We start from the raw sequence: 133,072 nt of genomic DNA, 5'->3' as shown, positions 1-133,072 counted from the left end.
ACCTTAAGAAAGAAAGAAAGAAAGAAAGAAAGAAAGAAAGAAAGAAAGAAAGAAAGAAAGAAAGAAAGAAAGAAAGAAAGAAAGAAAGAAAGAAAGAAAGAAAGAAAGAAAGAAAGAAAGAAAGAAAGAAAGAAAGAAAGAAAGAAAGAAAGAAAGAAAGAAAGAAAGAAAGAAAGAAAGAAAGAAAGAAAGAAAGAAAGAAAGAAAGAAAGAAAGAAAGAAAGAGAGGAAGGAAGAGAGGAAGGAAGAGAGGAAGGAAGAAAGAGGAAGGAAGAAAGGAAGGAAGGAAGAAAAAGAAGAAAAGAAAAGAAAAGAAAAGAAAAGAAAAGAAAAGAAAAGAAAAGAAAAGAAAAGAAAAGAAAAGAAAAGAAAAGAAAAGAAAAGAAAAGAAAAGAAAAGAAAAGAAAAGAAGAAAGACCGGAGTGATAGCACAGCAGTAGGGCATTTTTCTTGCATACAGCTAACCCTGGACGGACCTTGGTTCTATCTCTGGCGTCCCATATGGTCCCTTAAGTCAGGAGCGATTTCTTTCTTTTTTTTTTTTTTTGGTTTTTGGGCCACACCCGGTAACGCTCAGGGGTTACTCCTGGCTATGTGCTCAGAAGTTGCTCCTGGCTTGGGGGATCATATGGGACACCGGGGGATCGAACCACGGTCCGTCCAAGGTTAGCGCAGGCAAGGCAGGCACCTTACCTTTAGCGCCACCTCCCGGCCCCAGGAGCGATTTCTTCCTCTCTCTCTCTCTCTCTCTCTCTCTCTCTCTCTCTCTCTCTCTCTCTCTCTCTCTCTCTCTCTCTCTCTCTCTCTCTCTCTCTCTCTCTCTCTCTCTCTCTCTCTCTCTCTCTCTCTCTCTCTCTCTCTCTCTCTCTCTCTCTCTCTCTCTCTCTCTCTCTCCTCTCTCTCTCTCTCTCTCTCTCTCTCTCTCTCTCCTCTCTCTCTCTCTCCTTCCTTTCTCTTCTCTCTCTCTCACTCTCTTTCTCCTTTCTTTCTATTTTCTTTCTTTCTTCTTTCTTTCTTTTTCTTTCTTTCTTTTCTTTTTCTTTTCTTCCTTCTTTCTCTCTCTTCTTTCTTTCTTTCTTTGTTTCTTTCTTTCTTTTTCTTTTTTTCTTTTCTTTCTTTTTTTCTTTCTTTTCTTTCTTTTCCTTCTTTCTTTCTTTTCTTTCTTTTTTCTTCTTTCTTTTATTTCTTTCTTTCTTTCTTCTTTCTTCTTTCTCTCTCTTCTTTCTTCCTTCTTTCTTTCTCTCTTCTTTCTTCTTTCTTCTTTCTTTTTTCTTTCTTTCTTTCTTTTCTTTCTTCCTTTGCTTCTTTTCTTTCTTTCTTTCTTTGTTTCTTTCTTTCTTTTTCTTTTTTTTGGTTTTTGGGCCTCACCGATGACACTCAGGGGTTACTCCTGGCGATTCGGTCAGAAATCGTTCCCGGCTTGGGGGACCATATGGGACGCCAAGGGATAGAACTGTTCTCCGTCCTAGGTTAGCGAGGGCAAGGCAGACGTCTTAGGGCTTGGGCCACTGCTCCAGCCCCATCCAGGAGCGATTTCTGAGCCCAGAGCCAGAAGAAACCCCTGAGCATCACCGGGTGTGGCCGAATCCCCCCACACACACCCAATTTGTAAGAAAAGAAAATAAAAATGAATAAAGAAAAGAATCATAGTATGAAGTGAGTTTCAGAGAGAAACATCTCAAAAACACAATTATATAATAGAGAGAAAGAAATCAGAGTGGATGGCTATTATTATTTTACTTTGAGAAAACAATGGGAGAAGGTACAGAATTGTTACTGGCTTAGTTTAACCACAGTGACGATAGAGAATAACAAAGTGGACTTGATTCCTTTTCACATTAAGAGATAAATGTGACTTGGTTTGCAGCATTACGACATTTATGAGTTGGAAGTGAAAAAACAACAAATAAATGAATAACAAGAACAGCAACAAACAAAACCCACAAATAAAACTAGGCCAAAAATCATAGGCACACTCTCTAATAATACAAGAACAAATAATCCAAGTAGGAAAAAGAGATATCAATGGGACCACTAGAAGCTCTCTGTCTTACCCAGATGTTTTATCCAGAAACAGTCATGAACCAATAATATAGCAAGGACTATCTCCATATGAACATGGATAAACGTGAAAAGAAATCATAAAGAGAACTAAAGCACATAATAAAAAATAAAAAAAAGAAAGATTTCTCTCTTTACATTGCACCAAGAACATTCTCCTAGGTAGATCACATGCTGGAATAACAATAAAACTAGTATTAATAAAATCATGAAATTAATATAGTATCAAGTCTCTTTTCAGACCACAATACTATGAAGAAATTTAAACATAATAAGAAAGCCAGGAAAACTCAAATATTTGTAAGCTAAAATATTGTTGAAGAGCTCTTCATATCTGTTTTCATGTTTCCTATCATGGATTCATTACATTCAATCAATATAGACAACCTTCTCACCCCTAATTTAATTAACTTGTCTTATCTCAAGTTAGATAACTTTTATGACACTATTTTGAACCATAGGGTCAAAACTAGGATAGCCATCTATCCTCAAGTATTTAATCTTGTTTTCTTTTTCTTGAAAGTATTGCTAGCACCTTCCTTCTCTTTTTTTCCTACCCCTACTTTTCTGAATTAGGACTCACATTTTTTAATTCCCAAATACAATCACAAGGACCTAACAACCATCCGATACATCCATTATATGGCTTTTATGTCTACCTCTACCCCTAACTGTGCCACTCAAAAAATAATAGCTCCCATTATGATGAACTGTTATCACAATATGCATTTCATGCTTTGATCCCATTGTCCTGCTAAGTGCAGCTGCAGATTATTACCCTAATCATCAAGTGACAGCATTCTACTTACACATACATGTTATGCTAATACATAGCTTTTAGTAAGAAAAGGATACTTTTGAAAATTATAGACTGATTAAGTCCTGAAAGTTGTTAAAGAGATGGGTTATAAAAACTAAGAAAATGCAAAGATTTACAATGATTAGCTCACACTAACAACCATCCTATCGCATTTTCCTCTATAATAAAATGTTTGAACCAGAGACACTATGAATACAGTGATACATATAGTAATACCATGAATATAGTATTTACATTCTAGTGAGATATTTGGAAAATTTTGTGATGACTTTTTTTGTTAAATAAAAATGGATATATGTGGGATAAACCAACAATTAGCAACTGGGGCATATATCCCTCTGTGGGATCTCACTATTTTTCAAGGGGATTACATTTTAAAAATTACATAAATAAGAGAACCACAGTATGAGACTAGGGTCCCATCTAGTAGGGAAAAGGAACCATGTCAAGAAAATTAAATCAGAAGAGGGTATGTTTGAGGAATACTTAGCTAAATTATTAACATTTTGGCGCTTTGTTTTTAGTTAGGTGAACAAGAGTACCCCAAAATTGTGAATCAATAGACCAACTATATCTAGAAGAATCAAGCTAGAACAGTAATTGAGAATTATCTTCTCTGTACCAGGCTGCTGAATATTTTTAATAAGTGTTTGATGGAAGAAATGAAATGTGCATCTCATGTATAAACCTCATAAATTTGGAAGCAATACAAACATGTTATTTCAAAGCAAGAATTCTAATTTCTAGAAAGGTATAATGGTGAGATAAAGCCAGCACATTAGAATTTACTATGATCAAATGGTTTCATTCCAGGAATGCAATGATGGTTTAAAATCTGTAAATCTATCAACATAATACACAACATCAACAACAAGAAAAATAAAAACCACATGTTTATATCAATAGATACAGAGAAAGCATTTGATAAGGTCCAACACCCATTCTTGATAATAAAAAAAAAACTCTCAGAAAGATGGGAATGAAAGAAACCTTTCTCAAAATAGTTAAGACTATCTACCACAAGCCAATGACAAATATTATCCTCAATAAAGAAAAACTAAAAGCCTTTCCTCTAAATTCTGGTACAAGATAAATCTGTCCTCTCACCACTCCTATTCAACATAGTACTGAAAGTACTTGCTATGGGGATTAGGCAAAAAAAAAAAAAAAAGGTATCAAGGGAATCCAAATAGGAAAGGAAGAAGTCAAGCTCTCACTGTTTGCAGATGACATTATACTATATTTAGAAAACCCTAAAGGCTCTAACAAAAGTTTCTAGGACAATGAATTTATTAGCAAATGGCTGGTTACAAAATTATCACACATAAATCAATTATCTTCTTATACACAAATAATGATGAAGAAGAAATGGACATTAAAAAACAATTCCATTCTCATTAGTGTCACACAAACTAAAATACCTTGGAGTCAACTTAATCAAAGAGGTAAAGGATCTATACAAAGAAAAATACAAAATCCTGCTTTAATAAATAAAAGAGGACACAAGGAATTGGAGACACATACCCTGCTCATGGATTGGGAGGATTAATATAATTAAAATGGCAATACTCCCCAAAGCATTGTACAGATTTAATTCAATCACTCTAAAGAACACATGGTATTCTTCAAAGAAGTGGATCAAACACTCTTAAAATTTATTTGGAACAATAAACCCCCACAAATAGCTAAAGCATCTATTGGTAAAAGGAATATGGGAGAAATCACTTTCCTCAGCTTTAAATTGTATTACAAAGCTATAGTCATTAAAACAGCATGGTATTGGAATAAAGACAAACCCTCAAGATCAGTGGAATCGACTTGGGTATTCAGAGAATGTCTCCCAGACATACAATCAATTAATCTTTGATAAAGGGTTAAGAAATGCAAAATGGAGCAAGGAAAGCCTCTTCAACAAGTGGTGTTGGGACAACTGGTCAGCTGCTTTCAAAAAGGCCAACTCAAACCTCCACCTAACACCATGCACAAAGGTCAAATCCAAATGGATTAAAAATCTTGATATCATACCCAAAACCTTAAGGTATATATAACAACATGTAGGTAAAACAGTCCATGACATTGTGATTAAAGGCTTCTTCAAGGAGGAAACAGCACTGACCAATCAAGTGGAAGCAGAGATAAACAGGTGGGACTATATTAAGCTGAGAACCTTCTGAACCCCAAAGGAAATAGTGCCTAGTATAAAAAACCCATCTACAGAATGGTAGAAACTATTTATTCAATACCCATCAAATAAGGGGCTAATATCAGGGACATGTAAGTTTCTGATGGAACTTAATAAGAAAAATAACATCTAACTCCATCAAAAATGGGTAAAAGAAATGAACAATTTTTCAAAGAAGAAATACAAATGGTCAAAAGTCACATGAAAAAATGCTCCACATCACTATTCATCAGAAAGATGCAAATCAAAACAACAATGAGATACCATCTCATTCCACAGAGGCTGGCACACATCACAAAGAACAAGAACAATCTGTGCTGGTGGGATATAGAGAGAAAGGAACTCTCATTCACTGCTGCTGGGAATGCCATCGGTCTAGCTCTTTATGGAAAACAATATGGAGATTCCTCAAAAAACTGGACATTGAATTCCCATATGATCCAGCTATACCACTCCTAGAGATATACCCTAGAAACACAACAATACAATTCAAAAATCCCTTCCTCACATCTATATTCATTGCAGTGCTATTTACAATAGCCAGACACTGGAAATAAGCAAGATTCCCTTCAACAGATGAATGACTAAAGAAACTGTGGTACATATACACAATGAAATATTATGCAGCTGTCAGAAGAGATGAATTCATGAAATTTTCATATACATGGATGTACATGGAATCTATTATGCTGAGTGAAATAAGTCAGATGGAAAGAAATAGTAACAGAATAGTCTCACTCATTTATCAGTTTTAAGAAAAATGAAAGACATTATTGAAATAATGTCCAAAGAAGATAGAGATGAGGACTGGAAAGACCAGCTTACGATATGAAGCTCACCACAAATAGTGGTGAGTGCAGTTAGAGAAATAACTACACTGACAACTTTTATAACAATGTCAATGAGTGAGGGAAGTTGAAAGCCTGTCTCAAATATGGGGGGAAGGAAAGGAGGGATATGGAGGACATTGATGTTGGGAATGTTGTACTGGTGAATGGGGGTGATCTTTATATGACTGAAACCCAACTACAATCATGCCTGTAATCAAGATGCTTAAAGATATTTAAAAGAAAAAAGAAAGCTGTGGAGCAAGCACATATAATTGAAAGGAATAATAAAATTGATTTTAGAATAAGAAAAAAATTAAAGTGTTCCTTAAATTAAATATATTGAAGTCAATATATTTAAAGTTTCACTTAAAAATACAAATGTGGGGGCCGGGAAGGTGGCACTAGAGGTAAGGTGTCTGCCTTGCAAGCGCTAGCATAGGACGGACCGCGGTTCGATCCCCCAGTGTCCCATATGGTCCCCCCAAGCCAGGGACAATTTCTGAGCGCATAGCCAGGAGTAACCCCTGAGCATCAAAACGGGTGTGGCCCAAAAAAACAAAACAAAACAAAAAATACAAATGTGGGGCCCAGAGTGATGGTGGAGCAGTAGGGCATTTGTCTTGCAAGCGCCTGACCCAGGATGGACCACAGTTCGATCCCCCAGCATCCTGTATGGTCCTCCAAGTCAGGAGCTATTTCTGGGGGCATAGCTAAGAATAACCCTTGAGCATCACTAGGTGTGGCCCAAAATTAAAAAATATACATATAAATGTGAGTAGCCAAAGTTATAGCACAGTGGTTAGGGCTGACCCAGGTTTTATCCCCATATGGTCTATCGAGCCACCAAGAGAGATTTCTGAAATTAGAGCCAGGAATAATCCCTTAGCACCATTGAATGTGACCCCCAAAAAAACAAAATATACAAATGTGAGCACATCCTGAGGCCCCTCCCTCCTTATATCACCATTTCTAAAATGGGTATAATAGCTTCTGTGTATCTGCATCTCCAACTCTCAAGGCAATCAAGTAATAAACATCTCAGACCACATCTATTGCATACAGGACTGTCTATTTATTGTCAGAGGTATAATAAAGTTATCAGGTAAACCCTACTTACCTATTAACAGTGGCAATTAAAAGATACATTTTATAGTAACAATATTTTAAAATTTTTCATATTAACTTTTATATTAAAAGTATTGGGCTTTGAAAAAATTACTGAAAATGAAAGCTATTTAAATTCTATTTCCAGATTCTGACAATAACAAACCAACTGAAATAAGGTTGTGTCAAATGAGATTGTATTTGCATGACTCATAGCTCTAATATATCAGCTACTACTTGGAAAAATAGATCTGATGAAAATGAGAAATATTTTTGTTATGGAAGCTTATCCACACAGTTTATAACTCATTATTTATAATGAAGTGACTTTCCCTTGCCTTATTCCCTTTCTCTTGGAGCCCTAGTTTGCTTCACCAACTCAGCAGCTTAGGATGGCTGTCACCCAGAGCTACATTTAAAGAGCTAAGCCTTAACTTATTTGCTAGACACACCTCTTTGGAAAGAATTCTAGTCTTCCATTTATTTCAGAAACCCTTCCAAATTTTCTTTTTGGGCAGTCCCTCCATCAGAGTACCCATTGCCTTACAAGAATAAAATAGAAAACACAGAGAGCTTTGTATGATCCTGGCTCCACATCTGGTCTCATAGCTCCTGAGTATTGCCAAGGATTACTTCTGAGCACAGTTAGGAATAGCCCCTGACTAGCAGTGGTTTGAACCAAAAACCCCAAAAGAGAAAGTTAAATACTGGAAGAGAGAAATAAGACCTTTAGCATTACTGATTTTCATGAATTTTACATCTTACTCATGGGTCACAGGTGAACTTTAGAAAAAATTATCAATGACCAAAAGGATTGTTGTAATAATTATAATTATTATTCATGGATTTTGTCCAAGAACACTTTAGAGATGGCAACCTTCACTTGTAAAAAATTTTAGAATAAAGGCTTTTAGTTTATCTCCATTGAGAATAATATTTGCCATTGGCTTGTGGTAGATAGCCTTGACTCTATTGAGAAAAGTTCCTTGTATTCTCATTTTGATGATAATTTTTATCAAGAATGGGTGTTGGACCTTATCAAATGCTTTCCCTGCATCTATTGATATAGTTTTTATTTTATTTTGTTAATATGGTATGTCTGTATACCATAAGGTATATAGAAAAATACATAGGTAAAACACTCCGTGACATAGAAACTAAAAGCATCTTTAAGAAGGAAACAGCACTCTTTAAACAAATGGAAGCAGAGATAAACAGATAGGAATATATTAAACTGAGAAACTTTGCAACCTCAAAGGAAATAGTGCCTAGGATACATAACCCACCCACAGAATGGGAGAAACTATTTACCCAATGCCCATCAGACAAGGAGTTAATATCTAAGATATACAAGGTACTGACAGAACTTAACAACAACAACAACAAAACATTTAACTGCATCAAAAATTGGAAGAAGAAATAGACAATTCATCAAAGAAGAAATACAAATGGCCAAAAGACACATGAAAAAATGTTTCACATCACAAATCATCAGGGAGATGCAAGTCAAAACAACTATAAGGTATCATCTCATGCCACAGAGATTGGCACACATCACAAAGAATGAGAACAAGCAGTGCCAGCGGGGATGTGGAGAGAAAGGAATTCTTATTCACTGCTGATTGGAATGCCATCTAGTCCAACCTTTATGGAAAACTATATGAAGATTCCTCAAAAACTAGAAATTGAGCTCCCAATGATGCATGCAGCTATACCACTCCTAGGAATATACCCTAGGAACACAAAAAATACAATATAAGAATGCCTTCCTCACACGTATATTCATTGCAGCACTATTTACAATAGCCAGATTCTGGAAACAACCAAGATGCCCTTCAACAGAAGAACAGCTAAAAAAAAACTGTGGTACATATACACAATGGAATACTATGCAGCCATCAGGAGAGATGAAGTCATGAAATTTTCCTATACATGGATGTACATGGACTCTATTATGCTGAGTGAAATAAGTCAGTGGGAGAGAGATAGACACAGAATAGTCTAATTCATCTATGGGTTTTAAGAAAAATAAAAGATATTTTTACAATAATTCTCAGAGACAAAAGAGATGAGGGCTGAAAGGTCCAGTTCATGATATGAAGCTCACCATAAAGAGTAGTGAATGCAGTTAGAGAAATAACTACACTGGCAACTATCATAACAATGTGAATGAATGAGGGAAGAAGAAAGCCTGTCTCAAATACAGGTGGGGGACAGAGAGGAGGGAGATTTGGGACATTGGTCATGGGAATGTTGCACTGGTGAAGGTGGGTATTCTTTATATGACTGAAACCCAACTACAATTATATTTGTGTTTAAAGATATTCAAAAAAATTCAGGCACCAAGCCCTTCTTTTTGAAAGCTCTAGATTTCATACACATAAATTTTAATATTGCTATTTCTATATTTTTATTTCTATAAAAAACAAACAGATGTTTATATAAAATATATATGTATATATTATATGCATATAGGGTACATGTTTTATATAACCATTCTTACCTTATACCAGGTCACCTCTGATCTTTTTGCATTACTTTGGTTGCTAAGACAGGGGCAAAAAACAGAGAAACTTTTGCTAATAACAAGTTCTTGCTTATGTGATACAGTGCTCACACAGGATTCTTTTGTCTTATTTTTCACTTCCAAAACTGTATTTACACAGAAAGTCATATCTTGGGGGCTCCTAAAAGAGTTAAACAAGGTTTATTGAATAGCTATACCCAGATAATGTGGAATTCAGAAATATTTACAGAGAGAAATGAATTTAGTACCTACCTCATAACAGGTCTACATATGTATGAACCAGAATCATTAACCCCTATGGTTAAAAAATGTAAGATGGTATCTTTCTTGATAATGTGTGGGTAGTTTTTTGTAACTTCTCTTAATGGCTCTCCATTTTGTGGTTGTAAATACCACTGGACAGACAGGTTATTAGCACTGTCATTTTGTAAATCACAAAATAAGACAAACTCTTCCTCCCTCCTTGAAGAATATGTCCAAATAGTGTTTTGGATAGAACAATCTGAAACCCACAATAAACAAACACCAAAAATACATTAGTAGAGGAAACTATCATTTATATTTACAAAAACTTGAGTAAGTGTTTTTCTGTCTTTCTTTCTCATTGTTCTCATTTTGTAGAGAAAAATAATGTTAATTTTATAATTCCCTAAACCCTTCCTTCTGAACTACCCTTCATTGCTCTTCAGCTGCAAGTACTCATTACCCAATTTATCACCAGTAATTTCTCCTCCTATCCTATTTAAACAGTAGTCAGAAATATACTGTATTATTATGTTTTGTTACTAATAAATCAGATAGTCTGCAGCTTTGAAAGTCTGTTACATCAGAAAATGTAATCATAGACTCACAGAGTTAACATGAAAAGTCAAAACCCCTACCTGGAAGATTAAATCCTTTAATTCTTTCTCTTCCAACAAGCCATAGAAATATCCACCCCAGAGAAAAAATGGTTTTCCCTGGTCTTGTCATCATGTCTACAAAATGGTTCTTCAAAACACACTTCATAGCCAGAATGGGGTCTATTGTGTTTCATGTCTCTGTCCCACGAGGGCTGATCTCTTGTTTCTGTAAATTAAAAATGGAATTGAAAAAATAGGAACCAGAACACACAAATATAATTCATATGGGATGCATCAAAAGGGAAGCCCTACCCAAATGCAGTATTTCACGTCAGAGTTGTATGGTATTTTCAGTGGTGTCCAGCAGTTCCTGTTTATAGTTTCCTCGCAACTCAATGACAAAGTATTTCAGACTCACTGTACCACTTAGATATCTGCATCAGATTATATAATCTTCTGATACCATTTCTTGAAGAAATCCAGTTTATTTAAAGCTCTTACCTATTAGAAACATTTTCATAAGTATTTTGGAAATAATTTATTCTTGAATAAAATTCTATTCCTTAAATAGAATTTTTAAATAATGAAAGTTTAGTGTTAGAATGCAGATCTACAAGAGTTAAGACTTTCTAGTATGGGCTACAGTTACTGTTATAATTGTGCTTCAAATAAGATAAAAAGGAGAGAATGACCGCCCTCTTCTCAAGGAAAACAGTTCACTTTAACTTAAAGAAACCAAGCCTAAGCTTTGTCTGGGTGACTTAGTTCCCTTTTCTGACAGAATGGTTGTTGGAAAGTTGAACTTCTTTACTAGAAATGAGAGCTAAGGATGCCACATGGACTTAGAAGTCCATTGGGACTTCTATAACAGAAAGCCAAAGGTAGGCTGATTTATTTGTAAGTTGGAGTTCATTTCTCAATGTTTTAAGAACTGAAAAGCTCAAGATAATTCAGTCTGTAAAGACTGTTGTACAGTCATGTAGACCCTCTTCCTGGCACCATAACTATGTCCTCAGATGGTAGGAGGTGGAGATTATTTTATAAAAATAATTTTACCTGTTAGTAAGGGTTCACTATTATTGCCTAAGCATCTTTCAAAGACTATTTACCTCCTCATAATATTAGGATAGAATCTTTGGAAGACTAGATTTTATGAGTTTAAAATGGAACACAGATGTTCATAATATAGCTCAGATTAATATTAGTTATTATTTAATTTTGTTTTGAGCATAAATTAAAATTAATTTTACTATAAAATTTTTGAATATATTTTGTAGAGACCTAAACTATTAAATTAGTATTACTACTATAATAATAAGAATAAGACTTAAGACTGAGAAAATAGGAAAATTTAGCCCCTCAACTATAAAGTTTTTTTTTTAAACCCTCACACATTACACTAGTCTCTTTATGACATGATTGAAGTAGAGGAGAGGGAAAAATAAATAATATAGTCATTAAAAGTGATAAATTGGGCACATATTAAAGCAGTGAGCAAGACTTTATCCAAGACAATGGGTAATAGGTAGATAAACAAGATGAAATCTGAGTACAAGAGCAGGGGAGAATAGATTAAAAAAAGGGGGGGGTAAAACAGTTAAAAAACATAGAAAACTTCTGGGGCCGGCGAGGTGGCGCTAGAGGTAAGGTGTCTGCCTTGCAAACGCTAGCCAAGGAAGGACCACGGTTTGATCCCCCGGCGTCCCATGTGGTCCCCCCAAGCCAGAGGCAATTTCTGAGCGCGTAGCCAGGAGTAACCCCTGAGCATCAAACGGGTGTGGCCCGAAAAACCAAAAAAAAAAAAAAAAAAAAAAAAAACATAGAAAACTTCTAATATGAAACTACAGTTACAGATGATGAATTTCTTACTAAGAAGACATTGTAAGATTATTGTAAAAGATAGGTCAAGGACTTAGAAATCAAGATATGTAATTTGAGATATGCAAATGATAATCAGAGACCAAAAATTGGAGAATGACGTGATTTTTACTGACATTGCCCTGTTTTGTCAAAGATAGAACAGACATAAGATTGAGTCCTAGTTCAGAAACTCTGAGAAGCTTGACTATCTTCTGATCAGAGAGAGTATGTTGGTAAACACACATTTGAAAAAAAAACAACACAAAGATTTATAGGAAAATATTCATTACTTGATGGAACTGGGAAACCAGTCAATAGGGTAGCAAGCTGAGTGAGTGTGAGGGAAGGCCGCATTGAGTATTTTCTTCCAGAAGAAAGTAAAGAGTTAGAATCTTAATCACGGGAGATGAATCTTGAATGGAAGACATCCATTGTGGGAAGGAAAGAAGGTCACTTCAGATCAGTTTGTCGTTGTAGAGGCCCATCTCCATGGTTTTCTTTCTGGATGTTAACCTCTGAAAGGAAAGTATGGTGAATAGGGACTTGTTGACTTGAAGGAAGGTCCAAAAGAGATTCAAGGGTGTGACTTGTCATTACTTTATGTATATTCTGTTGTCTACTAAAATCTCTTAGACAAACTGCAATTGAGAGATAAAACAGCACACATAATAATTAACAATTAATAATTAACAAATAATTGTCAATATGTGATCTCCCTTCACTCTCCTTTTCCCAAAGTGCCCTTGAAAGTACAATATCCTTATCTGAAGCTCCTAAGGATATCTTAAAAAACAAACTTGATCAGACTTAAACACCAAATTAAAGCCAACTACATCAGAATCGATATCAAATCTACAAGTTAGACACAGAATGGACCACTTATACTAGCAGCCAGGGAAACAAAGGAGGGGCGATATGGGAGGCATGCTGGGAACAGGGGTGGAGGGAGGACAACGTTGTTGGTGGGAATGCCCCTGATTCAATGCACTATGTACCTAAAATAATACTGTGAAAGATTTGTAATTCACTTTGGTCAAAATAAAAATAATTATAAAAACAAAAACGTAAAAAACAAACTTGCACTTTATAGCAAGTTTCATGAAATGTTCTTTTTTGGGAGGGCACACCCGTTTGACACTCAGTGATTATTCCTATGTGCTCAGAAATCGCTCCTGGCTTGGAGGGGACCATTGAGACACTGGGGGATCAAACCACGGTCCTTCCTAGGCTAGCACTTGCAAGGCAGACACCTTACCTCTAGCTCCTCCGCTCCGGACCATCATGAAACATTCTTTACCAGAATTCTCCATGACCATGAGATGATTGATTTCAAAGAATCTTGTACAAAAGTCCAGTATAAATTGGCACTCCAAATCTTATCTCAAGTTCCTATCCAGACAGACCCTACCTAGCCACTCACATTTGGCCAATTTCCACCTTTTTCCACTGCACTAGTCAACAATGTTTGTTTTTATTTACTGTATGTTATTTTGTCTTAGTGCCAATTATTGTCTGAAATACCTTTTCTAAAAAATTTCTTAAAAAAAAATTTCTTCATATTTTAAGTACCTTAAAAATGTCTTTTTTAGTCTGTATAGTCTTCAAAAATAATGCCTAATACAACAGAACCTCAAGAACTCCTTATTCACGGTTAATCCCAAAGAGGACTCTGATTATTACTTCATCTGCCACTCTCCCACTTGCCCGGAAGCTCCTTTAAGATAGAAATTATAGTTCATAAATCTTCTCTAATACCAAGGAGAAAATATCTCAACTTTTAAGGACTTATTTTGTTGTTGAAAGAGCTTCAAAACATTTCAAAATCAGAATAAACATGTAACAATCAAATTTTGATTATTACTTTACTGGGAGTTGGTTGATAGAGTGGTTAATTTCTTTTTGAACTTAAGTTATTTTCTTTGCAAACTAAATTAGTTGGACTATATGAGGAGTAGATCCATCTTAGAGATAGTGTGTATCATTTCTAGACTTTACATTTGAAAATTAAATGTTGTTAAAGTTCCCTAGATTGAAACTTATGCCCAACATGATTGCAATGATCATTTCTGAGTTAACATTGCATGATTCTATGGTCAAATGACTGGTTCTATAGAACAATGGTTATAGTACTCCCAGAAGATTCTGGTTTGGGAGAACGTTGTAACAATGTTAGATGTATGTTGAAGAGACAGATAGTCTCTACAGGATGCTTTCACCTTCTGGTTTAGTGTCACAATGCTTCTGGTTACAGCTTTGTCTTTGGGATAGTTCTTCCCAAAGTACCAGGCCCACCTGGAATATTTTATAACTGTATGTTTCAGGGTTCTTTAAAATAAAAATGAGTTAGATACTCCAGAATAATTTACTGGTCTTGTCTCTGTTGAGCCAGAAAACATTCTCAGAAAATCCTGCTCGGGCCAGGAGAGATAGCACAGTGTCGTTTGCCTTGCAAGCAGCCGATCCAGGATGAAAGGTGATTGGTTCGAATCCCGGTGTCCCACATGATCCCCCATGCCTGCTAGGAGCTATTTCTGAGCAGACAGCCAGGAGTAACCCCTGAGCACCGCCGGGTGTGACCCAAAAACCAAAAAAAAAAAAAAAAAAAAAAAAAAAAAGAAAAGAAAATCCTGCTCAAGAACCAGAACAGAGCTTGAGTTATTGGATCCATGCTGTGTAATTGCAGCAATTGCTAGGACTGTTGTCAACTTAGCAACACAAGGGAAAACAAGTTTTAGAAAGCCCATATGCTACATGGTTTATAAGTTCACATTTACCCTTTTAAGATAATTTGACAGTAGCTGAAAACTAGTTCCCTAGCACCAAAATTCTTCTCTGAATCATGAGCAATCACCTAAATACAAAATGCATATTTTAAAAGCACTGGACAATGTGACTCAAACTAGGTTGCAGAATCTGTCTGTTTATAGTAATAAAATGAAAAAACAAATGAAGAAGAGAATATAAGGGTTAACTTCTCATTAATTTACTTTCTGGTTGTAATCCTTATTTTTTAATTGGTGGACAACCAAGGTGAACAGGGCTTAAAGCACTGTGCCTCCTTATTAATGATCATCATCTATTTGGTGACTAACAGAACAAAGTATTCACATAAAGATATCTCAAAGTCTTTTTTTTATCCCCTCATAAATACTGTAACCCTTATAGAAGAAGACAAGAGCCAATCAAAAAGGGTGACTTTTCATTATTGGCAAGGTCTCTTCAAATGTTTTCCATACCTCTTTCTAAAAAACCTCTCCTTTGGTCAAAGGTTGAAGATTCTCCTAGTCCTCATTTAGGCAAGTCTAGAACTTCAACTTCCTTCAGTTGATAATGAACTGTCAACAGAGTGTCAGAGGCTCAGGTAAGGCATTTCTTAATGAAATTGAACCCCATTATATTTTTTCATTGCATATTCACAAGAGAACATGTATAAATTTGGTTTGATGAAATAATCAGATGTCATTTAATATAGTGATTATTTTGTAAGGTCCATGTAGCTGTACATACCAGAGACTGGGAATGATAGAAAATCAATCTGTAATGTCTGTTCTCTAAGGTCAAATTGAAGTAAGCATTTGAATTGGGCAGACATTTTCAGTCTCTTACCTTGATCTTTCCAAAACATGCTCAAAACACCATTGATTAGTATGTTTTTATAAATATCAGCTGTTCTCCTTATATGACAATTCCAGATATAAGTAATTCCAAGTATCATTAGATAAGACTACATGTGTAATCACAAAATACTTTATAAAAAGTTTTATTTACAGTTCATTATGAAAGATCTTTAGTTAAATTATATTTTCTGGTTAGAAAACCAATGAAATAATCTATCACTATCTTACCTTTATTTCCTCTTTGTCAGACATAAGAAAAAAAAGAAACTTCAAGTTTTTATTTTAGCAACTTGACTATTGAAACTAAAAAATACATGTAAGAGTATTCATTCTCAGAAAGATCTACTAAATCTCTTTCTAGACAAAAATATACCAAGAGACCAAAGAATACTCAACAGCCATATAATTCAGACAAGTGTAAAAATTATGACTATAGCATAAAATTAATTTACTCCTTAATATATGTGTTTTAATATTACCAAACCTATGGTCATACAAAATAAAATCTAATTTTATTACCTGGATTGGTAGTAGAAAGTGTCCTGAAGATGGAGCCTCTGAAATTTTTATAACTAGTCTCGCAGTTACAAAAGTTTTGTGGTAAAGTTCAGTGAATGAGTAAGTCTGTTTCCTTTACAGGAATTTCCTGTAAAGAATATTAGCAATTAACCAGTTTTTCAACTTGAGGGATGTGTGTGTGTCGTAAAAGTAACCACAAAAGTGTAACCTTTAGAAACAAATTTTTTATGACTAATCTTTCAAATATGAAAATGAAGAAAACAACTATCTAGCTATAATGTATATATACACATAAAATATATATACATATATACTTGAAATCTAAACTCACTGAGGAGCACTTCAGATAAATTTTCAAATTCAGATAAAGTTTCAAAATAAAGTTATAATGTTAACGTTGTTGGAACAATGATAGTAGAAAATAGGGAGTTTGCTTTTGACCTCCCAGGGTTTAGTCCTTGGCATACCATATGGTCCCCTGACCATAGCTAGGAATGATCCCAAGCAAAGATCCAGGAATAAGCCCGAGCTACAATGGGTGTGGCCCCAAACCAAATAAACAAAAGAATGTTACATTTGCCTGATAGAACAAATAAATTCACAAAATAAGACCTGCAGAAAAGTTGAATAAATAGTACACAAGGTATGATGCTGTTGGCAGCCGAAAACATGCTCACAAATGCAGTAAGCATGTTTACATACAGCAAGTCCATAGACACACTCTGTTCTTGAAAGAGATATAACTCAAGTTGTGAAAAATCATGGAACATGGACCAAGCAGCTGAAAGCCAGCAACCTCAGAAGGAGAAAGTGGGTAAAGTTCCAGCCTGCTGAAGACTTGCTTGCTGCACCCATCACCTACAATCACCACTTTATCAAAAAGGCACTGCTTCACCATTCCTGTACAACTCTCTGCAGAGACATAAATCTGATCAAAACTCTAGGTATGGCTGTATGTGGGCTGCCATCACGAGGATTTTTATTGAAGGGAGTATGGGAGCCCTTCCCCCACCTTACATATTTCTGGAGACCTGCCAGCCAAAACCACACCCTGCTGCAGTATTAACAATAGTGCTTGGAATTCCCAGAGCTTGTGACACATATGTATGTATACATATGTATGTATATATACATATATGTGTACATACATACCGTATTTTCTGGCATATAAGACGACTTTAGAAACAAAAAAAAGTCAACCAAAAATCAAGGGTCGTTTTTATACGCCGAGTATATCCTTAAAAATGTTTCAATATGCCGCTAAAGGAAAATTGTCTGAATATTGCCACAAAACGAATTTTCCAAATCGATCCTGCACCAATCCCTGCAAGGCTGCTCAGACTGCCTCTCTAACTCAGCCAATCCAAGCAGGCTTTTTATGCAAATTAGACAATGTTCTGTACCCGAATCTACACTGTAAAAAGCCTGCTCAGATTGGCCAGAGTCAGAGAGGAAGTCTATTACAGGATAACCTTTGAACCTTTGCTTGTTGTGATTGGCTCACTGTGGTACATGAGCACAGGCACACATGCAGCACATGCAGTAGAGGAACGTTCTGTCTGATACAGCGAATATGCCTAAACCTATGTTTTAACTGCAAAATTAGGGGGTCGTCTTATACGCTGGCAAATACGGTATATATGTATGTATACATATACATATAGTAAGATTTTTTTTTTTTTTGGTTTTTCGGCCAAACCCAGTGACTCCCAGGGGTTACTCCTGGCTATGTGCTCAGAAACCACTCCTGGCATGGGGACCATATGGAATGCCAGGGTATCAAACTGCAGTCCATTCTAGGCTAGCACATACAAGGCAGATGCCTTACCTCTTGCACCACCACTCCAGACCCTTGTGACTATATTTGGGGCTGTGCAACAGCTCCAGTATTTTAGATACTGTCATCCCCATAAAGACAAACCAATTTAGATGCCCATATGTACCTAAAGACACCTATTATTTTAAAACAAAAGAAGTAACAGAATAATTAATTTGCAATAAGAGATTACTAAATTTGACAATGACTTAGTGATCTCATTGTGAGATACAATAATTTTACAAATTTTCTTGATGATATACTCTCTTTTACTTATTTTTCTTTTTAAATATTTTGCTGCCACTTGCCTGGAAATAAATGTATTATGACCAATTGTGTCAAAATGTGAAACACTGCCTTTAAATAAAATAATTTCTACTAAAAAATGTATTTATGTCACCAATATTGAACTTTGCCTATTCTAGAGCTTTATATAACTGAAATTATATATATATATACATATATATATATATAAATTATATCCTGCTTTATTCTCCTCAAAAAGACCTTCCCTAGTCCCAGTATTCTTTTTCAGCAATACCTTTATAAATATAAAAGGCCCACCTACACTGGATTAGCTCGAGATTGCTACTTTGTCTGTCACTGGACCTTCTTCTTCCCAGTATGGTCTGAGCTGGTCAAATAAAAGAGAGGTAGGTTTGGTGGGATTCAGACCATATGTTTGAAAGCCTTCTGAGTCTGCTTTTTAACATTATACTTGGTGATAATTTTTCTTCAGACTCCATTTCTTTGGGGTTGAATTACAGAAGAGTAGAGCCTTACATCAATTATATAATTTGTAATATTTATCTTGCCTTTTTTTCACCTAGTATAGTTTTGTTGTAATGTTAATAGTCTATTTCTTTTATTTCTGAAAAAACATGGCAGTTTATGTATATATAAAAAATGAGTTGCAATGTTTGCCATGCATGCAGTCTACCTTACTCAAACCCAGTACCACATATGGTCCCCTTAACCACCAGGGATCATTTCTGATCAAACAGTCATAAATAGTTTCTGATCCCAAAACACAAAAATAATAAATAAATAATGGACTTATTACATTCTGAAGTGAAAGGAGAATAAAGTATAAAGTTCTTTGACTATTTTACTATACCGATATATCACCCTCTCTCAAGAAACTCTTCAAATTGACCTGTAAGCACCAAAACTATGGGGCTATTGCCATGTAATACTAGAGGCAAAGGTGTTTTGGAATGAAGGTATCTGTTCTTAAGGGAGGAGGAGATAAGTATGAATTAGTATCCCAAATATAGCAGCAGTGTGGATTGCTTAATTCTTTAAGTTTGACATCTAGCACTGAGCCCTGCTAGGTTTCACCCTGGAGGGACCCCCACTCCAAGTACCAAGGGTGTGGCACTGATGGATCTCTGTAGACCCTCAGGTTATGATCAATGCTATATTGTCAAGATCTAGTAGTAAACCATCTGTAGCTGGTATTGACCCCCTGGTTCCCCTGGTCATTTTTGGAAAGAAAGAAGAAAGGAAAGAAAGAGAAAGAAAGAAAGAAAGAAAGAAAGAAAAAAAGAAAGAAAGAAAGAAAGAAAGAAAGAAAGAAAGAAAGAAAGAAAGAAAGAAAGAAAGAAAGAAAGAAAGAAAGAAAGAAAGAAAGAAAGAAAGAAAGAAAGAAAGAAAGAAAGAAAGAAAGAAAGAAAGAAAGAAAGAAAGAAAGAAAGAAAGAAAGAAAGAAAGAAAGAAAGAAAGAAAGAAAGAAAGAAAGAAAGAAAGAAAGAAAGAAAGAGGGAAGGAAGGAAGGAATTGTTGTGTATGTAAACATTTCAATGGGATTATTATGTTACTGACCCTACCCTGATCGGTGATTGTGCCCTACCCTAGGGTGTGACCTGGCATTCTGTTCCCATCTTAGGGTGGCACCTGATTCTGCTCCCACCATTGGGTAGTACCTGATCCCACCATTGGGTGGTACCTGATTCTGGGGTATAAAACAAGGGTCTGTGAAAGGCGAAGGGCTTTTTTCCTGGGGCCTATTCTGGGGCCTTTTGGCATCAGCCTCTTCAAGGGATAAAGAACTGTTTTCTTCGGAAGCCTGACTGCCTGTTGGATTTCTTCCTGCTGCATGGTCCGAGCTGGAGGAGAAAGGCCTCATCCTCCATCCCTCCATTAGTCAACCCCATCAAGGGCTGACTTGCAACAGAAAGGAAGGAAAAGAGGGAAGGAGGGAGGGAGGGAGAGAGGGAGGGGGAAGGGAGGGAAGGAAGGAAGGGAGGGAAGAAGGAAGGAAGGAAGGAAGGAAGGAAGGAAGGAAGGAAGGAAGGAAGGAAGGAAGGAAGGAAGGAAGGAGAACAAAAGAAAAGTGAAAAAGAAAAGCCTACTCAGGATTCCAAATGGTTTTCTGTGTGTGTGTTTGTCATGATCTGTAACTCCACCCTGGATTTAGGTGTACCTACCTGAGACCCTCCCATTCCGGGGAGTGGTCTTGAAAGGTTATATAAGGCCTTTGACCCAGGGGATTAGCCCTATTGCTCTTTTGGTCTTTGACCAGCATGGAGGTCAAAGGGAAGATGGCTGAAAGGAGTTAAGATGCAGGGCTAGCTAAGAATAGCAAATGCTTAAAAGGTTATGATATAGGCGACACATGTGGTGAATAGGGCATGAATAAATTTGATGCTTCCTGATGCCTGTCTCTGGATGAGTCTGATTCCGCCGTTCACCTAAACCTGGGACCCGCCAGCTGGATGGGGATTGCGGAGCCACATGGCCTGGGATTGCAGAGAAAATTCCCTCCATCCTTCACCATCCACGACCATCGTTAATTATTTAATGCAACAATGACCCTCTGAGTGAATCCCTTTCACTCAGGTCTTGACTTAAAAATTGAGTTTGGGAAATACAGCAGGCCTGCAAAAGCAAACATTTCTCTCCAGGAAACAAAAATACTATTTTTGACAACATCTGTAATGTCCTCTGTGCAATCCAAAATTTCTAAATTTACAAAGAAACTGAAGGATACCAACCATATCGGAAGCATTTAATTACTAGAAAAATGACCAGGAAATAGGCCAGATAATAGGTTTAAAATTCAAAAATGTGTTAGCAATTATTACAAAGACAATTAAAAATTTGATAGAAGATCTGGAGTTAATGTTTGAAGACATGAGGGAATCTCTTTTGAAAGAAATGGATGAAATTTTAGGAATAAGTGCAATGTCTGAAGTGAAAAATTCCAAGAAAGCCAGTAGAAGAAAAGAACGACAACAAAGAAAACATTTTGTCCATGGAATCCAGATTTCAGCTGAGTAAGAAATTTGAAAAAGCTGAGAAGTATAGTATTTGCCAAGTCAAGAAATTGTTCCAGAATACACTAGAAGATGACAAGGCCATTGAAAGAGTAAAAGAAGCTATAAGAGAGAAAGTTTGCAACATGCTCAATTGAAGTTACAAAAGAAAGCAGAGAAATTAGAGAGGAAGTACTTGTCAAAGAAATGAGAGAGGGGAAAAATCTTCATAACTTAATGAATAAAAAAATTTTCCAAAAGCCTTCAACAAAGAAAATGAATTGACCAATGAAGGGGCAGTATTTCGGTTGGCAACTGACTTTTCATCAGAACGCTTGATGCTAGCAAGCAATGGAGGCATGTCTTCAACCTTCTAAGGGAAAATGGTTTTGAGGCAGAGTTTCTCTGCCAAGTTAAGTTAGCTTTTAAATGTGATGGTGAAATGAGAACCTTCTCTGAACTGCAAAGCCTCACCAAATTTGCAAGCCAAAGCCTTTTATGAAAGAATTGCTGAAAGGATTCCTAGATAGGAAGAAAACAAAGCAGGGAAGAATATACAGGCTTCGTAAAATATGAATCAAATTATAATAGACTCCAATTATCAAGCTGAGGAACCCACTCATGATGGCTTGAGTTTTCTATTTATTAAAGAAGTGAAAGTTGCTAAGTCAGGAGAAGACAGAGACTTTAGGACCCAGGAGCAGTCTTCTATCTGGAAGGAAAAAGATGATTCAGAGAAGATAGAGTCCTTAGAGCTAGAGGATTCAGAATTGGATCAGAAGAGTCCTCAGAATTTGAAGAGGAAGAAAATGAGACTTCAGTTCTGGGAATGGAAGAAGAAACTACAGGGCTAGAAAAGGAAGAGAAGGTGAAAGTGGGGGATGAAGAGGTCTCTGGGTTGGAGAAGGAGGGAGAAGTGTAGGTATTTGAAAAACAGAACTCAAGTTGACACAATCGCACAATGGTGAATCAGAGTCTGGAGTTGAGATAGGCTTGATGAGCTTGGAGGAGATGGCTGGGTGCAGCAGTCAGAGAAGTGAGGCTCTCTGAATTCCTGTTTTTACCTCTGGTTTTTCATTAGTAGAAATTAGTTCTGATGAGCAGAAGCAGCACTCACGGACCTATGAGTGTATTGCATCTGGAACCATGAACCACTTAAAAACACTGTGGAAGAAGAGACAAACCATTGCAAAGAAAAGAGCTCCTGTCCAAAAATGCTGACACAATGCAAGAAACAAAAGACCTTGGAAGTGTTATTAATATTTTCCAAGAACTACAGAAGATATCTTGAATATTAAACATTACCCAACAGTCTTGCAAATAAAGAACTCAATCCGTGCTCTGAATAGCTGAATAGACTTTTTTTTAATTGAGTATGAAGTCAGATTGAAGATGGGTCCAGTAGTTCCATGGATCTAATCCAATACAAATCCAATACAATCTAATCCAATACAAGCACATCATCAACAAAGAAGGCTAGGAGACATCGAAGATACATCCAGAAGTGCCAATATTCTTTTGAGTGGAATCCCAGTAAATTGTAATAAAGAAAATGGAGGATATAATCAAAGAAAAATTGAAGAAAACCTTTTGGAACTCAAGAGAAATTCTAGTCTTGAGATTGTTAATGCCTATTGAGTTCCCAGTAAATTGATGAAAATAGACTCACCCCAAGACATATCTTAGTGAAGCTTTGGAATTCCATGACAAAGAGAAATCAAAGAGAAAATCTTATGGTTTTCCAGAGAGAGAGAGAGAGAGAGAGAGAGACAGAGACAGAGACAGAGACAGAGACAGAGACAGAGACAGAGAAGAAATAACTTATAGAGGGATGAGAAATGAGAATCGGGCTGAGAGCCAACTTATCATTGGGCACTCTGGATGCTAGTGCTAGAAACAAATGGGCCAACATCATCCAAGTTCTACAGGAAGAAGACTTCAAGTCTAGAATCCTCTACCCCCCTAAACTGCCATTCAATTTTTAAGGCAAAACAGGTATTTTTTTTATATTGAAGAGTTCAAAGGCTTAATTTTTTTGCATCCCCTCCATGAAAGGGTTACTGGAGAATATACTTTAGCAATCCAGAGTGACCCTAAACACAACACATACTAAGTTTGTTTCCCTTCCATTCCTACATTAAACAAGGAAAACTAGAAACATTTCATACCTCTTTAGGGCAATGGGCAAGTTAAAAGCATATGTTTTTAAGGACAAGGGGAAGGGTCATAGATGAAGCAGATGTTGGTCAAGGTTAAGTGTATATTAAAACATTGGTGGTAGTCATGTAGCTTGTATAGACATAGTTTTCTAAACCACTATGGGATCTGTTCATGTAACCATAGACTAGAAAATGTTGGGGGTTGGGGAATTGAAGGAAACACTTGGATAAGAGCAATGAAAAAAAAAGGCAAAGGTGAACTCAACAAAAATCTTGGTTGTTTGTCACTTCAATTCTCAAACTTTTTCTTTAAATTGAAAAAAAAACTCTACTTAGGATTTACTTCCAAATTTTTCTCCCATAGACATAATACTTGAAGAGGTCATACAAAGCAAATCAAAGGACATTTCACAGTCCAGAGATGCAGCTCAATGGTTGAGTTCTTACTTTGCATGTATAAGGACTTAAGTTGAATCTCTGGCCACACACACACACACACACACACACACGAATATTCTGCACATGTAAAAACTCAGTGCTACAAGAAAGACACATGGTGAAAAGAAAGAAGGCATAAGACTTAGGGAAGTTGAGAACTATCAATAGAATATTTAAAAAAGGGGGCCGGGCGGTGGCGCTAAAAGTAAGGTGCCTGCCTTGCCTGCGCTAGCCTTGGACGGACCGCGGTTCGATCCCCCCGTGTCCCATATGGTCCCCCAAGCCAGGAGCAACTTCTGAGCACATAGCCAAGAGTAACCCCTGAGCGTTACCGGGTGTGGCCCAAAAACCAAAAAAAAAAAAAGAATATTTAAAAAAGAAAAAGCATTGATACTGTTTGTGACAAATATTCACAAACAATGTTGACTTGAAGCCATTGAATAATTGAACTGAATTGGGGCCTTGTCTTTCTAAAGTTTCAAAAATTAAGTTGATCATTTTAATAATATCTGAATAGGGTTTTAGGAAATGTAATAGTCAGTTATGTAATAGTCATTTCCTATAATAGGAAAATGATGCTATGACTCTATTCTATCAATGCCAAGAATAGAACTTAATAAATTAAAAATTTAAATAGATTGACACTTTAACTTATAATAAACCTATGCAAGATTCATTAAGAAGAATGCCTCTATAACTGGAGAATGTGTAAATTCTAAAGTGAAATTAAGAAGAAAAATGGCAAACTACAAAAAAGATGCAATTTATACCAAATGCCATAATAGCATTAGTGTGTAAAGACTGTGAATATAAATTAAACAGGTAACTGTCTCTGTTAAAAATATAATCAAAAGCTAAGGAATAAGTAATTCTCTATATTGCTGACAAATTCAAAATGATAATATTAAATAAACATGTGTTACTCTCCAACCTAGAAAACCTGTATAGCCCCCAAAAATATTTCTACCGAAATGTGAAAGATATTTACATAGGACTACTCTCTTGAACATAATTTTGATAACAAATAGCTAAGCAAATTGTTTGATTGAATAGAATGAATTGTGACATAGTCACACCATTGTGAAAGGAATAAGATATATTATAAATGCAATTAAGGCATGATATCTGGAATATACGATTAACTTGGAAATTCAAGATGGAAAAATCGTAAGAAATGCTGCCTGGCTCCATACTGTAGGCTTTTTGGACAAGCTTAGAGGAAGATGCGACCTCTGGCTGCCCTCCACAGCCTTCTCTTTTCTTCCTTCCGGACTCCAGGGTTCCAGCAAGGTGGGTTCTGGTGAACAGTTTAAAGGAGACCCCAGGCCTCCCCTATCCTGCTCCAAGGGTGTGGGGAGGGGACTGGTGAACTTCCGGCTTCCAGCACAATTAAGGATCCAAACTCCTCTCTGGGAGCCAGAAGCTTCAACAGGCAACACGGGAACGCATGCCTTCATGCTGTAGGCATTTGGGCCAAGCTTACGGGAAGATGCAACCTTTGGCTGCCCACCCGGCCCCCAAGCCTTCTCTCAATCCCTATTATCAAATCGAGTGGGGCATAAATTTTACCGTATTTTTTGGCATATAAGACGATTTTTAAAATGAAAAAAAAAAAGGCAACCAAAAATCGGGGGTCGTCTTATATGCTGAGTATATCCCAAAAAAAGGTTTCAATATGCCGCTAAACAAAAATCGTCCGGATATTGCCACCAAACAAATTTTCCAACTTGATCCTGCACCAATCACTGCAAGGCTGCTCAGACCGCCTCTCTAACTCAGCCAGTCCAAGCAGGCTTTTTATGCATGCAAATTAGACAATGTTCTGTACCAGAATCTACACTGTAGATTGTTCAGATTGGCCAGAGTCAGAGGAAGTCTAAAATTAGGGGGTCATTTTATATGCTCGGTCATCTTATATGCCAGAAAATACGGTATTTAGATTTATAGGATAGCGTATAGTTTAATCCACTTTGCATTATACAGTACAGATAGTTAAATAGGATATCATAGGTGTTTATCTATGTTTAAAATATACAGAATGTCTATGTTGTATTATTATTCCCTTCCCCTATTGGCCCACCACCTTACAGGCTCATTTCTAGTTCTTTACTCTCACCCCTGCTCTCTATTACCCCACATGTAACCATTTTTACCCTCAGCTCTTTGCTTCTAATGAAGCAGGCTATTATCCTCTCTCAAGCTAACTGCCAGCCAGCTCCCAAAATGAAAATATAGACTCTCCACTTGAGAAGAAATCAAAACTCTGTTCCTATCAATCTATTATCAATGTACTCCTATTTTCCAACTCCCTTCACTGGTACTTGTGTTTGCTACCATAATCAAGTTTCCGAGACACCCTCAGTCAAAGTCATTTCCTGATACTGGATGCTGGGAGCTGTTTACAGACTCTAGATTGCCAAATCACAGACCAAAGTGGTGTCCCAGAAACAACATCCCCCTCCCGAATATTTCTAAAACATAAAAAAGAACACATGTATCTCCTGGTTTTCTTGTTTGTTTGCTTTTTCACCTTTGAAATCTGTTCAATAAGCAATGCTGGTAGAAGAGTATTTCTGTATAGAATTCATGTTAGAACCAAGTTATGGGGAATGTTGAACTTGCTCCCTCGGTCCCCAGATGTACCAATAATACCTTGTGGCATTGTTTCTCTTTTACATAGGCCCAATAAAATGGGAAAATAATACATATGCAAACAAGTTCTTATCTAATATAGCTGGGAACACAAATTTTGTAATGTAGTTAGGCCTTATACCCTGAATATTGGCATGTTGATTTGGCTTAGGAATCAGAAGAATGGGCATTGTCCATACACCCCTGAACAATCTATGGAATCTATGGAAACAACCACAGTTGTCTATAACATTACCAGGATGCAAACGTCTACCAGGGAAGACCTTAACACTGCTCTGGCATTGACTTACTCCAAAGAGTGCTCTCAATACCTAGACAACTTAGCAACAGCCTGCTTGCAGGGCAGGTCTCTCCATATCTAATGGTGAGGTGAAACTAAAGGATGCTCCACATTAGCCTGACTTCGATGAAGGAAATGCACAGATTCCGGAATCTTTAAATATGGGACCAACAACAGCTAAAGTGCGAAAAAGTTTCACTGAGACCATGGAGAATGACTCAGGGGTTGGACAGACTGGTATGCCTGGAGCCCAGAGTCAGTCTTATGCTAATAAACTTCTGGGGTGAAGCCTTCTTGTAAACAGGCCAAGCATTTCTTTTTCCGTTTTCCCCATATTTTGCTGGGCCTATACAAACAACGGTGATTGCCACTATCATACCTTTACTAATTTATATTTTTTTAACACTTATCCTTTAAAAAAGAAAAAAAAAGACAGCTTACTGAACTTTAAAAAAAATGACTGTGGTAGAATGCCTGTCTTGAATACAGTCATGGAATGAAAAGGAGGGAGGAGGGACATTGGGGGTGGGAATGTTGCACTGGTGAAGGGGGGGTGTTCTGTTTGTGACTGTAACCCAACTATAATCATGTTTGTAATCATAGTGCTTAAATAAAAAATGTAAACTAAAAAAAAAAAGAAATGCTGCCATTTTGGTTTTTTAAATTGTTTTATTAATTCACTGTGAACTATGGTTATTTATGATCAAATTTCAGGAATAGAAAATTTCAATGCCAATATCTTCACCAGTGTCCATTTCTGTCCACCAAAGTCTCCCATTTTCCTTTCATCTACCCATCTGCCTCTATGAGAAGCACTTCATTATAACTTTTGAAAGTATGCTTTATAGTACTCTTGTCAATATGGTTTCATGCATAACTTTAGCTCTCATGTCCCTCTCATATGCCCACTTAAACACTTCCCTTCTTCACTCTTACCATTTATTATAATAATAATTATTTATATATTTACATATATTATTTTTAATATAATTTTTATTTTAATAATAGTGGCCTACATATCATTGACAATAATATTTTAGGTACATATTATCAAAAAATCAGGGGAATTCTCATCACTGAATTGTCCTCCCTCCACCTCCGTTCCTGTCCTACCTCCCATATCCTCCTCCCTCACCCCTGGGGCTGCCAGAATAAGTGGTCCTCTCTGTGCCTAGCTAACTACTTAGTGGTCCTACACCTGTTTGGTCTTGGTACCTCCCTTATTTCCTGCTCTAGTTGGGAGGCAGGACTAGATAGTTCAAGTTATGTGGTTTTGTTTGAAGAAGAGAAAGTAATAAACTGGGGGAAAAAAATCAAATATGCCGAAAATGGGCAGAGTTCTTTTGAAAGCTCTCATCCTATTTTTGAGAGATGAAGGGGATAAAGGAGGTGGAACACCACAACAGTACAAAAAGAAATGCCAAATAAAACATCCAGTGAACACTCCAACAATAAAGATAAGCACCACATAAAGGCCATGGTCTTGAAATAAAAAAACATGGCAGAGCACATAAAGGAAGAAAAGAAGAAAAAAAATGTGAATGGAGACAACTTTAATAACCACACCAAAACAAATAAATCAGCAAAAACTAGATAAATAAATAAAAAAAAATTGTGCTTTTTGCCTTTTTTTTTCATCCCTCCTGCACAGGCACAGTAAATATTGGGGTCATTTGAAAAGAAATTCCCTTGGCCTAAGAGAAAGAGGGTTTCTCCACTCTTGAAGTATATTGTCATGGGATTAACTATAGACTCCTTTCAGATTCATTTACTCTCACCTTGGTGCTTTTGTGGTGTATGGAAGACTTCTGCTTCGTCCTGGGTGAAAAAAATCAGACCTCTGAATCTAGAGATCTCGGTATCTGCACAGGTCAGGGAGTGGAACTTATGATGAAGTCTTTCTTTGTAGTTCTAGAAGTTCTGTTCCCTCAGTGTCATTTTAATCTGTCTTCTATGGTTGGTGGTCTTGGTCTTTGCGCTGATATTATTATCTCTATTTATATTAAAAATGTAAGGATTGGGGCTGGAGAGATAGTACAAGGGGTAATAATATACTTGCTTTGCACATAGCCAACCTTGGTTAAATCTCCAACATAGTATATGGACCTCTTAACATCACCAGGAGTGATAACTGAGTACATAGCCAGGGATTGGGTGTGATTCTAAATCCAAAAGTAAACAAAATTTAAAATTAAAATTAAAGGATATGTTAAGAAAAAAAAGAAACTGAACTTTTTTTGCGTATTATTTATTTTGTAGATTCACTCTACCTCTTGAGCTGCATCCTGATCCTTGACTTTCTCAATAAATTAAACACTACCCCCCAAAATCTAAAACTGTTTTTAGTAAACAAAATATTTATGGCTAAATCTGTTACAGATGATTAGAAGAATTTTTTATTTCAAACCTGGCTGGTGGAATATGAAAGGGTTCAACTGTTAAAGAAAACAATTTAACAAAGAAATGAGAGATGGCATGGAGGTAAGGCGTTTGCCTTGCATGCAAAAGAATGGTGGTTCGAATCCCTGCATCCCATCCGGTCCTCCAAGCCTGCCAGGAGAGATTTCTGAGCATAGAGCCAGGAGTGACTCCTGAGCGCTGCCGGTGTGACCCAAAACCCAAAAAACAAAAACAACAAAAAATTTAACAGTTTCACAAATAAATAAACATATAATTACCATATTCTCAGCAATCTTACTCCTATGTATATACCAAAAGAAATGGAAACAATTTTTCAAACAAAAATTTATACATAGCTGTTCATAGTTGTCCTATTATCATTAGCCCCAAATCAGAAACCTACTCGAATGGTTATGATCTTTCAACATGCATTCATACAATGGAATACTAATATTCATAAAAATGAATAAATTATTTATCCATGATACAATATAGGAACTTGATGGCATTTTTTCAAGTTAAAGAAGACATATGTCATATAATTCTATATCTGTAAAATAACTGGGTCAGGATGAAGACAGGAAGCACATAAATGCTTGCCAGATGACAGGGGAAGAGAGTGACAGCAACAGAAATACAGGATTTCTTTGTAGGGAGATGAAAATAATCTGGATACAAATAGATGATGCCCATTTAACAGTTGAAGTGGATTTAATGGCACTGAACTGTTGTAAAAGTAACCCCTCAGGCAACTTCCTATTTCTCTGATCTCTTCTTTTGATATGTTAATCCCATCTGGATAAACAGACCCACCCATACCTAGATTGGGTGGGCTGTTTTAAATAAAAAGTAAAAGAGTCTGGCTGGAGGGGAGGCAGAGGAGAGAGGCATGGGAGAACTTGAGAGAGAGATGGGATGAGCAGCATGGGGAGAGCTCAGCCAAGGTGAGCACATGGCACAGAGACTCAATACAGGAAAAAAAATCTAAGAAATAAAGTGAGTTGATTCTGATAAAACTTTGACTGCTTGTGGACTATTTATCTGCCCTTGTCCTGCATCTTCAAACCTGCTGGCCAAGAGGGTTGGAAGCACGATGCCTGGGGCAGCCTCACCCAACAAGTGGATGTCTTTATACTTCATATTTTAAATCTACAAACTGTATACTTGAAAATGGGTCATTTGCTTCGTGTGAATAAAATATGAATATTGGTCAATATATTAGTAGTGGACTGATTCTGTATACTACAAGGTACTGCAAATCAGCAATAGTGTTGATTCCAAGGCTCCAGGTGAGATGCACAGATGCAATGAAAGTCAGTGCTCAACAAATTCAAATGTCCAGGCCTCTATGGATGTTTGTTAGTTTACACAACTGGAGCTGGCAGCTGTGCCACAGACGTTCCAAGTTCATGGATTTTTTCATGTTTGCAGTATAATCAGCAGCACCTTTGACATCTCACCTTTTCTATATGACTTGGGAGGATTAACTTAGATCTATTTTGTCCTATCAAAACGATTTTTAATCTCACCAATTTAAATAGCAAGAGAGGATTATGTTCATTCTAGCTCAACCATTATCTCCTCAGAGATAATTTTATTCAATAAAACTGTTATATAGAGTACAGTGTCTGCACATCTAATCTTACACCTTCTCTCCCCTGTTTAGGATAAGCAAAGGTGTTTTTTTTTTTTGTTTTTTTTTTTTAGGAATCTTAGGACTTAAAAACACAGCACAAAAGGTTGTTTTGCATTTTGCTGCTTGCTCATTAAACCTAGGCATCAAGTTTTAAGGACTGCTGAAACTGAGTAGCATGCCTTCTAAATGTTTATATATGACTATAAGATACACAATAGATAAAAGCTAGTTTTCATCATCCCAAAACAGAAATAGTAGGTGTTGATCTTCTAGACAGTGGTGATTGTTATCATAGGTGTGGCATTCAGATGGTTTAGTGCCTGCCCACAACTCACACACCTACTACTTCCTGCAAAATGTGTAGTTCAGCCACACTCAGAACCTTCATTGCTGGCTAAGAGTTTAATCAAGAAACAATGCCTGAAAGATAAACATTTGTTGTTTTTCAAACATCTCATATGTTGTTTATTTAGTGAGTCACTGAGATAAACACCAAGTTTAAGAATATCTGAAGTCATAGGAGATTGTGATGCTATTTGAGGGAGAAATAAAGTACTCATTCTAGTTAAAAATATTTGCATTTAAATTTTGAAATATGCTATGAGTAGAATGGTGTGTGAGGGTCTACCACCTGTGCTATATGTGGATGAGTGGCCCTGTGAGACACCAAAGGGGATTATTTTGTTCCCAGATAGAAGTAAAATTTTAAAAAGTACCTATAAAGTAGTGAATTTAACAAAGCATAATATAGGAATTCACTTTAAATGCCCATATCTTATAATAGTGGACATATATGTAGATAATAGGAATTGAAATCTTAACATAAGAGGAAGTTATCAAGAGACATTTATAAAAAGAGGTACAAGACTAATAGTTTATTAATGTATTTTAATGCATTTTAAGTGCTCTAAGTCATACAATCCAATATGTGAAATTAATATATTTTAACAAAATATATTCAACATATACAACGGCCTACATAATAAAACAAAAATAATTCTTTTATTAAAAACAATAGCAAAACTGACTTGACCATATATTTTCACCAATGCTTATTTATATACAAGATAAATTAAATTTTTCTCCATCACACAAAACTTTGAGCCCTGCAAAAATTAATTCTGTTTCTTACACTAATAATGTAATAAAAATCATATTCTTCTTTGTTTTTTAGCATTACCTATTACAACTACAACAGGAGTCTAAGCATTTAGGAACATTCGTGCTGCAGCTGGACTAGCTTTCCAAACATACCATTTTCTTTCTATGTGGTTGTCATTTATCATTTACTGAGTGACTTTCACAGGAAATAAACTGCTGCTAATCTCCTGTGGGAGGCTCATTTTGAGAGTTAAACAATTCTGAAGTCAAAAGGTAGGCATAAATTCAATGAAAAAATATCTTGTCCTACTGATGAGCTTCTTACCACAAACAAATGCTGTTTATTTAAAACTGCTTTCCTTTCTAATATTCCCTTCCTTGTTTCTCTTTGCAGTTTGCCGCCCCCAAAATGGCCAAACTAATGATTATCATAAACTGTCATGATAATATTTATACAATGCTAAGTCTGTTTCAAGAATTATTATTGGGTTTTTTTTTATTCTTTCTTCTTTTATTTATCGATTCAGTCCCCTGTGAAGTAAGTACAACTATTGTAAGTTCTAATTTTAAAACTGAGGAAATTGCCTCAGTGTTAGTGAAATACTTGTGGTCACAGTAGAGGCAAACTCAGGGCTGGAGCTAAAGCATATTGACTATCTCATACGGAAGATGAACTCCAAACACCATGTTCTCATTTAAAACAGGCAACTTTGGAATTTTCATTTGTTTTATATTAGTTGTAGGTGCCACACTTGACAATATTCCAGAGGTCATGTGGTGCCTAGGATAGAATTTTGGAAATCACAAAGGCAAATTACATGCTCTATAACCTGAATTCTATCTTGGTCCTCAATTGTTATTATTAATTTTTTAAATAAACAAGTAACTATTATTTATTTAGCTATAACTGGCTCTGGTTTTGCATACAATAATTATTGTGTAGTTATATTGTTTAGTCAATACATTTAGGTCATTAATAAAGAGCCAAGGATTATTTGAATTAATGTTGCATCTCTCCTAAAAGTTAAAAGCCCTTTTTAGAAAATTCAATGAATAATCTGAATGAAGCAATGTCACTGACAGTGCCTATAACTGCTTTGAATGCATGAAAGGCATAGCTTGGGAGGAAAGCCTTTTACAGAAGTCTCACACATAGCTTTCCTACCACATTTAAAGCCCCACCAGAAGTATCTAGAAGACATTCCAAGTAAGATGGTTATGATGGGAAAATAAAGGCACACTCCCATTGCTGTTTCAGAAAACATGCCCCATTGCATCCTTAAGTTCAATAGTTAGCATCAAAACTTCAGAGTTGTGCCCCATTTGTAACATTATTCCGGAGGCTGTCAGTCTTAAAGTTGCTGAATCTGGTAATGAGCATGTGCCCTTGCATCTTGTTTTTGAAGAAGGAAAAAGTTCATATGATGTTGTTTAGTATTCTTGTTGTGTAGAGGCTGGGTGGTGCTCAGGATTTACTCTGCACTTGGAGATCACCCTAGCAGGGATTAGGAAATCACATGCAATGCTGGAGATTAAATGCAGGTCAGTTGCATGCAAGCAAATGCCTTAACAATTGTACTACTTCTCTGGCATTTTTTCTTTTGCTTGTTTTTGTTTCTTGGGTTTGTTGTTGTATGCAGGCTTACTCCTCACTCTACACCAGGGATTACTCCTGACATGATTCAAGGGATCATATGAGAAACCTGAGATTAAATCCTTTGACCATATAAAAGGCAAGTGTTCAATCTCCCGTCTTTAGCCATTTGTTTGTTTTGGGGATCAACATTTAGTCTCACTCTGACAACTAAATGACAGATATCATCTTTCAACTGAGTAGGATATTTATAGGTTTAAAATTTTGGAATACTGGCTTAATTATTAGAGAGGAACACTTTCATTTACTAGTATATGGTAGTTTTTTCATTTGTTTAGGTTTCTAAGTTCAGAATCTTGAAAAAAAGGAAACGATTCTACTGATTCATCTCTGCATGGCTTGACTACCTTGGCAGGCATCAGGTAAAGAAGATTTTTCCAAAATCTAGAGTTGTAACTCAGAGATTTATCAGCCTTCCACTTCAGAACTCTATGAGATTTCAAAAGCTCTAGTGATTGTGGCAAGAATGAGAAGTCGCTGACAGATGCAAATTTAATTAAGATTATTTTAATTTTCCTTTCTACCAGTGCTTCATGAAGTCCACTTTCAAGTTCATATCTGACTTCATTAGACATGTAACTTTTATTTAGAACAATGATTAGTCTTCTACTTTTTTCTATTAGTGAATGGATTTCATCAACAACAGCTGAAAAAAAAAACAAGATGTAGCATGTTAATCAAAGAGAACTGAAAGTGTATGTATGAGATAAAAAAAAAAAAAACACAGCTAGCAAATACACAATATGAGTGTGAACCTTATTGGCCCAGTTCTACATAATCCTAACTCTGAAATTATTATGCCACTCTACATATGTGGAAGAGGCAAAAATCAGAATTCTAAGAAAAGAAATATTGCCACTATTTTAGACCAGATATTTACCATCTTGTTATTTCTTCAAGGACAAGACAATAAATGCATTAGGCTTTGTGAGTTATTGTGACAATTGTCATAACCTCAATTTAATTGATGTAACTTCAAAAAGCAGCTACCAACAACAGATGAACAGATATTTTTGGTCATTTCAGTAATAGTGACAGGTTGGAATTGGCCCATGACAAATAGACAAATTCTGTTCTAGACATCTAACCCTTATCAGATAGAAGTTTTTACCAAAAGGAAAAGTACATTTTCAAAATAACTTAAAAATATAAAAATAGAACAAAATATAAAGCTAAACAGATGGTTTTATAAGTGACAGCATGACTTCATAGAAAGAAATGGCACATGATATCAGTATTTTAAACATGCCACTGACATGTCATCTTTTAAATAAGTTATTTATTATTAGTATATTTCTTTTCTAATATTCAATGTTTGATGCTCTAGTTCATATTTTAGGTTGCAAATATAACTATTTTTTACAACTGCTATCTTCACTGCCAAACTCAAAAGGTGGTACAAGGATGACACTCAGTAATACCTGAATAATAAATGATAGCAATAATAAAAAATATTTACATTGAATAAACAAATTTCAATAGTTTTCTCTAGAAGACTTCATAGAAAAATGCTGTTACTAAAATTATTTTATCATTAACTATAATTTGCTTCAATATGTTTGATAGACATAAATACATAAGATTTTATTATTGCATTAAATATACATATAAATACATTAAATATATAAATATATTACATTTCACAATTATAATCTGATACTCACAAAAGAGTTTCTTTTAACATTATTCTCCAATTTTCTCCTTTAATTTTTCTTACCAGTGACAACTCAGTAAAAAAGCATTTTCTATTGAGGATTAATCATTTTATAGATTAAAAGACTATCAAATTAAGAGCTGGTTCTGCTATACAAAATCAAATAAGTTATTCTTAATTGTATTCTTATTCATCATGAGGAATTTCACATCTATGTCTTATTTGATGTCAATTTTCGAGCTGGTTCTATGGATGAAGTGCCTACTCCATTTCCATAAAGCATCAGAAAACGGAAATGCTGAATAAAGAGACTTGTTTGTAAAGAAGGCAATGTAAGAAATAACTGAATGAATTTTTCATCATCCTTTACTAGAACAATATTGTTGGGGACTGACTTGTTTGAGGACATTTTGCTGTTCTCTCTGCCATAGCCCAGCTTTTCACCTAAAAGCAATATGCAATCTTGCTGTAAATTTCTGAGCTAAGAGAAAAGAATGTAGCTGCAGGACTTAATTTAGCTATAAGCCCGGAGGAGAGAAAAAACTGCCTGGTCCAGTTATCAGAAACTAGGCCCCATTCCTTAAGACCACATTCCGGAGTAATTTAGGCTGTTATCAATAAGTATATGCTATATTGTCTGTTCAAGATCACTTAGGCAAGCACATATTGCACCATTTCCTGATAGTCAAGCAATTAGGAATGCAGCTAGTAGGACACTAGAAGTTTCCATTGAAACAGCACGTTCAGTATAGCTTAAAGGTCATCCAGCCCTAGCCCACTGCCCACTTCCTTATGAGCCTTCGCGCCAAAAGTATGATTGACATCACCTTTGTACTGCCCCTTTTTCTCCTTCACTATTTAAGAAGGAACTGTAGCCAATAAAGACACCCTTGACCAGTGAGACGCTGCCTTGGGTCTTTATTATTAACCTCTCTCAGATTTTTTACAGTGTGGTTGTTCTTCTACTCAGCAAAATAGGAGTGCAGTCGTCTGAGAAGCCTTCCCAGCTAATTCCTGCTGGCCGGGTCCCCCCTGGGGGGTTTCTGGTCACTGCATTTTGGCGCCCAACGCTGGGCTCGAAGATCACCGCCACACTCCGAACGACTACAGGTCGGCGAGTCTAGAGCTCCTTCGTAAATCGCGGAAATTACCTCATCAGGGTAAGCGTTGAAACGAGTTAGCCTTAATCAAATATTTAAACTGCAGTTTTTTCCAGTCGTTCCGATCGCCGCCCCTGATTGGCTTTTGGGGTTTAGCCCATAGGAGACGCTACCATGGGTAATTCTTTGAGTACTGAACTTAAATTCATTAAATATATACAGTCTGAGTTGAAAGCCAGACATATAGAGGTTACCAAAAAAGATATTTGTAATTTTTTAATATTTGTTCATGATGTTTGCCAAAAATCTAGTGTTCCAGGGCTCCCTCTCGCTCTAACTCTGTCTCTCAGTTTCCTTCCTCTTCTGACCCTTCATCTTTACTTCTGCCGCTGCACCCTCTGTGCAAAATCCTAAACAGCCCTTCACTTCCCTAGCTTCAGCTCCGTCCCTGTTCCACCAACTCCCCTCCTTAACCAGCAATTGCAACAATACAAAGCCTTTAATTGGAAAAGCCTCACAGCTGTTTCAAGCCGTGTGACCCCAGCCCCTTACACGCTCTCCTGCTTGAAATCAATTGGGGGCGGCGCTGTCTCCCCCGCTGAAAAGCTGAACTCTTGCAAAGTTAACTTTTTCTCCGCAGTAAAATCTTTCCTTCCAGCAAGCAAGCACACATTCTAATCTCTGAGCTCATCGCTGGCTTCACCTTAAAGGGACAGCGCCCATTTTCCAAATCCCAGCTTAAACCCGGTTCCACACGCGGCAACAAACTTTTGCTAACCCCCCCCCCCCCCCCCCCCCCCCCCGCCATCCTGGCCATGCGGCCGCTTCAGCAATTTTAGCAAGCAGGGCGAAAACCTCCCTTACAATACAAATGCCTATCTTCCCTCAGGCTTTTATAATTGTCTCTCTGGTGCTACAACTGTTCCTTTTTCCTGAGTTGGGATGCCTAAGTTGAAATGTTTTTCTAAATATAAAGGCCACAGTTGGTAAAATTAAAAAGTCTTAAATGTGTTACAAAATGTCATAATAAGTTTAACCTACGCAAAGGTGACGTACCTGTTTTTAAAACTAAGTTTCTATGTAGCTAAAATGCAAAAAAAAAAAAAAAAAAAAAAAAAAAAAAGCCCGCCGTTTTTTTTTTTTTTTCTCTCTTCCCTGCGCTGTAAGCTCGGCCTCTAAGCTTTTAAAGGCGCAGTGTACATTTTCCAAACCCTAGCTTGTCAGCAGCTCTGTGCCTGAGTCACTCTCCAAAGTCTGTGTCACAGCAACAGGAAAATAACAGCAATAAACACCCTTGTTCTTGCCTCTCAAAAATTTTAAAGCAAGGTCATAATTCTGTTACTTGTAATAACAAATTATCAGTAAACAAAACACCTTTTCGTGTTTTAAAACTTAAACAAACACACAAATATTAAAATTTAAGTCTTTTTTTTTCTATTAAAAATTATTTTAAATCTTAAAAGTATATGAAGTTTGTAAAATAGTTCATGTCATGGGCATTTTTTAGTAGCTTAGGCTCCTTAATCTGCATTTAAATATTTCTTATATTTTGTCTTTTTAATTGCTCTTTCCTTCCCATGTTTGCCATTCAAATCTAATAGTTAAATAACATTTTGTAACATTTTTAACTTTGTTTTTAAGAACCTCTGCATTGGAAAAAAAAAGCAAAACTCCTTTGTTAAAATTACTGCACATGTTTAGAAAGTTAATTTTTTAAGAACTAAAATAATACAAGTGAGCAAAATAAGTTGGTCAGCTTTCCTTAACAATAATGTATAAACATTCCAAAACTCTAAGCTAAGCCTAAGCTCTTTTGAATGCATATAAATATAGCAAAATAGCATTGCCATTTGAAAAACTTAAACCAAATAATCTAAACCTTAAAAGTGGTTAGGCAGTTCAAATAGTGGCATAAAAGCCATTTCAATAAAAAAAACAATATGATAACTAGTTAAATAAATTTGTTCATAAATTATTGTTCATAAACTTAAACCTTAAGTAGCTTTATTTCTTTTCTTAATTTCAAGCTTAATTTTAAACTCAAAGGTAAGTACAAATAATTTTGCATTTTCCAAGTTTAATCTTAAGTTGTCTCTGTTCATGTTGTGGTTAGCCCTTTTTAAAATAATATTGTTAATTAGTATCATAAAAGTAACTAAATTTTATAAGCAAATTAACAAGTATTAAAAATAATTTTGGTCTTAAGCTCTAGGTGTGTAAATGCATCAAATGTCTTTAACTATATTTTATAATGTCTAAACATTTTGTCAATTTGGTATCTAATATTTTTTACAAATTATTCACTTTAAGTCTTCAAAGTAAAAACAGTTGTTTTTTAAAGTCAGTTTTTTATACCTTTAATAATCATAGTTCATACTCTTGTGTTTAATCATAAAAATTTTAACACTTTATTACAGCTGTCTTACTATTCTACTGTAAAACCAATTTATAACAAACCTGTTCCTTTACAGCAAATGATATCATACTTCAGAGTGCAGACTCCTTCTACAGTGCTCACTAAGCAATTTACTTAACAAAATTTTAACTGCTAACATTTTACTTTATGTTTTCAACTTTAAATTACAATTGTTTTAAAAATGTTTTGTGTTAAAGCTAAACCTTAAAATTTATTTTCAGCAGTTCCACTCCAGCTACGTTAACAATTTTTTTACAAACATGCCGGCTAAATATTTAAAAGCGCTTGTCAATTTTTCCAATGCAAATTTTGAATAAGTCCTCTTGTCTGTTCATGTGTGTGTGTTATGCGTGAAAGTGGCCACAATGTTGTGTTTCGTGTTGTTTGTTCTGTCTGTCTATTTGTTATTCTTGCATTTCATAATAAATACAATTTTTAAAGCCTTATCCATTTTTAAAATTTCAATTAATTTTTTTACCTGGCTTAGTCTCGTCATCTATAAACTGTGAAATCCTGCCAAAAATCCTGTGCTCAGCTAGCTTTGTTCTATCAGCATGGCAAAAAAGGTAGGGGATGGTAAACCCCAAAAATTTCTCAAATGGCCATCAGGAATAACTTTTTCCTGGAGAATTTCTGGACTTTGCAATCCCCAGTTTTTCTGCTATGTGTAGTTAAGGCCAATAGAATAAGGCCAAATTTGGCTAGAAAAAGAAGCATCTAGCTTTAATATAATAACTAAGAAGTTTAAAGGAAATCATTTAAGTTCAGTTTAAAGGTTTTTGAACAATTGGCTATCATTAATTATAAGATTTTTTAAAAGTGCTAAAGTCTGGCAAAAGTCAGAAGGCATTTCTGTGGCATTCAAAAATAATCATTTTACCTCCTGCCAAGTTGTTTTCTTATAGACCTCCTACAGCTTCCTGCAGTCCTGTCCTCATTCACTTCAAAAAAGCCTGCCACCCCACCTGCTAGCTGCCATTACTGCGAACCTGTTTCTAACTGACTCTGCCTAAAGAAAATGCTGAGATTGGTACTCTGCCTGGCTGTCCTTGATGCCCACTGCCACCAACCACCCCCTTCGCACCAAGGCTTCATTAATTTGTTTGCTCCACTTCACTCCCTTGCAAGACGATGGCAACACCTCTGGTTCCTTCCCTTCCCCTTTTATGGTGCCGCATACATAGCCAAACCCCTCCCACGCATCCCCTAACCCATCCTGGAAGTAGCCCTTTGTGCCCTCACCATGGGTGCTAAGGAAGAGTGAGCCACCCCCAATCAATTTTGCCACAACCTGGTCCATTCACCCATTCCCCAGAACACACTGGCTATATCAGCTCAACCTCTCCCATGCCCTGAGCTCTTCAGGACTCTGCCTGCTTCCCCACCCTTCCAGCCCACGCGGTCTTCCGGACCCCCCTCCTCTTCTCAGCTCATCCTTGTTATGATCAACGCTTCCGCCCTCCGCCCAGATGCAAACGCCTTCGGTACCTGCTATTCACCCACCTCAAACCTCATCCTACAGCTGGTCAACGCCTCCACCATCACCGACCCTGCCTGCTTTGGCAACCTCCTGCCTGTCTCTGACCCCTTCGCTCTGCGATCCAGCCCCAAGCCTCACTTCAGCATCACCTTGGAACAGATGGTGAAACTTGAACTTTGCCTTTTGGTACCCAATATAATTCCCCCTATTGAAAATTGTAATCAAATTCTTGTCATTAATTCCTCCTTTCAGTTCATAATTGCCCCCAATTTAACGTTTCTTGCCTGTTTTACTGGTTTATCTCCCCCATTGTTTCACATTTGTTTTTTCAGTCCTAAAACTACTGTGTTTTCATTGTTTTAATGCCTAACTTACCTGTCAAACCTGCTCTCACCCTAGCCTTAATCATAGGCCTGGGTGCTACCGCTGTAAGCACAATAATTTATTCATTGGTTCATACTCTAAAATCTGTCAATGCCTTAAGTATAACTGTTGTTAATAATGTTTACAAACCTAAACTAAGTTTACAACACTTAAAGCACATTGTTAAATCCCTAGCAAAGATAGTGCAGCAAAACCACCATGCTTTAATTTGGTTTCCTTTTTTTTTTTTGAAGAAAGGGGGAGTCTGTGTAGCCCTTAAGGAACAATGTTGTATTTTTAAAGACAAAACAGGTTTAGTTAGAGATAGCGTTCAACATATTAGTGATGGTATAAAAGATTTTGAAAAACATTTCGATGAAGAACAAGGTTGGCACCAGGATTGGTTTTTCTCTTCCCCTTGGCTCCACACAATCTTGTCCACCGTTGTGGGCCCTCTTATTAGCCTCATGCTGCTCTTTTCTCTTGGCCCATGGATTTTCCGCAAAATTACTGCCTTTATTAAAAACCAGGTAGATGAAAAGGCAAAAACCTCTATTCAGGTTAACTACCAGCGTCTAACCCCGCGTGACTCCTGTGAAAACTTGGCTTTAGTCACCAAGCCGCCTTTCCAGCCACTAAGTTTCCAGGAGATAGAGCGCATAGCTAACAGACGGAGCTCGCTCCGGCACTTGTGCTCTCGGCTGTGGAGACACCTACGACGGGATTAGCAAGGTCCCAGTTAGGGCACGGCCCAAAAAGGCTACAACGCATAATTCGGATCTCTGCGCACACCCACGGCGTTTGTAGCCACCTTTTAATTGCGGCTTTGGCCGTGTCCGACCTGGTCAAACCTTGTATGCCTAAGACACGGTTCTTCCACCCGCTCACGACTTTCCTTCTTTTATTAGAAGAGAAAGGGGGAGATGTTGGGGACTGACTTGTTTGAGGACATTTTGCTGTTCTCTCTGCCATAGCCCAGCTTTTCACCTAAAAGCAATATGCAATCTTGCTGTAAATTTCTGAGCTAAGAGAAAAGAATGTAGCTGCAGGACTTAATTTAGCTATAAGCCCGGAGGAGAGAAAAAACTGCCTGGTCCAGTTATCAGAAACTAGGCCCCATTCCTTAAGACCACATTCCGGAGTAATTTAGGCTGTTATCAATAAGTATATGCTATATTGTCTGTTCAAGATCACTTAGGCAAGCACATATTGCACCATTTCCTGATAGTCAAGCAATTAGGAATGCAGCTAGTAGGACACTAGAAGTTTCCATTGAAACAGCACGTTCAGTATAGCTTAAAGGTCATCCAGCCCTAGCCCACTGCCCACTTCCTTATGAGCCTTCGCGCCAAAAGTATGATTGACATCACCTTTGTACTGCCCCTTTTTCTCCTTCACTATTTAAGAAGGAACTGTAGCCAATAAAGACACCCTTGACCAGTGAGACGCTGCCTTGGGTCTTTATTATTAACCTCTCTCAGATTTTTTACAGTGTGGTTGTTCTTCTACTCAGCAAAATAGGAGTGCAGTCGTCTGAGAAGCCTTCCCAGCTAATTCCTGCTGGCCGGGTCCCCCCTGGGGGGTTTCTGGTCACTGCACAATATGCTTAGACTGAGTTTTTTCTTGTCTAGAAGACCATGTTCATTTTTTCTTGTTTTCTATCTTACACTTTCTTACCTTTTCCAGGCACTACATCCCTTTCAAATATGCATAACTTATATCCAAAATGTTTCTCCAACACCTTGGGCAAAATCTCGACAGCAAAGGTGTGTGCTTCTCCATTCTCGGGTTGACAGTTTTTTAGATAAGACACAAAAGCATCATACGTTTTTCCATCTAAGAAACAAGATTGTTATTTTAATAAGTATGTGAATAAAACTTTACTGAAGTAGACATTTGAGTGAAATCATAATAGGAATGGTATCACTAAAAAAAGAAATATTGAAGGGCTTGAGCAATAGCACAGTGATAGGGTGTTTGCCTTACATGCAGCTGACCTTGGACGAACCTACGCTTGATTCCTTGCATCCCAAATGGTCCCCCAAGCCTGTCAGTAGAGATTTTTGAATTGCAGGACAAGGAGTAAATTTGTAACTCCTGAGCACTGCTGGGTGTAGTGCAAAAAAAAAAGTTGAATATATATCCAATGAAAGTATTAAATAAAAGAGAGCAAGAGAATATTTATGATAGAAAAACTGAAAACAAAATTAGATGTTTAAATATATAAAGCAGGTAATTCTTAAGGCTATGCAAATATTCTTTACTTTTGTTGTTCTTTTATCTCTGATTCTTTATCTCTAGTTTTTAATTTTCCAAAAGAAAAGAAATTCAATTATTAAAGAAAAACAAATAATAACATATTCAAAATTCTATCAAGAAGCAAGCAAATTCTTTTTAAATAAAAATAATCAGACTAACATTTACACAACAAAGAAATATGGAGAAACAAAGCCACATTTCAGAGAACTAAAGGAATTTAAAACATTAAACTATTGAGTCTAAATATATACATGTTCCAGTATTAAAAAAAAAAACAAAAACAAAAAAAACAATGTGAATGAATGAGGGAAGTAGAAAGCCTGTCTGGAGTACAGGTGTGGGTGGGTGGGGTGGGGAGGAGGGAGAAATGGGAATGTTGAAGTGGTGAGGGGAGGGCGTTCTTTACATGACTGAAACCCAACTACAATCATATTTGTAATCAAGGTGTTTAAATGAAAATAGTAATAAAAAGAAAGGAAGAAAGAAAGAAAGAAAGAAAGAAAGAAAGAAAGAAAGAAAGAAAGAAAGAAAGAAAGAAAGAAAGAAAGAAAGAAAGAAAGAAAGAAAGAAAGAGAGAGAGAAAGAAAGAGAGAAAGAAAGAGAGAAAGAGAGATAAAGAGAGATAAAGAAAGAAAGAAAGAAAGAAAGAAAGAAAGAAAGAAAGAGAAAGAAAGAAAGAAAAAGAAAAGAAAAGAAAGAAGAAAAGAAATAAAGGAAGGAAGGAAGAGAGAAAAAAGGGAAAGAAAGAAAGAAAGAAAGAGAGAGAGAAAGAGAGAGAGAGAAAGAGAGAAAGAAAGAAAGAAAGAAAGAAAGAGAGAAAGAAAGAGAGAAAGAGAGATAAAGAGAGATAAAGAAAGAAAGAAAGAAAGAAAGAAAGAAAGAAAGAAAGAAAGAAAGAAAGAAAGAAAGAAAGAGAGAAAGAAAGAGAGAAAGAGAGATAAAGAAAAGAAAAGAAAGAAGAAAAAAAATAAAGGAAGGAAGGAAGAGAGAAAAAAGGGAAAGAAAGAAAGAAGAAAGAAAGAAAGAAAGAAAGAAAGAAAGAAAGAAAGAAAGAAAGAAAGAAAGAAAGAAAGAAAGAAAAGAAAGAGAGAGAGAGAAAGAGAGAGAGAAAGAGAGAAAGAAAGAAAGAAAGAAAGAAAGAAAGAAAGAAAGAAAGAAAGAAAGAAAGAAAGAAAGAAAGAAAGAAAGAAAGAAAGAAAGAAAGAAAGAAAGAAAGAAAGAAAGAAAGAAAGAAAGAAAGAAAGAAAGGAAGGAAGGAAGGAAGGAAGGAAGGAAGGAAGGAAGGAAGGAAGGAAGGAAGGAAGGAAGGAAGGAAGGAAGGAAGGAAAGAAGGAAGGAAGGAAGGAAGGAAAGAAAGGAAGAAAGGAAAAGAAGGAAGGAAGGAAGAAAGAAAGAAAGAAAGAAAGAAAGAAAGAAAGAAAGAAAGAAAGAAAGAAAGAAAGAAAGAAAGAAAGAAAGAAAGAAAGAAAGAAAGAAAGAAAAAGAAAGAAAGAAAGAAAGAAAGAAAGAAAGAAAGAAAGAAAGAAAGAAAGAAAGAAAGGAAGGAAGGAAGGAAGGAAGGAAGGAAGGAAGGAAGGAAGGAAGGAAGGAAGGAAGGAAAAATTGCAGGAAGATATTCAACTGTATAATTTCTCAAACATTTATAGTTTTGAATTATGTGTGTTCAGCATATAAACACAAATAGATACATACCAAACATGAATATAACAGAAGCAAGGACAATGAACTAGATTGATTTAAGTTCAGCAATTATCTTTAAACTTGAGTAATTCTATGTGCCTTTGGAAAAATGAAATAAAAAACTGAGAATTAAAAATATAGAGAAGCTATTAGTATCTGGAATCAACACATTGATATAGTTGCTGATAAGAAACAATAACAAATATAAAGAACTAAAAGTAAGGTAATTTAGCCTGTAGTTCAAAAGGTTCTTACAAGCAAATCACAAAGCCTTTTTTTCTGCTAGATAATCACCAAAATACAATTGAAATCAAATAACTTTATTGAATTAATATATTGCATAAATTAGCCAGATAGCATGGAACAATGACATTCCAATACACAGATCTTGGGCACAAATATTTCATACTACAAGTAGCAGGACACAGTACATAATCAGAGAACAATTTTTGATAACATAAAAGCAGGAAAAGTTAAGTTGGCACAGATAACAATCAAAATATATAAGACAGATGGAACATTTTCCCTAAAAAATTTTGTTCATAAATCAATTCAGCATAATCATAAATATGAAGCAAAATATTGTTTGTTGTTTTTCATGAAGTCATAATATAATAAAATCAATCATTACAACATGTTACCTGTTAATGTTTCATCTCTTCTCATGAAATGTCTATAAAATAGAGTCAAGTCAACTCTATATATGATACCCAAGATTACCAGGCATACAATTGCCATTGATATAAAAACAGTTATGATCATTCCTCTCTTGAAGACATGGTTGGAGATATCAGGCTCTTTAGAAAAGAAAAGTATATTAATTAAGTCAAAGGCATTTTACTGTTTTCTACCATCACAATGTTATTGCCTACTTTTACCATAACACTCATTTAGCTGTCCATTGAGTTACTCTGCATTTCTATTTTTAGGTTGGAGTAATTGTCCTTATACTCTAATGTTTAAAGAATAAAAATATACATGAAAATATTCAGAAACATGCACCGAAATAATTGAAATGGAGCCTTCCATTTCAACTTTCAACCTGTGGAAATGAGATCTCTAGGATAAAACACTCTTGTGGAATGCAGAGAGAATCAAACATAAATCCTATCTTGCAAGTTAGGAATGTAGTTGGAGATGAGTCAAGAGAATGAGCACTGAATTGAGATAATCTGGGGTCCCCACTTGGCTCCTTCAGCATAATACTTTTGTATGCAAAAGAAAGCTATGGAAGTCCCTAATTCTCACTGTTTTCATATATGAACTTTTCTGAACTACTAGGACATGTGCTAGAGTGAGAGCGTTAGAAAATGGACCATATGGGGCCAGAGCCATAGCATAGCAGTAGAGCATTTGCCTTACACGTGGCCAATCTGGGTCAAACCTGGGTTCAATCCCCAGCATCCCATATAGTCCCCTGAACCTTCCAGGTTGATTTCTGAATGCCACCAGATATGGCCCCAAAATCAAAAGAAAAAAATGACCTTAAATGAGGTGCATGGGCTTGCTTTCTCAGTAAAAGTACCCACACTTACTCCACTTCCCACTCTCATCCTAAATTTTATAAAACTTATAAATACATTTTATTTAGGCAAGTTGATTGTCAAGTTTGGAAATGAGTAGTTGAGCATTGACAACTAGAAGTACAGCTTATTGATCCCAAACCAAAGCCTATTCCAAGCAGTTAACAGTCCCAAGAACCTGATATTTATTGTTTTCATAAAGGAAAAAATGGATGACTCTGGAATGCTCTATCTAGGGGGTGCTATTATAGTGAGGTTGCTCATTAAAGCCAGGAACAATTAATTTGCCAGATCCAGGGACTGGTCTAAGGAGAATGATCTTGGCCAATCTATTTTGAATAGGCCATACCTATTAGAGGCAGTCATTCAATACATGAGGTCAGTACATGAGTTATTGACCTCATTCCCAACTTCAAACTTTCCCTCTAAGGGCTGACCTGTTGCTTTCCCTACAGTGCTTGCCCATAAGCAACACTTTCTCTGAAGCTTTGATTTTAATAGAGAATCTGATTATTCCAGAGATTAAAAGAGTAAAACTGGTGTTTTCATTCTCTTTAGAACACTAATGGACAAACATAAATTCTACCACAAATGCCCATAAACCAGATAGATCCATTTCTTCACTCAGAAACTTGGGTACTGGGGTATAACATAAAAGGGCTGAGAACATGCTAGGATCTTTCTAAGTTTTCAAAAGCTTCAAAAACCAACCAACCAAACAAACAAACAAAGACAAACACCCAACATTCACCTTCTTTTTTCAACAAGATGAAGGTTTTATTCTCTTTAATTTTTCCACTAATCATACAAACATATGGAGTATTTAGATTTTTTTCATTAATATTCTTAATTTCTAATATTTGTGACATATGTTTTTGATTCTTTCCAATGCTGAAACAAAAAAAATAATTAAAAAAGGCAACATTATGCATAACATAAATTCTTATCAATGACAATGACTACACTAACTACATCAAATCTTCCCTACCTGCAGTAAGTTCCAACAAGCCTCAAAATCCTTTGGGCAATCTCAGGGCCAACAGTAGTAGACCTGAATGAAACTAGGTGAGGACAGCACTATAAACTTCCCCAACTTAAATACAATGAAGTTCAGTTGAAAAAATTCTAAGAAGACATTTCTTTTCTCAATTATTTTCTTGTTTATCCTGTTCTTGGTTTTCAGCACTCCTCCTATAGCAAAGTATCCAACAACCTGTGATACTAAGAATGACTGTGAATCCTTTTACAAGCATGCAGGTTTATATTCAGTTGATTTGTATAATCCTAAAAATAAATGCTTATTCTGTTCAACTGCTTTATTTATAAATCTATTAGTCTCAGTCACACAATAAATACCCATAAACTGTGCAGTGACTGTCAGGAAGTAAAACACCAAGTAGTCTCAGGTGTCCCTTTGCTTCTTATTGGATGAGTTTGTCTTATCACTTATAAAAGACAAGCCACTGAGTCAATCAGCAATGCTATATTTACTCATTCACTTGCCATTCTCACAGTTCCTCAGGTATCACTAGCAACTGAAATACAGTCCCTACTGTAACATCAGAGTTTCTCAAGTCAAGTTTAGTATATATTCTAGTGTAGAAGTAATCGATCAAGATATAATACCCATCTAATATCATTGAAATCTCTAAAACATAATTAAGACACAAAGACCACTGAGAAGCCAAAACAGGTAACTTAAAAAGCTTTTGTCCTAAAAAAAAAAAAAGCTTTTGTCCTAACTTGAAGAAAAATATGTACTTCCACTTCCATATAAGAAGTATTCACAATAATCAACAGTTGGAGACAAGTCAAGTGTCCAGAGATGACTGAATGAGGGATATATGCAAAATGGAATACTATAAATCAAAATCTGGTTTTCAGAAACATGGTTGTAACAACACAGTATTATGCTTAGTGAAATAATATAGAGAAAGAAAATTGCCAGACTCTATCACTCATATGTAGTAAACTAAAACAAATGAAATTGGTCTAGAGCAATTGTACAGTGAATAAGGCACTAGCCTTGTATGTGCCTGACCTGGGTATAATCCTCCAAACCGCATATAATTTTCTGAGCACCACCAGGAGTGATCCAAGACAACAGAGCCAGGAATAAGCCCCAAAACTCTGTGAAAATCTGAATGTAACACAACCCCCCCCCAAATAAAACAAAAATAAAACTTAAAAATATTTAGACTATTCAACAACAACTGAATCTATACCTAATCCACAGCAAGCAGTACAAGTGGGGAGGAGTTAAATTAATATTCTGGAGTATAAAGGAAGTAGATATGTGATGCATGCTGAAAACAGGGGTGGAGGGAGGATATCACTGGTGGTGGGAATGCCCCTGATTTATTGTCACTATGTACCTTAAATTTTACTGTGAAAGATTTGTAATTCACTTTAGCCACAATAAAAATTTAAAAATAAATAAATAAATTGAAATTTTATAATTCAAAAAATATTTAGACTATTAAATCAAATGGGTAGTAAATAAAAGATGAATAAAACAAAGTAAAACATAAAAATAGTTAGACAAATTGGTGCTTACCAAAAGGTAAAGAGCATGATAAATTGGGTAAAAAAGAGCAACTTCCCAGTAAAGGTTTGAATTAGACATTTACTTGTAAATGATGTATTATTTATTGATTTAAAAAGGATAAATATCTTAAACCCATGTTATAAATACCACTATTTCAGTAAATTTTTAAATACTTATATAGAGTCACATTACTATACCAATTTTAAGAAGAGTATGTTCAAGCAACTATAAAGACCTCTCGCTAACAACATGGTTTAGTTTAAGCTTCACTTATTTGATTTTATTTAGAGGGAGGCATACCTGGCAGTGCTCAGATCTTATTCCTAGCCCTGTGCTCATGAATCATTTACTGTGGGACTCAGAAGACCATTTGGAGGTGTTGGGGTTCATGAGTCAGCCATATACAACACAAATGTCCTACCCACTGTACTATATCTCCAATCTTTACATTCCATTTCTAATCATTTTAACGAATTGATTTTCTCTACACCTGAAAAGTAGCAATAGATCACTAGGAATACAGAATTCTAATGTGAAGAAATGATGAGAGTAAGATAGACTGATACAGTAAGATGCAATTCAGCTGATCCATGGCACTGAGCATTAATCATATTCCTAATCCTGAACAAGAAGATAAGTTACATTGTAAAAGAGCTTCTAGATGTCAGTAGAATGCTAACTGAGAATATTTTTAAAATGTAAGAAGCAGTAAAACTAAAAAAATGTACCTGTTCAAAATCATCAATATCATGACACACTAGAACTTGATGGTACCCATTCATTTAAAGTTAAAGTAATGATTTAAAGTTATTCCTAAAAGTTTAAGTAGCCATATATCTCATACATCTTGTTTACATAAATCTTGTCATTACTCAATGGAATAATATACAATTTAACTGTGAATTTAAATATTTGAAACTTTCTTGCATGATATTGCCTCCTATATAGCTGCTGCCTTACTTTTTTTTTGGGGGGGGCACACCCCTTTGACGCTCAGGGATTACTCCTGGCTCTGAGCTCAGAAATCGCCGCTGGCTTGGGGAGACCATATGGGACTCTGGGGGATCAAACTGTGGTCTGTCCTAGGCTAGTGCTTAAAAGGCAGAGCCCTTACCTCTAGCGCCATCTCTTCAGCTCCTGCTACCCTACTCTTATATTTATAATTTTTACAGATGGGATAAGATGGGAAAATGCTTCATTAGTTGCTATGTTCAATGTTAATGTCAATTTACCAACAACAAAAGAGGCAGGATAGGAGACTAGTAAATATTTCCTTGAGATGTAATAATCATATTTAAAAATCTCTAGAGATTATATTCCATACTTCATAGAATTTTTTAATGCTCACCTTTACAGAAACAAATGTCTTAAAACAAATTGAAATGCACAAGTGTTGAGGTTGTTGGGAGAAGGAAGTGGATACAGTTGTTGATGGCTATAGTGTTGGAATTATATGTGTGAGAAACCACTATTAATGCCATAGAATCTTAAAGTAATTAAAACAAATTATAATTTAAGAGGAGGAGATAATATCCAGGCTACATAAAAGCATGCATTCAGGGGCCAGAGAGATAGCACAGTGGTAGGGCATTTGCCTTGCATGCAGCCAACATTGGACAGATGGTGTTTCAAATCCCGGCATCCCACATGGTCACCCATGTCTGTCAGAGGCAATTTCTGAGCACAGAGCCAGGAGTAAACCCTGAGCGCCTCCTGGTGTGACCCCCCAAAAAAACAAACAACAACAAAAATATCTTGCACCCATTTGTTTTATAGAAAAGATACACACACACATACACACACACACACACTCACACACACACACAATTTTCAAATGATCATTTCCTTCTTTGCTATTTTCAGCACTTACAAAATTCTTTAGAATTAACTATTTCAACAACCAGTAAAAGAAAAGGCATATTTCCTAAGGATGTAAATTTAAAGGACTAGCAGGAGATGACCTACTGTTGGAGTAGGAGCAGCCAGGATCCTGTGGGTAATGGCACAGAAAATGTTCGCTGCAACCTAAAGATTGCTAGCTTATCTCACCTTGATGTATAACTCCCACTATGATGCATAATTATTTCTCATATTTAAGCATACATATTGCACACAGGAGGCCCACACAACTACATACACATTTCTGTCCCTGACTAATATTATCTCAGTCATCTTAGCAAAAAAATAAATAAAGAAAGAAATAAATAAAAGCACTCAATAAACTTTTCAAAACCTAGAAACACGTTACAGATGATTGCTATTTTATAAGCTTCTTAGGTAAAATTCTCATCTCTGACTGACTAAAAGCAACTTTCTTTTCTTTCATAAGCCTAATTTTGAAAGAATTTGGAATATTCTTTTCTAGGAAAAAAATACTTCTAAAGTATTCTAGGAGATTAAAGCAAAGGGATACCTAAGGTGATGATGGATGGGAAAGAAGATTTGAGAAAAACTCATATTTTGCTGTTTATTTTTCTTTGTAGCTCAACCAAATAGGAGTGATATCATTTTTACTTGTAAAATCTATTAATTATAATGTATAATTGTTAATTCAAGTGAGTTCAAAAGTTGGTAGTTATTTTGTTTGTTTGTTTTGGGGGGCAGACTCGGCAGTGTTCAGGGGTTACTCCTGGCTCTGTGCTTAGAAATCACTTCTAGCTCGGGAGACCATGTGGGATGGTGGGGATTGTCCTGGACCATCCATGTGCAAGGCAAACACCTACCACTATGCTATCACTCTGGCCCCAAGTGAGTTCAAGTTAAAAGTGATTATTTTTTGTCTAGAGTTTGGCAATAAATTTCTGCATATCTATAAACCTACAATATGAAAATATGAGAAAAATGTTAATTTAATTTATACCAAACATCTCATTTTAATATCATGCACATATATTTGATATTGTTTTAATATATTATAGTACAAATAATATATTTCATATACATACTCAAATGTTGTTAATTCTTTTTCTTCCGCATTATGATGAGTTTCACTGTTAAATTTCCACTCAAATAAACTCCAGTTATCTGCAGAAGCTGAGCAGTTAAGCAGTACATCTTTTCCTAGATAAAAGTTGACAACCAATGTTGTGATTTTTAGAAATGTGAATTTTTAAGGTTTAAAATTCAAATAACCAACATATGTTAACATATACTGTTACATTCCATAAGCATATATTGTAATTTTTAAAAAACTGCAAAGTATATAAATTAAGTAATAATTACAAGTAATCAAATTTAGATCAATTGAATAAGTGTGTATGCCTTCAGAGAGTAAATTAAGGACACTTATTGAGATCTAATGAAGGCTATAAAGATGATTAATTCTAAAGAAAAACATGATATTCCTGCAAAAACAGAGAAGAAACTAAAAGAACAAACGACACATGAGATGAGAAAACTGCAAGTTAACAGACTGATTATATACATAATTTATTAGATGTACATGAAGAAGCACCATAGATTGGATATCATAAAAATCCATAATTAAGAAGTTTATGTACATTTCAAGTACAAGGACAATGAAATATACAGATAAAAAGAAGTAAAAATAATTAAACCTCCTGATACAAAACAAAATAAGCTATTGTGTCAATCTAATAATCGTGAAGTAGACACTGAGTAAGGAAGTACTATCATGTTGAAGAGAAAATTTTATAATGATCAGTTAATTTATCAGGCATCAATGTATGTGCCCATAAAAGTCACATATATATCATATATAAATATATATATAAATATATATATCACATATAAATATCACATATATATATAAAGCAAAACTGACTACACAGATCTAAACCACTAGCAACTGACATAAAGTGACCATAATTGGAAACAACAAATAAATCAGCAATAGAGAAAGTATACAATATATTACTAAGGATACAGATAGTCTAAACTTATCATGATTTATATTTTAAATAAGCCAAAGTACATTTATTTCAGATTCACTAAAATATGCACCCAGATACTCTATATTCTGCTTCTCAAGCAAGTTACTGCTAATGTCAATAGACTAAGACAAGACAGCTTAACCCATGATGAAACTAGATTGAACATTAATAATTAAACAATAAATTAAAAAATCATCCAATAGGGGCCGGAGTGATAGCACAGTGGTAGGGTGTTTGTTTTGACCAACCTGGACAATGTGGCCAATCCTGGACAGACCATGGTTCAATTCCTGGCATCCCATATGGTCCCCCAAGCCAGAAATGATTTCTGAGCAGAGCCATGAGTAACCAACCCCTGAGCACCACTGAGTGTGACCAAAAAAAACCCATACCCCACTTCCCCCCAAAATCATCCAATAGTTTGGATATTAAGAAATAGATATTCTATAGGTGAAAGAAGAAATAATAATAATGATAATAAATTCTTGAAGTGTTTAGACTGATTAAGACTAAAGATGTGGCATCTCCAATACTGGAAACAACTTGCAGCCATCAGAGGAAAAATTAAAAGCTTAAAATGAACATACCACAAGAAAAATTTTTTCTAACATAAAACATTCAAATGAATCAACAACATAAGAAAAATGAGCAAATTAAGCCAAGATAAGAAAGACAATAAATAAAAATAAATGCATAAATAGATTTTAAAATTGGAGAAATAAAAATTGAATTAGGACAAATGCAATTGATGAAAATTTCAGAAATCAGTAAAAAAGAAAAAACACAATATATTTTAGAATGAAAGCATCCAGGCTACAATTAAGTGTAAGTTATTATTTGAAATACTATTACGAGGGGCTGAAGCAATAGCACAGCTGTGCTTGCTTTGCATGTGGCCAACCCATATTCAATCCCTGTCTTCCCAGATGGTCCCCTGAGTCTGCCAGGAATGATTCCTGTGCACAGAGCCAGGAAGTAACAAATGAGGGAGCAGAAAGGGGTGTGGCCCAAAAGACAAATAAATAAAATATTATTATACCGCTAAGATCAAAATGTGGGCTATAAAAATAAACAAAAAAATTGAATTTCAGTTTTGTCATTCCCTAAGGCTTAATAAATCAAATTTTGTTTTCTAAGCTAAGATATTTTTATTCCATTAAATAGAAATAATATGCCTCTGAGTATGGAGACATTGATACCAAAATATATTTAAACCATCCTATAAGATTTTTCTTAGTTAACATTTGTTTTTCTTACTATTTTGGAATAAATTACTTAACTGAGCATGTTGGTTTAAGGTATCATCATTTCATTTCATTGATTCAACATAAGTCAATCTAGTGACAGAGTAAGCTTATGCTATTCTCTATATGATACTCACAGATTTTCATATTTAAAAGTAGTCATAGAGGCTATTAGAGTATATCCACAAAGTGACTAATACTCAAGCCTACAAACAGAGTTTAGTAAGTCTAAAAATGACAACAGTAAATAATGACACGACAAAATCATAGTGCTTTTACACTTAATGTAGAATGTGTTTTCACACCAATTCTGTTAATCATTAATAATATTTAGTCTTGGACTAGTTCATTATGCCACCATCCATAAATGGTGAGTACATTGTGAAAAACATACCTAATTCCACTTTAATATACTCAGGATTTGGTCCATGAAAATATGAATGGATAAGATCTTGACCTAAAAGTGAATAAAGAAAAACTTATTTTACACTTTATGTGAGCATCCTATTTATTTGTGTTGTATTTTCATTAAAGATTGTGGGGGCTAATACCATTTTTGCCGTTTCCTTTCCTTCAACTGTTCACATAGCTAAAAACAGCACATTTCATTTCAGTTTTCCTTCAACAGAGGCAGGTGTACATCTAGTTCTGCGTGACTTACAAGATTCAAAGGGAAGTAGCTTTATACACAGCCTTTATTTCCTATATTTGCTCTCTTGATTTCTCACAGAGCAACTCTGGAGTTCAAAGTCACCCTCACTAAATAGCCTGACCTTTATAAAACACTGAGAGTAGGAATCCTTGAGCATTGTGCTCCTGATGTTGTTTCCTTTATCTTAGTCCTGACCTTGCAGGGGTGTCCATACCTCTAAGTTTTGTTCAACTTCAATTTCTCAGTGACTATGACAGAAACTAAAGGTCTATTTATTTTTCCTTCAGCCCCTTCAAGTCCTTTTAAAAAGTAAACCATTCCCTAAAACTCTCACACCTATGTGCTTTCATACAAATTAGTGCTACTAGAAACTATAGAACAAAGCCAGAAACTGAAGCCATTATATGTCAACTTCAACAGTTAAGTTTTTTTTTTTTCCTACTGTGAGCAGAAGCATCTTCAGTTCTGGACTGAAAGCCTCTTAGCCTGGAGGGTATTGCTGAAAATTAATCAGCTAGTATATAGAGCACTAGTGAAGTCCTCAGCAAATAGATTTGAGCGTGAGGTATAAATCCAGGAGATCTCCAAAACACAGCTTCCACAGCTTTCTCAGAGAGTGAGGTGCTACAGACTGAAGGGCAGAGGAGGGAGTTGAGGAGCATATGGACATTGGTAAAAGAATGATCCTAGCATGGTGGATGTCGAAAGTAAGCCTGAGATGGTTAGATGGAGCATCTCCAAATAAATCTGCAACTGCAGATAAACAGCAAGGATATCCCTACAGAAGAGCCAATTCTTGCATCTAATGGTAATGATAAAAATGAATTGACTTGGGGCTGGAATGATAGCGCAGCAGTAGGGCATTTGCTGCACAAGATTGGCCCAGGATGGACCTCAGTTCTATCCCTGGCATCCCATATGGTCCCCCAAGCCAGGAGTGATTTCTGAGTGCATAGCCTGGAGTAACTCCTGAGCATCACCAGATGTGGCTCAACACCCCCCCCCCCGAAATATTAACTCAAAGCCAAATGGGAGGTCATGCTGAATAATGGAGTGAAATGTTACTGATTTGTTTGAGGTTTCTGGTTATGTTCCACAAGATCTCCTTTTACTGAAGTGTAAGTGTTAAAAAAGAAGTGGATACCGACCCATGGGTTCAGGTTCTGAAATAGGTAAGTTGCCCCAAGAGCATTCTTATTTTATGATTGTACAGAAGGGAGTTGCCAAAAATGTGGAGAGAGGGATTTTCTCTGCAGGGTATAAGAATGTGTCAGGGAAGCCATATGGCAGCACAGAGGGAGCTAGACTCTGAGACTAAGGATGGAGGCCTCAAGCAGAGTTTTGAGAATGTTGTTGACCTGAGCTTTCAGACCCAAATATCAGTATTGCCTTAAAGAAAATGTGCCCAGACAAAGTTCCTAGTGAGGAAACATCAATTAAACCAAATAAGAAGGAGGGAGTCAGAAGTTCAACATTGCCTTAAGGTGCCAGTGTAAGCCCCATAACCCTATACTTCTTCTTGGTTCAGTAACTAAAAAGGAAGAGACACTCAGGACCAAAATAATGGGGGCAGTGGTCCAGAAAACAAACTGGACTGAGGGTAGTCCCATCCCCTTAGCTGGACTATTGCAATGAGATTATAGGTGCCAATATAGTTACATGGGGAAGTAATCCCCATTGGGGATTGAATGGGACATGGCTTTGTGTTGCCATTGCTTTTGCATCATAGTCATTATCCTACCCCAGGTGTCATACCTGTGGGAGAGGGTGGGTGAGAACAAGTTGAACTCTCCCAAAAAAGTGGATGCTGATTCGGATGTTAGCTTAAGTTACTTTCCAGAACAGGTGGGGACTAGACTTAGGCTCTGAGAGAACAATGTTTCTATGTTAACAAGTCAGGAGTCATCCTTGAGACCCTGCAGTATGTGAAGGCTAGTTTCCAGGAGCGGGAAAGGCAATGATTCTTCTTCTCTTAACCCTACACTCATTTCCCAAAAAATTACTGTATTTTTCATTCTTTAAAATGCAACTGACTATAAGATGCATATAACTTTTAGATGCTCTCCTACCCTGCACTCAGGCTTCAGCTCCAGATGGCATTTGCTCAATAAGATGCACTTTTTGGGGGTGGGGGTTAATGCATCTATGGTATGAAAAATATGGTATGTGGGAGTTATTAAGTAGATATAATGTAAAGGGTGTTTTGAAGAAGACGTTTTCTGAAAAGACTGCCATCTTCTCAACAAGAAGAAATCACTGAGAACATGGATAGTCCCAGGTCTACAAATAAAGTGCAAAGTAAAAATTACAATATGATTTAAGAAGTGAACAGAAGAAAGCACAACTGTGCAGCCACCAGGCATATCTCTAATATGTTTTATTTGGGGAAGCTATAAAGTTGCTAACTATATCACAGAATTAAAAGTGCACTGACATTATTAGCAACAAAATAAATCAGAAAAAGATGAAGAAAATGGCACAGCCTAAAGGCTCTGTCTGGCTGAGAAATGTATGTTAGCTGAGATTTCTACATCCATGATTATAGCTGAACTGTCATAAAGAATGTAGGAATGAGACCCAGTGTCTTCATCATGGGTCATGAGACCTTATACTATAGCCTTCAATTCTAAGCTCAACATTTTAGAAAAATTAAGTTTGAAAAAAATATTAATTGTGAGTATGCATTTCCTGAGTGAGGAAAACAGCTAAAGAAAATGTTTTAGTCTCCAAATTCACATCACAGACATAAAATACATTTTCCTGTAATGAAGTCATAGGTACAGAAAAGGCAAAGATAAGGTGGAGATTTCAACTCAATCTCTTAGGCGCAGGAACAATTCTATCTATAACAAAAAACAAAGGTAAAACCCAAGTCCAAAAGTAATCAGAAATATAAGCAAGAGACCATGTCAGCATAAAGGTAGAGAGACATTTGAACTAAATCCTAGAAGAGTTCATTGACAATCTACAAGGACCCAAGAAAAGTAAGATGGGTAGTTGAGGCTAAAGGATGACAATATTCAGCCATCTGGGCCTGTGTCTCAACATTCTCTAAACACACATACAAAAGAAGGAAATGGAGAGAAGGAAGGAAAGATGGTGAACAGAAGGAGAAAGGGAGGGAAGAGAGAAAAGATAAAAGGAAAGAAGAGAGGAATATGGAGAGGGACAACAAAGTAACAATGAAAAATTGTTCAGTCTACAATGGAAAATGGCAATAGCAATAGATCTTCTCATACCATTGGCAATTCTCTAAATGCTTAATATTCAGAATAAGTGCTCAGAATATGCCTATGGTGAATGAACCATCACTGTTCAATTTTATTTGGATTACTGAGGAATCCATGCAGGAGAAATTAGTTAATTAGATTTGCACAACAACAACAACTCACAGGGAACTTGTGAGGGGCATATAGAATGAAGGCTTCATTTAATTTCTTGGAACACACCCTACTTATAAAAAAGTACCTTTCAGATTATACATATTCTCCTTGTTCCTTCTAGTAAGAAAGGGAAAGGACTAAGTGGATGAGGGAAGGGCGTTGATGGCAGCAATGCTGGGGACTCAAAATTTATGAGATTAAATAATATGGATTACAAAATAAAACTAAAACTATTTGCTATATAGAGTCTGTGATATAAGAGTTCAAGGATTTGATTGTGGGATCCCAATGTGCAGAATATGGTAGGTTAATGGCCTCCTAATGTTCACAGTCTAATTCCAACTCCTGTAACATTATACTTTACATGGCAAAAATTCCTTTTTTGGGAATTATTCTCAATAATGAAGGATTATGTAGGTGTCCCCATGCCATGAAACGATCCTCATCATGAAACAGTGGGTGGGTCAGTGTATGAAAAGGAGCTAAGATGAAAGAAGAAAATATGAGGAGAGACTTAAAAATGCTCTTTCAGTGATGGAGGAAGTGATACAAGAAAGCATAGAGGAGACCCTAGAAGCAAGACAAGATAATTGTCATCTAGAACTACCAGAAGAGTCAAAAACTGCTGAAAGCTTGATTTTTTCCAAGTGAGTTCATCTCAGATTTCTATTTCCAGAAATATTAAAATAATAAGTAAAAGTTATTTAAATATACTATGAGGTAATTTATCAATTATTTGTACATAGCATATCACTATGTAAGTGGATTGTAGAAGTAAAGAGGGAAAATGTTTCAGAAGCAAAAGATCATTGGTAACTGTTAGAATATGACTTGATTGAACAAGTCATCACTGGAGTTTCACAAGTTCCTGGATGACAGATAACAATGTCTAGGATAGAAAACCATCTACCTTCTAATCTTCCAGTATAAAAAGAGCTGTCCATTTAAGGGAGCAGACTTTACCTGCCGCATTTTAAAGGCAGGCAAAATATCAGTGGGCAGAAGCTACAAGAACCTTGAAGGTAAAATATCTTCTTAGTGATGAGATATTAAAATCTGGACCAAGCTACTGTATGATTAAGTGATTGTGTTAGTAGTTCCTGAGAAGGGACTGAATGAGCAGTCACTGGTTATGCTCTATGGTGAGTATCTTCACTGGATTAAGTTTAATGAAAGTATTCCAAAGGTCCAACCTTCAAACTGGGATGTAGGGTAGCAGTTAGCACAATGCATATGTGTACCTAAGTTTGTTACCTGGAACTACATGTCTTCCAAGCACTGATGGATGCAGTCTGGGATGACTGCCCCACCCTACACACAGACAGACACACACATAGCCACAAATACTGCCTATTATGGCTCTGATCTCTAACACTGGTGAGGAGGTAAGACACTCCTGGTACCACAGGGTGAAGCATTGTATCTTTGGACCCTTGAGTGAACTTGCTAGGCTAGAAGAATACTGGGGCATTATGAGCATAGCTTGGAGGCCAAAATAAAATAACATTAAATTGAAATAAAATCCTAATATTCAGTTATTCTATTATATACCATCAAGTTTCATATCAAACAGGCTAATAGTCATTATCTCTACACAGCCCTGCTCTATGATATTTGGCACTTTTTATATCTTCCTATCAGAAGGTCCTTTTCCAGGAACCCCTGTTTCTCACATCTTCCCAGATCCATCTTCCCTCTTTCCACATGCTTGTGCCCTTACTATCTCCTAAATAAGAGCAGTTGTATATACAATATTTCCAATTGCCTCAGCTGACTATACACAAATTTTTGAAAATAATAGACCTTCTATCTGTTTCATGTAAACTTCTTCTCTAACTCCCAATGTTCAATGCATTTTCCTGAATATAAGTATCCTCACCAAATACTGGGTTAAGTGAGCATATGCATAAAAGTAAAAAGTTCCACATTTTAATCAAGTTACATATATGAAATACTCCCACAGTATAGAAAGCACTATCAGCATTCCTTTACTACAGCAAAAGAAAATAATTTATAATTATAATAAAACAGGGGTGGCGAACACGTGGCTCTTGAGCCGCATGCGGCTCGTGGCCAAAAATGAATGTGGCTCTTTGCCTCTTCTCATTATTTTGCATACTGTGACTCGTGGCCAAGTTTGGGTTTTGTTCTGCTGCTTCTGAGGAAGGACCTCTGAGGAGAGATCTCGGAGCACGCAGCCCCATTCCCAGGCTGCGTCATCCCGTTTTCCACCCCTCGGAAACAACTGCATAGGCCAGCGAGTGGGGGGACCCATGTGGCACAAGTTGGGTCACAACTGGCCGTGAGTTCTGAGTTTGGAGGACGCAGCACGCCCTCACTATCACTGCAGGATTTTGACCCTCACTCTAAATGACAAAATGCAATATGTGTTTCATATATTATAGTTAAAATTATATGCTTTTGTGTGAGTGTTTCTCTGTTTTGGCAGGTCACTGCATGGTATGGCTCTCTGACTCTCACAGTTTAAAATTTTGGCTCTTTGTGTCTGACTTGTTCACCACTCCTGTAATAGAAGATGCCAATTTGATCCCAAATATGATAATAGAGTAGTGCTATGATTACAACTTCAATTGATTTTCTCTGGCTTCCTTAATGCTTCAGAGGAAAAAATATTCTATATTGTTAAGATGTATTTGTTTCTTCCAGACTATAAAATTTCTCTTACCTTCAGTTATTGTTACATTATAAGTTTTGGTGAAATTAAATGGCTTTCCATTGAGATGAAGACTATAAACGCAGGTGTAATAGCCTTGATCTTCATACGTTGCACTCTTCTCTATAAAGGATTCACCACTCTTTATTTTTTCACAATCCTGTTTTTTTTTAAAAAAAAGTCAAATATTTAAATTTACTGTATTATAGTAATTCAAAAATAAAGTACTTTATACATACTTAGAAAAAATAGAAACAATAAAAGATAACAATAAGTATCCTCATGATTTTTCAATTGTTTCTACTATAACAATAAATATAGTTTCATGATTTTAACATAATTATCTTTATATATAAGCCATGGTTGAAATAGAATATAGAAGAACAGTAGTCACCTTGATAATTTCCTTTTATTTTTTTTAAATATATTTTATTTATTTATTTATTATTTTGGGTTTTGGGCCACACCCGTTTGACGCTCAGGGGTTACTCTTGGCTATGCGCTCAGAAATCGCTCCTAGCTTGGGGGGACCATATGGGATGCTAGGGGATCGAACCGCGGTCCATCCTACGCTAGAGCTTGCAAGGCAGACACCTTACCTCTAGCGCCACCTCTCTGGCCCCCTTTCACTTTTTCTTATACATACTTGTAGTGTGTATAAGAAAAGATGCAAGGGGGGATGGTGTAAGAAAGAAAGTAAAAGAAGAATAAGGAAGAGAGGGAGAAGAAGAGAAAAAGTGATTTATAAACAATAAGGAACTGGTCAAACTTTCACACAACTCTATTTCATAATTTGTTCAACCTAATTCCTCGGCTTAACTCTCTTGGGGATGGGTAATAGAAGTAAAGTGAACCAGATTGCTTAATACCTAGAAAGGCTTCTGACCTCCATCAGAATGTAGTGAATCAATTATAACAATACATTAATAGGGGCCGGGTGGTGGCGCTAAAGGTAAGGTGACTGCCTTGCCTGCGCTAGCCTTGGACGGACCGCGGTTTGATCCCCCGGTGTCCCATATGGTCCCCCAAGGCAGGAGCGACTTCTGAGCACATAGCCAGGAGTAACCCCTGAGTGTCAAACGGGTGTGGCCCAAAAACCAAAAAAAAAAAAACATTAATAATATTTACTCCATAAGTACATCAAGTGTGTCTATCATAAATTTTCATGCATGTCAGAATAATTAACAATAATAAAAATAGCCCTCTTTCTTGTTTTGTTTTGTTTTGTTTTGTTTGTTTGGGGACCACATGCTGCTGTACTCTCTTCTTTAATCCATTCTGTAGATGACCAAACTAAGAACATAAAACTCAAGTAGGAACCGAATTGCTAACCTATAAACACCAAACAAAGAGAACATACTACTCCCACAGTTGCATTCCTTAAATTTGGTGGCAACTGGAACTGGCCCAGAGAAAGACTACAGTGGATTTGGGAAGCATAGCATCAGCAAATTGTTTTTTAAGTAAATATTTTATAAACCCAAACTAAATTTTTCCAACTTAAACTAACTGCCAAGAACTCTATTTCCAATAGCTGCCTTGCTGGGCCAGAGTTGTACCAGAGCATTAGCAGAATGGGTAGGGCATTTGCCTTGCACATAGCTGACTCAGCTTCAATCCCCAGAATTCCATATGGTCCTTCTAGCCTGCCAGGAGTGATTTCTGAGTGCAGAGCCAGGAGTATTCCAAATGCTGCTACTGGGTATGTACCAAAAACCAAAAACCAAAAACCAAAAAAAAAAAAAAAAAAAAAAAAAAAGCTGCCTTGCTCATGTCCCCTCAAACCATAATATTAGGACTGATTCAGATGTTTAGAAAATATATTGAAAAAGAGTTTTTCTTAAAAAAATCACAAGTAAATAGTGTTCAAGCAAAAGATACAAACAAACGTTTCTGGGAAGTCACCATGACTTCAACTTTCCCAAATTTACTCTTCAGACTACAACCTCACAGTGTCCATGATGGAAGTTCCAGATTTGTACCTTAAAGTAGTGATATAATTTGTGTATTAACATGTATTGTTTGTGTGATTATATATTACTCACATATGCACTCATATACTTTATATATAGACTCATATGTAATGTGTGATATATGGGTATATCAAACCCATAGAAATGTTCATGAAAGTTTGTATAACAAGTAAAATGGTAAAAACTAAAGAAAACAAAGACAACAGTAAGTTCACAAAAGAAGTAACTATAAGATGCAACAAAAAACATAAAAAATATAAAAAATTGAAGCAGAGCATCCTCCAGTCCCACCCCACACTCTCTAATATACAAATGGTTCAGCTCTATAACTGAAGTTCACTGGTCTAATCAGTAGCCAAAGCATCCCATGTAAATAGATCTCCAGTATGAGAATTTGGAGGATTTCATAATAGGGGAGGTAGATTCTCCTTCCTATTGGAAAGGCCAAGCAGCTTCCAGACCCAATACTCTCCACCATATAAATGGCTTAGTTTCACAGGTTCTGGAGCATGTAGATATATTCACAGCCTCACAACACCTCCACATTTCACATATTGCCAACCCAGTAGGAGCACAGCAAATATGATGGGAAAGTTGCATAGAAGCCCATCAAGTTCAATGAATGAAAACAGTAATACAGGATTAAACAGTACCAAACAGTATCAAGCAGTTCAGTAAATCCTCAAACAATAGTTTTAATAATATCATTGTGAGATACAATTATCACAGTCTGACTTTTATTGATGTATTTTCTATTAATTTCATTTGCTATTTTGTTGTAATAAGCAAAATAAAGAAAATTTGCTAAGGGAGTAGGCTTGGTCATAAGGGGGTATGGAAAACTAGGTGCATTAGTGGAGGCAAAGTCACATTGGTGGTAGGATTGGTGTTGGAACAATCAATACGTGAAACAACTGTAGTATGAACATCATTTTATAAATCACAGTATTTCATTTTAAAAATATGAAAAAATTAATTATATTATAGAAAATTTGCATGTTATATTCAGGATATATATATAATAAAAATTTTAAATATATGTTACATGAAAAAATCAGTTCTTAAATTAGGAATCTTATAACTTACATTTTTTTTTAAAAGGAAGGGATAGGTTGTTTACTCTGAGGACTTCAGGGGAAACTTCTACTTCTGTCTGCCTGTGCCTGTGCTTCTGAATCCCCGAAGGTTTCCTCAGATGCCTAGGGAGCACACCTCCAAAAAACTGCATTTTGAAGTGGCTGAGTGAGTACATTCTGGCTGCAGGGATCGCTCTGCCCTGCTGTGCTTTTGTTCACTCTGAGAACTTCAGGGGAAACTTCTACTTCTGTCTGCCTGTGCCTGTGCTTCTGAATCCCCGAAGATTTCCTCAGAGGCCTAGGGAGCGCACCCCCAAAAAACTGCATTTTCAAGCTGCTGAGTAAGTATATTCTGGCTGCAGGGGTCGCTGTCAACTAGAGGCTTCGCTTTGCAGCTGTGCACTCTTTCTAACCAATGAACCCCACCACAACACGCAGGAAAAACCACACTACAAGCGTGACAATGGGGAAACCTCGCAGGCAAACACCATCCACAGAGAATGAAGACGAAAGCTTGGATGACCTAATAAATTCCAACCACTTGATTAACCTTTCAGATAAGGAGTTTAGAACAGAAATATGGAATATGTTCGTAGAACTCAAAAAAAGCATAGATCGATCTGAACAGAACCAAAGACAGAAATCAGAAAACTCCAAACTGAAATAACAGATCTGAAAAACATGGTTGCTTAACTGAAAACCTTAATGAATAGCCTCGCCAACAGGGTATCAGCAGCTGAGGAGAGAATCGGAGTACTTGAAGATGTGATGCAGAAAAACTCAACGCAACAGAAGAAATTTGAAAAGAACCTTAAGACAAATGAACAGGCAATGGAAAAAGTACTCAAGGCATGCAGACAGATGAAAATAGAAGTCTTTGATAAACTCAACAGAAACAACATAAGAATCATTGGAATCCCAGAAACCCAGGAAAGAGATCTCCAGGAAGAATCAACTGTCAAAGACATCATCAAAGAGATACTCCCAGAGTTAAAGACTACATGCAATCAAATCCTGCATGCCCGAAGAGTACCAGCTAAAAGAGAACCAAAGAAAAGCACCAGAAGATATATCCTCATTACAATGACAAATCCCATAGATAGAGATAGAATACTGAAAGCAGCAAGATCAAAAACGGAAATTACATTCAAAGGAGGATCCCTAAGACTTAGAGCAGACATGTCACAAGAAACTCTCAAGGCCAGAAGACAGTGGCGGGATATTGTGACAAGACTGAATGAAATTAATGCCTCACCGAGAATACTGCACCCAGCCCAAATCACATTCAGGTTTAAAGGAAGAATACATAGCTTCATGGATAAACAACAGCTCAGAAACTTCACAGATGATAAATCAGCCTTAAAGGAAAAACTGACAGGTCTACTCTAAGACAAGAGAGACCAACAAACACAGCAAACTTATCTACAAAGATGACATTAAATCCTATGAGAGTCATCTCCCTCAATGTCAATGGACTAAATTCACCAATTAAAAGACAGAGTGTCAAAATGGGTCAAAAAGATGAATCCAACCTTCTGCTGCCTACAAGAAACACATCTGAATAGTCAGAACAAACATAGACTCAAAATCAAAGGCTGGAGGAAAAACATCCAAGCAAACAACACCCTCAAAAAAGCTGGAGTGGCCATATTAATATCTGATGACACCAACTTTATACTCAGAAAAGTGGTAAGGAACAAAGATGGACACTATGTACTAATCAAGGAATATGTGAAACAGGAAGAAATCAGACTATTAAACATATATGCACATAATGAGAGACCAGCAAATTATCTAATACAATTACCAACAAATCTAAAAAAAGAAATCAATAATAACACAATTATTGTGGGAGACTTCAACATGGCCCTATCAACACTTGATAAGTCAACCAGACTGAAACCCAACAAAAACATACTAGCCCTGAAAAGAGTTATGAAAGAAAGAGGACTAGTAGATCTATACAGGACACTCCATCCCAAAAAACCTGGATACACATTCTTTTCCAACGTACATGGGTCATTCTCCAGAATAGACTACATGCTGACACATAAAACATACCTCCATAAAATCAAGAGGATAGAAATCTTGCAGGCTACCTTTGCTGACCACAAGGCTCTGAAATTAAATGTGAACTACAAAGCCAGACAGAAGAAAAACTTTAACAATTGGAAATTAAACACCCTGCTACTGAACAACCAGTGGGTCCGAGATGAAATCAAAAAGGAAATCAAAACTTTCCTGGGAACAAATGATAATGAAAACACAAACTGCCAGAATCTATGGGACACAGCGAAAGCGGTCCTGATAGGAAAATTTATAGCTTTACAAGCACACATCAGGAAGGGAGAAGGAGCATACCTGAATAACTTAATGACACAGCTCAAAATATTAGAAAATGACCAACAAAAGGAACCAAAAATAGGGAGACAGAAGGAAATAACAAAGCTGAAAGCAGAACTCAATGAAGTGGAAAACCAAAAAGCAATCCCAAAGATCAACGAAAGCAGAAGCTGGTTTTTAAAATAAATAAATAAATAAATAAATAAATAAATAAATAAATAAATAAATAAACAAACAAGATTGATAGACCATTTGCAAAACTCACAAAGAAAGATAGAGACAGAAATCTGATAACCCATCTTAGAAATGAAAAGGGGGAGATCACAACAGAAATTGCAGAGATCCAAAGGGTAATCAGAGACTACTTTGAGAAACTTTATGCTACAAAATATGAGAACCTAGAAGAAATGGAAAAATTCTTGGACACTTATAACCTTCCACATTTAAGTAAGGAGGATGTAGCATATCTAAACACGCCCATCACTACTTAGGAAATTGAAACTGTAATCAAACATCTGCCCAAAAAAGAAAAGCCCAGGCCCAGATGGTTTTTCCTAATGAATTTTTTCAAATCTTTCAAGAGGATCTACTACCAATCCTAGCCAAGCTCTTCCATGAAATTGAAAAAATGGGAACACTCCCAAACAGCTTTTATGAAGCCAACATCACCTTGATACCAAAACCAGACAGAGATGCTGCCAAAAAAGAAAATTACAGACCAATATCCCTGATGAATGCTGATGCAAAAATCTTCAACTAAATCCTGGCAAATAGGATCCAATGCATCATCTAGAAGATCATACACTACGACCAAGTAGGTTTCATATCAGGAATGCAAAGATGGTTTAACATCCATAAATCTATTAACATCATACACAACATCAACAACAAGAAAAATAAAAACCACATGATCATATCAATAGATGCAGAGAAAGCATTTGATAAGGTCCAACACCTATTTTTGATCAAAACTCTCAGCAAGATGGGAATGGAAAGAACCTTTCTCAATCTAGTTGAAGCCATCTACCACAAGCCAATGGCAAATATTATCCTCAATGGAGAAAAACTAAAAGCCTTTCCTCTAAATTCTGGTACAAGACAAGGCTGTCCGCTCTCACCACTCCTCTTCAACATAGTACTGGAAGTTCTTGCTATAGCAATCAGGCAAGAAAAAGATATCAAGGGAATCCAGATAGGAAAGGAAGAAGTCAAGCTTTCATTGTTTGCAGATGACATGATACTCTACTTAGAAAACCCAAAGACTCTACCAAAAAGCTTCTAGAAACAATAGATTCATATAGCAAGGTGGCAGGCTAAAAAATCAACCCACAGAAATCAATGGCCTTTTTATACATGAATAATGATAGGGAAGAGATGGAAGTCAGGAAGGCAATCCCATTCACAATAGTGCCACACAAACTCAAATATCTTGGAGTCAACTTGACCAAAGACATGAAGGACCTATACAAAGAAAACTATAAAGCCCTGCTCCAAGAAATAAGAGAGGACACACGGAAATGGAAACACATACCCTGCTCATGGATTGGCAGGATTAACATCATTAAAATGGCAATACTCCCCAAAGCATTATACAGATTTAATGTGATCCCTTTAAAAATACCCATGGCATTCTTCAAAGAAGTGGATTAAACACTTATGAAGTTCATCTAGAACAATAAACACCCTAGAATAGCTAAAACACTCCTAGAGAAAAGGAAAATGGGAGGTATTACTTTCCCCAACTTTAAACTGTACTACAAAGCAATAGTTATCAAAACAGCATGGTATTGGAATAAAGACAGACCCTCAGATCAGTGGAATAGGCTTGAGTTCTCAGAAAACATTCCCCAGACATACAATTACCTAATTTTTGACAAAGGAGCAAGAAATCCTAAGTGGAGCAGGGAAAATCTCTTCAACAAGTGGTGCTGGCAGAACTTGTTAGCCACTTGCAAAAAAGCGAACATAGACCCCCAGTTAACATCATGTACGAAGATAAAATCCAAATGGATTAAAGACCTTGATATCAGACCAGATACCATAAGGTATATAGAACAACACGTTGGTAAAACAGTCCATGACATTGAGACTAAAGGCATCTTCAAGGAGGAAACTGCACTTTCCAAACAAGTGGAAGCAGAGATCAACAGATGGGAATAGATTAAGCTGAGAAGCTTCTACACCTCAAAAGAAATAGTGCCCAGGATACAAGAGCCCCCCACTGAGTGGGAGAAACTATTCACCCAACACCCATCAGATAAGGGGCTAATATCCAAAATATACAGGGCACTAACATAACTTTTCAAGAAAAAAACATCTAATCCCATCAAAAAATGGGGAGAAGAAATGAACAGACACTTTGATAAAAAAGAAATACAAATAGCCAAAAGGCACATGATAAAATCCTCCTCGTCACTGATCATCAGGGAGATGCAAATCAAAACAACAATGAGATACCATCTCACACCACAGAGATTGGCATACATCACAAAGAATGAGAACAATCAGTGCTGGCAGGGATGTGGAGAGAAAGAAACTCTTATCCACTGCTGGTGGGAATGCCCTCTAGTCCAACCTCTTTGGAAAGCAATATGGAGATTCCTCCAAAATCTGGAAATTGAGCTCCCATTAGACCCAGCTATTCCACTCCTAGGGATATACCCTAATAACACAAGAATACAACACAAAAACCCCTTTCTCACACCTATATTTATTGCAGCACTATTCACAATAGCCAGACTCTGGAAACAACCAAGATGCCCTTCAACAGACGAATGGCTAAAGAAACTGTGGTATATATACACAATGGAATATTATGCAGCCATCAGGAGAGATGAAGTCATGAAATTTTCCTATACATGGATGTACATGGAATCTATCATGCTGAGTGAAATAAGTCAGAGGGAGAGAGAGAGAGAGATGCAGAATGGTCTCACTCATCTATAGGTTTTAAGAAAAATAAAAGTCATTTTTGTAACAATCCTCAGAGACAATAAGAGGAGGGCTGGAACACCAGCTCACTCCATGAAGCTCACCACAAAGAGTGGTGAGTACAGCTATAGAAATAACTACACAGAGAACTACCATAAGCATGTGGATGATGAGGGAACTGGAAAGCCTGTCTGGAGTACAGGTGGGGGTGGGGTGGGGTGGGATGGAGGGAGATTTCGGACATTGGTGGTGGGATTGTTGTACTGGTGAAGGGGGTGTTCTTTACATGACTGAAACCTAATCACAATCATATATGTAATCAAGATGTTCAAATAAAGAAGAAAAATAAATAAATAAATAAATAAATAAATAAATAAATAAAAGGAAAGGATAATAAAGGAAGAGGAAGGGAGAAGAATCCATTATGATTTTGGAACCTTAGCCTGGTCAGGAATTGTGTGTAGGAGTTCATCAGAGTGAACCTCACTCACACAAGTCAGCTGAGCTTTGTGGAGTCACAGATTTTTTACCTGCTTAAAATATTCCCTGGGAATCAGGTTTCCAATTTGAAATTTTACCTCTTATTTTTTAAGTACAGTATGAGATGAATGTGTTTTATGAGTTTTTACCTTATACAGTGATATGCTGGTGGTGAAGTTTTCATACACCTCATCACACTTTATGAATAAATGCTGTCGATCTTCCACAGATTTACTATATGTTATATTTTCAGAATAACATCTGTGATTATTTCTTCTGAAGACATTTAATTTCCACTCCTGAGAAACATTGCTATGAGATAATATTTTTAAAATATTTTAAAGTTAGAACAGAAACTATAAAGTCTGATTACTAAATCAGCCTAATGGAATTTGTTATCTTGCTCATTTATTGATTTTCAAACCCTGTTCTTTCCTTTTACGATTTAGTGCATCTAGAGATTTAGCAGCGTAAAGCCAGAATGATAGTACAGCAAATAGGGCTTGCACATGATTAACCCGGTTCTATCCTTGGTATCCATATGGAACCCCAAGCCTGCCAGGATTAATTCCTGAGCGCAAAGCTAGGAATAACACCTGAGCATCTCCAGGCATGACCCAAAACAGAACACACATACACACACACACACACACACACACACACACACACACACACACACACACACACATTTGCTCTTGCTCTTCCTTCCATGTCCAGAAAACTCTGTTAACTTAAATCATGCCTTACACCAATGTGATTAGGAAGCCATTCTTTTTATCTCTATCCTACTCTAAGTCTCCATTTTCCTGAGCTTAATATGAAAATTATCAGTTGTGCCCTGTTTTTAGAATAGTTCTTCAAAATCTACATAAAATTCACTGTTGTTATTGTGTTTTTTTTTTAAGTCATACAGTTTCTTTCTCACTCTGGGAATTTCTCTGCATGATAACACAAAATGATACAGGGTAAAATCATTACAGACTCCTCTGAAATTCATATTCTGGGAAATTCTTTCTATGCTTTTCTCTATGTAGTTTTATAAATTCTAGTCCAATTTCAATGCTTAGTACAATAGCCAAGATGTGGGAACAACCCAAATGTTCAATTCAGACGAACAGATTAAAAAGTTGTGACACATATATATATATACAATGAAATACTATGCAACTCTGAATAAATGAAATTATGAAGCTTGATGCAACAAGTTAACTCCTGATGAACTAACAGATATTATATTGAAAAAGAGGAAGGACAAATACTATGTGATTTCAATAATCTTGTGTGATGACTAACAAGGGAGTAGATGAGATCAAGCAATGCGAACCAATGACCTGGGGTTACAAAACTTCAGCAAACTGAAAAAAGAATGAAGATGACTAGAGTTAACAAAGATAGTGGTAGGTTGAACCCCATTTTAGTGGTAGGGGATATTTTGCACATTAGTATCATAAATGTTAACACTATTTAAACATGTTTGTTAAACAATAATAAAATAGATCAATTGTAAAAATAAAAATGAGGGGTCAGAGCCATAGTATAGTGACTAAGTAGAGTGTTTGTTTTGCTAGAATAAACTAGGTTTTATTCCCATACCTCTGATGCTCCTCTGAGCCTACCAGGAGTGGTCTCTGAACACAGACTCAAGAGTAACCTTTGACCACTGCCAAATGTTATAAAAATAAATCTAAAATTTTTAATTACTTCATTTTGTGCAGGACAATGGAATCCATATCAAGGTTTCATTGTGATATTACAGTCTTCTTCTATCAGAATTATTAATAATTCATGACTATTAAATAATGATCAATTTACAAACAGAAGAAATCTACATCTGACAGCAAAATTTCACTGCTATTTGCAATATGCTATTTTGCATGTGTCATTCTCAAATATCATTAAAACACATACATCTGTACATTCATTATACCTTAAATATGTTAAGAGACACATTCATAACTATGTACATAAAATCATAAGTGTATGAGATAACATCACCAATGTTCTCACTAAAGATTTGCCCCAGTTACCTCAAGCAAAATAGAACTGAATTTAATAATGATTACATGTGCAGTTGCCTCTGATCATTTTACATTACCTATAATTTTTGAGACTCTTGATGTAGATCTTGCAGACACCAAGGCCATATCAAAGCCCTGTTTGTGCTCACTTTTTCAGTGTCTATTTGTTGACTTGTGCCAAACGCCCACAGCCTTTACTAGCACTATCCCCTGGTGGTTCACAAACTCTGACAATGGGAGTAGAGTGTCTACACCAGTTTCAGCACTTCCACCAGGCCAAAGGAAATCAACTTGTTGACTTGGCCTTCTTTTATTCCATCTTCCTAAGTTTAGGGAATAGATATTTATTTCATTTTATCCTACAGCTCTAGACAATAGAAACAGTTCATTTTTTTTTTGTTTTGGTCCATACCCAGCAGTGCTCAGGAATTACTCCTGGCTCTGTGCTTAGAAATTAATTTTGGCAGGCTCAGAGAACCATATAGGATGCTAGGGATTGACCTGGGTCTGCTTCACGCAAGGCAAATACCCTACCTGCTGAGCTATCATTCCAGCTCCAAGAACAGTTGAATTTAAAATAAATTTCATTCACTCCTCCCTTATCTTTGGCAAGGATTCTCTAAATATAAATCATATTAAGTAATCTTTCATGACAATAATAAAGGGTAATACTTAATTTTCAACAAGAAGCATATCTTCACTACAGTAAGAGTTGAGCAGAGAAAAATATGTATCTAATTTCTCCAAATACTGATAATTGAACAATCTTTATAATGCAATAAAATACATTAATATAAAGGGAGGGTATACTCACCCCATGCAGAACATGTAACTTCCACGGTCACCCAGCTCAAGTGGCCAAAACTCTAAACTCTTATTACGTAAAATTATCCTGGATGAATTGCTAGAGGGTAACTCAACAAGTCCAAGTGACTCATTCTTTTTGTACCATTTCACAGTGCTAAGTTCATTTGGAGATGGATCAATGCAAGGTTTCAGATAGAAAAATTCTCCTTCAAGTTCACTAATATGCTCACGGAATATACATTGTTCTGCAAAAGATTAGCAGACATGTAAAAAAATTAACAAAAGCAATAAAAAGGGATAATTTTCTTTCCTAATATATTAGGTAAAAGTGTTTAGTTTGTATGAAATTCCTTAGAAATGTCAGTATCTCAGTCCTGTGTGTTCTCATATTTTATACTGAATCTTTCAGACTAAATGCCAGAAAGTTCATCTGTGGACCCATTGAAATACTTTCAAAATAAAAATAAGACAAAACTTAAAATAGCTTTTCCCAAAAAGGTTACTATAATGAAACCACTCATATCTAAAAGACTGATGAACATAGTGTTATATTTTTTTCAAAGTCAGTGTTACACAATATTTCTTATGTAAAACCACAGAAGTAACCATGTCACCATACCTACCACAAAATATTCCTAGCTGAGTCTCTATCGAAAAGAAAATACCAGAGACCGGCGCTATAGCATTTGCCTTGCACGCAGACAATTCAGGACGGACCTTGGTTAGATCCCCATTGTCTCATATGGTATCCCAAGCCAGGAGCGATTTCTGAGCGCAGAGCCAGGAATAATCCCTGAGCGTCATAGGGTATGGCCCAAAAAGCAAAACAAAAACAAGCATACAAAAAAGAAACCAAACCTAGAATCACTCCTCAAGATGCTTACCTAGCTTATTCTTAATGAATTTGTCTAACTACCATTCCCCATGCAGGATTGGGCATGATTACTACTGCCTTTCTCCTATATCTCCCCTCCAGCTGTTCTTCGCTTCCCTTGTCTCTTTCTCCTATACCTCTCTCCTTCCATCTTTGCCCAGGAATCAAGACACTGTGGGTCACACAGGATTGTCATTTTCTTCTATATGTTTGATATCTAGTATCTCTCTCCTTCCTTCCTTCCTTCCTTCCTTCCTTCCTTCCTTCCTTCCTTCCTTCCTTCCTTCCTTCCTTCCTTCCTTCCTTCCTTCCTTCCTTCCTTCCTTCCTTCCTCTCTCCCTCCTTCATTTTACTTTCTCTTTCTTCAGGAACAGGCTCCTCTTCCCATTTTGCTTAGGAAAATCTAAATTTGCATCTCCTACATACTCCTGTGTACAGGTTATGATAAACAAGTATACTTAGATACTTGGCTACTGTCAAGCAACTATGCTTTAGTGTGGGCACTATGCTGCTAGTCTGGCAGGCATCAATTGATTTTACCATATCCTGTCCTCCAGGGGCTCCAGTGTGCCCTTCTAAAAGACTTGAAAACAGAAATAATAAAATCAAAGGCAGCATTTTTCCAAGGGCATGGAAAAAGTAAATTCTCAAGTTAGGGATTAATTCTCAGAATAAGAGCCTACCTTTAATTCATTGTCATAAACCACAAAGAGGAAGTGGCTCAAATGACGAAGGCTTTGGAAAACTTGGAACATTCCTCAAAGAAGTAGGGTGTTCTTTTAATGACTGAAACCCAACTACAAACATGTTTGTAATCATGTAAAAAAGTTTTTTTGTTTGTTTTTTTCGGGTTACACCCATTTGATGCTCAGGGGTTACTCCTTGCTAAGCGCTCAGAAATTGTCTCTGGCTTGGGAGGACCATATGGGACGCCGGGGGATCAAACTGCAGTCCTTCCTTGGCTAGTGCTTGCAAGGCAGACACCTTACCTCTAGCACCACCTCGCTGGCCCCAAAAGATACTATTTTTAATAAAAAAGAGAATTAGTGAAATTAACATGCATTTAGTAGTCACTAAAGACTATTTTACATTTCAGTGTGCCCACATGACATGGAAGGTGTGATACTTGTATATGTGGGTTTTGGTTTTAATTGACAGCCAATAGAGAAGTAGATAAACAACAGTTTGTTCTATCTGTCTATTTTAGAGGCACAATATACAATATACACAACAAAGAAAATACCATACATTTGTTTTGGCTATTGGATTACTTCGCATACTAGCATATCTGATAAGAACCCTTAATGCTCCACATGAAGCAGAGATTTTTTTTTATAGTTCTGAAATGTCATATTTTGCTAGTTTTTGTAATCCTATGTTAAATATTGGGATTATTCTATAATGCTTTTACTAATACTAAGGCAGCTCCTATATACTCCTGTATCCACATTAAGATAGACATATGTACGAGTCCTCTTTGAAGTTAGTTATCTTTTTTTTTTTTTTTTGGTGTTTGGGCCACACCTGGTAACACTCAGGGGTTACTCCTGGCTATGCGCTCAGAAATCGCTCCTGGCTTGGGGGACCATATGGGATGCCAGGGGATAGAACTGCGGTCTGTCCTATGCTAGCATGGGCAAAGCAGGCGCCTTACCACTTGTGCCACTGCTCCAGCCTCCTAGTTAGTTATCTTTTGAAGAAACCTAATTTTTATTACCATTTTCAGAATTTGGCAGATGAAATTTTATGTTCCTTGGGCAACAAGGGGCACCAATGACTTCATGATACTAGTTCTTGCAGCTTGGTAGATTAATGCAAATTAAAGTAGTTTATCTAAGAACAGGCACTTCTATTCTAACATGAATAGTATAAAGAATTCTGCTAGATGAAGAAGCTCTGGACATGTGTGAATAATGCTAGGATGTTGCCATTTAAATTTAATTATGTGAAATGAAGTCTACATGTAGAATACAGTTGATTTCCACTTGGAGTAAACTATCTTCATGAAAAAAGTCTTCAAAAAACTACAGTAAAACAAGGGGAGCTAAAAACTTAGCAGCTTTACCAACCAGATTTTATTTTTAGCCATATCCAGCAATGCTCAAGTATACTCCTGGCTCTGCACTAAAGAAACATTTTTTTTTATTGCCATACTTAAGCACTGTAGCTTCAAATTTGTTCATTGTTGGGTTTCAATTATACACTGTACACCATTTTTCACCAATGCACCTTTTCCATTACCATCACTGAAGTCTCACAGTTCCCTCCTGTTACCCTCCTACCCCAAATTCCCCCACTCCAGCCTTACTCTAGGACAAACAAATTGCTTATCTCTCACTCTCTCTCCCAATCTCCCCTCCTTTATTTTTTGACTCTGTGGTTTGCACTACTGTTAATGGAGGAATGCCTTCCTTGCTATTTTTTCCACTTTCGGCGCTGAGTTCTTGTCTAGAGCAATCAGTTCCATACATATTATTCTTAGTAGACTCTTCTCTACTCTAGCTACACTCCCCACTCTTTGTGGCAAGCTTTCTACCCTGAGCTAGGCCTCCTGACCTTTGTCTCTATTATCTTCGGGTATTATTGCCATACTGTCTCTTGTTTTTCTTGTTTTTCCCACAAATGAGTAAGATTATTCTATGTCTATCCCTCTCCCTCTGGCTTATTTCACTCAGCATACCAGTCTCCATGTCCATCCATGTATAGACAAATTTCATGTCTAAAATGGCTGCATAGTATTCCATTGTGTAGAAGTACCACAGTTTTGTTAGCCACTTATCTGTTGCCAGGCACCTGGGTTATTTCCAGATTCTGGTTATTTTAAATAGCGCTGTGAACATAGGAAGGCAGAGGGCTTTTTTGTATTGTGTTTTGGGTTCCTGGGATATAGCTGTAGGTATTGCTGGGTCATATGAAAGCTTAATTTCTAGCTTTTTGAAAAAATGTCCATATTGTTTTCCAAAAAGGCTGGAGTAATGTGTATTCACATTAGTATTCATCAGCAGTGTGAGCCCCTTTCTCTGCACATCCATACCAGCATTGATTGTTCTTGTTCTTTGTGATGTATTCCAGCCTCTGTGGAATGTGATGATATCTCATTGTTGCTTTGATTTGATCTCTCTGATGATTAGTGAGGTGGAACATTATTTCATGTGCCGTTGGCCATCTGTATTTCCTCTTTGAGAAAATGTCTATTCATTTCTGCTCCCCATATTTTGATGGCTTTAGATGTATTTTTCTTGTAAAATTCAATAAGAGCTTTATATATATTATATATTAATCCCTTATCTGATGGTATTGGGTAAATAGTTTCTACCATTCTGTGGGTAACCATTGTATCCTAGTCACTATTTCCTTTGAGGTACAAAAACTTTGGTTTTGATGTTCTACCATTTGTTTATCTTTGCTTCCAGTTATTTGCCCATTGATGATTATTCCTTGAAGAAGCCTTTAGCCTTAATGTCATGTCTGCCTACATTTTCCCTATGTACCTATAGTTTTAGGTCTGATTGCAAGGTCTTTAATCCATTTTGATTTAACCTTTGTGCAGAGTGTTAAGGTGAGACCTAAGTTCAATTTTTTGCATGTAGTTGACAAGTTTTCCCAACACCATTTTTTTGTTCTTTGGGGAGTCACATCAGGTGACACTCAGGGATTACTCCTGGCTATGCAACCAGAAATTGCTCCTGGCTTGGGGGACCATATGGGAAGCTGGGGGATAGAACTGCGGTCTATTCTAGGTCAGCCGTGTGCCCTACCGCTGCTCTGGCCCCTTCCTAACACCATTTGAAGAGGTTTTCCTTTCTCCATTTTGTGTGTGTTGCACCTTTATCAAAGATTAATTGGTTTTATACCTGAAGATCATTCTCAGAATACTCAAATCTATTCCATTGATCTATTTTAATGACTGCTACCTTAAAGTACAGTTTAAAGTTGGGGAAAGTGATTTCTCCTATCTTCCCCCAACCCCCCTGCAAAGCAAAGGATTGCTTTAGCTATTTGTGGATGTTTATTTCTCCATGTGATTTTTCAGGAGCATCTTTGAATAATGCCATGGAAATTTTTATAGGGATTGCATTAAATCTGTACAATGTTTTAGGAAGTATTGAAATTTTAATGATATTAATTCTCTCTATCCATGAACAGGGTATATGTCTCCATCTCCTTGTGGCCGCTTTTATTTCTTGAAGCAGTGTTTTATAGTTTTCTTTTTTTTTGGTTTTGCTTTTGTTTTTGTTTTTGGGTCACACCCAGCGGTGCTCAGGGATTACTCCTGGCTGTCTGCTCAGAAATAGCCCCTGGCAGGCACGGGGGACCATATGGGACACCGGGATTTGAACCAACCACCTTTGGTCCTGGATCGGCTGCTTGCAAGGCAAACGCCGCTGTGCTATCTCTCTGGGCCCAGTTTTCTTTATATAAATCTTTCACCTCTTCAGTTAAGTTGACTCCAAGGTACTGATTTTCTGAGGCACAATTGTGAATGAGATTGTTTTCTTAAATATTTACTTCTCTTTTATTATTTGTATATAGAAAAGCCAAGAATTTTTACATATTAACCTTGTAGTCTGCCACTTTACTATATAATTCTATTGTTTCTAAAAGCTAGGATGCCAATGATTGAACTTATTTAGTCCAGTAAGTGTCATTCCCACCCTACTATTGCTTCAGAACCAAACCAGATTGTTATAAGCTATAAAACAAATAATTACAATTACCTACCTGAGATTCTGCTAAATGTAAATATCCAAAGTGTCAAGAGTATTTCTCTGTAATGCATTTTTGAATTCTGCTTCAAATGATTTCTGTGGAAAAGAATGAGGAAATAGTTGACCAACATTTCCAAATAAGTATTTGTTTTATGAAAGTTTTGAAGAAACCTTCTGGAATATTTCTCTTTTGTGGGTTCAGTTTTATGTAGAACTCTGCTAAAATGAATGTTTTTTTTAATTGACCCAAGAGAAATTTCTATTCTCCAATATAGTAACTAGGCCTTCCCATTTTGTTCATCTAGGTAGAATATCAAGAAATGAATTTCAGCAACCAAAAAATCTAAAATAATCCAACTTAATCAAACACTTTCTTTTCTTTCTTCTTTTTTCTCATCCCTTTCCTTTCTTTCCCATCCCTTCCCTTCCCTTTTCCTTTCCCTTTTCATTTTTTTCTTCACACCTATAAGAACTCAGGGGCTAGTCCTTGACTGTAGTGCTCAGGGTATCATAAGTGGTGCTGGGGATCAAATGGGTTCAGATATAGGCTATGCTAGTACCTTATCACTTATATTGTCTCTCTAGACCCAATAATTTTATTAGACCCAATTTTATAATACAAACACCAAAAATAAATAAAACAAACAAAAAATAAAACCAACCCTGGTATGTTTTAGGCTTGGTCTGCTATATGTTGCTTCTAATTCAAAAATTAGTACTTCTAGATCTGTTGCTATTTTAAGAATCGTCTTCTCATAAATTGAGATACAAACATCTTCTCAAATAAAAGGGGTGCATGTATATATATAGTGTGTGTGTGTGTTTACATCACACCAAGATGATTATCATAATCTTCACCTGTGGGTTTTTTTTCTAATACTCAGTCTTACTTCATCAGAATATTAGTGCCATAATTTAGGGGCCAGTCTATTCTGATCACTACTCTATCCCATAAATGCAAAGTAGTACAGTATACTTAGCACCCTCTCATCACTGCCCTAAGAAGTCTATGGATATGCATTTCATTCATGAGTCTATATATGTTGGCAATAGAAAATGAAGAGATAAAGAAAGAGTATTCCAAATTCTTGTTCTACAGTGTAATCAAATAGATGTTGAATTTTCACCTTACACCAGTCCAGTTTTTATCCTAATAATTATAAATTTTTGGAGTGGACTCAAGGAGCAGATGCAACAGTACTCATAGACTGAGGCCAAGTCTTTCATATACACACCCTTGCCCCTTTCTCATCACATGCCCAACTCCATTGAATGGAGGGAGGTCAGCCTATTGGAAGGATTTCTCTATACTTTGACAAACTGTATAACCTAGGGCAGGTTACTAAAAGACTCTGATATTGCTTTTTTATTAACAAATTGAACCTAACTCCAAAATTATTATTGAGTGTTCAGGCTAGCTCATGTTTAGGAAGACTCCTGGGTGTATGGCAACTGGTCAGCACCAAATAATTTTCACCAATTGTTGCTCTGCTTCAGGACTATTCTGAAGATGTTTAGAGGCTAAAAGCCCAAACTATTTACATCAGTCCTTATGAATAATAATGTTATCAAACAGTAGTTTCTGAAGGATGATAATCAACAAAGATAGAGGTCACACAAACATACAGAAAATTCTAACTGATTATAACCAAATTAAAATATTAAATAATTTTCTGGTTTAGATGAACTTCTCTACCCCAGTCTCCTCCAACCCTGCACACACACTTTATCACCAGCTTAATAACGTTGCTATTGTTAACTTGCACCTGGGGCAGAATGAGAAGTGCTATTATTTCAAGTCAGGACTTTTTTTGGGAGGCAGGGTCATGCCCTGGCAGTGCTCAGGGGTTATTCTTGGCTCTGTGCTCAGAAATAATTCCTGGCAGGCTAGGGGACCCATATAGCATGTTGAGATTTGGACCATCATCTGTCCTGGATTGCTATGTGCAAGACAAATGCCCTAATGCTGTGCTATCTCTAAGGGGCTAACTAAGAGATAAAATTACTTTTTTCCTTTTCTTTTAAGTGAAGAAAAAATAGTTTTAATAAAAGAAATATACTTAGAGAAACATGAAGAGAGAGACACAAGTTCAAGAGAGAAATATTCTCTAGAAGGGTACAAGTTGAAATGAACTATTTTTTTTTATAAATATTCTTTATTTAAACACCGTGATTACAAATATAATTGTAGTTGTATGATTACAGTCATGTAAAAACACCCCCCTTCACCAGTGCAGGATTCCACCACCAATTTCCCAGATCTATCTACTCCCCCACCCCACCCACACCTGTACTCGAGACAGGCTTTCTATTTCCCTCATTCATTCACATTGTTATGATAGTTTTCAGTGTAGTTATTTCTCTAACTGCACTTATCACTCTATATGGTGAGCTTCATTTCATGAGCTGCACCTACATGGGAAGATGGGAGAAATAAGGGTTGGGACTGAGGCAGTAAAATATTAGAAATGAGATTTGTAGGGCAGTATCAAGGTCACAATACAAGATGGATATTATGGATATATAAAATATATGCATACAATACTATCAATAGGAAAACAAGGAGAAAAAATTTCCAGTGACTGTCCCAACATAAACCACTACTATAACGGCCCGCCCTCCTCCCAAAGCGCATTTCCATTAGTGTAGGGAGAGGTAGGGGGAAGCCTGAGGACCACTAAGAGTCCACCTGAACCCACTTCTGGCCATCTGAGCTGGCACCCAGGGAAGGTCTAGAGTCAGGGGGAAAAGACAAGGACGGCTAGAGGTCTGCCAAGCCTCCCAGCACTCCCCAGGCTAGGGAGATGGGCTCCGGTATGGGGCCTCCCCAAACCCCATACCTGGCAAGAGCTGGTCTCCAGAATCAAAGAGGAAACCGGAAGCCAGATGTCTGCCCGCCCTCCTCCTCATGCATATCCCCCCTGGAGTAAAGAGGGAGGGGGGGAAGCCTGAAGACCACTAAGAGTCCACCTGAATCTACTTCTGGCCACCTGAGCCAGCACCCAGATAGGGCCTGGAGTCCAGGGGGAAAAGAGGGGGTTGGCTATGGGGCCTGTCAAACCTCCCAGCACTCCCTAGGCTAGGGAGAAAGGCTCTGGCATGGGGTCTCCCCAAACCCCGTGCCTGGCAACACTTGCATAAGCTCAGTTTTTCTGATCTGTTAGTTCAGTGTGAAAATTTCTAATTTCAGTTGACAAATCTTCTTGATGCTTAATTTTGCTCCAGTCAAGTCTATCGATGCTTTTTTTTTTAGCTCCCTGAACATTTTCCATAATTCTATTCTAAACTTCTCATTTGAGAGGATACCTATTTGTTTCCTACTTTTTAGATTATTAGAGGAGCCATCTTGATTCCTGTAAATATGGGGGTGTACTGCAAAATTACTCCATTGGCAAGGCTGTAGATTGCTTCTTAAAATGTGCAGAAATGGAATTCAGGGGTTACAAGGTGTGGGTCCTGGAGAGATTATATTCCTTGGAGTGTCTAGGCAGGTTCAGCAGAAAAGAGGCAGAGAGCATGGCCGCCGTGCTTTATAAGTCTCTGGGTACCCAATCACATGGCAGGAATTGGCCCCACATGAGTTGGGTGGGGACATCTTACCGGGTGTGGGTCCTGGGGAGATTATAGTCCTTGGAGTATCTAGGCAGGCTCAGCAGAAAAGAGGCAGAGAGCATCAAATGAACTTTTTAATGATTTCTAAAGTATATAAGCCCAAGGCTGGATATTCATAAAACAGACTAAAAAAGAAAAAAATGTAATCTCAATCTCAATACTCTGTTAGCATATATCAGGAGTCCTCAAAAAATATACACAACTAGCCAGTTCACTGTCCCTCAGACTGTTGGAAGGCCAGACTATAGTTTTTTTTAAAAAACAAAACTATGAACAAATTCCTATGCACACTGCACATATCTTTCTTTGAAGTAAAAAAAAATGGGAACAAATACAATATTTAAAATGAATAATGAGTAAAGTTAAATCAACAAATTGCCAGTATTTCCATGGATACTATGGGTCTGCTTTTAGTGGGCTGGAGTTTGATAGTTTGAGGATCCCTGTTCAAGACTCAGAGGAGTCAAGAGACAGAGAAAAGCAGCAGAGTCAGAGAGTGTGGCACACATCCCATACATGAGCACTGCAGACCTGCCCAGGGCAAGATTTGGTGACTAAGCAGGACAGGCAGCAGTGGCAAAAATGCCCAGCAGGCCAGATAAATGTCCTCATAATTTGGGGACCCCTGGCATATACTCTGATACCATCTAAATGTATATCTCTTAAGGTAATGTTTAAGTAACTTATATATTCTGTATTTTCCACTTAATAAATGTGGATTTTTCTGAGATTCATAAAAAGTTTTTCATTTAGCATACTTTAGTTATCACAAATCATTCTCTCATTTGAATATAATTTATAAGCATAGATTATCATTTTCAATAGGTATTTTATTATAAAAATAAGAAAAGTCACTACCATCCTCACAAGTAAAAGTAGTATGGATTAGTTGTTAGCTATTGATGGATTTCAATGTTTTCAATCCTCATTTTATTCTTTCCTGTTGAGTAATATTAGGCAAGTCAACTAGTCTCTCTGAGTCTCCTCTTTCATATGCATGAAAGTGAATAATAAATACTACCCTGCCACACACAAAGCTCCTTTGGAGGTTTTGTGGTTTGTAAAGTACCCAGTGGTGAATAACAAATATGGATCAAGTGTCATCACTATTTATTTCCTTTTCGTGATATTGTTCCACAGTAGTATAACCTGGGAGTGAAAGGATGCATTGCATATATGGCCATGAACGCTGTCAAACTGCATTCCAGCAAGAGGTGGCAATCACACTTCTTCACAGCAAAACACACCAGTTCACAGCCAAAGAAACACAAAGAAGTTTCCCGTCCTTATATCTAATTAGGTCATCACATAGGTAAAATCAGATCTCAGTGTTTTCAAATTTGTATTTCTCGGACATATCTGAAGAGAACTATTCACTTGTGGTTTTAGACATTTTAATTACCTATTTATTTATTAAGCTTTTGGTATAGTATCTAGCTGTTCATGTTTTATCCAACTAACTTAGTTTACCTTTTAATTCCTCGTTGGATGCTTTAACATACAGGAGACTTTTATACTAACTATAGCAACTCTCATTGTAGATGCTTGTTTTCTTCTACAGTTGTGGTTAATGTCATTGTATGTGTTTCAGGTTCTTCAAACCTCTTCAAAAGTTCTCACATGGTGCTTACCAACAATGTCTCAAAATCTGCCTTGCAGGTAGTCAGTCCTAGTTTCATCCCTGGAAATGCATAAGGTTCCCTGAATTCTGCCAGGAGTGGTTTCTGAGCACAAAGCCAGGGACAAGCCTTAAATACTGCTGGGTGTGGCCCAAAACCAGAGGGAAAAAAATCAACAAAACCCCCAAATCCTTCTACTTCCATCAGTTGGACTCTGAGTTTTCCAGGATTCCATGATTTACATTTAGAACATCCCATTCCTCTTAATTTTGTAGCTTAGAAATGTTGATGCTGAGGGTTTTTTTTTGTTTGTTTGTTTTTTTTTTTGTTTTTTTTTTTTAATATTTTACAGCTGAGGAGACCTTGTGATGCTCAGGAGGACCTTATGCAGAGTCAGAAGTTTGAAAAGGGCTGGCAGGATGCAAGACAAGAGCTTTAATCCCTGTGCTATCTCTCTGGCACTAAGGGGCCCATATATATATATGTGTGTGTATATATATATATATATATATATATATATATATATATATATGCTTAAAATAAATTTAATGCTTCTTAAATATCTATATTAACGATTTGAATTACATTAATTATATTGCACCGTGTATATTAGGAGCATACTTGTAGACGTGTATACATTTACACATATATAACACACAGAGGATCCATCCACTTATTTAAATCAAAGTGGTATGAGCCTTTCTCCAAATAAAACCAGTCCCCTAAAAATCTCTGTGTCCTAATGGAGCATCAGGACAAGTGGACATTTTCTCAGCCTTGGCAAAGGGCCCTTCCGGAGTGTGTGGACGATCACCTGAGCCCTGCTTTGCACTGTCCCAGAAATTGCACTAACCCAGCTCCCCTTCAATCATACTCTCACAAGCATTGCAGGCCTTCCTAGGGAAGCTGATCTTAGAAACCAGTCTTGCATGGTTCAGGTGAGTAGGCTGAAAGAGGAGGAGTAAGGAAAGTCAGTGTCAACTCGGAAACTCCTCATTGACTTGTCCTAAACCCTGGAGATACACAGATCCCAAACATCGGTTTTTGAATCAGAAACACCTAAATATGAATCATCGACTTAAGAACTAAAAACCCAGGGTAGGTCACGAATTCTGCGATGAAACATCATCTATTCGTTTCTGCAGGTTGGATCTGGTGACATTTAACAGCTGAAAATTTGCTAGACTCACATCACACCACTTCCTCTAGCAGTTCTCACTTTGCTAGGTAGGAGTGGGAAAGGGGTTAAGGGACGATTAAACTTCAAACAGGCTTTTATCAGAGACTGCTGTGATTCTTCTCCAATAACCTCCCTGGGTGGGCTCCAATACGCAAGTCCAGCCAGGATTTTAACTTGCCCGGGCCTGTAGTTCGCATGAAACAGAGATGCCCTGCGTAACACAAGCACATGCCCCTGGTATCACCAATCTGTTGCGCTCGAGCCATTAACGCTGCTCTCTTACCTGCTCTCCCCGGGTCGGGTCGGAGCTGCAGAGTCCAGAATTTGGGAATGGGCGGGAACAACAGCTCCACGGTTTCCCCGGACCAGGACACCGTGACGCTGGAATCCCGTGCGCATCGAAACAGCGGAGGAGAAGGAAAAGCGCACCCGAGTCCTGGATCTCAGCTTCAGGATGCGCTCAAGTTAAAGCTGCGATACCGGCTCCTCCCCTCGGCTGTGAATTCCCCCAAAAGGGAGGTCGGAGAGCCGGAGAGTCCGGGAAACGTGGGAGGCGGGTCTGGGTGCCCTGAAGCCCCGCAGTTGCTCCCACGTCCCCTGCAGGAGGCCCCGAGAACTGCGGGGAGAGCCTGGAGGGTGGGTGGGGTGGGGGAGCTGACACTGAACTTTCCACTGAGGACTAAATAGAGGTGGGAGGGAGAGGAAAGTAAGACCATCCAGCAATCAAGGAAAGGGGTAGAGTGATGGGATTCTCACTCCTTTGACAGCCTCCCCCCCAAGCCATCAATCAATAATAGAAAAAGAGATAGGAGGATTCTCTCCAAAAATGCGATTTTTAAAAGCATCTAACAAACTGAGCACACCTTCTTCATCAGGAAATAGATGCTTTTAAACTGTTTGAAAATTGGGACTAGAAGGGGAAATTCTTAAACTGACGAACACCAGCAGGCAGCTTCATCAAAATGAAGTACTTGTTTTCCTAGGACTGAGAGTAAACCTGACCTCACTGAGAGCAAAATCTTTCATTCAATGTGTATGCTAGGAACTTTGGAGAATGAAATTTCTGGAAAATATCATTTGCAGAAGTATAAAAAGCACCAAAATATAAATTATTTGAATGTGTGTGAGATAATGATTGTGAGGCCTACAAAATATTGCAGAGAGAAATGAAAGCCTGGGAAATAGAATCCGATCATTTAATGCCATCCAAATTCCAAGAGAATTTTCAAGAACAATTGAGAAACCATTTCTCAATTGTTCTTGAAAATTCAAGTTTGTAAAAAAAAAAATTCAAGTTTTTTTTTTCAGATAAGGCTGAAGATTCTGTGAGCCCTGTCAAGAGTGAGTAGAGTTTTCTTTCCCCAGTTAAATATGAAACCTACAATTTATAAAGCTGCTCAGCAGATTTTAGGAAATTCTAGCCTTTAGAAAACCTGAAGCTCTCAATTGACTCCGACCCTGAGAGAACCACCTGATTTGCATCTGCACAGATTGCTGCACCTTGTGGTCCCTGAACCCTTTTGCCCTTGAAAGAATTGACCTGAGATGTGCAAGGCCCTGACAGTGCAAAATAACTTCTCTTTTGTCAGAGGAGTTCTGCTAGAACACTCCACTAATTTCAGGGAAATATTACAAGAAACAGAGTTCCTCAACTTACAGCAGAGAACGTGGCTTGCTAGTAGGAAATATGACTTGAGTCCATGACTCTCTGGGTTCCATTCCTGCCACTACACACAATTAAAACAACATAAAATCAAACCTTTTTTTAATGGGATGATATGATATGAATGGTATCATTATTACAGATTGTCTATAGTCATGACTTATTAAGTCCCTGGGTTGGCTTACCTAAAGTGGGGAGGAGAAAGATAGAAATCTATCACTTTCCCTCTCCTCACCTCTGCCACCCTAGTGCTAATTCTGCGAATAATTCTCAGTAATTCTTCACTTCATGGACATCAATCAAGTCCTGCCAACACCACAAGGCAGCAATCAAGCCACCTGATGTCCACTTGTTCTGCCCTGATCTAGAGTTAATCCCCATCTCCTGATTTCTCAGGCAGTAGTGGACTCAGTCTGGAGAGAGGAATTGCTCTTTACAGGAAAGAAGTCAGTCCTAAACCTTACGTGGGCTTTTAGGTCTGTGGTCTTCCACCACAGAAAAGAATTTCAGGAGGAGATGAGCAACAAAGTTAAAACAGGTTTTATTTAGAGGGACTGAGGAAGGGGAGGGAGAGGATAAAAAAAAAAAAGGGAGACAGTAACTAGTAATGCACTCAATACACATACATCTCTGAATGTGGTAAGAGACCCAGAAGAAGTCCCACAGTTAAAGTTTGAAAATCCACATCTCAGAAAGAGAAATGCAGACAACATTTATGTACAGACATCATGTGCATGGGCTGGCAATATACATGTGCCCTTTCCTTCATTCCCAGTTGACCTTTACAGAATTTCCCCCAACCTGCTCCTTGTTGGGCAGTGAGATCTTGCTAGGGTCTCAACCAGAGGTGAGTTAGGGGGATTGATGACCTTTGACATTCCGTTTCTGGCCTTTGGTTTTGCTGGAACTTCTCTGGATTGCAGCAATGCCTTGTGAAACTCATCCATGAAAACATCATATTATGGATTTATGGAGAAACACTAGCCAAGGGAAGAAAATATGGGATGGAGAAGGGAAATAAAAGGGGAAAAAATTCCAGGTACTTTCATGTGCTCAGAATCAGGAAAATACAAGTGAAATTGATGAAATAGATGAACTTCAAAGCTTTAATACTGATGATATTTTTATTCTCACTCAACCCTTAGTCAATGTCTTCATCCGGGCCACATGAGCTTAGATTCAAAAAATTCTTTGCAGTTAATTTTTACTATCAGGTCTTCGATGCACAACAAAGCAAATACTGCACTCAGTGGAGGCTCAGACTATACTAGAAGTTTTTGTTGGAAGTTTGCTTGGCAAAGGCATGCAATACCTCACATGCTTCCAGAATTTAGAGTTCAGTGGGCTTTTGTTAGTAATGCAAGCTTCCTTCCACTTGATGGTTCCTTGCATTTTTATAAGGTGCTGGAGTGAATCCTGAAGTTGCCCAAACTGCAGTTGAACTTGCTTACTTAGAGACTCCATTTCAATAAGAATGACCTTGGCTTCATTCTGGATGAGGGCACAATGCAGAGCAATCTCCTGTTCATATGCAAACTCCTCATTATGTAGTATTTGAGGGGTCAGAATAAAAATATGACTCCTGCTTTTTCTTATATTGATTTCTACTGCTGTAGCTATATCTGGTAATAAAAACATGAATAATATTTCATTAATTAATGAATTAATCATTGTGACATTTTTAGATAATAGATATGGAATATTAAATAATACTGTAAAATTTTATTTTAGGTTGGTTTTTTTTTGTTTGTTTGTTTGCTTGCTTGCTTGCTTTTTGGGCCAATCATGTGACGCTCAGGGGTTACTCCTGATTATGGGCTCAGAAATCGCTCCTGGCTAGGGGACCATAAGGGACTCTGGGGATCAAACCAAGGTCCATCCTGGATTGGAAGAGTGCAAGGCAAATGCCCTACAGCTGTGCTATTTCTCAGCCCCATGATGTGGTATTTTAAAATCTCATGATTTTAGCATAATGATTTTAAACTTAAAAAAATTACTAATGGGGCTGGCGCGGTGGCGCTAGAGGTAAGGTGTCTGCCTTGCCAGCACTAGCGTAGGACGGACCGTGGTTCAATCCCCCGATGTCCCATATGGTCCCCCAAGTCAGGAGTGACTTCTGAGTGCATAGCCAGGAGTAACTCCTGAGCATTACCGGGTATGGCCCAAAAACAAAAAACAAAAACAAAAACAAAAAATTACTAATGCTATATTCTGATGTGAGATTCTGACATTGGACAATTGGTTGCTTCAGAAAGTTGGACAATGCACTTGGATAGGGATCCCTTGGATTCATTTTATCCCCCTGGCTAAGAGTACCAGGGGCAAGATCCCAGGTTAAATCAGTTCTAACCAAGTGTATTTTTTTTTTTAACTAGGAAGGCAGAAATATTTAGCTGGAGAAAAAAAATTCAGCTTCATTAATGATGATCCATTATTTTAGGTCAACGGCCTCTGTGTATTTTTTAAATTTATTCTTCCTGTGGTGTTAGACAATGAGCCCAGGACTCATTTCCAAAGCATGCCTACTACCGCTATGCACTCACTATTCCTGGTCCCATCTTATGCATTCTAAACGGGATATTAGCTCTTATTTAAGAATCCCAATTTGGGAAGTTTTTTTTATACTTACTAAATTGGTAAATTCTTTGTTTGAATTTATTAAAGTCTCTAGAGAAGCCTGTTGATACACTCCAACCTTAAATGCTCTTTATTTTCAGAATTGATTTGACTCAGACTAAAAGAGGACCAAGAAAGATCAGACTCTCTAATTTAGGGAGAGTGCCTGTAGTGGATCCTCTATGAAGATTTCAGTTAGCTTCTAGGTAATCCTGAAACAGTTAAACATGCAGTTTTTACTGTAAAAGAAGTAGTAACATGACTAAGGAAATAAAACCATGAAGAAAACAATTCAAGCTCTTCCCAGATAGCAGTAGCTGAAAATCTTTCAATACACGTAATCTGAATAAGAAAATGATAGTGAAATAGTGCCAGGTTTGGTGTCAAACCTAGCACTCATAAGAAACATATGAAGTGGCATATTATAAACTGTGTGACAAGAAAATCAATGTGAGATGTGAAGAACATTTACTAGGACATCCATTACCATCATCTTATTGTGGGGAGAGCAGCAATAGCAGAACAAAAGGAATATAGTGTTTGGTGTAGGACAAATAACAAAAGCTCTGACAAAACATCCAAACTCTGGTACCAACAGTCTGAGATGGTGATCTGCCTTCAGCTTCTCCCCTAGCCCTCCTATGATGTATCCACAATGACCAACCACCCAGGTCAATAATCTCAAAGAATGGATTTGAATGATAGAAGAGAAGTTAATGCACGTGGCAAGAAATTCACTACTTTGGTCAATCATAAACTTGGCCAGAAATAGAAAAAGCCAAAGAAAAATTCAACATATTTTTAAGTACTATGTATTAAAGTTTCAACAATTTGAGAACATCTGTGAGTCTTTTAAAATACTTAAGCAAAAAAAAAAAAAGAAAGAAAGATAAAAAGAAAAAGAAAACAAAATACTTAAGCAAATAGCTATTGCAATGAGAGCAGAGTTTTTCAACTTCTAAGTTCTCTCTCCCAAATTTTCAGAGCTATTCTAGAAGATGATATGGGAAATCAAATAGGACTAACGTCCTCTAAATACATCCAGTCTCATTACTCACACTATTGAGAAAATCCTTAATAAAAGTGACTGTTTGGGTACCATAACCAGTGGTGTCCAAAAATTATGCCTGGCTCTGTGCTCAGGGGTCATTACTGACAGTGCCCAGGGGATTATATTTTAAGCCAGGTATCAAACCAAGTCTGTGTTACATGGAAGACAGACTCCCTACAGGGTTTAATATCTTCTCATCAATGTGATTATTGAGGGCTGAAGAAATAAAGAATAAGTGTCCCTCTACTCAGGATAAATATTCAAGGCTGTGATCTTAAACCTGGGACAATAACCACAATTCCACATTAGATGATACCACCTATCTCAGAAGTCCTGTCCCTGATGTTGTTCATGGTTTTACCTTCTCCAGGTAGTATATCTCGCCCATATATACATAAGTTATAGCCACATTGATTTTCAAGGACATCTGGTAGAATCTGATGAACAAAGTATTCCACAGTATTGGTCCCTTTTGGACTACTCTTGTAATCCCGCGGATAGATAACATAAGCATCATAGAGTTTTCCATCTGAAAATTAAAACAAGAAGTAAAGTTTATTACTGGGTTCTAAAAATTCTTCTTTAGCCTTTAGTAGATGTTCTTCACAATGTTACTGTATCTTTAAGGGGTGATGACCTCACAGGTTTTTGTCTGGTTTCTTTTGTCTGGGGAATCAGACAGATTACTACTGTAGTAGTAGTAGTAGTAGTAGTAGTAGTAGTAGTAGTAGTAGTAGTAGTAGTAGTAGTAGTAGTAGTAGTTGTAGTAGTCAGGGAGCCATATGAATTCTGGGAATTGAGTTTAGGCTAGCTGCATAAAAAACTGCTGTACGATCACTTTGGCTCCAGGAAATCACAGTTTTAATACCAAGGTTATCTTTTTTAAATTTTATCAGACCAAATAATAGAAAACAAAAGTATTTTGAAAATTATTTAAATTTTTTAATAATCTATGATATTATGTAACAGACATAAATAAGGCTACTGTTGTATTTAGTAAATGGGTTTTCCCTATGAGAAGTGAGAATGCTAATGCTAGTAGTGGCAAGGAAGTTTGATTTTTGTAAAGGAGTCAAGTTTCCACAAATAAAACAATTATCCCTAAATTATTTGTGCTATTAATTTATATCTGCCTCTAAATGAGAATGGTATTCATATTTCAGATGAACTATTTCTTCTATGTTTACTTAAGTATACAAATAAGTTTATTTTGGAGAGAGGTTAACAAGATTTCTGTTAAAATACATTTGTTTTTCCATCCACATATGGAATAGATGAACCTTAAAGATGCTCTTAGTTTTACTGTATAGTTCCAATTTCCTTGAATGTTTAAACCTTTGTGGTCTTGAAACAGATTCAGTTATTAATGGTTTCCTAGGAACAATATTCCTATTTGGGAATAATTTGAGTTGTTGAAATTAATCTTAGAACCAGTAGGATCAATAAGTCATAAAGGAAAATGATCTCTGAATGTATTTACTTTCTGATCAAGATTAGCCAAAAAAAAAAGTGATCTGAATCTAGTAGCAAAGTTATTAAGAGATGACTAGGATTAGAAAAATAGTATCTTGGGGGGGGGGAGCACACCCAGCAGCGCTCAGAGTTTTTCCTGGCTCTGTCCTCAAAAATTGTTCGTGACAGGGTTGAGGGACCAAATGGAATGCCAGGAATCAAACCCAGGTCAGTCCTGAGTCAGCCAGGTGCAAAACAAACACCCTACCGCTATGCTATCTCTCCAGCCTCAAGATAGTTTCTAAGGTTTTTGTCATATATGTAATTAACTTAATTGGATCTCTAGCATCATATGACCCCCTAATATCTCTGTGTGCCCCTCTGGTGTGGCCTTGGATGCCCTCAGCATTGTTAAGATGGTCCAGTTAAGTGCTAGCACTGCAGGACCTGAACAGCTTGCATTCTTTGCCCTTGCATTAAAATACCAGCCTGGTTGACTGACAATGGCTAAAAAAGTCTCCTGGGCCTTCCAAGCACTTCTAGAGAGACCCGCAACAGGAAAATATCGAACAAGTAATCAATAAACAACTATGAGAAAATTAAATGGTGTATTTAAATTATAAATTTTAATAACTTATTTTAAATGTATCACATATAGAGGATGAATTTTATAAAGAGCAAATTTCCCCAGTGTTGAGTAGATTTCTTCAGATGATAACTTGACTACAATACAGAGAACCTTGTATTTTATTTTAAATACATTTTAAATATTTCTATTAGTGAATATACATTTTAACCTGTGATGTGCATAAATAAATACTATGGCAGCTTATACTTGTTCAAACCCTTAAGAAGGACAGAATAAGTCACATCACAGCACTCATGTCTCAGACATGCCCAAGGTAACTATTATAACATCTGCTTCCATTTCCTAACTAGTGTATCTTTGAAGATGTCACATCCTGTGTGAAGAGCATGAATTAAATATAAAATGTACATATTTCTCACGCTGACAACAATTAAATACAGAGATTTCACAGAGAATACCAGTCTCCAAATAGTGTCTCTGGGAAGTATTGACTATTTAAAATGTATTTTTAGAGAGAAATAATTAATATCATAATTTGCTATTTTATAAAATTTACAACAACAAAAATAACAACTATGTTATCATTACTTTTAAGGAAAAACTTGAAACTTGCCACTTACCATTTCTAGTTTTGTAAGGTCTAATGATGTCTCTCCAGAGCAGAATAGCCTCAATCCAAAACACTTTGAGCATTATCATCAAAATATTGATTAGCATTAATAATATAATAAATCCTGTAATCATGTAATAGGTGCTTTTACGATCAACTATTCAAAAATAGGAGAGAAATGATTATTATTATTATTATTATTATTACTAACAATAAAAAGAATTAAACAAACAGAGAATTACATAATTGCTCGTAATTAATAAGAATTACAACAGAGTCAGTAAGAGATGTCTACTTGGAATTTCCATGACTACTTTAAAAGAATCAGTAAGTGGATATTAATTTCTTCAAGGCATCAGGTTGATATTTGAGGTGAGTCTAGAGTTTTAAAAGACATAAAGACGTATGTAGGGGCCAGAGTGGTGGCACAAGGGATGAGGCGCCTGCCTTGCCCGTGCTAGCCTAGGATGGACCACCGTTCAATCCCCTGGCGTCCCATATGGTTCCCCAAGCCAGGAGCTATTTCTAAGCACATACCCAAGAGTAACCCCTGCGCGTCACCAGGTGTGGCCCAAAATCAAAAACAAAAAAACAAAAGACACATGTAAAAGACATATAAACATAAAGGCACATGTAAATTAAATTAAACCAAAGCTTTGTAAAAGTATAATTTATTGGCAGATGTTCTTTTGGTCTGTGCTGGAGTGAGCAATGAAGATTTTCTATAGAAAATTCATGAAGGAAGGGGTTGGAAATAGCTGCAAATAATAAGCACTGCTGCTGTAGTGAAAGTACAGATGGGATCATGCTTTTCAAATTTAGTGAATGGCATAGTTAGAAATATGCCTCACATCTAGATTCTGACAAGACTTGAAACTCAAGCTAAATAAAAAGGCACTTTCCCTTACCAGGAGGGCTATGGGAGCCATGGAAGGGTGCTGAGTTGGGTATTAATTTTAAAAAAAATAAGTAGTTTTCAAGCAAGATAAACATGATGGAATATAAGATTTGTTTTTTTGGAGAGACAGAGGGTATTCAGAATAGGAAGGGAAATTTCTGCAGTACTTGGTGTGAAAATCAAGCAGTGTTCTAATTTGCATAATAAAGAGAAACTGGTGATGGCTCGAGAATAGGGAATAGGGAACATCATGAAAATAAAATCAACAGATACTGAAGACTTGTAATATCTGACTTTGATGATATAGAAAATCAGATAGAAAATAAAAGAAACACCAGTCTTGAGGGTTTGTTTAATGGAGAAGTCAAGTTACTGCATTCAATGTCCTATACAGATCCTTCTTCTCTTTGAGTGAATATTATTTAGACATCACTGGACGTTCCTATACTTAGTTTTATGTTATACATATGCAAGATGATCGCCCTCATCAAACACTTATGCAGATCCATTCCAACTGAACCTAAGAATTTTGCTCAATGTTTGGTTTTTAACCTTACTCTTTATATTGTTAGCTATTCACTTATGAATAGCTTGAATTAGAGATGATTGTGAAAAGAACCTCTAGTGAGATTTTATTTTCATCTAGAGTGTAAAAACACTATCTTAGTTTTTTAATTATTTTTATTACTATTTTTATTTGTTACAAATACTTTTGTAGTTGTTTCAGTCATAAAAAAAAATACATTCCCATTCATTATCTCCTAGATTTGATAGCAAATCACTACCGCAGAGTTCCCAAATTACTCTAGTAATTATTAGACCCAAGTTCCCTGTAGGATGAAATTTAGAGTTACTAAGGAGATGAGACTCAAAGTGAGCATAGAAAAAAACCATGATTTGAATTCAAACAGAAGAGCTTCTTGTTTGAATTGTAACAAATTTAAATGAGAATTTCTCCCAAAGTAAAACATGTTAATAGTATTACATACCTTGGTCACTGTTTCTAAAATTCTAGTTGATACATATGCTGAGATTCTGTATTTCTGGGATTGATGTGAAGTGTCAAAGAATGTAGCTAGTCACTTTTCTCTGAAGGAAAGTTTAAGATATTAAAGGAGGTTGAAGCTCAGGAACTTTTTAAGTGTTAAGGATCTTACAAACAAATGCATGGATGTATTTGATGTATTTGTAAGTGATTGCTTAATATTATGTACATTTTGTAAGGGAAACCAGAAAAAACTGCTGAATTCTGCTTTTAGGAATAGAGTACGTGGCAATTACTCAATCTCTCTTTGCTCTACCTTCTTCATCAATAAAATTAAATTATTGTAATGGTGTTTTCCTTATGGAATATTGAGAAAATGAGCAGTAAGTTTAATGGGAAATAATTACATAAGTTCTTGTACATATGAAAGTGTGTATTTAGCAATAGTGATAACACAAGGGTAACATAAATTTTTAGCTATGGTTTTAGTATAGATGTCAATTCCAAAACCTCAAGGAAGTGCTGTAATTTATTTTATTTTATATTAGAAATAAATGACTTCATATGATAATTTAGTAGTGAAAGCAATATTTTTAATGGACAGTTGATGAAATAATACACCCGTTGTTGAGTTGAAGAAAAATTGGTAAAAGGTAGAAAATACAAAAAGCAGGAAGAAACAAATTCATCAAGTACATACAATATGAGAACAATTTCAACACACAGGTAACCAAATATAATTCACAAAATGACAACACAAGTAAAGCATTGTTTGAGGGATGCAATGGTAGGACTGGGTGTGGAGTGTGGGCTCTTCGTTCCTCAGAAAATCACCATGCCTTTGACCATAGATATTGCCCTAATATAACAATTCCATTACAGTCTACCAGTACTGGGTGACAATTATAGTATCTGGATTACTGATGATCCACAAGATACAATTTCATTTAAAATCATTGATAGCATTGTATTGATCATTTTAGAAAACAAGCAATTTTGTGATAAAATTAGAATTAAAAGACACAAAAGTTCTAAGCATCACCTTATTTGTGGTCTACTTGCTCTTAACCCTTTAATATTTCAATTTTTCATCATGTAATGCCTCTGGGTCTTTTTTCTAGATTCATATGGGTAGTCCTCTATCTTGGTCTATAAATAGGAAAGTGTAACTTTCCCATTAGCTATTTGAAAAGCTCCTCAGATTATTTTTACATAGTTTTACATGAAGAGACAAAGGTAAAAGTATCTTATTTTTATACTACATATACCTTCTGTACTTCTAAGTGCTTCTTCTTACAAGCAGATTTCTTTACCTGCCAATATAAGCAACTTGGGAGAGTAGCAGGTGGTCAGGAAGGAGACAGAAGTTAAACTATTTGGAGATATTGCTTAGTGTGGCAACATACCATGTAGAGCTAGGAGAAAGCCTGTCTCTATGGAGAGAATTGTGTTTTAACTAAGTCCTTTAACATTGTTTGGGTATGGTAGTAGTGAAAGGCACAATATCTTCATTGCTGTTTTGAATTCTTTGTGATATATAGCTTTTATATATATATATATATATATATAGTTTTTAGCAGGTCACTCTTCCTTGCCTGTGTCCTCCAATTGTTTATGAAAGAGAAAGTTATATGACAAAAGAGTATATGAAGTCTGCAAATAATCTGTTTAGGAGTACTATTTTCATCTATTGCTACACTTATACTTTAATTTGATCAGATTATAATGAAGTCATTCAAACTTTAGTTATTTCAGGAAAGTCTATTTGAAACACTAAAAATAATTTTGCCATTCCAACATGAGAAAAGTTACTCAACAATCATAAATATAATTTATTTTTATAACTAGGCTAGAAAAACAGAAATTAACCAAAGTATTTTTCCTAGCCCCAAAGATTTTTGTTTTAATTTATTAATTTAATCAAAAAATGTTGACTGAGCCAACTTAATAGACTTCCCATATTACAATATAGCATCTAAGATGCCTTTCCTACAGAAAAGGAACGAATATATCACTTCTTTGTCTACTTTACTACCTTCACCAACAAAAGTTGTGTTCTTTTGCAAAAAGATGTTATGAAAAACCTGTTTAGAATGTGGCCAGATGGTCAAAGGGCATCAAAATAACATAGTTCCAGTTTACTTTTAAGTGCAGTGAGACCAGTGAGCTAATAAAGCAGAAACGTGATCAAGGAAGCAGTTGGATACTGAAGCAGAATTTAGTGGGGGAGAGCAGGTAGGTACAAAAGGGAGTTGAGCAGTAGTGTATCAGGCAGATAACCAAAATATTAAGAAGGAGGTACTGTTAAAGATCAGTTTCTAAGAACAGAAGCAAATTTTTTAAGCTAGCTCATTTTTATGGTCCCAATGGATCCCTCCTGGACCATTCTCTAATACACAGTTCTCTAAGAAAATGATTTCAGGTAATAGTTGACAGGGACACAGCAAAATCATGCAATCAAATCCTCAACAATCCTTACTTTGTTTCTTCTTCAATCCTATGGTGTGTGTTTTCATTCCATAAGTATTTAAAGCAAAGCAGTCATACTTCAGCAATAAATCCTCTTCTTTAACATCAACTATTGTTAAACGTTTACTTAGACAAGCCATATTATTGCTGAAAACAAAAGGCAAGATGTTACTTTCAAGCTTACTTTGCAATTGAAAATTGTGAAAAGATAGTTGGACTTTAATATAAAAATACCCTTCATATTTCCCTGGTTCTTCTTGAAACCTGGCTTCACTGAACTTCTTAATAGTTTTTGAGTTCACATGCCACTCCACAAGAGCAATGGATTGAATGCTTTTCCCAAAGCAAGCAGTGCAGTTTAGTAGTATTTTCCCTCCTAAGTAAGAAGATAGCCATCAATAAATACTTCATAGAGTATTCAACTAATTTGAGAAAAAAATATTGGTGAACAGCTAGTATGTGCCACGAATTGATTTCAATTTCTCCCCTTGGTAGTTTGCTAGCCCATTAATCATTCTGGCCCTCATTTCCCCCTACTCTTCCCTATTATCTTATAACTGTAAAGATTGAATGTCAATTTCTCTCTCCCTATACCATCTGAAGCAAGACAAGAATCAAAGATGCATGACTCTTCCTTTATAAGATCTCCCTTAATTATCTGTGAAAGATCAGTTTCTCAAAATAGAACTGGAACTTCAAATGGTCTAAACCACAACTTTCTCTTCATAATTATCTTCATCCCTCTAGAAGCTACCTTTGTAGATTAAACTGTTTTTTGACCTTATTAGGCTAGGATTCCAGTGCTTTATATCACAAGAATGTTTGCATAACACACAAGTTCTTTAATTCAAGAATTCCTTCTCTAAAAACTGAAAAATGTGATGACTTGTAGCAAGCATTTTGGACATTCCTTGTTGATCTTCTGTTCTTGTTAGGTGCTGTGTTATCAAGTAACCACATGAGGAGTAAGGAGCTCAGTCTTTCTTGGGAAGTAAAACAGGTACAATAAAAAAGAAAAATGATCGGGGGTTGGAGCTATATCACAGCAGCAGGGCATTTGCCTTGCAAGTGGCCAACCAGGGATGGATTTGTGTTCAGTTCCTGGCATCCCATATGGACCCTAGAGCCTCCCAGGAGTGATTTCTGAGCTTACAGCCAGAAATAAGCCCTGAGAGCCGCCTGATGTGGCCCAAAACAAAAACAAAACAAATTAAAAAAATCAATGAATGCATTTTCATGAATGATTGACTACGAATATCAAGGAAGAAATCATAGCAAAAGCAGAACTGTCACCTACACTAGAATAAAGGGTATGTCTTGACTCAGATTGATTAACTGAACATGTTCTCTGGCAGGGACAGAAGAAGGGAGAATTTATTTCTTGCTTTTGGGAGAGGGGTTGTGCCACCCCAGGTGATACTCAGGGGTTACTCCTGACTATGCGCTCAGTAATGGCTCCTGCTTGGGGGAACGTATGGGACAACAAGGGATTGAATAGTGGTTCATTCTAATAGATTAGCTCATGCAAGGCAAACACCCTACCACTTGTGCCCCTGCTTCAGCCCCAGAATGGAGAATTTCTAAAGAAGTGATATTTGAGCATAGTGATGAGAGATGAAAAGAAGGAGGAACAAAGGGAGACAAGGAAGAATGTGGACATAGTGCAGATCAGTGTTAACAGTCATAGGCTTTCAGTATGGTAGGGACATACGGTGAAGACATAAAGTTAAATACTAAAAATATTTAATTGCATTCTACTTTTACTGTGGGAATGGGAAAGACAGATAAATGGGGTCTGAAAGTATTATTTTTATTTTTTCCAATCATTGTTTATCCATGATTTTGAAATTACCACTGTTTTTAAGTATCGTCAAGAGTAATATGATGTCAAGTGTAATATAACTTTAAGAGCAAGTAATATGGCTTGCTCTGTAAGCAAGTCAGGCTCTTCAGTGCTCTCCTTTGAACATGTATCTCTATTCTTTGCTTGTGAGTTCTCCACTTGTAGAAGTCTGTGCTCTGTCTTGAACATGTGTTCCTTTTTCTCCCCTCGGTCTTTCTTTCTTTCTTTTTTTTTTTTAAGTCAGTCAAATTGAGCAGTGGGGGCGGGGGGTTATATACCAACTTTTGTGATACTGACATTAATAAGTTCTGATAAACCACTGCCATCGGACCAGCCTCCCCTCAGTCTTTCTAAGGAGGATTCATTCAATAAAACCTGCTTTGTTTCACACATACACACACATTTACACACAAAATAGAGTAAAGTAGGAACTGTACTTACCTTCTATATGGTAGTGAAAATGAAGAGGAAGTATATGGAAAAGCACATCTATGAGTTATGTACTACATATGTCAGTGTTGCCCACTCCAGGCCCATAGAATAGAAGAGATCAAGGGTAGCTGTTTGCACACCTGAGAATTTCTTATTTAATCTTCATGTTTCATAATCTGGATTGTTTGAACTATATTGGGCAATTCAGACCAGGAAACATATGGAAAAATTTTCTGAGTAATGCTTACAGCAGTCTTCAAACTTTCTTACCAATTTCCACTTCCTTTATTTCATTTTGTGCAGGGGCCAAAATCATTGGACTCGAAATAAAGCCACGTTTTTCTTAAAATAAAAGAAAATATAAGTGTTAAGAAAGTATGGGATGATTATAAAGCTTGAAATTTAAATATGTCTGTCTTATTTTACAGCAAGATTTTTTACATTTTCCTGACAGAGAACAATTGCAAAAGTATACTCACACAAATAAAAACATTTATTCAAATAGTATTTTTGTTGCTACCTGTGATATGCTGTACCATTTGTTCTTCTCTTTGATATCACTAAGAGAAAAAATGATCCAAATATCATTAATTGTACTACCCATCCATTGTTAGAAAGCCACAATTCCATGACTACATGAAAGAATATTTCAGAAAACATATAAAAGTTATGCACATTCAGATCACAAGGATGTGGCTTAGTAGTAAACACATACTTTATATGTGTGAAGTAAGACAGACTTATTCCTTGCAAAACACACATACAAGGATATACATAGAGTTCTGCTCATATCTTCCATATGTGTGGTTCATCTTATGTGTGGAGCAACTGTAAAACTCAAATCTCAAAACTAATTTTTCTCTAATATCACTTTGCCCTAAGAAATCTTTCAAATATCCAGTTGCTCCTTTATCTGAGTCTACAGATCAATTTATACTCAGAGGACTTTTTTCTTAATTCCAGAGTTGAGATACTTAATATTCTGTGGCATACAGTAGTTAGTATATTTTGAAATTAAATAAACAATCTCCAGTCAAGTACTTGAGGTCATTGATGATGTCCAAAGCATTGAAAGCAAGAACTGAAAATAATTCTCCAATATATATGAATCCTTTTATTTTTGGGGTAGAGGACAGTGAAAAGAAAAGCTATCCCTGAAATGCCTAAGGGTGAAGGAAGACTGAAGTTAATCAAACAAGACTTCTTGGGTAAGAGGGACATGTTGTTCTGTGGTTAAATTTTAGGCTTTATGCATGCAAGATATGTGCTCCATCTTTTTGAACCAAATCCCAAGTCTCTGAATCCTTTTCTAAAGCTTCTCACTAAATTTCTAACTTATTTAGTTGTACTAGCAATATTTTTATGCACAGAATCCCAGACAATAAATTGGAAAATAAAAACTTAATGTTGATCTCCATTGTCTTTACCATCTCAACCCCACCTGTCAAAAAAAGTTAATCAACAATGCTCCCATCTCCCTCCTTGCCCACTCCTGGCCTGTGTGAAGGTTGTACTGGTGAAGGAGTGTGTTCCTTTTTATAACTGAAACCCAACCCAAAAATGTTTGTAATTATGGTGCTTAAATAAAGATATCATAAAAAAGATGAAAAAAAATAGAAAACTAAAAAAAAAAAAAGAAAAAGAAAAAGATGAAGAAAATCATGAAATTAGATAAATGACTACTAAATTTAAAAGCATAATTGAAGGGAATATGTATTCATGGAATTGTTATAGATTACTGACAGGAATGTACCAAAAAAAAAAAAGAAGTTAATCAGCATTCAGATCGTGTTATCTTTGAAATATTTAGAACAGACCTGGTTTTGGCTTTATAGATTTAGTTTCTTCTGAAATCTTAAATCTTGATAGTGCATTTTGAAAATATCTTAGCAGAACAGTAGAGAATGTGTAAGATAAGATTAGGAGAAAGCATAAGAGAGGAGGATGAATTGCAGGATAATTGGCTAGAAGAGGACAGTTTTGCCCATGTATCTTTCCTAAATATTTTTTTCTATTAAATCCTATTAAATCTAGTAACTTACCTTCATATTTGAATGCTGTTGTTGCCGATACATTGTAATTTACTCCATTTTCATTGTGCTTAAATTTACATGTGTAGTCACCTGTGTCATTACTAGTTGCATCCATAATAATCAACTGATTAATATGTGATTTGTACCTTGGTCCTTGAAGAGGTTTACAATTCTGAAATAAAAAGTACCACTTTACTTTAAGGAATTCTTTTCTTGAAATCTATGTTAATCTTGTAATTTATATCAACATCTCAGGACATTTCTTTTACCTTAAACCACTCAATGGGTTCAATCCAATTGAATTTTGATGTTGTAGGACAATATATTCTGGAGTCTTGTTCTGATCCACTTGTTTCAGCATATATTAGCTGCATTGGAATATTGCAACCTGGTTGTTTTTCATATATGGTCACATTTACATTACCAGTCTTATTAGAGGTAGGGCTACCAAATAAGACAAACATTAAAAGTTACTAAACATTATAAAAGAACACTATTGGGCTATTAATATTGCTTTTATTCCTAAATAATATATATCTATCTTTTCCTGATTCAAAAAATGGTCTGTAATTTCTATCTTTAAATACTTTTGCTACCTTTGAGATTTTAACGTAATTCTTCTGACATCCCAAAAATAACGTTTTTTTAAGATACTATATCTGTTGCAATGACAGGAACCTGATAAAAAAATAAATCATATTTATGGAGTCTTCTATGTATCACATCTAGTGGTAATGTTATTTTCTTTACACAACAATGCTTTGAAATTAGTTTAGTAACTATATTTTGCATATTACAAAATTGAGGGTTAAAGAAATAACTTCTTTGCTTCACACAACTAACTAATGACAGCATAAATATAAAACTGAAAATTACCTGACCCTAGAACCTTGGCATCTAAGTATACACCTCCTGCCATTTAAAAGGTCAATGACCCTCTTCATAGACCAAATATGGCAAAAATAAAAACACTCAACAATTTGTCTAGGGAGTAAGTCATTTATAGGCTTGAGATCTCATGGACACTGTAGCTTCCCTGTCCATTTTAAGATATTGGCTTTGGGCACTTTTCAAAGGCCTTCTTGATGTCCTAAGTTACTTTTTTAGTTCCAGTTTGCTTTGACTTCCAGCCCAAACTGAGTGAGTTTACTCACTTCGCTCTGTTATTAGCAAGCTCTGTTTTTGGCGTGTCTGTGTATGTGTGTATGCGCATATACACACACGTGCACATGTCTGTGTTTTCCATAATCAGTCTATAAATTAGTAGCTACATTTGTATCCAAATAGTTTATCATCAACTACATCCCTAATAGATGGTATTTCTGGAAGCACTCTTGTACTAATTACTCTATAAATCTATCTGCTTCAGAAAAGTCCAGAAAATAAATGAAAGCACCTCAGACTATAAACTATTAAATAAAAGGAAGTAGGCACACAGGTTTCAATGGCTACTTGAATACCTTTTGACAATGCAAGTATAGGTTCCAGTATCAGAAACTTCAGCTGGGAGAAACTTGAGGTATTTTCCTGAAGCAAATACACGGCTTTTCTTCTGTATGCTATTAATTATATTGTTTTTTGTATCATACCATTCCACAGGATAGACACCTGAGCTTCTAGAACACAGCACAATTAAAGCCTCCTTTTCCAGGCCCTGGTGTGATGTAGCTGAAAAAAAGAAAAAAAATTAAAAACATAAATATGTACATAAATATTTATAAAAATAAATATGAAATGATAATATGAAGTTGTGGCATTATATTCAGAAACTTGTCATGCAACATGATGCTTTCACGGAGAAGAATAAGCAACAGACATTAATCTTTTGGGGGAGAAAAGAGAAAGCTTCATAAGAAATGCTTAGAGAGCCTCCAATGTCTAACTGGTCTGCATCAGGTCTCTACAGAAAAACACAACATTGCCTGAGAAGTCATGAGGTGTCTGGGTATAAGTTGACTCTTTACATATGCAAATATGTGCCCTCCAACCTCTGAGATATCTCTAAGGTCCCACAAAGATCTATGCCAATTCTAATTGGGATCACTATTGATAAATTAATTTGGAGTACAATATCCTACACTGCTCCAGCAGTAAAACAACCATGACTTATCTATACAAGTATAGAGTAAGAGTATGCTATCAGCCAAAGAAACGACTATAATTACCCATGTAGAGGCATCATCAGACATTTTGATGTATTTGAATGCAAAATATCCATGAGTTGTGAGATCACCCAGACATCGTATTTCCTTTAAAAAACTAATTTTATTGTGACCAAAAGTAAATAAATTTTTCACAGTAATATTTACTTATTTCTAAACCTAATGTAGCTGGGTCTGAAGAAGTAGGTAGTGGCAAAGAAATAATATAGTCAGGAAAGGATATTTATGGCATCATGGCCTTTGCCTCCTGCTGTCTGCTTCTGTCAAAGGCCAGAACTCTTTCTTCTTTATTAAAATCAATTCCAATATTAGGAGAGAGGTTGAGAGAGACAGAGGGGGGTGGTACTATTCAGTGGGTTTTTACCTATCAAAGGAAGAAGTTTTAAGAAGGAGGAAGTTGGGAGACGGTCTCATCTTACAAAAAGCACATTAGATCCAACAGAACCACATTACTGGAATCACCTTGATCAGCCTCAGAATTTGAGGGGGAAAAATGGATGGTACCAAGACCAGACAGTCATATGATCATTTGGTGGAAATAAAAAATGATCAGACTTGAACACTAAATCCAAAGTCAACGACAACAGGATACCCAATCTACAATAAGCTGCACAAATGGGGAACAGTTACACTATCATTAAAGGGGAGAGGGGTAAAGGAGGGAGATATGGGATGCATGCTGGGAACAGGGGTAGGGGGAGGACAACACTGGTGGTGGAAAAGCCCCACACCCATTGTCACTATGTGTCTTAAATATTACTGTGAAAGATTTGTAATTCACTTTGACCACAATAAAAAATTTTTTTTAATTGCACATTAACATTTGAATGTATGTGAATTTTCCAAACTGGAAGTAGACAGATTAAAACAGTACATAATCTTGAAATCATTTAATTTAAACAATTTTATAATTCAGTAAAAACACAGTACTTACTAAAATCATCTGCTGTGAATATTATAAGTATGCAACTTGTCATAATTGCCAATATCTGAAATATCATTTTTAGGTTATCCATTTGGAACAAATATTGGTAATGACCTATGTAGTTTATTCAAGTTGGCTTGCTGACATCCAAATGTGTCGTTCCTACCAGACTGCAGATGATACTTCTTGAGATATATAGTTGGAAAGACTTGTCAAGGACTCTATGGAAAATAAATCATACAAAATGTAAGGTAAATCTTGACAACTATGATCTATGCATGCTCAGCAATCCAGAAGAAAGAATCATAAAAAAAGACCTCTATTATGAATACACATGTGAAGTGGGGTCACTATGGACATGGAACACTGCACAGACTTCTGACTTTTGGGCCATGTGGGCCTCAAGTGATTGTGCTTCCTTGCTGACTCATGAAACTGTTCCACTGTTTAATTAGAAGCAAAGAAAATAAATTTCTATTTTTCAAAATAAGTAAAACCAAAAAATTTATTTATTTATTTATTTATTTTTTGTTTTGTTTTTTTTGAGTCACACCCGGCAGCACTCAGGGATTACTACTGGCTCTACACTCAGAAATCGCCCCCAGCAGGCTCAGGGGACCAGATGAGATGCCGGGATTAGAACCACCGTCCTTCTGCATGCAATGCAAAAGCCTCACCTCCATGCTATCTCTCTGGCCTCTAAAATCATAAAATCTAGTAAGCAGTAAAAAGCAATATCAATATTATCAATGCTAATATGAAACTGCAGACATTCACACAGATTGAAAGTCATGGAAAATCATACAAGATCCTGCGAAGAATACATGTGAAGAGTCTGTTACAAAAGAACTGAACAATATCAGGAACTGACACATCAAAATCAGTAACTAATAACTGCTAGCTACTACCCCAAACCCTCAAAATCTTCTCCTTACCTCAGCCTGTTCCCAGACTTACCAAAGGTTTGTTTAAATAAACAGTTAAGGTCAAACTTATCTAATATTTCTTTCAGCAAAAAAATTGTTTGCTATATAATATTTCTATTTATTAAAAAATAGAGTAATGGATTCAGTATAAAATGTATGAATATATGAATAAATACAACACTCTTTAATTTTAATATATTTCAGGAAAAGACATTTCTTTTATACATAAACTATGAGTAGTTTCCCTTTAATGTGCATGGAAAGCTTCTTATTACAAAGTCAGATAAGTAAGAGGAGCTTACCCAAGCCGGAGAGAAAGACTAAATATTCCCAGGGCTGGCTGAGCTAACCTAAGAATGCAGCTGTGGAGCTCCTGTCTCCCAGAGCCCTCCAGTTCAGGCATTCATTTATATTGAGGGAGAAATTCAGCCACTTAGACCGCCCTAAACTTTTGTTTTGGCAAAACTTGTGACTTTTGGAAATGCTGGTGCATCATGTACCAAGAATTTTTGACCTTCATTCACAAATATTTAGACTTAAGAACATTTACTAATCCTATTAAGGAAGTCAGTCACTAACCCACCTCCTGCAGCATCAGTATCAGTTTTTGAAACAGAAAGCTTGTTTATTTTTCTCTTATTACTGCAGTTCTAAATGATCTTGAAATCTTGGGAACCTTTGAGATTGACCTTCCAGATGTTCCTTGATATTTTGGGGTTGGAGGCAGTTGCTAGATAGGTGAGTTTATGTACATTTACATTTACATTACACATGTACATTTAGCAGACTTAATGTAAAAGGTTTCAGGAACAGAGAGGATAAGCAAAGAGAAGGAAGAAGCAGGATTCTATGAAACTTGTTAATATCCAGGTTATGGTTCAGGAGTGACATGATCTCCTCCTGGACTTAGACTAGCTTCTCAAATACCAGTACCTGCACAGCTTCAAGTTTGGACAGAAAAGGGAAATTTTTCTAAAGGATTCAAAGAAATTAGAGAAACTGTGAGTAAGAATGTTACTTCAAAGTAATGAAAATAGAAATCATAATCCTTAAATCTTGGGTTTTGTGTAGGACAAAATATTAAATCAAAACTTGGAATTTGCTGTTTTATAGCTTTTCTGACACTATTATGAGAAAATTTAGTGTACTCTTAAAAGTCATCACTTTTCCTATTTTTTTAAATATATATTTTATTCAAACAACTTGATTACATACATGATTGTGTTTAGGTTTCAGTAATGTAAAGAACACCACCCATCACCAGTGCAACATTCCCATCTCCAATGTCTCAAATCTCCCTCCTCCCCACCCCACCCCCACCTGTACTCTAGACAGGCTTTCTGTTTCTCTCATACATTCTCATTGTTAGGATAGTTCACAATATAGTTATTTCTCTAACTAAACTCATCCCTGTTTGTGGTGAGCTTCATGAAGTGGGCTGTAACTTCCAGCTCTTTTCTCTTTTGTGTCTGAAAATTATTATTGCAAGAATGTCTTTCATTTTTCTTAAAACCCATAAATGAGTGAGACCATTCTGCGTCTTTCTCTCTCTCTCTGACTTATTTCACTCAGTATAATAGATTCAATGTACATCCATATATAGGAAAATTTCATAACTTCATCTCTTCTGACAGCTGCATAATATTCCATTGTGTATATGTACCACAGTTTCTTTAGCCATTCATCTATTGAAGGGTATCTTGGCTGTTTCCAGAGTCTTGCTATGATAAATAGTGCTGCAATGAATATAGGTGAAGGAAGGGATTTTTGTATTGTATTTTTGTGTTCCTAGGGTATATTCATAGGAGCCGGATCGTATGGGAGCTGGATTTCCAGTTTTTGGAGGAATCTCCATATTGCTTTCCATAAAGGTTGAACTAGATGGCATTCCCACCAGCAGTGGATAAGAGTTTCTTTCTCTCCACATCCCCACCAACACTGCTTGTTCTCATTCTTTGTGATGTGTGCCAATCTCTGTGGTGTGAGGTGGTACCTCATAGTTGTTTTGATTTGCATCTCCCTAATGATTAGTGATGTGGAGCATTTTTTCATGTGTCTTTTGACCATATGTATTTCTTCTTTGTCAAAATGTCTGTCTATAGTGATGGGGGTGTTTAGATATGCTACAACCTCTTCATTCAACCATAGAAGATTATATGAGTCCAAGAATTTATCTATTTCTTCCAGGTTCTCATTTTAGTGGCATAGAGTTTCTCAAAGTAGTTTCTGATTACCCTTTGAATCTCTGCCATATTAGTAGTGATCTCTCCTTTTTCATCCCTAATACGAGTTATCAAGTTTCTCTTTCTCTCTTTCTTTGTTAGTTTTGCCAGTGGTCTATCAATCTTGTTTATTTTTTCAAAAAACCAACTTCTGCTTTCGTTGAGCTTTCGGATTTTTTTTGTGTTTCCACTTTATTGATTTCTGCTCTCAGCTTTATTTCCTTTTATCTCTCTATTTTTGGTTCCTTTTGTTGAGCACTTTCTATTTCTATGAGTTGTATCATTAAGCTGTTCAGGTATGCCCCTTCCTCTTTCCTGACGTGTGCTTGCAAAGCTATAAATTTTCCTCTCAATATCGCTTTTGCTGTGTTCTGATAGTTTGTGTCTCCATTGTCATTTGTTTCTAGGAAGGTTTTGATTTCCTCTTTGATTTCCTCTCGGACCCACTGGTTATTCAGTATTAGGCTGTTTAGCTTCCAGGTATTAAAGTTTTTCTTCTGTGTCCCTTTGTAGTTCACATATAATTTCAGGGTCTTGTGGTCAGAGAAGGTAGGCTGCAAAATTTCTATCCTCTTGATATTATGAAGGTATGTTTTATGTGCTAGCATGTAGTCTATCCTGGAGAATGTCCCATGTACATTAGAGAAGAATGTGTATCCAGGTTTCTGGGGGTGGAGTGTCCTATATATATCTACTAGGCCTCTTCCATTTCTCTTTTCAGGTCTAGTTGACCTATCAAGTGTTGACAATGCCATGTTGAGGTCTCCCACAATTATTGTGTTGTTATTGATATTATTTTTCAGATTTGTCAATAATTGTATTAAATATTTTGCTGGCCCCTCATTCGGTGCATATATGTTTAGAAGAGTGATTTCTTCCTGCTGTACATATCCCTTGATTAATACAAAATGTCCATCTTTGTCCCTTACAACTTTCCTGAGTATAAAGTTTGCATCATCTGATATTAGTATGGCCACTCCAGCTTTTTTATGGGTGTTGTTTGCTTGGATGATTTTCCTTCAGCCTTTTATTTTGAGTCTATGTTTGTTCTGACTATTCAGGTGCATTTCTTGTAGGCAGCAGAAGGTTGGATTGAGTTTTTTGATCCATTTAGCCACTCTGTGTCTCTTAACTGGTGCATTTAGTCCACTGACATTGAGAGAAGAATTGTCCTGGGATTTAGTGCCATCTTTATATCAAAGTTTGGTATGCCTGTTGGTCAGTCTTGTCTTAAAGTAGGTCTTTCAGTTTTTCTTTTAAGACTGGTTTTGAGTCTGTAAAGTTTCTGAGCTGTTGTCTCTCTGTGAAAGCATGTATTGTTCCTTCAAACCTGAAAGTGAGTTTTGCTGGGTGCAGTATTCTAGGTGAAGCATATATTTCATTGAGTTTTGTAACTATGTCCCACCACTGCTTTCTGGCCTTGAGTGTTTCAGGTGACAGGTCTGCATTAAATCTCAAGGATGTTCCCTTGAATGTAATTTCTCTTTTCAATCTTGCTGCTTTCAGAATCCTGTCTCTATCTGTGGGATTCGTCATTGTGACTAGGATGTGTCTCGGGGTGTTTTTTCTGGGGTCTCTTTTAGTTGGTACTCTTCAGGCATGCAGGATTTGATTGCATGTGTTCTTTAGTTCTGGTAGTTTCTCTTTAATGATGTTCTTGACCGTTGAAACTTCCTGGAGATTTTCTTTCTGGGTCTTTAGGACCCCAATGATTCTTAAGTTGTTTCTGTTGAGCTTATCATAGACTTCTATTTCCATCTGTTCCCATTTTTTGAGTAATTTTTCCATTGTTTGATCATTTGCTTTAAGGCTTTTTCCAATCTCTTCTGCTATATGGTGTTGTTATTCATCTCATCTTCCAGTGTACTAATTCTAACCTCAGCTATTGTTAATCTGTGGGAAAGTTCATCCATGTTTTTCTTCAATTCATCTACTGAGTTTTCATATCTGTTATTTGACCTAAAATTTCAGTTTGGAGTTTTCTCATTTCTATCTTCATATTCTCTTGATTCCTATTAGTGTTCTCTTCTATACTTTCTTTGAGTTCTTTGAACATCTTCCATATTTCGACTCTAAACTTCTTGTCTGAGAGACTGACTAGTTGGTTGGCCATGTTCTGGTCATCTGAGTTGCCATCTTCATTATCTATGTCTGGCGCTGGCCTTGTTGTTTCCCCATTGTCACACTTGTATTGTGGGTTTTTCTACGTGTTGTGGTTGTATTCATTGGCTAAATGATGTGCGTGGCTGCTATGCAGCTGCACTCCTCTGGCTCCTCCCTCTCTGGGCTTATCAACTCACCTCCAGGGAAGGCTAGCCATGCGCAGATAAAGCCACACACAGGATGAAATCAGGCCAAGAATGCAGTACAGCACAGGAGACAGTCAGAGATAGGTGCTGGGATCGGATTTCCAGCAGAGTTCAGAGGCTTCCCCCTTTCCTGGCGTATCAACTCACCTCCAGGGAAGGCTCCAGTGAAGGCTAGTCGTCGCAGATGGAGTCACACACTGGATGAAATCAGGTTCCAGGGAAGGCTAGCCGTGCGCAGATGAAGCCACACACAGGATGAAATCAGGCCAAGAATGCAGCACAGCACAGGAGACAGCCAGAGATAGGTGCTGGCATCTGAGTTCCAGCAGAGTTCAGCAGCTTCCTCCAAAGTCATCACTTATTTTAGTTTATAAAAATAGAGGGACTAATTGCAGGCCAGTTCATTATATAGTAGTAGGGACAAACCTTTTCTAGAACTCTTCCTATGACCCTAAATTTCATAGGCAAAATTCCACATAATATTTTGTTTGATATTTTCTTTTTAAGACTTCTCAAAATTATTCTTTTTTTTGTTTGTTTTTTTGGGCCACACCCTTTTGATTCTCAGGGGTTACTCCTGGCTAAGCACTCAAATATTGCCCCTGGCTTGGGGGGACCATATGGGACTCCGGGGGGTTGAACCGCGGTCGCGATCTTTCCTTGGCTAGTGCTTGCAAGGCAGACACCTTACCTCTAGCACCACCTCGCCGGCCCCTCAAAATTAGTCTTAATTTTTATAATTAATCTAATTTGTCCAGACTATTTTGCTTATTTGAGAATTACATTTTTAAAACTGATATTTTCTTATTTTACATTATTTTCTCACATTTAACAAACAAAACAAAACAATATGAAAATTCAACACTCAGTTAAAGTGGCTGTCAGTTATTCACATTTGGAAAATGAAACTAAAATACTTTCAAATTTAGAGGATATATAATAGGACTGATCTGTTTTGACCGATGTAATAATTAAATCTGTATATGTCTTTGGACACATTCCAGAGATGCTGATATTTGTCCCGGTCTTACTGTAAGCCATGTCAGAAATTATCTTATCACATTAAATTCACATGATGGTAAGTGAACTCATTATCAATTCTCATGAAAATAAAGAAAGGAAAATTTCCCCTTATTTCATTAAAGAATTTGGAGTACAACTTCTTACTGTTTGTCCTTATTAAAATATTTGTAGAGCCTGCAATAGATGTAGTTAGAAACACTAATGAGGAAGGGAGTGTAGAGAGGGAGGGTCCTGGTGTGAAGGCGCTTGTCTGCATGTAGCTGACCCTCTTCTCTTTCCATCTCCAGCATTGCATGATTCCCCCAAACAATACTGGCAGTATTGTCCTGAATGGCCCCAAACACTAGTGGTCCCCTAACTCATCATTTTTAACATTGTACATACGTATTGAGCTTAGTATTTATACTTTGCTAGAATATAAACTTCAGAAGAAATATTTGTTTAAAAATTTAAAATAGGCACAGCGATAGGGCATTTGCCTTGCACGTGGCTAATCTAGGAAGGACCTGGGTTTGATCTTTGCCATTCCATATGGTCCCCTGAGCCAGGAGCAATTTCTGAGCACATAGGCAGGAATAACCCCTGAGCATCACTGGTACTGCCCCCCCTAAAAATTAATATAGTTAGTACAGGAGCAATAGCACAGTGGGGTGAACATTTGCTTTGCATATGGGTGACATGGTTTTGATCCCAGGCATCCCATATGGTCCCTTGAGACTGCCAGGAGTGATTTCTGAGTGAAGAGCCAGGAGTAACCCCCGAACAAAGCAGGGTGTGATGCAAAATAAAAACAAACAAAACTCCAAAAAAAACATCCAAAACAAATAAAAAATCAACAAATAAAAATAAAATATAGTTTAGGTATAGGATCACAATAGAATGCATGTTTCTGGGATCAATACACAAAGTTACTATACACTCCTGACACTGATGTGCTCATGACATCCCTATTTCTATATGCACTGATGTAGTATCCCTTCCCTTTCATTCCTACCCCAGTTATTTTTTCATTGACAATTTTGATTTTAGTGTTTACTGTTACTCCTGTTAATACCACCCATGTGCTGGAGAGTCTCTACCAAAGTTCAAATGTTACTTCAGCATCAACCTATTCATTCCCCTGTCACCTTTCCACAACATTGGCACTCTTAGGTCTATATTGTTGTATCAAGGGTTTATTGATTGATACCGTTCATACTCTTGGTTTGTTTCTCTATAGTTGGACCCCTCATGCTCCCTCGCCTTTGTTCCCACCAGTCCCAACATTAAAGAAGCAGCCTGCAAAGGCTCATTTCTCGCCTTCCTGCCTTCACAAGTAGGCAGGATATGGTTCATCAGAGTTTAATGTAAAACAGAAAAACGGGCACAGGATGTACATGGCAGTTGGTCATTAAACCACACCAACCCCCTGATGTATTCAATAAAGAAGGAACTGTTTGACAGAATCCCCGCTTTGTCTATTTCTCTTTCCACAGGTTGTGTGGCGCTTTGGCGAGATCTCCTCCTTCCTCCCAACTCCTCTTAAGATTTTTACACCTAGGAGGGTGGGTTCCCGAGGAAGCTTCGACCCCTGGACTTTGAAGCAGTGACTACTGGACGGTCTGAGCTAAAGTTCATCTAGACTCATGCCCACATTTTGACACCCAGTGTGGGGCACAAACACCACCCTCAGTTCATCCTCGACTCACAGCCATGTTAAGTTTCATTGGGAAGTAATCGGTTTCTTTCTTCAGGGAGTCCTCTCAGTGCCGATAAGGGCACTATTGCTGATCTTCCCCCATCTCTCCAACACTCTAAATACTATAAATGTGTGAGATATCCTGCATTTTGTTCATTCTCTAGTCTATTTCACTCAGCATGATATAAACCTTCTAATTAAGTTGCATGATTTTAATTTCTTTTCTTGTGGACACACAGGCCTCTATTATGTATATATCAGAAATTCTTTTTGTATTAATTATCTATTCTTGGAAACATTTGAGTTACTTTCATACCCTGGCTTTGGACTAAGCTGCAATGAACATGTAGATGTGCAACATATATTTGGATTTATGTTTTATGTTTGAGGATAAAATAGAAATCTGCAAGTGGGATAGTTGAGTCAAATGGGAACTCCACTCTTACTTTTTGGAGAAATCTTTATATATTTTTTTCTAATAGAAGTTAGATCTGGTGACATTCCCACTATTGGTGAATGAAGATTTCTTTATCACCATACTCCCTCCAACATCTGTTTTTTTCTCTGTGTGTGTGTGTGTGTGTGTGTGTGTGTGTGTGTGTGGCTGGGGGGAGGTTTGGGACACACATGGTGACACTCAGGGATTACTCCTGGAACTTTGTTTAGAAATAACTCCTGGCAGGATTAGGGTCAAGATGGGATGCTGGGGATCAAACCTGGGTCGGCCACATACAAGGCAAATGTCCTCCCCTCTGTGCTATCTCGTTCTGGCTGCTTGTTTTTGTTTTAGCAAATGCCATTTTCCTTTGGCATATGATGATACTCATTGTCATTTTGATTTGCATGTTCCTGACATTAACTTTTCCATGTTATTGACAACTAATTTGTCTTCTTTGTAGAAATGGCCATTCATCTCTTCGCATCATTTTTTCATAGTTATTGTTTTTATGAATTACTGTCTTGTGAGTGCTTTGTAGATTTGGGATGTTAAGTCTTTAACTAAATTATGATGCAAAAAATCTTCTCTCAGTAAGTTAAGTGTCTTTTTATTTTAACCTTACTCACAGAAGCTTTTAAATTTTAAATATTCGGGCCCGGAGAGATAGCACAGTGGCGTTTGCCTTGCAAGCAGCCGATCCAGGACCTAAAGGTGGTTGGTTCGAATCCCGGTGTCCCATATGGTCCCCCGTGCCTGCCAGGAGCTATTTCTGAGCAGACAGCCAGGAATAACCCCTGAGCACAGCCAGGTGTGGCCCCAAAACCAAAAAAAAAAAACATTTTTTAAATATTCATTCTTGCTTTTTATAGTTTCTGTTGCTTTTGCTAGTAGAAACAAGTCACTAAGTCACAAGTCACTATTGTAAATAGTGCTGCAATGAATATAGGTGTGAGGAAGGTATTTTTGTATTGTATTTTTGTGTTCCTAGGGTATATATATATATATATATATATATATATATATATATATATATATATATATGTATATATCCCTAGGAGTGGTATAGTTGGATCACATGGGAACTCAATTTCCAGTTTTTGGAGGAATCTCCATATCGCTTTCCATAAAGGTTGGACTAAATGGCATTCCCACTAGCAGTGAAAAAGAGTTCCCTTCTCTCCATAACCCCGCACTGCTTGTTCTCATTATTTGTGGTGTGTGCCAATCTCTGTGGTGTGAGATGGTACCTCATAGTTGTTTTGATTTGCATCTCCCTGATGATTAGTGATGTGGAGCATTTTTTCATGTGCCTTTTGGCCATTTGTATTTCTTCGTTATCAAAGTGTCTTTCATTTCTTTCCCCCATTTTTTGATTGGATTAGATATTTTTTTTTCTTGTAAAGTTACGGCAATGCCTTGTATATTTTGAATATTAGCCCCTAATCTGATGGGTATTGGGTGAATAGTTTCTTCCACTCAGTGGGTGGCTCTTGTATTCTGGGCACTATTTTCTTTGAGGTGCAGAAGCTTCTCAGCTTAATATATTCCCATCTGTTTATCTGTGCTTCCACTTGTTTGGAGAGTGCTGTTTCCTCCTTAAAGATGCCTTTAGTCTCAATGTCTTGGAGTGTTTTACCTACGTTTTGTTCTATATACCTTATAGTTTTAGATCTGATATCAAGGTCTTTAATCCATTTGGATTTTATCTTTGTACATGCTGTTAGCTGGGGGTCTGAGTTCGCTTTTAGTCATTCTTTTTTTTTTTTTTTTTTTTTGGTTTTTGGGTCACACCCGTCGGTGCTCAGGGGTTACTCCTGGCTTTCTGCTCAGAAATAGCTTCTGGCAGGCACGGGGTCCATATGGGACACCGGGATTCGAACCAACCACCTTTGGTCCTGGATCGGCTGCTTGCAAGGCAAACACTGCTGTGCTATCTCTCCGGGCCCTAGTCATTCATTTTTAATGATTAAAAAGTTTATGTATAAAGCTTAATGTTTATAGCAAGAGATGGAATAACAATAGATGAGAAGATATGACTACCTCAAATTACACATAAATTAAATAATTCTCTAATTCAATATAAATAGATAGAATAGTCCAAGATTTGAAAATTGGTAAATGGTTCTAAAGAGATAATAGAGCAGGTAGGCATTTGCCTTTTATGTATGTGGCTGACCCGGGTTCAATCCCCAGCATCTTATATGGTCCCTTGAGTACCACCAATAGTAATTCCTGAAGTGCAAAGTCAGGAATAACCTCGAACATCACTGACCATAAAACAAAATCTCTCAGATTAAAAATTAGTAATTAATTTTAATTTTCTTCAAATTAACTTCAATATCAATGATCAAGAAACATTCCCAGGGGGCCGGGCGGTGGCGCTGGAGGTAAGGTGCCTGCGCTAGCCTAGGACGGACCACGGTTCGATCCCCCGGCATCCCATATGGTCCCCCAAGAAGCCAGGAGCAACTTCTGAGCGCATAGCCAGGAGTAACCCCTGAGCGTCAGAGGGTGTGGCCCAAAAACCAAAAAAAAAAAAAAAAAGAAACATTCCCAGATGTTAAATATTAGAGGAATGCAGATAACTAAAGCCACATTAGATACATGATCACAGTATTATAAAATATGTTAGTGATTGTAATACCTACTGCTGGCAATACTATAATGTAATTAGCACTATCATGTATTATGAATATAAGCATAAAATTATGCAAACTATTTGAAAACTATTTAAAAAAAGATTACGCTCAGAATTGCAATGATTGGTTTAAACAGGACAATTGTATTTCCTGTCAATAAGAAATGTTTTTAGAATGTTCAAGCTGGTAAGCACATGTCTGAATACTATCGTCAAATGTCACTCACTATTTACTAAGATTTATTCTTTTAGTTGAATTTCAGTTGCTTCTCAAATAATAAAATAAAAGAAAGCTATATTCCACACATGTACTAGGAAGTTAAGACATACACATTCATTTCTGGGATATCATTGTAGTATTTGTCAGTATCTTATTTAAAAATAGCTTTGCAAAATAAATTAGTTATGGAGGAAATTGTTCACTTGTGGGTGGGAGGAATGATTCCAAGAACAAATTGCCCTCAGAAACCCTAGGGTGTTTTTTTTTTTACTCAAAAAAGCTTCAGATGTTTTTCTTTGGAATTTATTAATTTTTTTCTACATAAGCTCAAAAGCAATCAGATAATAGTTTCTAGAGTGAAGCAAATATAATTCTAAAAATATTGGGCAGATGTAATACCACATGAACACTGACCAGTAAGAAGAAGACCCAAGTTGCTAGGGCTCCAGACCTAACAGTTCTTTCTAATTGAGAGGAGATGCTAGTAAAAAGCAATCAAGGCATTGGAAGGATCTGAGGGACAGGCTTCTTGGCTTCCTTATTTTAAAAAGTTAGTATTTTACCCTAAAAAATACACATATTTTGTAATTATATTTAAAAAAATATTAAATTTAAAAAGCAGTAGTTAGTATTTTAATGATCAGTGTGATAGTATATGAGAAAGCCTTAATTTTCCTTGGCAGAAGTTTCATCTATCCACATTAACCTAACACATACTTCATCCCCATGGGCCTGCCTCATATTTTAAACCATTGGGTCCTATCTGGACCATAGAATTCTTCCCCACAAAGGGGGATAAGATAATGAACATTACCTAAAACACATGACCAAGCATGACTCAAACCATTCAAGACCACTCTGTAACTTTGCATTCTCTGTAAAGAACTAAAAGGGTCTTAAAAGGACCTACACTAAACAGCTTAACTTTAACTTAGTCCTGGGCCAGGTGGTGGTGCTAGCCTTGGATGGACCGGACCGCAGTTCGATCCCCCGGTGTCCCATATGGTCCCCTAAGTCAGGAGCAACTTCTGAGTGCATAACCAGGAGTAACCCCTGAGCGTTACTGGGCGTGACCTAAAAACCAAACCAAAATAAAACAAAACAAAACTTTAACTTAGTCCTATACTAAGTTTTTCCCCATGCAGAAAGTTCCTTTTTTTCCCCTTCACTTTCTAATAAAATTTTCTACATTTGAACTGAGTCTGAGCATTATTACTGTTCAATATTTTCATTCTCAAAAATTTGGAAGAATCTGGGAATCATGGACAACCATAGGCATGTGCTATCAATGCTTTCACATCATTTGAGGGGTATCATCCAAGATAAACAACACAGCAGAAGAGCCGTAAGTGCTGCCATTTTGGAGGTCTTTGTTACCTGTCTCTTTGTTTTAAGACAGCTAGTCCTCGTTGGAGAAAGCAGGCATCCACTCATCAGGTAAAAGTTCAGTAGTACCTCAGGGCTGCTTTTCCGTTCTCTGTGATCCCCACTTTGTTCTGGAGAGTGATATGACACAGTTAATGGAGTTGGGTTCTTTTCCGGCAACCCAAAAATGCTATTTCTGCTCTTCCTTTTGTATCAGTAAGCTGAGGGGAGCATGAGTCCTAATGGCAGCATAATTGGCCTCTAAAAACACCCACTTTGGATTAGGGGCTCTAATCCAGCCCTCTAGTGTGCACCCTGAGATGCCTGTTCTCATTGTCTCTTCCCCCAATCACCCAAAGGTGCACTATTTCTTAACTCTCCTCTTTGCAGACTCTCTTGACATACTTCTTAAGACTGATAGATGGGAGGCTTTTGTTTTCCTGAAAGACAGCCCAGGGGGCCAGACAATGCAGCATAAAGCAGTAGAGGACACAGTATCAGCCCATGGATCATTTATTAGCTGCTGGAGCTAGTGAGCTAGTGAACTAACCTCCCTCTCATTCTCTCCTTGGCTATCTTTGTTTAGAATCTCTTGGAGATAATTTATAGATCTTTTTGTTCAGATCATTAGGCGGCATGTTCCTAATCTCTATAACATAGTTAATATCTTGGGCTAGAGCCTGGAGATAGCAATCTAGGGCCCAGAGCTGATATCTTTGGCATCTGGAGCTTTTTGCCTACCCAGAGCAAGTTATTTCAGGCTTCTAGAAAGGGTTCCACCCTTGTGGCTAAGTACAGTCACCCTTCTTTCCTGTCTAGGATTCTGTTAGTTGGGAAATCAATACAATTTGTTACATAAATTTTCCTAGAACTAGTTTGGCCTTTTTATAACACAGGGCACTATCAAGGGACTGGCCTTATTGGTAAGGGGCAGCTAAGTTCAGCAAGGCCATTCAAACTTGTTCTGCAAAGTTTGGACAGTGTGTGCAAAAGAAAGGACACTCCCTTCCTTCTACCATTGGGTAGAAAATAGGGACCCTGGGAATGTTCAAGCATCTCTCAGTTTCTGCTGCTGGGGCATGCCACCTCTGGACTCACTCCTTTAGAGTGGCATTCTTAAAAACTGGCATGCATCAAACTCCAAAATTCTCAAAAATGACATACTGATTTTCTTTTCTGCACAAAAGCTTTGCACAAAAGTATCTTCTGGAGGGTGTCGAACAATGACCAGAAGAGAGAAGTATCAATTATAATACCCTTCCTCAGTTGGATTTATTTTGTCAACATATGGGAAAATGGACAGAGATTCTTTTTGTTGAGCTATTTGGGGAATTATATCAGCTTCCTGCCCTTTGTAAGAAGTGCCTAATGATCCCTGATACTCTTGCAATGTTATTTAAGTTTTTGGATGAGAGAATCGGGAACTACTTTAAAATTGATTTGCTTTTTTGGCCCCAGGGGAGTAAAACAAGAGGGAAGTTCATTGCTCTGCCACAGAACCCTTCCTATCTAATTCTAGACAATATTTGCACAAGTAAGCAAGTGGAACCCCTGCATTAAACTCGGCCTGGGAACAGTGATTAAGGATCAGATTTGCTCCTGTTATCTAAGCAGCAAAATGGGTTTTTCTAGAGTTTTTTAATGAAAGTTATTTGTACTAATAAATTCCAAGTCAGGTTAACTTGGTTGAAAGGTAAAAGAGTGAACCAAAATTTAACATATTTAGAAACATTTCATCTCTGAGACTTTTAGTAACAAATTTTTGGAGCTACGTGGCAGAAAGTGAACAATGGGTTATTTCAGGCATCCTGACAGCTTGAAATAATAGCATTGTGCCCTGATAAAAAGTTTAAAAATGGTCTAAACATTTGTCATATGGCCCCAAGAGATAGCATCGAGGTAAGGGCGTTTGCCTTGCATGCAGAAAGATGGTAGTTCAAATCCCGGCATCCCATATGGTCCCCTGAGCCTGCCAGGAGCAATTACTGAGCATAGACCCAGGAGTAACCCCTGAGTGCCGCCGAGTGTGACCCAAATACCAAAAAATAAATCTTAACACCCCAAACTATGAGTTTCATAGACGGCCTCAGATGGACACTGGGGCAGGCTTTGTGCCAGCCTGTCTACAAGTAGTCAAGTACATTGGTTACAAAGGAAATGTCTTAAAGTCACAGCCACTAATCAGAACTAAAATAGGCTAAGTGGAGCCTATGAACTTTAATTTAGTCCTATACTAACTCCCTCTTCAAGAAAGGAGTTTCTTTTCCTTTTTCTTGCATTTCCAATAAACTTTTCTACATTAGAAATGAATCTGAGCATCATTATTATTCAATATTTTCATTTTTGAAAATACATTTGAAAAATTCTGTTTTGGGCAGTTTAGTTGTATGACATTCAGAGTAAAAACCACTTAAATTTAAATGAGAAAGCTACCATGTAGTTGGGGAATCGCCCTGTCTAGGCTGTTTAACTAACGTATGTGTTCTTTCAAGGACCAAAATATTATGAAGATGCATAACAATGTGAAGCAGGCAAGAAGGCAAGTTGGGACTCCTTCCTCCTGCAAAGTGATAAATTCTTGAGATGTAATAAAACAACCAACGGGGCAAGATTTGGAATAGTTAATTTGTCATTATTAAGATCATTAGAGAAGATCATTTAACCCCAACCATTTTCCTTGGCAACCACTCTAACAACAGGATTGAGTGGAAAATCTCACATGGAGTGAGTGGGGAAAACCTTATAAAAGTAAACTTGGAACAAAGGAGCAGTGCACATATGTTGTTTGGGTACATGATACGTGAGCACATGTCACTTGTATCTGGAGATGTGGATTTTCCTACATTCATTCAAGGCTCTCTTCTACCTTTGGGAATCTCATGCTCTCTCTCTCTCTCTCTCTCTCTCTCTCTCTCTCTCACTCACTCACTCTTTCTCTCTCCTCTTTTTTTGGGGGGTCACACCTGGCAATGCTCAGGGGTTACTCCTGGCTGTCTGCTCAGAAATAGCTCCTGGCAGGCACAGGGGACCAAATGGGGACACCGGGATTTTGAAACCAACAACATTGGTCCTGGATTGGCTGCTGTGCAAGGCTAAACGCCACTGTGCATATCTCTCTGGGCGCCCCTCATTTGCTCTCTCTTGAGTGCATTACTCTTTCTCTTTGTTCTTTCTTATCTTCTTCCTTTCCCTTACTCAATACTTCCAAAATCAAACATATTTTTTAACTTCACTGTTTTCTCTATTTGAAAAAAAAATAATTTAATTTCTATGAGGGAAGGGCCTAATGAACCTGAAATCTTGGTCAAGCGTCTAGGACTGATCTATACTTTCCAGCAAAGATCAAGGCCCACAGTTCTAGATCTTCCCACTCACAGCCCTGATGAAGAGAGAGGTAGAGAGAACGTGACCAGATTTCCTTCTCTTTGCCTGCCAACTCTCAGCCCCAAGTTGTCCAAGTTGCCCCTGAAACCTACACTAGCCATCTAGTAGCATCCCAACTCTTTTATTAGCTGGACTTGCATGAGCACAGCTACCTAAATATGGTTATTCAGTGACAGAATTCAGACATCAGCCCCTTGAACTCATTATATTAAAGACACAACCCATGGTGTTTATAGACAAAAAAGGAAACAAAATTTCCTACTGATGAATATTTGCAACTGAGAGGGAAACAATAAATTAACATAATAAAAATAAGCAGCACATATTTGGGAATATATTTTAGTGATGACATGTTCAAGTAGTAGAAGCAAAGGGGAGTGTAGAGAGTCAAAGCAGTGGGAAAGAAAATGAGAACTTGAAAGTGTAGTGACCTATACCTTTGGTGACTTAGGAAGCCAAGTTGGAAAGGGATGTTTGAGTAAAAGAAGTAGTAGACAGTGTGGATATCCCAAAGCAGCAACCTACGGGTCCATAATGTTTGAGAATCAGTAGGAATCCAGGTGCTTTAAAGTGAGAAATGACAGGAAGGAAGGAAGTGGAGAGACTTGGTGACCAGATAGATGGTGAATAGGCTCAAATTATTTTGAGAGCTTTGGCTTTTACTCAGTAAGATGGATACTAGTGGAGGGTTTCAAGTTAAAAAAAAAAGAAGGAAAGAAAGAAGAAGAGGAAAGAAAGAAAGAAAGAAAGAAAGAAAGAAGAAAGAAAGAAAGAAAGAAAAGAAAGAAAGAAAGAGAAAGAAAGAGAAAGAAAGAGAGAGAGAAGAGAAAGAAAAAAGAAAAGAAAGAAAGAAAGAAAGAAAGAAGAAAGAAAAGAAAGAAAGAAAGAAAGAAAGAAAGAAAGAAAGAAAGAAAGAGAAAAGAAAGAAAGAAAGAAGAAAGAAAGAAAGAAAGAAAGAAAGAAAGAAAAAGAAAGAAAGAAAGAAAGAAAGAAGAAAGAAAAAGAGAAAGAAGAAGAAAGAAAGAAAGAAAGAAAGAGAAAGAAAGAAGAAAGAAAGAAAGAAAGAAAGAAGAAAGAAAGAAAGAAGAAAGAGAGAGAGAGAAAGAAAGAAAGAAAGAAAGAAAAAGAAAGAAAGAAAAAGAAAGAAGAAGAAGAAGAGAAGAAAAAAAAGAAGAGAAAGAAAAAAAGAAAGAAGAAAGAAAGAAAGAAAGAAAGAAAGAAAGAAAGAAAGAAAGAAAGAAAGAAAGAAAGAAAGAAAGAAAGAAAGAAAGAAAGAAAGAGAAAAAGAAAGGAAGAAAGAAAAAGAAAGACAAAAGAAAGAAAGAAGAAAAAGAAAGAAAGAGAGAGAGAAGAGGAGAGGAGAGGAGAGGAGAGGAGAGGAGAGAAAGAAAACTAGCTTGGAGATCAGTGGAAAGGAGGTAGTATGAATAGGCAGGATCTTTGTTTAATTTGTAGGGTTGAGATCACAATGTATCTTGATAGATAAAGGAACATAAAGGAGACTCAGGGTTTAGCTTCAACAACAGGATAGAGGCTACTGTTATTTCAGAAATGGAGACTGGAACTTGTTTCCAGACATATATATATAGTTATATATATATATATATATATATATAGTTATATATAGTTATATATATAGTTATATATATGAACTAGTTTCAGATATATTCAAATTGATAGTCCACTAGAGATGTCAATGCACTGTGAAATATTTGCTCCTTGAGTTTAGGAAACATTAACTTAAACTAAAGACACAAATTCAGTGTGTGCCTGTATACGGATGAATAAAGACTAGAAGAGTGAAAGGAGGCAGCGAACTTCCAATTTTTATATGAGCCTTTTTTTGGTGAAATGGTTCATTTTTCTTGTAAAAGAAATCTAGATTTCTCTTTGTAAACTGCTAGAGAAGTATTGAGAATCTAACCATGAAATAACCTTAACTTTTAATCCAGTTTAATTATACCATCTTTCCCTGATTAAAGATAATATTAAAAAAGATAAATACTAAAGCAGTACAATAAAGCTTTATTGCAGGCACAAATATTTTTGCCATCTTTTTCTCCATAAGGCAAAAGAAAATAATGCATATTTTTGGTAAGATACTTTTATTGTGAAGAACTTCCTTCTTGCAGTCAAGAAGTTAAGTATGAATGAGAAAAGTATAAAAAAAAAGACCTGCCTGGTTAAGGAGGTAGTATACATAGTTTATCAGGTGAGTATTTGTCTTGCAAATGTGAGGCCCTAATTTCAATCCTGGCACCTCAACAAATACATTTTAAAAAAGATATAAATAGAAAATTAAACACCAATAAAGATATATTCTAAATACGGACAATCTCCTTATACCTTAAATATCACTATAGCACCATACACACCATAATTTAAGCTTCCTATGCAATGAATACATGATGCTAATGAAATTTCAAAGTTATCAATATATAGCAGACCCTTAGAATTTGTCCACAGAATTGAGTTTGCTAATTCAGGTAAAGGGGGTTGTGTGGAAAGTAGTGGAGTGGAGTGGATGGAGTGAGTGGGGCCTAAAAAGAGTAGCACTGATGGTAAGAGCATTATGGTTATATTGTATGCCTGAAATTTTCTTATTATTATATATAATTTTGCTATTAATAATTATAAATCACAGTACTTAAACATACAAAAAATACCCCGCAAGCCATACCTATAGATGCATAGTATCCATTCCCTTACCAAATATCTTATATTGTTTGACAATTCCATTATCCTCTATTTCTTTGCATCCTCCTTTCATTTTATTTCTTATTCATGACATCAGTACTAGTTGATGACTGATTTTTTTTTTTTTTGGTTTTTGGGTCACACCCAGCAGCGCTCAGGGGTTACTTCTGATTCTATGCTCAGAAATCTCTCCTGGCAGACTCGGGGGACCATATGGGATGCTGGGATTTAAACCACCGTCTTTCTGCATGCTAGGCAAATGCACTACCTTCATGCTATCTCTCCAGCCCCACTAGTTGACATTTTGCATAAAAGACAATCAAGATATATATTATTAGAAGGAGATGTACCATAGCTGAGGCACTAGGCAGCATATTACTAGCGGAAGGAAAGAAGATAAATTTGAGATTATATGATATAAGTGCTACAAAGCTGTACTATCAAGAGATATTATTCACTCGTTAGCTTAAAAAAATAAGAAGCATATGGCTAATTGCAATAAACCCTACTTCTGCAGAATGCTCAAGATTTCTTCATATGATACTGAATATCACCAAGTTACAACATGTTGAGATTCTCAGACACATTTATTTAGTTTTTATTCTTTTATATATTAAAAAAGTTATTTTGGGCCCGGAGAGATAGCACAGCGGCATTTGCCTTGCAAGCAGCCGATCCAGGACCAAAGGTGGTTGGTTTGAATCCTGGTGTCCCATATGGTCCCCCGTGCCTGCCAGGAGCTATTTCTGAGCAGACAGCCAGGAGTAACCCCTGAGCAACGCTGAGTGTGGGGTTAAATAACTAAAAGTTATTTTAGTCACCACCGTGGTTTAAAATACTATTAACAATAAAGTTTTTATACATGACACATTTCAGCACCACACTCTCCACCAGAGTGCCTCCGTCAATGTTCCCTCTTCATAATCCCCTCCATAACTCCCTTATGGTTAAATTTTCTACAGATCAGTTCTTGGATTATGTTGTTTTGGAGTAATTTTATACCCCTACTCATTTCTTTATAGGCCACATATGAGAAAGATCATTCTGTTTCTCCTCTTCTCTTTCTGACTAACTTCATTCAGCATGATACTCTCCAGGTCAATCCACAGAGCAAGAAGTTGCATGGCTTAAAATTTTCTTACAGTCAAGTAGTAGTCTATGATGTATGTATATTCTAGATCATTATTTGTTTCTTTGGTTCTTTTTCTTGCTTTCTTTGTTTGCTCCCTTTATTTTCTTTCAAATTGTAGAACTCGAGTCCACTTTGGAAATACTGCATTTGTGCCTTTGAAAAATACTTTAATTTCAGCTTCATTTATATTATAATTATCAAAGTAGACATCAAGCCTACTTTCACCTAAATTGAGTTCTAAGTAACCCCTATTCTTGAGTAATTTCTCCATTTTTCAGGCCACATTTGCTGACATCATTCTTCACACCTATTTCTCGATTTCAACTTCATAGCTGAGTAAACTCTTTTGCTTCTCTGAATGTAATAATTACCCATAGGAAATAATCTAGTTTTTTTTTTATTTTTATTTTGACCAAAGTGGATTACAAATCTTTTACAGTAATATTTTAGGTACATAGTGACAATGAATCAGGGGCATTCTTAGTTTTTGTTTTTGTTTTTTGGGGTTTTGTTTTGTTTTTTTGGGCCACACCCATTTGATACTCAGGGGTTACTCCTGGCTAAGCGCTCAGAAATTGCCCCTGCTTGGGGGGACCCGGGGGATCAAACCGAACTGCGGTCCTTCTTTGGCTAGCGCTTGCAAGGCAGACACCTTACCTCTAGCGCCACCTCGCTGGCCCCGGAATCCTTAGTTTTAAACAGCATCTATGTGATGGCTATACTCTCAAAGCTAAGCATTGATACTTATCTCTTTGTGTAGCAGAAATTTACATCCAGATTTCTGACATTATAAAATTAGCCTAGGACTGAATTTGCATTCGTCAGACCAAAAAAGACTCTTTCAACATCGGTATCATTTTGTTTATGACAACTCTACCTTTACAGCTGCGCAGATCAAAATCTGTGAAGGCAGCCTTATAGCCCTTTTGCTCCAGTACACCATGCCCAATTGATAATCAAGACCCATTGCATATATTTTCCACATATACTCTAAAACCAAAACCATTACAATTTTTCTAGTGTTCACTTTTTGCTGGTTTATTAAAAACAAACAAACAAAAAACAATAACTCCAAATTTATCTCGTTGGTCCTTCCATTACACTTTAATGGAAAAACAGAAACCAGTCCTTTAAAGTCACAGCTACTCAAACTTTCCCTTTTATTGAGCAAAAATAAAATATATTTTTGTAGTGGGTAAAAAAGAGAACCAAAAGAAACAAAACCATTGGTAAAGATGTGGAGAAATCAGAAACCCTATAAACCTCTGACTTATAGTGCAAAATAGTGCAGATACTATGAAAAACATTATGATGTCTCCCCCAATTACCTGTGATCCAAAAATTATGCTTCTGGTGGTTTTTCTTTTCAATAAATTTAAACCACCATTTCATGGAGATATTAATACTCCTATCTTCATTGCAATACTATTAATTGATGGAAAAATGTGGGAACAAACTATTGTCTAGCTTTAATGAAAGCAGGAGGAAAAATTGTAGCAATACTCTTGCAATGGAATAGTCTCTCCTCTGAACCTTGATTTTATTATGCTGAGTGAAATGTCAAACATAAAGATAGACATCCAATTATTCCATGTATACAAGGCACTAAAATAATTAAATACTTAATCAAAGAGTAGACTACTTTTGGGTGTAGTTTGGGCTTAGGTAAGGTAATCAGTAGTTAGCTTCATTTAAGAAAGATGAATGATTTTTAGTTATCAGCTGTATAAATTTGGGACTATACTTAAAAATACTAGATTATACATTTAGAACTTTAAGTAGTTGAAATCATGTTAAATGTTTTTACACTAAAATGTTAAGAAGGGAAAACAATGTAAAGTGTTCAGTCTGCAATACAGACAGGGCTGGAGAGATAGTACAGGGTTAAGGCAGCTGCCTTGCCTGTGGCTGACTTGGGTTCAATTCCTGGTACCACATATGGTCACCAAAGCATGACCAGAAATCTTGAGTGTAGAGTCAGAAATAATAAGCCTAAGGCCGAAGCAATAGTACAGTAGGTAGGATGTTTGCCTTGCATGTGACCAAACCAGGACTGACCCGGGTTTGATTCTGGCATCCTATATGGTCCCTCCTGCCAGGAGTGATATCTGAGCACAGAGCCAGTAGTAACCACTAAGAGCCACTGGGTGTGGCTCCAAAACAAACAAATAAGAAAGAAGTAATAAGCCTTGAGCACTGCTGGGTGTAACTATGAAACAAACATAAAGTAGATACAGATAATCTGCCTTGTTTTTCCCTTCCTCTTTCTGAGAAATGAATTTGGCTGCATACATATATACACACATATATTTGTATGTGTGTGTGTTTGAGAAATAGTCAATGATAAAATATTCAGGACTTACTCCTGGATCTATGTTCAGGGATCACTCATAGCAGTGCTTGATATATGTATGTATGTATGTATGTATGTATGTATGTATGTATGTATATGTACATACATATATATTATATAATGTACACAGCTTTAATATTTCTGCTGTAAGGAGACTCCTGCTTGAGATTGAATATTTTCCTGAAGTCTACATCTTCAAGCTATCCAAAGAGAAAATACTTTGGGTCCAATAGCTTCTCCTGAGCAAACTGTTCAAGTAAAGAGAAACTGATTTTCTCCTGAGAATTCAGTCATGTTCAATTATGCAACCATATAAAAGCTCATTTGCAAGGCCCAGAAATCAGTTCTCAGAGCACAAAGAAAATCATTAATGACAATGATGAGGGCTGACCATTACTGCTAATTAGGTACTATAGTAAGTGCTTTATATCCAGTTAATCTTAAGAAGCCACCTGGAATTTGGTACTTGTTCTAGTATGCTGGTTTTATAGGTAAAGAATACAAAATGTTTAGGTAAACTGTCTATAGTTGTGCATATGTGTAAAATTACAAACTCAATGTACCTATGTTTAAGCCAAAGTTTTATGTCTCATGGAATAATACAGATGGGAAAACAAAAATGCAACTAGCCATATTGTGACTTGGGGACCACAAAAGCTAGAAAAAGAATTGCTGCAGTTGGAGGAAGCACTCTTCTATTTTCTGCTCTCAGAGACAATCACAGGGAAGAAATAACACTCAGTGGAAAAGTTTGTGCAATTAGCTTATTTATATCTACTCTATCCACATTTCTAAATAGCCTCCAGAGAGGAAAAATAATGGAACCATCAGAGAGAAGTTCAAACCATGTACCAATAACAACTGCAAACTTAATCAGCTGCTCAATTGCTATCTACTTCCCACCAGAGCAAGTCTGGTCATCAACACTCACCACCCAACCTCAACCTTACACTCAGGTTCTATCCTATACCTTCTTCATCCTCACTTTGACTCTGCTTCCCCTTACCACATACCTCTTTTGTGACCTTTCTGTCCAACACACTTACTGCCTAAGTCATTGCCCTTCTTTATCTAACTCAATCTAAATTAATTCCATTTCTGGATTTTAATAGATTCAAAAATATATAAACCTGAAAGATGTAGAAAATGTGCTCTTGTTTCTCTCCAGCCCCCACACATATATACATGAAGCCAAATTTCTATATTACACAAGTAAATTTTCAAAGATCATTGTCATTTTGCAAGTATGTTTTCATTGATAATTATATTTTAAAACACATAAAAGTTGGTATTAATTATTTATAGTAACTAAAATTCTGGTTTAAAAATATACTTTCTTCTCTGTCAAAGTATTTTTGAAAAAAATATCTCCTTAAAAGAACTTACCTTTAATGAAGTTTGAATTCTTTTTTTAACCTTATACCTAGTCTATTAACTCTAAAAACCAACTTCTCTGATAACTGTATTATAAATGCAACAGACATTCTTCTTTAAAAACCTCCCATTTTTCTTATCAGTGAAGGAACAGGAACCAGGTCACAGATTAGCTAAAACTGATTATATTACTGTTAATAAATGCCAACTTTAGTTTCATCACATTTTGCACTTGAAAGATCTCTGCTAAAGTTATGCTTCTGGTTTTAATGTTATCTCACATTTTTGAAAACTTTGTTTTACCTCCTTTGTGGGTAATTTTCTCAGCAAAACTCTCTTAGTTCACATAAGTGACAAGTCACTTGGTGCCCTTAAAGTGGGTAGCCAACGGTGATTTCCTGAAAGTAAAAGCTGTGTATATTTCTAAAGGAAGTTTTATTTCAACCTGATATTTCAAGACCAGTGTTTCTAAGACTGATTCATATTGAGTGCTTGAGCACACATCATGCTCCTCAAGCAGAATTTTGCATATAACCCCCATGCCCTTTGCAGAGGTTTATTGGAATCTAGGAGAGGCTGATTAATTATTTTATGTACCACTAGAGCAGCTAAATTAAAGCAGCCAGAATGCACATAAAGCTTTCATATCAGAATTCTTTCTATGTATCTCTTCATGACCTATTGGATTTCTATAATACATATTTTTGGACACAGATCTCAATTATAAGAGTTATAGATAAATCATCTTGAATCATGTTATGTGAATGTGTTTATATGTTGATGACTTCACTAATCAGAATTTTATTTGCCAGGCCGGGAGAGATAGCACAGCGGTGTTTGCCTTGCAAGCAGCTGATCCAGGACCAAAGGTTATTGGTTCGAATCCTGGTGTTCCATATGGGCCCCTGTGCCTGCCAGGAGCTATTCCTGAGCAGAAAGCCAGGAGTAACCCCTGAGTGCCGCCGGGTGTGGCCCAAAAACCAAAAACAAGAATTTTATTTGCCCAAGAACTTTCTAACGTAGTACAAAGAAAGTTAGTCTGGATTAGCTAGTTTTTCTTTTCCTAAAGATATTACTTTGCACAAATTCTACAAAGTCCCTAAATCTCTTGTACAAATGGTATTGTTAATATTGAAACAGTCAGACTATCAATAGGTCAGACTATCAATAAATACTAGTGACACCACTTATTGAATATCCCTTTCACTACCACAGTAAATTAAAATGACAAAAACACTTTAAAACTTATTTTCTACTAAAGTTATATCAAGATACAAACCCCATCAAAAAAAAAAAGATCACCACTTTCCTTGCCTTTGATCACCACACATAAAAGACTCAACTCTGCAATAAAAAATATAAAGGTAGAGAGACCAGTTATGTATCACACAATACACATCAGTATTCAACATGTGTTTGTCAATCATTACTTCTGTTCTACCAGAGAACTAGAGGAAGAGGAGCCAAGAAATCATCCAAATGTTAGTTAAAAAATGCATCCAACACTGTGTCAGGCATGGGATGTGTCAGGGATGGGATGTAAGAGACGGATGCAAACTTTCACTTAATATCCAAAAATATATGCTTTACTTAAAAGGCAGAGCAGAATGTGACACTTTACAAATATGAAGATTTGAGGGTTGAAATGAATTTGTAATAGTCTAAATTCTTTTCATTATGGTAGGTTTCTAAGTTCCTAAAGCATTTTTTATTCAAAGAAGACTTTAAAAAAAAACTTTGTTCCAGGGTTGAATTAAGGTTATGTCCTAACTCTGCATCTCTTGATATATTTTATCAGAGCTGTTGTGTTTGAGCTGCAGTTGCTGAGGAACTTATCTCAACATTGCCACTTGCTTAGCTGATAATTATCAGGGTATGATTAAAGGCACTTTCCGTGTTCTCCTCAACAGTTCCACAGTGAGGCTATTCATCCTGTCAACAGTTAATCAGTGAAATTATTCATCTTTAGTGCAGATATTCAGTAAAGATCAGAGATGGTAGTTCCTGAATTTGGTATTCTAAAACTTCAATAAGTCTAGCAATAGAGAATGCAACATTTAAAGAAAGGGAGTCATATGTATTCATAGAGTCCTGAAGTTTTGTTTGATTAACCTTCTACTCATAGAACTCTTTATAATTTAGAATTCAATTTCTGCTAAGATTCCAACTGGTAGAAAAAGTAAAAGAATCCTTGAAGAGCAGCTTTGGGTATCTCTCTTCTAAACCTGAGTGACAACCTCCAAATGTGATTTGCCTCCAGTAAACCCACTAAAAATGTCTATACCCCTTGGAATTAAGTCTCCTAAGCAAGTATCCCAGAACTGACTGAAAGTCATTCATCTTTAGGAAGAATTGAACATCCGTGAAAGACCACCATCTGACAACATTAAAGGAAAAAGAATTAATCAGATTTGTTGTTCTGAAACAAAAACAACAGACTGGTACAAAAGCAAGAGTTTTTTGGGGGTGAAAATGGAACACTGTGTTTGTGTATTTGTATCAAATCTGCATCTTACCAATGCAATTAAGCCAAGCAAAGCTCTAATCATGTAAATATATGCACTGTATTAAATATTATTAGGGTTTGAATCTTTGCTCCAATACAGCAGAAGAATATGAGTTCACCTCCTCCTACACATATATAAATATGGATGACTCTATACAAAAGCTAAATTTTAAAAAGAAGAGCTTCCACAGCAAGGAAGACTGAGAACAGCCAGTGAGACAAGAGATGATCCTCTATGGAAAAAACTTCAGGGCAAGCAGGTGGAATCAAGAAGAAATATACAAGGTGTCAAGCTTTCCCCTCAAGAGCAGAAGGACGGTTTTAATTTAGAGATGCCACCCTGACCTTATTATACAACATAGCAGACATGAGCCTGCACCTCTGATATAAAGGTCAGAGGAAAAGATGTACAGAAAGTGGAGGAAAAGTAGAAAATAAGTTTTTAATAACCCATAAAGCAGACTCTCACTTGCCCTACGCCTAAATAGTTGCAGTCTCACTTGCTCCACATCTAGATAGTTGCAGACTCAGGAGAACCTAGGTTACTATACCTGCTGTGTTTTGCTAGGAAGACAAGTACCTTAAGAAAGGATGTAAATGGCTTACATATCAAAGTACTTTAAGACACTATTAAAGAAAACAGAGGAGGAAGCCAGAAAATTTAAAAATATTTCACATTCATGAATAGGAATAATTAGAGCTGTCAAAAAGACCACTTTCTTAAAAGCATCATACAGATTCAATGCAAGTCCCACAAAATTCTGATGACATTCTTCAAGAACTTTTTAACGAACTCTACTGAAATTTCTAAGGAATCACAGAAGTCCTCAAATAGCTGAAGCTACTCAGAAAGAAAAGAATATAAGAGGTATTGCATTTCTTGATTTTGTGTTAGAAAGCTACAGGAAGCAAAACTCTGTAGTGAAATAATGATAGATATTTGACCAATAGAATATAATTGAGATTCAAGAAATAAAACCTCAGATTTATAGAAAGTACAGTCCTGAAGAAGAAACTGAGTGTATGAAACGGAAAAATAAAATTCTCTTTAACATATGGTTTGATAAAAATGGATAGTCACATGCAAAAATCTTAAATGGAAACTATCTCACATTATTAGATAAAAATTAATTCATTCTGGATTAAAGACATTTAAAATATATTTTCATATTTCATAAAATATATAAATAATAAATAAAAATTTCAAGATATATCTATTTATCTGAGATATTTAAAGGAATTTTATTTCACTGGCAAAAATAAAAAAGAATAAATAAAAAGAATGCATCAAATTAAAAAGGCTTATATGAAAAATAAGCTAAAATTCAAAGACTCAATAAATACTCAATAAAAGAAAATATTTGCACTCAATAGCTAAGTAGTTCATACTCAAAATATTAAAAGCATATACAAAGTTTATCAACTAATATTACCATTCCAGAATGGTGAGACAAGAATATTCACTTCCTTTAAGAAGACATACAGTCAATAGACATATGAAAAAGCAGCCAGAGGCATATGAAAAGGCATATATTAAAAAAAAGAGAAAGACCCAAGTACTGGTAGAGAAGTGTTTAAAAACAATATGTGTTGGTAGAAGTGTTGTCTAATTCAATCTCTGTGGAAAACAGAAGATCTCAAAAAGTTTTGAACAGAGCTTCCATATATTCTAGACATCTTTCTGGCATCTATTGCCTAAATATGAAATATTAATTTGAAAAGATGCATGCACCCTATGCTCATTGCAGGACTTGTAGAGCAAATAGGATATGAAACCAACAAATCTTCCAAGAACAAATGAATAGATAAAATGTTGATCCACAATAGAATACCACATAGCTACAAGAAAAGATGAAATATTCCAGCTTTCTGCAATGTTGATGGAAATGAAGGGCATCATGTTAAATGAAAGAAGTCAAAGAAAGAAGAACGTTGACTCTTTTCATGGTATTTAGAAAAATGAAATATGGGAATGAAGAGGATCAATAATAACCGTTTGGCCCTGGAATATAAAACAGAGGATACCAAGTAGGGGGAGTGGAAAAAGGAATACTGGGGTAAACTAGAAATGACACTGGGTCATGAGTCAAGAGTCTTAAAGTACATTGGCTGTGGTAACATCAAGATAATAGATATTTATACATGTCACTTAAATTATGATAATAAATGACAAAAGAATAAACTTTCATTTTATATAAGAATAAGGAGAACTTTTTATAAAAGACACATGTTCAATTGGAAAAAAAATTTTACCTAAAATTATTTGAAAACAGATCTTTGTAGTCTCTCACACACATACATGCACCTTCCTCTTCAAGTAAAAATAAAAAATGTTTATTTAATATAATCTGTAAATTATTTATTTATATCCCCCAATTTAACAAGCACCATGAATTCTTTAACAAAGAACAAATAATCAGAGAGTTAGAAATAATAAAAGATAATGAAAAGAAACTTTAACACACAAGGCCACCAAACTCCAAGGCCAAACATGGCTACCTCTGCCTCTATGTTCACACCCTTGTGTCCTAACTCTCATAGAAACATATGTGGAGCAGTTCTATGGCATATCCCACAAAGTGAAGTATCACCAACAGCCACAAGTGAGCTTCAGAGGTAGTCCTCCTCATTTCAGTCAAAGCCTTCCGATATGGCCACCACTTTTCGAAACACTATGGAGAAGAAATCCCTAACTAAGACATACTGTTATTTCTAATCCTTGGAAATTTATAAGATAATAATTATAATCTGCTAAATTTTAGAATAATTTGTTATATAGCAATATGTAATTTTGTGCCTTTATCATCCTGATGAATATATAAACAAGAGGCG

The 133,072-nt window shown here is 36.5% G+C and overlaps 3 protein-coding genes across 3 annotated transcripts in view; all 3 read right to left on the bottom strand.

Annotated features, from left to right (window-relative positions):
* The window catches only part of IL18RAP (interleukin 18 receptor accessory protein), a 25,484-nt gene extending 14,985 nt beyond the window's left edge, over positions 1-10,499 (bottom strand). Inside the window, exons 1-3 of the mRNA XM_049784630.1 lie at positions 10,406-10,499; positions 9,777-10,026; positions 9,501-9,684 (exon numbers count right to left, since the gene is read on the bottom strand). Of these exons, the coding sequence (XP_049640587.1) occupies positions 9,501-9,684; positions 9,777-10,026; positions 10,406-10,499 (528 nt within the window). The remainder of the gene's footprint in view (positions 1-9,500; positions 9,685-9,776; positions 10,027-10,405) is intronic.
* A 23,522-nt stretch (positions 10,500-34,021) lies between these two features.
* IL18R1 (interleukin 18 receptor 1) lies at positions 34,022-84,512 on the bottom strand. The gene is made up of 10 exons (XM_049784628.1): positions 84,425-84,512; positions 72,260-72,497; positions 61,985-62,042; positions 60,637-60,784; positions 54,310-54,372; positions 51,724-51,838; positions 46,982-47,121; positions 45,349-45,504; positions 42,446-42,604; positions 34,022-34,401 (listed from the first exon to the last, which is right to left on the bottom strand). Exons 1-10 carry the CDS (start codon positions 84,510-84,512, stop codon positions 34,022-34,024), a joined length of 1,545 nt encoding a protein of 514 aa, XP_049640585.1.
* A 2,654-nt stretch (positions 84,513-87,166) lies between these two features.
* Positions 87,167-104,050, bottom strand: IL1RL1 (interleukin 1 receptor like 1). The gene is made up of 10 exons (XM_049784627.1): positions 103,984-104,050; positions 102,348-102,555; positions 101,157-101,331; positions 100,897-101,059; positions 99,125-99,196; positions 96,814-96,955; positions 96,590-96,726; positions 92,238-92,384; positions 89,938-90,105; positions 87,167-87,531 (listed from the first exon to the last, which is right to left on the bottom strand). Exons 1-10 carry the CDS (start codon positions 104,048-104,050, stop codon positions 87,167-87,169), a joined length of 1,644 nt encoding a protein of 547 aa, XP_049640584.1.
* Between the last annotated feature and the right edge of the window lie 29,022 nt (positions 104,051-133,072).

Source organism: Suncus etruscus, chromosome 12 (assembly GCF_024139225.1).
Source record: "Suncus etruscus isolate mSunEtr1 chromosome 12, mSunEtr1.pri.cur, whole genome shotgun sequence".
NCBI classification, from domain to species: domain Eukaryota; kingdom Metazoa; phylum Chordata; class Mammalia; order Eulipotyphla; family Soricidae; genus Suncus; species Suncus etruscus.
The sequence above is the reverse complement of the archived record's forward strand: the minus strand, read 5'-3'. Positions and strand labels throughout refer to the sequence as shown.

Bases quoted from the DNA above. Each gene is read 5' to 3' on its own strand.
- IL18R1 (XM_049784628.1), bottom strand. From the start codon at position 84,512: ATGGCTCGAGCGCAACAGATTGGTGATACCAGGGGCATGTGCTTGTGT. The intron at 72,498-84,424 runs GCAAGTTAAAAT...AATCTTTTGCAG, and splicing joins CATGCGAACTACAGGCCCGG to AACAATGTATATTCCGTGAG. The intron at 42,605-45,348 runs GTAACATGTTGT...CTTGTTTCTTAG, and splicing joins AAGAGATGAAACATTAACAG to ATGGAAAAACGTATGATGCT.
- IL1RL1 (XM_049784627.1), bottom strand. From the start codon at position 104,050: ATGATATTTCAGATATTGGCAATTATGACAAGTTGCATACTTATAATA. The intron at 102,556-103,983 runs GTAAGTACTGTG...TCTTTTTTTCAG, and splicing joins ATTCACAGCAGATGATTTTA to CTACATCACACCAGGGCCTG. The intron at 96,956-99,124 runs GTAAGAAAGTTT...CTTCTTACTTAG, and splicing joins AATAAAGGAAGTGGAAATTG to GAGGGAAAATACTACTAAAC.